Here is a 107,055-nt window from a genome sequence, read left to right as displayed (position 1 = left end):
CTTAAGTTGCTAGGTAGAGGGATAAAAGCTAAAGCTTTAAACAGCTTTAAAGAGGGATAAACCTAAAGGGTTTATCTTAAACAAACAAACAACAAAAAACGTGTATCCTGCTAGTTCTGGGAAGAAAAGGGAAGCGAAAGCTTTTGCTGACTGCCTATAATTTCATCTGTTTTTCAGCACGTTGCTTCTTCCCTTTCTCTAAATTGGTTTAACTAGTGCAAATCTTCCCTGGTAGTGAGGTTTCTAGGTAAACTGTTCATACTGGTGAAAGGAAGGCCCCTCCATTTCCTTTTTCCCCTAGCTATTCACTTATTGAAGTCTTAGAGAAGACCAGTTCCTAATTAACAGCAGTTCCATCCCCACAGTGTGCAATAGCAAGGCAATCGTGTGAGCAAAGCAGACACAGTGACCACACACACAAACAATCCTGTTGCTTCACATAGATATATGTATGGGTATAGATATACGGTATATACACACTGATTTTTTTTATATATATATAAAATAACACCTTGTTTATAAAGCGACATTTAATTGCCACCAGTTCCCTTCCCACCCCACAAAAACAACAGTATACAAAATATAAAATATTTTAAATATTTATAAACGCCGCAAGAAAAAAATAGAACTGTACGAAAATATTTTTTTCTGAGGTTCCCTCCCTGCCCAGTGGCACGGGAAGGGGTACACGTTTGGCAGGCCTAGTGTGCCTTCAGTCCATAGTTGTTAAGTGGATAGGAATATGCCCTGCCTAATACTATCCGGTCCCGGAGGAGCTTAAATAAGACATAATAATTGCAGAAAAGGATGAGGGCCATGGAGAGGGTATGGTTCCACTTCTCTGAGCGCAGCAGTGAGTAGAGCTGGTAGCAGACCACGCTGCCTTCGATGAGAATCAGCAGGTTGAGCAGCCGTAATGGACGGTGAAAAAGGAACTGCAGGGAAAGAGGTAAAAAGCACAAATTTCTGTAATTTTTTGCAACGTTAGTGGGGAGGGGTGCGTGCATAATAGTGTCTGGTGCCACTGAGCTAGACGGAAGGTTTGTACTCCAACCACCACTAGATGCTACTTAGGGAAAGCAGCATAAGACATGAGGCATGTAGAAGTGTTGTTTTCCTTGAGAAGGGGAGGACTGGTGAAATAACCAGCCAACATGCTTTCCCGTTTCCCTAGATGATGTTCTGTTAACTACAACCTCTTAAGAATATGCTAATGCCTGATGAGAGTGCTGTATCACCACGATGAGAAAAGCACTGATGAGGCAGCCATTACCTCCCTTCTGATACTGCAATGGGAAAACTCTTCTGCTGAGAACAGGCACTCTGTTTAGCAGCAACAGACTGCTGCCCGGCCTCAAACTCTGTTCTGCTGCAGCTAGGTTTAAGCCTCCCCTCCCTCCCACCACCACGACACGCCAAGAGAAGAGATACTTGCATAAAAGCGGGCATGGGACACGTCTGAAGGCACTGCTACATTGTAAGGCCCAACTGCTTTATACAGGCATCGGCTACGTCGCACCAGTACTCCTTGTGGCCATATTGTGTTTTCTGACCAGCTGCAGGGAAAGAATGCCAGAGTGTTAGCATCGGAGGGACAGCAAGGAGGAGGACACACTCAACTCACTGAACAGAGGTTCACAGGAAGGGCTAGCATCTTGAAAAATGCCAAAGCTTCTGCTACGGGGATGTGTCTCAGCTTCCATCGGAACAACACAGAGGTGAGGATATCAGAAGCTCACCAGGACTCAGACTGAGCAGTAAATAAATGGCTCCCCATGCAAGAACCTGGCCTACCACTTTGGAGGGGGCCACCCCTGCCTCTGTGCAAGCTACTGCTCCAGTGGCCTAGAGGAATTATTACAGCATTTGTTTCTGGGAATGAACCAGCACTTGACCAGAGGAGCTTGGACAGCTTTCTAGAGCAGACATTTCTGTTTCTTGGGAACAGAAAGATCAGCATAGTTGTGTCTGCAATCCATGGCACTATGGGGAGTGGAAAAGCTTGCTAAATAGATAAGGAAATATCGGCAGTGCTGTATCTACTGGAACGTCTTAGCCCCTTGCTGGGCATGCCGACCCCTTCCCATCCCCACACTTACATATGCTGTGGAGCGTTGCTGTAGGAACCATGTTCTAGTTTCTGCCACTTGCCGAGGTGGGCAGCTGATCTGTGGAGCAGGTCGCAATACTTGGGAGGCAGCAGCTGAGTGGTGAGCATGACAAAGGCATTGATCCACACCATGATGAGGTGCTCACAAGACCATCGCATGTCGTAGTACTGGGTGCTCTGCAAAGAGACCGGACAAGAACTTGGCACCGCTGTCGCTAAGCAGAGGAGGGAATGACAAGGGACATACTGCGTGTGCATCCAGCAGACCCACACCACACATTACAGGCATGCGCTTTTGGACCAGTGATTTCAGAGGGTTACAGCTTAGGAAATGCTCAAGGCTCCCTTCTCCTTGACCTGAAGGAGAAAGGGCAGGGGTATGATGCTGCAGCTTGGTGCCTCTCCTCCTCCAGCAGCAGGTAACAGGAGGGTTTGCTTTCCACAGAGCTGCCTCAGGAGCACCAGGACTGCTACGTGGACTGTGGAGCCCTACCCGTTTCATTACACCAACTAGAGCTCGTTTGCATTAGAAGACGACAAAAAATACAACCCCCACATCGACAAGGGGTTCTTGGATTTAGGTTCCCAGACATCCTAGTTGGCTGTTTTCTAACAGGCTAAACACCAAAGCCTCTGATCCAAGCACTCGAAACCCAGGACGTTGGATCTGAGACAAGTAACAACAAGTGCCCTTTTCTAGGAAGAACACAGCTATTCATCTGCCTAGGACAGGGGGTGGGAGAAGGGGAGTTAGTAAGTGGGGTGATGGGACTAGAGGTGCATCACATTTATGGCAATACCTATCCGCCAACCAGGAGCAGTACTAGTGCACTCCGGATGCAGCCATGCTCCGCTATCCGGGCTGCCAAAGGGGAGACAGAGAAAAGGGGAATTAACCAGGAATCTGGCCTGGCAGCAATTCACACAACATTCAGAAGGAGGCGGCGGGCAGGGGCACAGAGAGAACTAGACAAGAGCTACCTTGACAAAACACAGTGGCAGGAAGGCCACATAGTAGGCACTGAAGAGAGAGTTGAAGAGAACTTCCTTGATCCTGCGGTTGAAGTCTGCTTTTAGGCACTCCACCTCATTGCGGATGAGATCTGGGGAAAGGGGGCAGCTGTGGGTAGGGATAGATGTAGGATTATTGAACTGTTCTCTCAAGGATTCCCACAGAAGCGAGAGGAAATCTTTGGGTTTGACCAGGCTGCTGACAGCTGAAGCCCCATCATCGACCATCTGATCCTGTACCAAGTAACCACAGTCCGCAGGTAGGGGCTGTGTTCTGCTGTCCTGGTGGAAGCAGCACAGAGGAACGTAGACACCAAACCTGCAGGGAGAAAAGGATGAAAGACAGGATGAAATGACAGCCAACCCAACATGAAGCAGCGTCCACCTTCTCTACAAATGTTGGCCCTTATGAGAGGGACACCACATAGGAACCCTCACTCCAGAAGACAGTGGCCAACTCTTCTTCCCCTAAGAGGCTCGATGCTGCAGCCTTGAAATCTATGGAGATGTTTCTTTAAATCCTATCTGTGGAACTTGTCATCCCAGTGGAAATAGCAAATAGCACACTGCAGGCAATTTGCTTCATAGGGTCAGCACCACCTCCCCTAGCCATTCCCACTTCCCCTTTATTCATAAGATGAGGTGGCTTTTTTTTTTTTTGTCTGCCTGTGTCTTGGGGACAGATTATAGCCAACAGCTCGGGTTCCCACAGCAGCTCATGCCACCCCTAAGCAGCTATGCTCCCCCCTGCCCTACAGGTACGAGGTATTGTTACTCACGGGTAGCCCAAGAAGAGAAGATTGAGAACAGAATGGCTGCGGAAGAGGTTGACCAGAGTCCAGCAGAGCACCCATCCACAGAGGGTGAGCAGCACCAAGCGCACCATGTAGTGAATCACTGACGTCGCGCCCACCTGAGAGGCCTGCAAATAGGGAAGAAACGTTCAGTAGTCACATGGCACGAGTGCTAGGATGTGAGCACACGGGGTGCCTGTGGAGGAGGAGCAGGAAGAAAGCGCCACGAGGCACTGGAAGAGGGATGACTGCCCTCTTCCTCCAAGAAGAGGAAGACCGACTCTCTCTTACAAAGGTGAAACGGCTTGATGTCATGTTTGGGAGAATCCACAAGATCCAAAAAAAGCACAAGTTCTAGGGCATAAGTAAAATAGGGCCCTTTAAAAATCAGAACTGTAAAGTAAAAGATATTTTTACTCAGGTTCTTTAATGCTCTGATGATATTCCAAGATAGCCTGCAACACACTTCCTCCTGCTATTTCCTTTACAAAGATCAGATCTCGGCATTCATTTTCCTAAAGAACTGGTTATCACAGTTCTCAGCTGAGGGAAGAGAAGATGGTGCACTTTGGCAATCCCCAAACCAGGATTTCCACCGTTCTCCTCTACTGCGTGTACAGGCTACAGTCTAGTGAGGAGGCACTACCTTCTAAAGGACAGCAAAGAAGCTTGGTCCAGTCTTCAAAGGGGAGAAGGCAAACTGAACTATGGAAAGATTCCTAGTGATTATAGCCAACAGATGGGATGTGCAAGAACCTGCATGGAAGGTTTCAAAGCAGAAGTTTCAGTCTGTGGAAGGTTTTATGGAGGATGGTAACAAAAATGAAAATGGCAGGAATCAGAGATGGAAGAACTGGGAATCCATCTTCTCTATTCACCTGTTCAACAGCACTTAACTGTTAGGAGTTTTTGTTCTTAAAACTTATTGCTTAATCTGGAGTAGTATTAACTGTTTCAGTGGAGAGAGCTTCCATTTTCCACCAAAGAACTTTTCCCAAACACATACTTGGTGTGGTTCTGCTCCCACAAAGATAGAGAGCGTCTCAAAATCTAAGCTCACACAACCACAGCATCAGTTATTGAGTGACCAGGACAAGGAAAAGCAGTTCTACCAGCTATTCCTATTTCACTTTAGTATACGCAGATATCCTCCTTCTGACATTTCCCTTCTAATCTCCTGTTCTCTCTTCTCATCTTGGCTATCCTCCCTATTTGCCTTTCTACTACCTGACTTGCAATTCTCTCAGCTGCTTCTCTGGCATGAGACAGTAAGCTACAGTATCGTGCCTGCAGGGATAGAGATGCAAGTGGGATCATTTCATCTTCTAGCTGCAAAGACAGCAGAGCTACCCACTACTGCAGGACATGAATGGGCCAAAAAAAGACCCCAGTCCCCAAAAATCTTAGTATTTCACACCCAGATTTGTTCTGGAGGAAGAAACGCTCCAGCTACCCAACTCTCAGAACTTTCTAGGACTGTAGATGGTGATGCTCTGCAATCAGTCCTACGGGCAGGAGAGGGAACACTGAAAGGTTACCTCAGAGATGAGGGCCCACACCAGCCTCCGCGCCAGCATCACTGTGATGAACGCCGCCAGGTGGTAGTCAATGAGGTGGAAATTCTGAAGGAGGAAAGAGAAAAGGTCTTCACCAGGGGAACGGACTCCAAAACCACCCAGCTGGGGTGAGACTGGAAAGCTGGCTGCTGAGAGCATTAGGATCGCACATGGGCATTTCCCCAAATCTCTCTATCAGGGGTGAGAGACAAGGGAGAAAACTGAGTAACACAGAAACGTCTCCACAATTAAGGTCTTCCCCACATGTTGTAGGTCACTTCCCATGGAGGAATTTCTACTAAAAAAAAAAGTAACTGGGGAAAAAAAAAAGCCACCCTTCAAGGCAGGTATTCCTGGGGTCAAAGAGCACTCTAGGACCAGGATCCTACTGTGGAGAACAGTCTCCAGGTTCTTGAGGGAAAAGGCACCAACCACCACAACAAGGCAGCCAAACCTGAGTCTGGAGTCCTGCATGCCAGCTCACTTTAGCCTTTGGTCTCAGTAACGGGCTGTAGTGACCATCAGTGCTCCCTAATGATCAAGTTGATGGGGGAAATGCTGTCTTCATAGGCCATAGATCTGTACTGGAAGTTAAGGCTGGTTCTGGCTGCATGAAGTTAGATACAGCTCCTGGAACCCTTAAATTTTTTTCAGTGAAGCTGTGTGTTCTGGCTAGAACGGTCAGCAGAGTGAATACTGCTGTCTGGAACCTGAAGGACATTTTGGATATATGAGAACGCTCAACTTCTAGGAACAAACATAAGTCAATGGTATGTTTTCAGGTAGGGAGTCTAAAACAGAAAGCTTTTTCTTCAAAGAAAGCTGTGTCCAGCATTGGGTAGCTGCATTTGAAGCTAATAGCTGGATAACTAGAACACTAGCACCACCTGTTGGTATAGTTACCTAAGGAACTGCCTCATGCTTCAAGGACATCATACAGGTTTCAGAAGCTATCTTCATGTAGACAAGGTTTGCTGACTCAGGTACAGGTCACTGCCAGGTTGCACAGCTTATTGGGCCAGGAAGACTGTAGCTAAGGAGTCTGGACGGCCTACAGAAGGTGAGGATTTGACCCCCTCCCCAACTCCTCTGCTGCTGACCTGTTGGGAGATACTAATGCAAACTTCCATCATCATTTCTCTTAAGCCCTGTTGTTTCCTCTGGGGGGAGGCACCCACAGCAGCAAGTAGGCTTCTGTAGGTTCAACTCCATTTCAAAACCTAGCAGCTAGCTTGGCCATGCAAGTGTCTGCAAGAAATTTCCACCGAAGAAGCCCTGCTGACACCTCTCTCTCTTTCTCTCATCTTCTACCTATTTTTTCCCCTATAAAATGAGGGATGACATGGGCCTGGTTGATCGGGGCATATGCAAAGTTCCCTTCAGCCCCTTCTATCAAAGGCTTGGTGACTCTTGAACTGAAGAAGCATGAGAAGAAGCTGTGTAATGACAAAGCACAAGTGATGGCATTTTCTGGGGAACTCACCAGTGAGGTGCAGGAAGCAGGGTGATTGTACGGGTACCACCAGACAGTCTTGTAGATGTTGATGTACTGAATGAAGAGGGCTACCAGCAGGTAGATGAAGAACAGGAATTCAAAGAGCAGGCTCCCGTCTAAAGGTAGTTCAGGGATCCGGCAGTGACGTACAGGCTCTGGAGTAATCAGCGCTGTGATCGGAGGTGCGGAGAGGCTGATGGCACTACCATTCCTAAAGCAGACAGACACCACTCATTCAGTAAACATTCTACATTGTCTGTACTGTTTTCCAGGACAGGGAGTGCTTAGGGTTGTGATTTTGGGACTGGGCATTGCTGGAGTACAGACGGTATCAGTCTTGCTACTACTGGCGCAAGACTGGTGGTGAGCTTTGTCTTCCTCTTAACACAAACAAAACCCTTATCCAGTGTTTTCCACATACAACTGATAGATTGGTCTACCAGAGGTGCTGTGACGTGCCCAGCTGTATTTCAGGCGAGTTGCAGAGGGAAGACCAGAGGAAGAAAACTTCAAGCAAAACCATGAAGGACTCTGTGCCTGACTGAGCACTGAACGTTGGCTCCTTCCACTCACCACTGAGACGCTGCAGTAGCACCCAGTTCACCCCAGGACAGAAGCACACGGCCTCTTTCTCCAGTACTGCAAAGTGCCCGTCACCTTTCTGGGCACAGCTCCTCTCAGAGAGAGGTAACTAAAAACAGAATGGAGGAGTTCAGCCACTTCCTCAAGGCTGACCTCTCAAGTGCCTTCACACTTCTATCCTATCCTTCAAAGGAGGCTAGGACAATTAAAAGCTCTTGCAGACTACACTGGTGGAGAAAATTCAAATGTAAACTATGCTGTCTGACTGAAACTGAGATAAGCAACACTCCCCTAGGACCTTGCAGCACTGACACCATGGTCTCAACAGTCACCTCTTCCTCAAATATCGAAGACTGCCATCCATCCACCTACTGATGCCTGAGAAGTCCTAAATGCCAAAGCTAAATGGCTTCGATCTCTACTCTGTAAGGATCACCCTGTCTCATGTAGATCAGGGCCTCAACACGTAGCAAGTGGTTTCTCTAGCCTGCTGACTTCTGTAGGGGAGGAAGTAACACTGGGCCTTTTAGCCCTATGCTATAAATGTCTCCGTGTGTTCCTTTTTCAAGCCCCAACTTCCCCAGAACATGGAGATTAGTTTTGTCAACCGTTTCATGTGGATCCAACAGTGCTAAAACAGAATATAGACATCCTCTTGCCCTTTCTTTCTATCATGCAGAGGAGGACTCACAGCTGAGCTCTGACATGTCGCAGTAATTTCCTGTGGTATTGCAGACAACCGAGTAATAGAGACAAAGACTCGTAATCTGCTAGGATTCTCTGCTCTGCAAACTGCTGCAGGGAAAGACAAAACGAGTACTGTGAGACCGCAGCCCCACTTCCACAAGCTTCCCCATGGGGCAGATTTTAACCACTGAGCAGAGTTCAGAGTGGATAGTCCTAGCTTTTAACATCCTAGCCACAGGTGTCTCGACAATCCTACCTTTGTCCTCACCTGTTTCTCAAACCAGTACCGTTTCCACAGCTCCCACCAACCAGAGTCTGGAGAGAAGGCAAAGCTGAACGGCTTAGCTGCTGCCGGCTGGGTCCCCTCCTTCCACCGGGCATGACCAGGAACCAGTCCGCTTCCAGTGCCTCCAGCAGGCTGTGCCCTGTGACCCAGACAATCCTGATGCCTTCCCAGGTCTGCAAAGGAAGCAGAAACATCACTTAAGCTGCAAACTACTGGTGACATGGTTCACACCCCAGCCAAATGAGTTCACAAAAAAGGAAGCCACGCACACAGGCAGGACCTTGTCGTAAAGCTGGGACACCCATCACCACTCCAAAACACTGTATCATTTCAACAGCACCAGATCAGTGCCTGCCTGCATGCGCAGAACAGGCTCCATCGACACCATGTCTTTAAACAGTGTCTGCTTAAATCAACCACCAATGACCTGTAGCAGTTCCCATTGGCTGGGAAGCTCCACCGAGCACCTCCAGGGCAGGAGATGGCACAGCAGCAAGCAAATATGGGAAGAACCCTCTCTCTGCTCTGTTCTAAGTAGCTGCTGGAGCTTTGCAGGTCTTTCTGACCATCCAACGTATCATTTGATAGGGTGTGATGCTAGTAGGCAATTTGGACCCCCCTCTGCTGGAGCGCAAAACAGCCAGCCTTAATAGGTCTCCACGAAGCAAAGCACTTAACTGCATGGTTCAGTTCCCTTTTGTGCTAAGAAAGCCTGACTGACGTGATAGTAGGAGGGCCATTTAAAAGCAGTTCTAGCTAACAGTAGTGCAGCAAAACTCACATGTATGTGTGCACTTAGAACGCATGGATAGGCGACCACATATCCCAGCCTTGTTTTTTTTTAATTAGAAAGTAAGCTTGTAAATATTTGTTTATTTTAAATGACACATTTAAATCCATCAGTTCTTTAAAATGAACTGTATGAGACAGACTGGGCAACTCAGAATATCAGTAGGATGGATTGTCTGGCAAAGACTTTACCAATTCCCATAGAATTTGCATTTATTTCACTGATCTCACACATGGCACTACAAGGATTTCAGCAGTCACTTAAGTTTCTGATGGCTAGCAGACTTGTATAAGGGAGTGACAGGTTAAATTTGAGCACAAATCCTGGAAGCCATTCCTAGTGAGCATGCTGGACACACAGAATCAAGACAGAGAGGGCACCTCATGACAAGGACGTCAGTGTGTCTGCATTTCTGAAGACTATTCAGGTGGCCTTTTGGCCAAACATCACAGCCATACGCAACCCAGGATCCACTCCCACCTTCTTGGAAACTCTGGATCCGGCTTTGAAATTTACAGGTGGGACCTAACATCTGCTTAAAATTCAGTTATCACCTCCTTTAAAATCTTGAGAAATCATGGCTGGCAGAAATGCCAGGAAGTTTGCTGAATGAGTCATATCACAGTCACCATGAACACCATGTGCAGGAGAACTATTCCAAAAGGAAAAAAAAACCAAGAAAACAATCAAACAAACAAATCCCACCTCCCCCAAAGAATTTTCTTTTGTTTTCAAGTTTCCCAAGCTTCATCTCTACTCCAACAGCCAATTCTCAAAGTTTCAACAAAAAACAGATAAGGTGTTACTAAATATGAATGCTTTGCGTGTACCCACATGAAGGTCACTTGCAAAAAAAAAAAAAAAGAAAAAAAAAGTAGAACAGAGATTTTGGAGAAAAAAATGGCATTGTGAAATTGCATGAAAGGAGAGAGTAAACACTGGACAGTTTGGGTTTGAAGGAAGATAATGTATTTTGGCAGGCTTTGAAACTCTCATTGTAATTCCAAAGAAGACACAACAGAGAACTGAGTACTACTTTACCTTTCTAGTCAATAATTTAAAGCTTACAGAGAACCTTTTCAAGGATGTTCTAGAGTTTTAATTTCAGGCATTAAATATAAACAGAAGAAAATTCTCTTGCATGCACAAGATGAGCAGGGGCAGCAACAGACAGTGCAGAACTCATTTTGGGCATCCAGATACTTTATGTAAGTAGCTAAGGAGAAAAAAAATAAATAAATAAAAGGAGCAACTTTCAAAGCCATGTGAAGCCAAATTAAACTATTACAGGAACTGTGGAAGCTAAAACAATTGATCTAATCCAACCTACAGGATATTTATGATAACGGATGCAATAGCCCTAAGTTGGTGTTCAAACCAGAGGTATTAGAGTTAGCAGAAGGTATTTTATGCCACGTTCAACAATTCACGTAAATAATTCAACAGCTCTCATTCATACTATGCCCATTAGTATGCTTCACATGCTTACCAACGTAAACACTTGGACACCGAGGAATCATACTCCCACCCGCTGGCTTTGCAAACCAGTAAAATAGTAGTTTCTACCAGCAAAAATGAATGCCTGTAGGAAAGAGCCCTCCTTAATGTCAATGCACCGTATCTTAAATGCACTTGAATAACTTCTTTCACATGGATCCATTAACATATAGACTGGGCTAATGTATGAGCACAGTTACTCAAGCCACACTTTAAATAGCTTGACTTTGCTAGAGTCTGATCAATTTAGCAGGGTGTCTGTTAGAGCGAAATCTGCCCAGTAAACCTTTTTTTTGTTTTTGTTTTGTAAAACTAGGCACACAAAACCAAAGCTCCCTAGACCAAGTTAAACAAAGTGTTAAGATTACAGATCAGTTTGCCTCCAAGCCTGCGTTTTTGGCTTTGAACCAATCCACAGCCCTCCTTTTCAAGGAGGGAAGACACGGGGAAAAGAAGTTTTTATAGTTTTCAATTATTAAATTAAAGCATGATTCTACTGTGAAATTTTTGCATAATAAAGCGTCCATGCCCTTCTACTCCAATAGATAAGATTCCTGTGTGCATCCAAATCATTACAAGTTCTCATAAAGACCCACACAGCGAGACAGCAGTCCTACCAGACTCCTTTCTCTGCTTGTAGGGTCCCCACCCCGTAGCTACCCATCAGCACTCACTTTATATACAGTTTCAGGCGCAGAAAACGAGTGACGGTAGATAAAAGCTTTTCCTGTCAAGACTCTTTAGTCCATCGATTTGATTCCGCAGTGTTCTTCCCAGTTCACCTTAATTTCCCTTCAAATGATGTCATGTATTTGTAGTGCCTTCATCCTCAACATCCCCAGAACAGGAACTGCCCTGCTCCCGAGATCTCCTCTCTAGGGCAGGTGTGGGCATCACAAAAATGCACATGAAAGATTTGGGGGAAAATCTGGCACAGGCCAGCGGGCCTGTCCACATACGTGGAAAGAAAATGGGTATGGACAGCTTTGAGTCCTAGAGGTACTGCTTCTTTCAAGCCATACCAACGAAGAGCAAGGCAGATGAGTTATCCAGCAGTTCGGAGGTGAAAGAGCACGCAGCCCTCCCTGCTCCCCAGGGACCATCACTCGGTCATATTCCTGCATCAGCAGCTGTCTAAACAGTACTTACAAGGGACAAACCAGAAGAGAGCCAGTGACTCATCAGAACGAAAAATCTGCCTCGCTCCCCATCTCTTTGCTGGAAACACTGCAACACGTAGCCAGTTATTTTGATGGTGTTAATGCTTTTTAATTGGAGAAAACTCCCAGCCTCCAATCCTCTTGGGAAGCTTGCTGTACTAAGGCCTGAGAACTGTCAGAGCTTCAAAAAAAACACTCAAGAAGCTTTCCTTGGCTCCAGAAGTCCTACAACCAGATGTTCTCAAGAGCAGAAGGGGAAACGTGGCCACCCTTGCTCAAAGCGATGCAGCCTGAGAAGACCACAGGTCTCTCGTTGCAACTCTCCACCTTGATCCAAGCGGCCTGCGCCCTGCCTAAGAAGCATGTTACACCGTGGGGTGAAGCACCCCATCATCCCTGCGGCTATGGACGAGGAAGGCTTTCAGCATCACTGCTGGAGCTCCCTCACTGTGGCAAACGGCGCTGCACACCTCCAGGGTGCTCCTGAATATGGGTGCCCGACAATGCTGCCAGCCCTACGGCGCGCCTGCTGCCGCCACTGGGAGCGCCGACTTCTGCGTTGTTCCTCTTCAGAGGCGCCTGTCCTGAAAATGAAACCAAAGGACGGCCTGAACGAGCCGTGAGGCTCGCTTCTAGCCTGCAAAGGCACAGGACCATTTAGGCTCCTGGCTCAACGGAGCCTGTGTGAAAGCCTTTGTCCCTGCACCGCTGCAGAGCAGCACGGCCAGTACTGTAAACTTTGGAGGCTACCAGTGTCCATAAGCCACCCACAGGTGACAACAACTCTCTGTGTCCCGGACAGTGGCTTATTTATAAAAGCTTGTTCGCAAGGCTGCAATGACAGTTGCTAGCCCCTGGTGAAACCATTTCTGAAAGGATGGGAGGAGGAAACCAGGACAGGATTCTCTAACCACTAGGACTGAATACATACCGTAACAATCACGACTTTTAGTTAGCAGACAAATAGCTCTTTCTCCTCGTTTCCCCCTGCCTCTCCAGTCAGTCTCCAAAGCTGAAACAACACACATAAAAAAGGTCTCTTGGGTTACAGAGATCCCCTCTTCAAGTAGCTGGGCCTGGTTAACCTAATCCCAAACTTGCATTTGTCCAACAATCCTAATGCCTTCGTGAATTATTCGTGAATTCACATTACATTCAAGTTTTCTTTGGAATTGCCACGAGTCCTAGTTATTATGGATCATTTTTACATCCTCTTAGTGTGACAATTTTATTTCATTTTAGTTTTTAAATAAAAACATCTTGACAGATGGAAAACTTAGACACAGAGCTGGCAACCTATTCACCCAACACACTGCAATCGATCAGCCAATAAATAAATAAAAATCAAGAACTGAGCCTAGGAACGGTGATGCCCAAGCCCACGCTTCAATCACGAGGCCACCTTGTCAGCGGCGTCACATCTGCCACACCGAAGTCGAGATGCTGCAAAACTTCTGTGGAAGCACTAACCAGGTTCAGGCATGAAAAAGCACTTGGTCGTCGTGACGATTTCAGGAGGAAATAACCGATAAGTTATCAGATGGAAAGCCAAATATTTGGCTTGTGCAGAGGCCCCCCAGTGCTACGCAAACAGAACCTTTCAACCGGGGCTGGCTGGGGAGGCACACACCTGCCAGCTGGCCCGGAGCAGGGAGGCCAAACCGGTTAGGAGCAAGGTCTCCCAAGTCAGCACATTTTCCATGCCCTCACGCTGCAGCCAGCTCACAGGAGCAGCAGATTAAGAAGGAGACTCAGGATGGACAGATACAGAAAGCCCCTAAAGCAGAGGCAAGGGTCAGGCTCTGGAAGCAGCGAGCCGGCCGGCCGAGAGCAGGGCTGTGAATCAGCGCCGTCAGGTGATGCACGAGCGAGGCTCATTTTTGCTCAGTGACTAAGAACCAAGAACCGCCCTTGTAATAACAAAACCGACCAGCGCGACCAAGTTAGCGTGGGCTTTTTTGATACAGCAGAGCTCTGGCTGGAAAGGATGAAGAGGATCCATCCATCAGTCCTCCACACACATGCCAGAAACGACGGGTAGAAGCAGCAAGAAAAAGGAATGATTTCACAACCTGCGTACATACTGTAGTACTAGCTTCAGGCATCCTCAGCGACGCAGGCTACAGCTAGACAGAAAGACAAGGTGAAGGTAGCACTTGCCGCTTGTAGCTGTCACAGTACTTCAAATACCCACTGACAAAAACAAGAGCAGGAAAGAAAAAAGTTTTCCAGCAAAAGCCTACCCAGGTTAGTGTGTGTGCAGTAAGCTCAGTTTAGATCACTTTGTGGACCTATTCTTCAAGAACGGAACGTGGATTTAAGTCCTTAGTAGTCTAGACCAAGAGAATTATCCATGAGACTGAAAAGGCAATTTTTAAAAACAGACAGGGATTTCCAACCCAAACCCTACATTCCTTAGAAATCCCCTCAAATACCTTACTTCAGGGGGCGCGAGGAAGAGATTTCCAGAGGCATGCAGGAGACGAGTCCTATTCAGAATACAGATGAACTCAAGTCCTTGCAAATTGGATGAAAGAAGATGCACACACTAAGCGCTCTCAATGAACCGCTGGCTACAAGAGTGCAAGAACAAAGCTGCGATTCATGCAGTAATAAAATAATACCTCATAACCATGTAATTACCCTGTGCAATTAAGTGCTACAGGATGTCAAAGCAAACAGCTTACTAAGACTTTAATGAAAGACTACAATCATATTATGAATGAAGGCAAGTGAAATAATATTCAAAACAAACAACAACAACAAAATAAAAAAAAAAACACCACGGTCCTCAGGGCTGATCAGCTACAAGTGGCAAATAATACACTTCTCAGCAAGACAACTGTATCGCACAGTTAGCGAGATATTTTCTTTGGCCTCCACTGATGTATACAGCAATAATCACAGCCCAATACTGGATTTTGGAATAAAGAAAGCATTTGCTTCTTATATGAAAGCAAGGCAGAATTTCAAAGTCGATATTTTCCAGCACCAGCTGGAAATGCAGTCCTGACTAGTTGGATCATGGTCTATTTCGGTCTTACAGTTCCCATGCTTCTCAATTGTATGGGGAAAAGGACAGCAATTCCCATCTCATACAGAGCTGGCAGGAATTACTAAGCTAGACATATGGTTCTCAAAGGCAACTTGCATTGTCATCTGAAAGCTCCAGAGAGTTTAAGCTTCAGATCCAAAACAGGGTTTGGGCATGTAACACCACAAGTTTAAGCTCCAGTTCCACATGCCTATCACAGACAGAAACAAAAATTCACTTTAGAAACCAATTCCCTATATTTTTTCTCCATAACAAACCAACTACTGGGAGGTCAACGGACTTACCAGGTATTTTGGCACTCCTAGTGCGTCACTGATGGGGAGGCAGAGTAATACATGGCCAGCTTTGAGACCAACTAACACTGCAGTACAAGGGATGTTGCTATTCAAAGCCTGGGAATTACCAAACGGCAAGGATGAGGTTTTGGAGACACCACAGGCAACGCCACGAAGGCTGTCTGTTAATACAATCCATCAACACACACACTTAGGCACATCTTGCACCGAAGTCCTTCACCAAGCACCGCCCACCGGCACAGCATTACCAAGACGCTGCCCTCTGTTATGCAGTGCCACACACAGCAACTGGAAAAAGGAGGGCAATTTTGGCTTTGGGCATGGAGATTTTCTTTTCTAGCTTATCTGGACAAACACACAGCAAAACAGACAACTCTGGGGGAGGAGGGTGGCTGGACGAACCAACTTTTGCCTTAAGAACCCACTTTTTAATGTTCAGCCAAACAAGCCATCAAAAAATCTACATTTTCTTCCAAATCCTCAATGCATACACATGGTCTAATGGCACAAGCACAGGATTTCAAGCCAGGAACTCTGCTTTTTAATCTCTCCTCTTCAACTGACTTGCAGGGAAGTTGTTTTTACTGATTCAGGCCTCATTTCCTTATCCCAAAAGGGATAAACACTTGGGCAAGTATTCCTCCTCCCAGGGGGTCTCTGTATGTAGTAGTGAATATATTTTTATAGTATTATTTTAGAACTTTAGACAAGCTTTTTTTTAAACAAACAGAAGCAGCTTTCCTGCTGGTTTTGCTTCTCTGCCAACCCCTATGTTTAATTTAATGGAGATCAGCCACGATGACGAACCATGGGGAGTCACTAGGATTTTTCTATTTTGTCCTCACACAGCTAAAAATAAGGCAGGCATCTGCCATCTGTAGCAATGAGTTTGAAGATATGGAGTAGAACACAAGAAAGAAACACTTTGCAAATGCATTTCACGTTTTTTTCCTAACAGCATCTAATGTAACTTTTACTGGTACTATGTACACATAGGCATGCCTCCCTATACCCCATCAAAATTCAGCTAGCAGATACCACGGAGGGCCTGGCTCCTCTCTGCATTCAAATCAGCTGGGCATTTCTTGAGCCTTACCCCAAGCCATCGGACTGGAATTCTTACTGGAAAGTATCAGCGCAATAACGACTTAATACGTCCCTGACACTGCGGAGAAGTGGAATTCTACATAAACCATAATTTGCACAAATCGAAATTCTGCAGATAAAACATACGACACATGGGAACATACACCAAATCCCCTCTGTTTCCATCTGAAATAACAAGTACAGGGAATATTTTATCCATTTCAGATGGCCTGGTCATGCAATTTCCCCACAGAACAGTAAGGATATTCAGATATTCAATTCAATTTCCATTACTGTGGTAGGCAGCACTCAGAACATCATATGACCATTTGCAGAGCAACTAATCTAGCAAATCAGGAAAATAAAATAGGATACATTAATCCCTGATATAATTAATTACACCAAGACCAATATAGCAGTCTGAATTTGCATGCGTGCTCCCTTCTAAGCATTTCTGGGCTACAGAAGTCTATTGATAATTTTGCCTTTAACCAAACATTTCAAGCCAGTCAGCACACATGGATGCTGCTGCACCATGTTAGCCAGTACAGCTTTTCTGACCAGGTTGCATAATATTCACTTCCCACCAGAAGTCTCGTTTTCCGCTTGCAACATGTTCAGTCCAAAAAGTCAAAAAAAAATTGTTGGAAGTGACCCTCATATGAACACACCCCAAGAAGAATGGCAGGAAAACTTTCAGGCAAGTTTTTGACAGCTCATGAATGATTTGGCCAAGTCACACAGCAACTAGAGGTTTACCTCTAATTTTAAAACAGCACCTGCTAGAAATTCTACTGCTTATCTAATTGCGACATGGCTAGAAAAAATGGAATAAAGTTTCCATCACCACAAGAGACCCAGTGTGGTTAGGTAACAACGAAGAGGAGAGTGCTAACTTAATGACACCACCCCTTACCATGAAAAGCCAAACTCTGCAGCCAGGAATACTCCAGTGCAGTGGAATACTGCGATAGCAAAGAAAAGGGATCACTGAAAGAAAAGGAAGGCTCACTGTCATAATTTCGTATCTTACTTACAGTTTCTTATGCATAAAATAGCACCACAGTGCTGTTGCTGAACTGTATCAGGTCTCCAACTGAATGACAGTGCCAGGAGAACAAAAATTGGGCCTCAAAAAAGAAAACGTATTAAATAGCAGAATATTGTGTTGTAGAGCTAAGTATGACAGATCGAGCAATAAGAAGTCTAAAGATCCCAAGCATTTCAGTAGGTTCTGCAAACCAGATTCAATCCTCCTCTGTGTTTCTCTGTCCGTAAACACACCAGGACCTAAATTTCATAATGAACAAACAAAAGAATGGTTGGAAGTCAGTAAAATTTCTAAAACTAAGTTTTCTAATAGTAAACAAATTCAAATAACCCTCTAAACAGAGATGAATTGATTTTCACAAGTGCTAAAAACACATTCCTCTTTGTATTGACAAAAACTGAAAACTAAAACTGAACCACATACTTGTAATGTAACTGTCAGGAGAAAAGAAAATAAAGAAAACATACAAACAAAAACTCCTTTCCCAGGATTTAATTATACTGAGGCACACAGAAAGCACTGAGATTGAGGAGTCGTATGGTCTCAGAATCAGTACTATCTTGTTGCCTTGCCCCATATCCATCTTCAGGAGCTCTAACACCTAAATTCCCAGACCTTCTGATAATCAGGTCTCAAATGACTGCGAGCAGGTCTGCCCAGAGACAGCCAGGAATGAGTCCGTACAGGAGGTACACAGACACTCTGTGGTCTTAAAACGTGGAGTACACATTACAGTGGACGCAGCTAACTGGCCAAGTTACATTACCTGCGCACCTCTGTCCCTCCAAAAAATTCAGACCTGGATAGCGTTCCTACCCTACGTGCTGGTTCGCACTGCGAAACCAGAGTCAAAGATGGTTGAGAACAGAAACAAAGAGTGGCTGCATCCACGCCTGAAGAAGTCCCTGTCTGAGAAGGTGTAACAAGGAGTTTCAGCACAGCTCACAGAGAGGTTGGTACTGCCTGGTCACCACTTTGGCGTCACTGGGCCCAGGTTTTACCAGCAGAACATCCTCAAGTGTGATGCCAAGCGCCCCAGCTGAAGGAGTTTGCGCTCCAGAGAGGCAGCTGGAAGGAGAAACAAGCATCAGAAACAAAGTCATGCCAGAACCAAAGTGCCAAGAGGTAAGCAAAGGGGCAGACTATGGGTTAGAGGGCTGGTGTCCTGCTCTGCCCTCAACATCTGGCAAAACCAGAGCCGAGCCATTCCAGTCCCATCCCAGTACCACTGCGTTCCTCTCACAGAAAATCCTTTCTGATCACAGCTAGTTAACAGACTCGAGCTGGTTAAAGAGAAGATGCCTTGCCTCTAAAAGCTTTACAACTCACCACTGTGGAGTACAGACATCTTAATATTTCACTTACAGCCATGACAGATGCCAGTGATGCTGGGTACCTCTTAATCACTTCCAAAAAGCATGCACAAGAGTGATCATACACTGCGAACACAGCTACCTGCGTTTCAGCTAAACATTCACGTATTAAAACGAATGGTGAAAGAGCTAACTCATGTAATAAGGCCTAGCTCCCACCCCACATAGCGGAGGATGACTGGTGCACCTTTTCCTTTATAGTGCAAGAAGGACCAGCAACAGAAATAGGCACAGATGGTCACCCTGGGCACGACTGGTCTCCTGCGGCCGGTTACACTTCCTTAGTCCTCACAGGGGATCGCCTCGGTGCTTCGCCTCCCACGGGACGCTGCTGTGTCACACACCCCTCACAGGTCTGATTACTTCAGGACAATGCTTTAAAAGCCCAAAGCAAACCCACCGGAGACCCCTGTACGCCTAACCCTCCACCCACCCTCCCACCTCCCCACAACACCCCCAGACCTCGGTTTGGAGCCCAGACACACCGCTTAGGCCTCGGGAAACATACAAAATGCAAACCCCGGGCAAGTTTTCATTAGATAAAGGCAGAACAAACATAAAACCCCACACACACCCCCCACACACCCACAGCCTGGAGGGGCTTCACCTGCCGGGGAAGCCGCGGGGTACTCACACATCCAAGCACGGCTCGGACATCGGCCGGCAGCGGCGGCCCGGCGGCGCTGCCCCCTCACCCACGGCGCCCCGGGCCGCCGAGGGGGGACGAAGAAGAGGAGGAGGAGGAGGACGACGACGAGGAGGAGGAGGAGGCGGCGGCGGGGGGCACCCCGCGGGCTCGCCCCTCCTGCCGCCGTGCGGCCCCACCTCGCGGGGAAAGGAAGGGAAGGAGGGAAGGGAGGGGAGGCGGGCGGCCCGGCTCGGCTCCGCACAGCGCCGCAGCTGCCCGGGAGACGTGGCAGGGAGTGAGGGCTGATGCTCTCATCACACGGCGACAGGCGGCGGCAGGCAGCAGGCACCGCGGCGGCCGGCGGCGGCGGCCGGCCCATGGAGGGCATGGCGCCGCGGAGGCGGGGCGGCAACGCCGCGCCGCCATCTTAGGGGTGGCCGCAGCCGGGCCCGACGCTGCCCGCAGCCCTCATGGCAGCCCCTCGGTGCCCTCAGGGGGCTGGGAAGGGGAGCACAACTGAGGGAGAAGTCGGGGGTTGGGGTGAGGTGGGTAAGGAAAAGGTAAAACTGGAAACAGAGCAACACAAGAAGCAAAGCAGCCCCCTCAGCCAGAGCTCTCTCTCTCAAGTGATGCACTGGGAGCCCCAAACCCACCCGTTCCTTCTTTCTGTACCTCAGTTTTCATTGCTGAGCGTGGTATTAATGGGTAGGGAATGCCCCTTGTCCTGGCTGTGTCCCCTCACAACTGCTTGCCCGCAATTGCAGCAGGGCAGAGCAGGAGAAAGTCTTGATGCTGTGTAAGCACTGCTCGGCGACGGCCAAAATATTGGCGTTCCCAACAGCTTCAGTGACAAACCCCAAAAATGGCACTACATGGACTTCATGAAGAAAGCTAACTCCATCCCAGCCAGGCACAATTCACCTTAACAGTTCAATTATCACACAAGTCAAATACAACTGAACAGAGTGAACTGTGCAACTCAAAACAAGTGCTCACCACTGCTGCCACTTCAACCTCATCCCTGGTTTTTCCAAACCTGTGCATCATCTGCACCCTCACCAGACTCACAGAAGAGTCTTCAGGGGAGGGACTCTAGTTGCTTTTTGCCATGCCAAGTACCTTTTTGTTGCTACAGGATCACAGGTAACAATAAAACCAGAAAGCTCGATGTTTTGCATCATGAGATGCCAGAAGAAGGAACGGAAGGAACGGAAGGAACGGAAGGAACGGAAGGAACGGAAGGAACGGAAGGAACGGAAGGAAAGGAAGGAAAGGAAGGAAGAAAAAGTTAGTTCACTGCTTCATTACAGACAGCAAGATCTATTTATCCCATGACTGAACATCGACAGTCTGACTGCTGCCAGTGCCACCCTGGGAGGAAGTGTGCTGCAGGTGCCCAACTGGGGAAGACCTGGACTGCCCGAATACCGCAGAACTCAGGGCACCAACAGACCCAGTGAAGAGCAAAGTGGTGAAACATCGGGCAGTATTTGCAGTAGCCACCAAGTGGCAGCAAACACTCAAAGGTTGGTGGTTCGTTGACAAAACCAACCACTTTCTTCAGCAGCATTCAGAACGGGACTTCTATGCCAGCTTACAGATGTTATCCCACTCTCTACCCAATGATGCTTGTATTTAAAAAAAAAAATCATTTGGTATATATATTTTTTTTATCTTTTAACTATCAAAATAAACATCATTCTTTCCTGTTCAGTAATTTGTGGCACACTTTTGAAAGGCAGAGTTGCACTACAGCAGGATTTGGCCCAGAATTCTTGTCTGGTTGTCTACCCTATACAAGAGCCATTGACAAATCTGCGTGGGGATTCACTACCTAAAAGATTTACCCTGAGAACCTGGTAATTCAGGCTAGGTTTGTCTACCATAAATGGCACATGGATGGCCTGAACAACAGTTCGCCCTCCCACCCTACCTCCTTTTCCTCCCTTCTGTTCTATTTTTACAATGGCGGTCTGGAAGGGACTCTGGTTAAGTCTCATTTGCTTGTAAGTGTGCCTGGACTTGTTTCTGATACAAATTTCTCCCTCCTTATTCCCTGCCAACATATCAGCATTCATTTTCCTCCCATCAGCCTCAGCAACATCTCCATATAATTTCCATGTACGTGAACTAGACCACAGGTGCTGCATTCTCCACAGGCTGCATATGCCTGCCTCGCCTCCCTCACACCTCGAGGGTGCTTAGCCATAGGAAGCCACAGAAATGACCACAGAAATATCCCAGTTCTACCAGTAGACTGTGGCCATAGTCTGTGTGTCTGTACCTCTGAAATACACACCTTGTACTAGAAAATCTGCCAAAGAGGAGTTCTGTTCTCGATAGCTGAAAAAGAAATCGAACCTAAAATGTGCAAACTCCCCCAAAATAAGCTGTTCTTAGCCTCAGTCCTCTAAGACCTGAGGCCTCTGATGCAACAGAAAGCTGCTATTTATGTAAAATATGTCCAGAGAGATCTTAGCTGAAGGAGCCACACAGTATGGCATGGTAATGCAAGAAACAGGGGTCTGTGCTAATTTGACAGGGGGGAATTTCTTCTCAGCTACAAATCTGAACATCAGTTTAAGTCTGGATACACTCAGAAGAATCTTAAAGCCACTATCCATTTGACTCAAAGATATAATGGATATATTAAGGTTAACATACACTCCCTCCCCAGCTTACTGTTTATTAATGGTCATGGATATAGAATTCAATTAAACAGTGTGGAGACTGGAGTGCCTCATCTTTCTTTCATGAAAAGTAGGAGCCCAGGAAAATTGCAGAATGAGGATTTATTCCCATCGATCTTTGGTAACTCCTTTTCAGATAACCCTTGCATTTATCTGTCAAGGTCTTTGTGGCTAGTCCATCACTGAATCCATCGGAGAGAACTGTCAACATTTGGGTCCTTGCTCTCCCCGTTTGAAAGGAAACTGTTACCCAGACTTAGCTAAGGCAACTAGCACTGAGGAATAAGGAACAGCTGCAGCCAGGCAGAGTGTGAGAGATGAGATTATCCCTGTTAAATTTTGTGAAATCTCCTTCACCAGTTTTAGCTGATCTTTGTATGGGATTTTATCATGCAAAACACCAGATTACCGCTGTGAAGAGCCCATGAAAGTAGAGGCCCATGCTCCAAAAGACCATTCCTCTCTGATTAGAAAAGAAGCCCCTCTTGCTAGAGGGACTTCTATAAATGCCAGAGGGATTTCTGTAAAATACACAGAATGACTATTCCACCACTTTCCCCAGTGGCCAGTACAACAGCAAACAGTAGTGGTATAAAATTCAGACTTTGTACACTCTCCATCAGTATCCAACAAGATTTAGCCTGTTTTTACCTCTGTTTCTGTTTTTTCCTAACACTCATTTGCCTTCTGATGTTTCAGGTTACTGCCCTTTTCATCGCCTTCTCACTTCTGCCATGCTTTGTCTCTGTTTTCTTGCCGTCTCTTAGAAGACCTACATCCTTTCTATCAGTCACTCTCCCTCCTGTTTCAAATCCCTTTCCATTTTCACTGATCTAACTCCTTCCTTTTTTATTTTACCATACATGTCCCCTACCCTTTAATTCCAGGGCTACTGCCTCACAATCTGTGGGACATAAATGGGTGTGACCCCAAATGGGAGATCACATTTATAAATTTACAATGGGATACAGCCATTATTTAATTCAGTGCGTCAAAGGCTAGCCTCAGCGATGTAACTGCTGTCTTGTGTAGGCATATCCAGACAAGGTTGGATACCACTAACAGTGCAGATGTAGCAACACGAAATTTATCATGAACTAGTTATTTGAATGTCCACCTGTTACTGGGATGACTTACAAAGCCCATTCTAAACTCCTTGCTACTGTCAACACACTGTTATCAGCACCTGACCCACTTTAAAGTTAGCTCTGTTTTGTCTACTTGTACAACTGTATGACAGTAAAGTCACTGCCAGGACAAATTTTCATTGATGTTATTTTGTGCTGCTAAACGTTTGGAAGAGAGTTAGTGTGCACTAGGATTGGACTCCAAGTTTTAAAACAGGTTGTAGTGATTAAGCGACTGAAAAGTGGAGCACAGAACTCTGAATTTAATACAACATGAACAATGTTACAGAAAGCACTAGTGTCATGGAGTTTGCAAGTCACTGATGTCAAAATGCTTGAGATTAAACTTCTGATACCCACAAAAGCACTAATTGGATTTTGTGAGCTAAACACTGCCTGGGAAGTCACATCTCCCTTCCAACCTTCCTTTGCATGCAAAAGCTGCATATGAAAGAGAGTTTACTGCCGCTGTTCCCCTTTCAAGGCCACAAGGTACAAGGCAAATAGCTTTCCTCCAAAGGACTTATCAGGAAAAAGGCTTGTTTTTAAACTGTGAGGTTCAAGAATAGAGACAAAAAGAACAGCTGTTTTCACACTTTCTGTGAGAAATAGTCTGGTGTTGACATTGTATCTGCATGCAAAAAAAAAACAGTGCTTCTGTACATCTTCTGCAAGTTGTACTATAGAACAATTTTACTCTAGATCATTGGTGCTATGTGAATGGGAAGCTAACCTGCATGGCTTTAAAATCTCCTCTTGCTCAGCAAATAGCAATGCTAATGGGAACAGACCGAAATGACCTATATTCTGATTCTGTTTGCTCAGAAATTCCAATACTATTATGCTGCATTAAGATAAACTACATCCAGGATTGCCTCACCAGTAATTTCTTTCGTAGCATTAAGAACCGTCTGTTATGGATTTGTTTTCTGAGGGAAACTGTTTATGCTGTGCTAAGGAAACTGATGAAGTATCAGGTTTTCTGTCTGATATCATTACCTTTTCCCAGAACAGAAGAAAAAGCTCATTCATCACCTCAACGTAATACAGTTATACAACATGCCATATACTATATGTTCTTCTCCAAACTGTAGATGTAGCATTCCACTGACAAAAAATACTACTAAATTTACAGATAATTATTTATGGGATGGAATTATTTCCACAACTAATGATCTCTGATCTTTTCCAAATATTTCAAAAATATTATTTTACACTTTGAAAACCCTGAGTCACTGGAACATTTGCAAATTCATAGCCTATACTACCTTTGCATGTGGTGTGGCGCCCAGTGATGCTTGCCTAGTATTTTGGGTAGCTTAAATTCAGTTCTTGTCATACTTTATAAGTGGAATTCAAATTACTAGCTGAAGATCTCACCTGGGACAAAATGACTTTTTGAGATAGGGCAAAATGTCAAGTTTTGCTTAAAAGAAGATAAAAGTTAGATCACTGAAGGGGACTCTGACTCAGTTGCCATGAGATTCATGAGAGGATTTTATTTTTCGGAACAAGCATAACATTTAGTCAGAAGAAAGAAACCTGACTAAATAAAGTTTGGCAAATAGTAAATTTGCCAGATAGTGCTTGTGGGGGAAAACATGCAGAAGAACTTTTATAAAGTGTACCCATAGAAGGGCTTGTATCAATTTAACACAATGGTCCATATGCCATAAACTGAATTAATTGCCGTTCTCAGTGTATTTGTTTCCCACATCTCCCACAACGCCCTCACTGCAATAGTCCAACTTTCCTGCACATCCCTCATAACCCTGTAACACAGTATCCCTGTTATCTCCATGTCTACTCAACACTTGTAGATCCTCTGCATTTCCCCGTTCACTTCTAGCATCTTCCCACATAACTGGCCTTCTCTCCCCTTCTCTACCTTGTGAGACCACCACCATAGTCGTTTCAGGTCTCACTGTTCCCATAACTATATTGACAACTAGGATGGGTAATAACATGATTTGCTGTGTGTCGGGACTTCGGATACGTGCTGATTAAACGTGCAGTATGCATGTGTACTGACAAGGTGTATAATGTAAATACACTTTTGGCCAGGTCAAACAACCAGTGCTTTCTGTCACACTCTCAGCTGAGAAATGACTTCAGATCTCTTTTGTATCCAGCTCTGATTCCCATGGCACTAACCATAACTTATCATCTTTGACACCATTTTTTTTACTGTAATGAGAAAGTAGTATTTGGATTTGACAACTACATAATATTATAAAACCAGACTAAAATATCAATGGGTGTGACTCAAATAATTAAAGCAGGGTCTCCTCATACATTTTTTACTGAATTCCTCCTCACATCACCTTAAGTCCATGACCCTGGACAATTACTTACTTATCTTTTCATTTTGGATTACCAACATTCTTCACTATTTACAGACTGAAAGAATTTTAAGACTATCCTTTATTCTCCTTTAGATCTAATTTCTGCCAGTTTCAAAACAGGCATATTTTTCTTGCAAAGACATTTGCAACATTTTGCTTTGTTTAATTTCTCGCACTATTGAACAGAAGATTTTCTCCTCTCTGGTTCTTTTAACAGAAGTGATTTCTTACCACAAGAGAAGATGCATTTTGCTTTTTTCCTTGAAGGGCTTTTTTAGTGCTTGACAGCATATTCTTCTCAGGTGTCACCTCAGGTGCTAACTTATAAAGTCTGTGTAGAACGTTCCAACTCCTAGAAAAACAGCAAATATTACATTACAGCAATATGAATTTTGCTTAATCCAAGTGGTGACCTAGTTTTGTTCAACATACCTAGCCTCCAATGTACTCCTGGCAAAAATACCTTTGAGGGTTGTTTTTCCCGAAATATTAACAAAACTTACAAATATTGAATTGAGAAACATTTAAGCCATGCACAAATTCCCATGTGGGCATGCATATTTTAAGGCATTTTGTTCGTTCTGTTACAGTTTGAGACAGAAAGCGCTTTTGGGATTCCACTTAATATCTCTACATTGAGCAAACTGGAGTTGGAAGCATGTATCTTAAGATCTATTTACAGAGATTTTAATGACTCCTGCCACGTCACGTTTAATTTCACTTTAAGTAAACCCTAAACGTGCCACATTTCCAGAGGAGGAGCATCTCCCAACGTCTGAGAACCACCAACAGCGCAGCAATACCCGCAGCCCCCAACCCCCCCCCCCCTTCAGCTTCACAGCGCCCCTCAGTACAAAAAAAAAAAAAAAACAGCCCTCAAAACCCGTCACAATTCCTGGCTCCCAGCCATAAACACCCAGCGCACCATCTGACCCGCGCTGATTAAGCTGCGCCTCCCGAGATTGCTCCGAGGTGTAATGCAAACAAGCGGATAAGGCCCGGCGGCCCGCTACTCCCACCCGCCGCGGGCCGCCATGAGGGGGTAAGGGCAGCGCGCCTGCGCGGGGGGCGCCCGCCGGGCTGCGGCCGGCCCCGCGGAGCGGAGCCCGGCCTGGCGGGGCCGGCTTCGACCTCACGGTGAGAAGGGGAGAGGCGGCGGGCTCGGCCCGGCGGTGGGGAGGGGGCGGCGGTGCCCGGGCTGGCCGGGGCTGGGGCTGGGGCTGGCCGGGGTGGGGGTGACGAGGTGGGTCTTTCCATCGGCCCCAAGCCCTTAGCGAAAGGGGGTGTGCGTGGTTAGTGGTGTTTTGTGTTCCAGGTGTGATCTTGGAGGCTCTAAAACAGTGATCGGAGGAGGCTTGCGTGGGTTCCTGGGAGGAACCAGGTCCAGGTGGGCTGGGGGTGACGGAGAGGGTGTTTGTTGGCCTTGGGGGAAAGCGGGTGTGGGGGAACTGCAAGGAGTGTTTGGGGTAGGCTTCTGTGTCCATACAAACTCTGTTACAGCATCACTCTGGTATGGTTAGAAACCTTGTGGGTGTATGACTTACAGCACCGTGATTGTGGTACTCTATTAGAAAAGAAAATATCTCCATATTTAGTTTCCTGCGAGCACCAGCTTGCCTCAAAGAGTTAACAGCAAAGCTCTCGTTTGTGGATTTAACTTTCTTTCCCCCCTTTCACTTAACAGCTAAGGAAGTTCCCAAGGGACAGGCTGAGGCTGGTTAGAAGTTCTCAGCTTTCAATAGAGAGGATTAGAGAAAAGAATGATGAAATTCTGCTATAACAGAGGGCTACCATTTTTTTTTTAAAGGAAATAAATTTTAGTATCTGTTTTCATTTGTTAAATATGTATGCTTAGCCTTTATTGGCAATAGTGGTAGTTATGTGCGATACTCTTTCTCTGAAGATTTTTTTCTCTGCAACTCTAATCACAATTCTTTAAGTCTGCTGTTATCTACAAATACTCTGATTAGATTTAGAATGCTGAAAGCCTGGCTTGTGAATTGTTTTATTCTCCAACTATTCAACTTCATGAGACTGTTTTATAAAACCTCTTTTAATGCTGAAGTTTATCACTTTTTTATCCAAGATACTGCAAATAACTGTTCTTGATAAGCATTTTCTTTAAGTATGATGGGTCATGTTTTTGATTCATGTGGGTATTTCCTTGTTGTTGTTGTAACAGCTGTATTTCATTTCACAAATACCTATCTACTTAGTGAGAAAGCAATCTGTTGCTTCAACTTTAAAAGGTTTGCATTTGTCTCTCTGGTTTGAGTTGCCCCATTCTTCTTTTAAGTGTCAGAAGAAAAAATTGAAGTTGAGAGGTGCTTGATTTCTGTTTTTGATTACGTGAGCCTAAATCTAAATTGCATGAATGAGTTTGAACTTGGCTCGAGATAGGGAAGTTTGGTTGAATGACTGCCTGCTTGATGCAAGTGTTCACTTCTTTTTTTTTCCAAACACAAAAAACCCACCCTGTTGTGTAGGCAAATATGTAGGCCAAAAGTCACCTAGCAGGGTTTGTAACTGGCCAACTTGGCTAGTCGTTTTTTGTTGCAGAAGCTGCATTTGTTTTGCTGTGTGTAAACAGGACCTTGAAAACTTTGTAGCATGGTAAAAGAGAGCTTCTGTCTCACTTTTCTTTAGTTTTTGGTATTTTTAGGGGGGATTATAAGAATCAGGCCTTCATGCTTTTTTTCTTTTATTTTCTTTTGTTGGAAATACTTTGGCGTACCTATGTGTAGCACGAATTACATCTATGATAGTTTCATCTCTGTGTCCTTATTTTTTTTCTTTGCATATGTGCAGTGCTGCTGTGTAGAGTAACGACTTCTGGGTAATATTTATTTGCCGGGCAGTGAATTAATGAAGTTATGCATTAAAGGGATAAAGTTAACATGCATTGTAATTCAGATAATCCTTTTAAATGGAAATCATGATGAGGATTCTAAATGTTTGCAGTTCTGAATAATAGCAAAACTCTAGGATCTGATGTTGCTGGGGCATGTGCAGTACAAATCTTCTGTTCTCCTCTCCTGTACCTCAGTCTTCAGTCCTGTGATTGACTTCCAGACTCTTGCAGCTAATTCTATTCATCAGTGAGATGGGGAGGGGTAAGACCTGCACAACAATGAGGAAGCAAAGGGAAAGGAGCTGTGTTTCCCTACTCTGCTTCTGGGTTGTGTTGTTCCCTTCCCCCCTGCCTTGTTTCTTGAAAGAGCTAGGGCCCAGCTACTGCTTGTGTGAGAAGGAGGGTTGAAGAAGGGGCAGTAGGAGAGGAGGAGTCCCCTGCCTCTCACCTGTAGTTTTCCATACTCCCCAGCAAGATCAGATTAGATAGGACAGAGGTTGCTAACTGAGTGGGAGCAATAGTGATGCGCTATTCCCCACTGCCTGAAGTTTTACTGAGCTGCTTGTCCAGAAGGCTTGATGGTAATCTTGATTCACAGGCATACCATGGTAAGTGATAAGAATAACTGCCACAAGCAGATTGAATAAATTTGCTTGTTTGTAGCTTGAACTAGAACTGCTGAAGCAGTTTTAAGTTCTTCTCAAATGCTGTTCTAGACCATAACACTTATGAATGGTGCAAATTATAACTCTTACTTTGTACGTCTGAACTTTTTTTCCTCCCGTATAAAAATCCAACTGGAAATGGGTTGAAAATCTGTATTGCTCTTTATTGTGTTCTAACACAAAAAAAAAGATCCTGGATGTTTAAGAGCTTATCAAAATCATACCAAGTACGCTGTAACTTGATAGCTGTCTTTGTTACTAGGCACTGGCAATTTGTAGTCCTTAATGAGGTAAGACTGAAAAAAAATAAACCCCTATGTGTCTGAGGAAGCTTCGGCTGAAATGACTTTGCAGTTCTCATGCCGAAGTACTTTGTTGAGAGAGAATGGGATTCTGCTTCTAGTTACGCACTTGTAATAAGATATACAACTTTAAACTTTGTGTTTTTCATGACTTTCTATAAAAAGATACACTTAAAATTTTGAGTTTATGAGATAGACACAGATCTGCACTTCTTTCTGCAACTTATATCCTGTACTGTCTGTGGTTTAAAAAAAAAAAAAACTATCATGAAGTACTTAAAGCTGAAGTAAGAATGTGTGATGATTTAATTCAATGTCTGCCTTGGATGTAGTTGAACTGCTTGGCTTTCTGTGCAGAAAGGTGGGTGAACGATTTGGCCACAAATGTGTTCAGCTCTTCTGTAAAGTGGCATGGTGTCTGGCATCTGTACTGACTAGCTGCTGTTCCAGCAAGCCAGCAGCTGCTGGAAGGTAGGGTACTGCTGAATTCAGTCCTAACTTCAGTTCTCCGTCATGTGTGAGATCCCTGTATTTGCAGAAATCAGTTTTACGATGTGTATTTTCAGAGTATTCCACTGACCATGAAGAAAAGGTGCTTTAAACTGTGCTGCATTTTTTTAAAAGATGTTTCTATGGAAAGCAGTTATAGGGAGTGCCCAGTTCTGATTTCTGTATGCCTCGTACACTTGGATCTCTTTGCCCTTAGTCTAACAGTGCTGTGTCTTTTGCAGTGAGGTTGTGGCTCAGCTGTAATTGTGTAACAAGGGAGGCCATTCATAGATGTTTCTTGGCCTGGAGAAGTCAGATTGCATTTTCTAGCCTAAAGCCAGAGTTCATTACATTTTAGGAAGGTGAGAACTGTACCGGAGTATTGGAATAGCACCCACTCAGTTGGCATGTGCTTGATGATAATGTTGGGTCATTTGCAGCAAAGGCTTAGGCAATCTCAGAAATCTTAATGTGAAGTTGTAGACACTGGATATTTGCCACAAATTGGACCTCTGTTTTGTAAGTGAACCATGAATATATTAAAAAATGTTTGCTTCTCACCAGATTGTCTGGAAATGCTGGAAGTAGCTGTATATCCACTGTGTAATGTTTGAGATAGGTAGAAAGCACTGAAACAGGAATGATGCTAAAGCCAAGCTACCTATAGAGCTTTGTATTAGGTGAAAATGTGAAGTGAAATTTCTTCTGTGTTGTTGAAATTGTTGCTTCTGGCTTGTCTGCATGAAGATAATGTGCATAGCTAAGGCAGGATATGTATGCCATGTAGCAGTAATGATCTAGATGAGCAGGCAAAAAGCATCAGTCAGTAGATTAACTCGGTTGATGAAGCTACACAAGTATAGCTGGGTGCCTGCTGTGGCTGGAGGTACAGGATGGAGAGGACTCTTTCTGGCTACTGGTACAGCCAGTTGACAGTGATGTATTTTCCGAATAAATGTGTGTGAGTTCATTAAGAAGCCATGTATCTCAAGCAACGCGCTGGATCTTTTAAACGGCTGTCAAGTTAATATTTCACTTCAGCTAAAGAAATGCTGCATGGAGTGCAGGTGTCACAGTGTCGGCAGTGGGGAACCTGCAGAGCTGGCTCCTGTGAGAAGAAACCAGGGGCTGTGTGCCCGTGTTGGACGCAGCTGGTGCCAGCCAGCTCTGACACAGATCCTTTGCTGGAGCAAAGCGGGGTGAGTCACCCAAGCCGGTGGCATCCTGGGAAAAACATTTAAGAAACGGCAAAATGCTGCGAGAGGAAGGAGTGGAGGTGTGGGACAGAAATGGGAGGAAAGAGCAGCAGAGGAGCTGTTAGGGACTGACCACAGCCCCTGTTCCCTGCGCTGCTGATGGTGGAGGAGCTGGGAACGAAGGAGTGAAGTTGAGCCCTGGAAGAAAGGCATGGGGGAGAAGGTGTTTTAGTTTTCGTCACTGCTTCTCACCATCCTGCTCTAATTTTAATTGGCAATAAATTAATTTTCTCTAAATGAAGTTTATCTTGCTTGTTGGCAATTCGTAAGTGATCTCCCTGTCCTTATTTTGACCCGTGAGCTTTTCCTTTTACTTTCTCCTAATGCCCTGCTGGGGAGGGGAACTGAGGGTGTGCCTGGGTGGGCATGGGGCAGGCAGCCATGAGCAACCCACAATAAACGCATTTCAAGTTTTTGAGCTAGCAGACAACTAGTTTCAGGGCTTATTTTCTCACTGAAATGAGTAATCTATCCATTGCACTAGTCAGTTGAGGGGAAAAAAAAGAAAGGCCGGTTGAGGTGAGGAATCCACGTAAGCTGAGTCTTTTCTCTCTGCTTGTTTGTGCCTCCCCCTTGTAAACTAGAAGTAAATATTTATCTCTTAAATAGAGTATCTATCAGTAGAAGTAAATTATGAACCTGTTACAGGATCCTACATGAAGTTTTGCTGTGTTGCTTTAGTGAGTTCTACTGTTTTGCTTAAAAGTCACCTTAGTGACATACACTGTGAAGACAACACAACTGGTAGCATGTCATTTGGTTACAACCTGGTCGTTTTGGTTGTTATCACACAAACAAAATTTGTTTCCTTATATTACTGATCAAAGAGTTTTGCAGCAGTAGTGGAATTAGAATATGGAGAAAAGTAGGTGGGCAGGTAGAAACTGCAGGTGGGGGCACATTTTCAAGGATTGCTCTATGCAGACCTGTAGACTATGCTTTGTGGTGAGGTGCAGATACAGTACTGAAAACCTGTATTTGTGTTGGTTGTATCAAGTTTGAGGCCACACTTTTTTTTATTAATAGATACTGGAATTCCGGACTGGACTTAAAACTGCAGTTGTTTAAAAATTGTATTTACAGTGCATTTGGAGTATACAGCTAATGAGCCTCTCTTTTTCTGTTGCAACTGAGTGCTCTAGTGTGTTCACCTGCTGCATGTTTTTACCTCCTCCTTCGAAAGGCTGCTTATTTGCACAGAACAGTTCCAGCTAGCTTCTTGTTCTGTGTCATCTTATGCTGCTTTAGAATTATTTGTTTGTGAGCCTTGTCTCTGATGTCTTTCTGTTCTTTTTGTCAGGCATCTACTCTCATAATTTAAGGCCCTGGTGAGCTGGAATTGCGTGCTGCATCTGCTTGCGCTGTAGCTCTGCTGGTGTTTAGGGAACCTCGTGACTGAGACCAAGTTACATGGATGTTGGAGATCAAAAGCTTGCTTTTATTTGTTTACTTTTTGTTTACTAAAGCAATTATGGCATTTGACATCAACTTCCGTAGTTAACTTTTAACACTTGACTGTATTCAGACAACTTCAGTAATGGGAAGCTAAACTAGCAGGTGTTTTTTGATGCTTTGTGATCTGAGTGCCATTTTAGTAATTGTTAATTTTCTATGTTCTGTTTTTTCTGTATACATTTCCCTGATTCTTAAACAGTAAGATTAATACCCTAAGTATAATGACTCACAGAGATTAGAAGCTGTGTTTGGATATGCTAGACTTAGTATTAAAAACATCCCCTTTACTGTCTAAATTCAAATTGTAATATTAGGATGAGGAAGTTCATAATCAGTTACCATTCATTACATTCTGTTTCGGTTCTCATTTGTTTTTATTTTACCTGGTTTTTTTCCTAGTTGCGATAGCTGTAGTGAGTTTATTCCTGGTCAAATTTGGCTAAAATTGGTGCAGGAGCCAGAGTTGCATGTAAAAGTTCCTACTCTTGCAGAAGTAGGCAGCCACAGACAGGGAAGGTTTACGTAAGGAAGAACTTAACCCCCTCTTGAGAAACCTGACAGCCAGAGAGACTGTGGACAAAACTTTTAGACACTAAGGAAAATCAGTGACATGTACATCCTAAGGACAATGGACTTCATGCATACCAGCTCTTAAGGACTGCTTCTTCTGTCGAGTGCATTTGCCTTGGAGAATTGTTTTCAGATCTTCGATCATGAACCAAAGCACGGTGGAACGCAGGAATTGCGTTCCTCATTTGGGGCAGTGTTGGGCAGAAAAGTGGTGGCATCCCTCTTAGGGATAGGTGAGATACTGACAATGCTCCTGGCTTTTTGTCCTGCGTGGAGAGTCCTCTTTAAGTCCTTCTTTGCTAAGATGTTTCTACTATGTGAAATGTCTGTATTGTATTTAGCTGCCAAGCCTTTGCTCATTCATATCTGCTGCAGTGTCTTCTGTGATGCTTGCATGTGTGCAGGTAATAATTTATGTAAACTGAACCACTAGGTTATTTCTTGCTGCGTTAGTATTCTTTGTCTTTTTTACTTTGTAAATCAGGGTGTTGAGGCTGCCAGTACTTCTGCTTTTACACTGAATATAGTGTGGTTACCAAGTAGTAAATAGCAAGAAAGGTGTGCAGCCAGCGAGCACATCTGCTTTTATGCTAGGCACAACCGAGTTCTCTTTCTCTTTCTGGTAATGGCTGTTACTCATATCAGACCCCACAACTGCACTTGCGTCCATTTCTTTTTAACTCGTATGTTTCCTCTTTGAAAGGGTCTGGTTCCAGACAGTTCCTAGAATGTTGCCAGTTATTGCCTGGAAATGTAATTCTTACCATCATCCTCCTAAAATAACCATTCCTCTTTAACAGCAAGCTGCGCTACTGTTTCTGTTCTCCTTGTGCTTGTCTTCTGACATCTTCCGTGGGAAGAGCTGTCAGAGGATCACAGAAGAATGCTGTTAGAAATACTGCTTGCTTCCTGGTCTAACCCCATGTTTGCCTGAGAGTTAGTGCTGGTGCAGAGCAGGTGCAGTTTGGGGATGTGCTCCACAGAGTGGAGAGGAAGGTGAGACAGTAACAGTCAAGATCCAGGTTGGTTTGATTTTATGTGGTTGGCCAGATAAACCAGACTGTAATCCCAAAAGGATTTTCCAATACAGTAGGTGTCTGTAACGAGTTTTTCCCACAGACTCTTGTGCAGTCCTAATAATAAATAAGGTCTTTGTGGCACAGAGAAGGCTTCCTGGCAGGGCTTTGTATGTCTACCTGCTCGGAGCAGAGTTGCACAAAGAATTCAAACAAGTCTTGAATTACATTTGTCCTCTCTCTCCCTGCCGCTAATCCACCCACCTTAGTTCTGTATCCAGGGTATACTCAGGCCTCTCTCATCCTTAAGGTATTTCGTTGTCATCAGTTCTTGTCTCAAAGTATGAGGAAAATATCACCCTAGCTTAGGTGCAGCTCTCCTGGTGTTTACCAGCTTAACATGTGGCTGCTGGGGAGGAGGCCTAGGGAAGGCTGGCAACAAAACTCTTCCAAACTGGAGCTTGGCCAGCACAGCTAATGCTGCCACAACACTACTCTGCTAGACTGGGAGAGCTCCTGGTGAGCAAGATGGTGAAGACACCGCAGCAGTTTTCATCCTGTTGATTCTGCAGGGTTGCTGGAGGCGTATTACAGGCCCATGCGGTGGAAAAAGCACCAGTGAGAGGTGACCTTTTAACCATAATAGTATTGCTAAGCCACTTACTTGTTAATCAGATGGTTTATTATAATAATTACTTATATTGCAGTACTACTTCTGGCCAGCCACTCTGTCCAGATGTACTTGAGTGCCACCCCCCATCCTGGTTCTGCCATGCCATGGGGCAAGCAGAGAGGCTGCCTGCCTTCCCTCGCTGGGATGGGAGCAGAGGGGGGGATGTGTGGGATGGCACTACAGAGCCTCTTTAGGGCTGGAGAAAAGCTGGATATGTTGGCTTTTTTTTTTTAAAGTCATTCTGTGAGTTTTGAGCTCACTCTTTCCTGCAGCATGTGAGAGGAGCTAACAGAGGGCTCTTTATGGTGTGGAGTTTCCTGGCTGAAAAGCGCCTGCCGCTTGCTCTCTATGCTTTTTGCAGTGACTGCTTTGCAGGAAGGTGGGATGTGGCAGCAGCAGCAACAGTGAGTGGTTTAATGTGCTTGTTTTCTTTGGCTTGAAGTCCGGAAAGAGGGGTGGAAAAGGTGTTTGTCTGAGGATTGTGGAGTTTGTTAAATAGCCCGTGACTTCACTGTTACTCAGTGCAGTCAGTGTTTCTTTAATAGGAAGATGTGACAGGATTATAAAAGTGTTGTTTAAGAGGTATTAAAATCCATTACTGTAATGCCTGACAGCTAAAAAGGAAGAAATGCCTGCAAAAGGAACAGCTTTAAACTCAAAACTCAACGGCTCAAACTGTTTAGCATAGGGAAGCTGATGCTGTATAGTGATCCTTCTATCTTACCACCTGTAAATAATTTAATTATTTCTTGGAGGGTTTAAGGAAGAAGCTTGCTATACTTACCCTATTGACACTTCTGATTTTTGCCTGGATAAAATACTAAATAATAGTCTGCGTAGTACTGAGCTGATAACCGCTGCTCCAAGGAACTCTTTTGTGACTGATTTCCTGCTTTCACTTTAAGAGGGTCTTTCAAGTTAGATTGAGGTGAATCCTTTTCGCTGCTGTACCTGACGTGTCTGGAATCTGTGCATTTCGCCCAGTTTGAGAAGGCTGCAGAGGCTTCTGGAAAATTTGCATGATAAGAAACGTCTCATCAGGTAGTGTGAAACAGGAAGAGTCAGAAGGTTAGATTGCATACGTTCCAAAAATCACCCATTAAATGAATTTTCCATGCATCAAACAGAAGCCTCTCTCTGGAGCTGTTCTGCAGGTGTTCTCTACAGGATGAATTGTTTTAAATACAAGCACATGAGAAAGAACTTAGGCGGCAAGTGATTTCTCACTGATAACTTATCAAACAAGTTTAACAGTAAAAATTGCAATGTGAATCTAGGTCTTTGTATAATTGTCATAATGAAAACCTTTATCTTTAAAAACATATAGGTAGAAAACAAGTGTTTGAAAATAATAAGGTTTTTATCAACTCCAGTTGCATATCAAAGTTTGCTTATAAGTTTGTTTTCCTTCACTAATATAGAGATTAGGGCTACCACTAATCCGCCTGCTGATACTCTTGTCCACCCAGGATTTTTGTCCAGATGAAAAAACAGCTTTTAGTCTGGGGTTCCTGGATAGGCTAGGTTTGGTTTGGTTATGCTTCACTGAAATACGTTATTTCACAGGAAGAGTTGCACTTCAGGTTTCTGTGAAAGTTTCTTGGGTACCTTTGATGAAGGTCTGATGTAGCTAGAGGCAGGTTTGAGGGCTACGAGAAGAGTGCAATTATGCCCCTTATGTGTTCCCACCCTTATTTGAGGGATAGTCACCGTGAGTTATTGAGTATGGAAGAGGGAAGAACCAGTTTCCAGCATCTTGGAGATTATTGATTAAAAAAATCTTGCTACAAATTTTAGTATTGAGATTTTGTTTCTGTTTGCACATGATTTAATGTCTGTCTGGGTAATCTCAGCCCCATTGTATCTGCCATAACTTGCTTACCTTCGGCCTGTACTTGATGATGGTTTAATTTTATCTACTGGGAAGTTATGAAGTGCAATTCATCTGCTGTGTTGTTCCATGTGAATTGTAAAGTGACTGTTGGACTTCAAGGCTGGATTCCATGTAATTATTCTAGTCGGTATTTTATTAAGGCTGTTCTGTTTTGTTATGGCTCTAGTATTTATGCTGCTGCTTGAAGTGTGACTTTAACACCAGGCCCTGGGACTAACTTTTTTTTTTCTTAAAGGCCAACACTTTAGTGATCTCAAGTCTGGGTTAGCTGCCCTAGCATCCCAGGCACACCAGTCTTTCAATGGTGAAAGATCACTTTTTCAAACCAAAAAGTTGTTATATTAAGTAGCACAGAACATGAAGAGTCCTTAGCCTGAAATGGTAAAATGACATACTCCAGAGAGGCAATGGTCAAATTTTTCTTTCATTCCTCTGATGGAGGTTAAGTATTAATAAAATCTTGTCTTACTTGTCCTTTCATTTTCTATTACTGTCATCTTATGTTCAGGAGTTATCCCTCTTTAGTGGAGGCCATAAAACACCATCTCTTCACCATGTTACACAATTGATTTCATTCACGAGGGTGCAGTTTGAGATGTGACAGGTATCCAAGGGACCTGTTCCACGACGGCCCCCTTGGCAACACAGCCTTAGATGCTGGTGACACTGGAGGAGCTTGGTGTGTTGACTCTAAGAGAAACACCACGGAAGGTGGAGTGGAGACACCGCGGCCAGGCTCTGTGCTATCGCCTCAGGGATGGGGAACTTGGCGGTACTATGGAACTGATAAACTGCATAGCCAGCCCTGAGCCAAACTGATAACCAAATCCTGTCCTCTGGGTGAACTCTCCTCGTTATAATCTCATTATAGTGCCAACTCTCCTCCTTATAATGCCGAAGCACGCCTCCATCCCAAAGGCTGCCTGCCTCCACGGCGTGACCACCCCTCGCTGCGCGTGTGCTCTGAATTTCTCTGGGCCTGTACCTTTAAAGCAGAAGCAAGGAAGTTTTACACCAATCATGGTGAAGTTATGTATGACTAAAATCACTCAAGCTCCACCTAAAAGTAAGAAAATAATATAAAATGTCTTCAGAGGAAGACTGTTACGGAAGATACCATCGCAGACAAGTCAGGAGGGCGCTGCTGATTTCTGGGATCAGTTGACGGGCTGAACCTCTCTTCCCCCCAGTAGGGATAACTATTAGGTGAGATCCGAACCCTCAGTTATACCTTCCCTGGGAAACTTAACATTATCTTAGAGCTGTTTCAGAAGTTAACTCATTTGCAGTTGGCTATATCAGTCTTGGTATCTGCGTGTGCTTTGCAGGCAGAGTATTTGTCACCGGCCGTCCAAAAGAACCTGTACTCTTGTTGCTCCAATACACTGCACCAGTCATTAACTTACTAGAATGAAGGTGTATTGTGCTATTTGTGCATCTGGGAGCGTGGCAATTCAATATATTGAATGCAACTGGACTTAGTGCTGAACTGGGTCTCACTCGGAATCTAAGCCTGGCCGCCCCCAGCCCCTCTGATATTTCAGGGTGAGCTGGAATAGAAGGGGCTTTAGGTCCTGACAAACCTCTTTTCCCTTTAATGCAACAGTGTCTCAAGAGAAAAACAAAACAAACAAAAAAGAATGCCTTTTAACCTGTGAAGCACTAACGTAAATTATTGTGGGTAAACATATATCTCTTTCCATGTAAAATACTCAGAATATCCCCATACTTTCCATATTTTGAAATAGGTATTATATTCTCCATAGAAAACATCAAAATAACAACCTTCGAGTTTATGAAATGTGAATGCGCTTCTGTGTGTGTTGTGATGAGTTGAAAATGACTAATTGTTTGAGATGGTGCATGCATATTTATGCCACTCTGTAGAAGTGCTCAAGTGTGTTTTAAGCAAGATTGGCATTCAGTTACTGCCACAGAACTTGTAGTAGTAGTTTTGGTTATCATATGAAATAATCCTGATTCTATGACTATTGTGAACTTTTAATAATATCTGCTTGCAAAGGAAACTCATAAAACTGACAGAAATTGGTATGTGTGAGCTTGCATCTAGCTGAATAGTAGGGGAGGAGAGTAGAAATAAGGTTGGTGTGGTAGGTTCATAGTTTTTCATAATTTATCCTTGTATCTTAGCAATTTTACATCTAAATGCTATTCATGATATAAAAAATAAAATCGAGCAATGTGTTCCTGTGGCTGATACTTCTGATATGCCTCCCAATGTTTTTTCTTTCATCCAGGTGTTTTATTCCCTTTGATTTTTACTTTTTTAGTTTATTTATGTGGAAAAAAAATTACGAGGGAAGGTCCATTTCTGCTAGGCCATGCATCAGAGTTAAGTGGCTATCTTAACTTTTTGTAAAAGAAGAATGCAGTCCCAATCTGAAAGTGAAAGACTAAGAATTTATTAAATTGATTCTGATCAAACAGTTACTGATAGTCATTCCTGCGTTTTAAGTTTGGTATCTTAACTTGATCTCATCTGTCTGAGCTGAGGTGGGTTTAGAACGTGTTTGGGTTGAGTAGGGGAGAAGCAAATCCCCCTTACAGGTGCCGATACCTTTGGTTTACTGAGAAGGGATTACCACCATTGGGGAAAGTGCTTCAGCTGCAAAATGGTGCACGGTAACAGTGGGGTTGTAAAAGGCAGTAATCTAGATCACTCCCTAGGAGCTTGCAAGTAGAGTTTACATAAGCAAAATCTAAGGCCTTGATTCATAACTCCTGGCTAATATTGTCCACAGAGTCCACAGTGTTCTCTGTTCTCAGGTCATTTGCATAGGTTATCACTGATATCCTTCCTGTATGTGACCGCTGCAGGGTGTAAGCTGGCAGGGGATGGAGGGGTGCACGTCCTCACTTTGATTTGCATCCCTATTGTTTTGGCGTTGATATACAGTGGGGTAACAGGGTAAAGCATTTTGGGCTGTGACTTCTTCAGTCACCCACCTACAGCTGTGAATTGGAGTCCAGAGGGACCAAGCTGAAATCACTTCTGTCATGCAGCAGCCTTTTCCTGGTATGACAGCTAATTAGGAAATGATGATGGGCTGAAAGGAACGTGCTGTTTCAGCAAGCAGTATTCAAAAACAAACATTATCCTGTTTAATGCTCATTAGTCAAGCTTGAAAGTGGAATTATTTAACTCAGTGTATCAGTATTTCTGCTATTACCTCCCAGGGCATCATGGCTGCTAATTTCTGTTATTATGGCATGTCTGCCAGCAAAGCTCAGAGAAAAGTAGGAAGTAAAACTCATCACTGAAATAAAATGCATACATTGAAAATCTCAGCATTTTTGTCTTCCATTGTTTTCCTGTAGTTTTCCCATTTAATTTCATTCCAGTCACTCTTATTTTGTCATCTTATACCTCGTTCCCTTTGGTATTTGATACATGGTAGTTTTATCTGCAGCTTGTTCTAGTTTAGGTGTTTTTCCCCCAACTCCTGTTACAGAGATTGATTGAATTGAGGTTCTAGAAGTGTAGGGAGTTTTTTAACTGATTTTAATCTATGTACTGTTTAAGCCTGTATCAAACTTTGATTAATTTTTCTTAATTTGTAAAGCAGCAACTGCTTTCTTACAAAATTTCCTGGGCAAACTGTAATATTCTGCTTGCTGGAAAGTGAATTTCTTCTTCCCCTGTGTTTTTTCTCTCTTCTTGAGATGTTCCTCTTCCCTCTTTGATATGAAAAAAGCAACAGGCATAGTTTGCTTGCACCTGTCTTCATGCATTCCAAGTATTGTGGTTTGTATGTTATTTTGATATTTTAGCTGTAGCCTACTTGTCTGAGGAAAAGAGTAAAGAATGTCAGAATAAATGGCGGTTACTGACAGCAACTGCAGCAATACCTTAAGGGTATTACAAAATGGTGTTTGGAGCTTATGGAGATTCTCATCTTTAATTTTTGTTGCCATGCATTTAACCGGTGTACAGATTTGAATATTGAGTTTCCTGCACATTACACGCCTGCATAACAATGAATTCCACCAAACACTTTTCTGTTTTGCGTACAGGTGAAGGAAGAATGCTGTGCTTGCAAAGTAACACAGTAATTAGAAAACCTTACCTGTTGTAAAATAATACCTTCAGGTTCAGGCGGGACATGTGAGGAGCATCTGAAAGGAGGGCAGGTGGTGGCAGCATGAAGGAGCAGAGCCAGGTTAGGCAGCCTTTGGAGGAACACGGCAAGGGAAGATGAGCAGCTCATCCACCTGAGTGGTCAGGATGGCACAGTCTTTGGGAAGATGCAGCAGGGTTGTTACCAAAATGCTACATCTAAGCTTTGCAGGGGTTAGAAAGAACAGTGGAACTTCTGAAAATACCACAGCCTTGGTCTGTTTTTTTTTTTTGGAATGTGTATTTGCAGGTCTCCAGTGAGCATAGTGATCTTAACATGGGAAAATAATGGAGTGAGGGGTCTATTTTTGTCTCTAAAATATGGAGAACTACCACATTGTAATAAGGTGGTGAAGCTTCTGTAGAATAGATGTCAGATGCCACCCTTGAGGGACAGAAGCTGGCGAATCCTTGTGCCTCGCTGATCTCACCCTTTTCTTTCTTGATTAATGACTTCTGTTCTGGGTGTTATGCAGGCTGTATTTGAGCAGTTGTTCACAAAACTCGGAGCCAGTAGGAAGATCACCAGGTCCAAAGAAGCTTTGTGTATTAAGGACCACTGCAGAAATGTTGGAGACTTGGGCTTGCAGTAGTCGTGGTACCCCCTCAGGCATTCAGTTGGTATGTGTTATATCCTGTGCTGTGCATAGCAAAAGCTTTGGGACAGGTACCAGAAGGAGAACTGGGCTGCAGGGTGAGTTGGTGCAGACTGGCTCATGTGCACGGTGCTCAGGGTTAGCATAGTCTGGAGCAGATTGTCAGAGAGGACGTTGCAGAATGTGATGGGTTCCCTTTGGGGCGTTTGAGGTGATGCTGAAACAAAGCTATTTTGTGCGTTTTTAATATGAGGCTGTATTATGGCTGGATGTTGTTTGTCCCAGAGTTGTGGTGAAAGGAACATGGAGCGTTTGCCAGAGCGTGGGTAGCTGCCAGCAGTGAGAGCAGTGCTCTCCTAGGCGCATGCCAGGTAATTCTGTAGCAAGGATTCATTGAACAGCTCTGACAATGTAGAAAGGGGAAAAAAAGAAAGTTTCTAGTTGACTTTTCCATTGTCAGTGTTGGTTGTATAGGAGAGATGTTACTCTGAAGCTGCTGTTTTCTGTTCTGATGATGGAGCTAGCGGATACCAAGAGAAGGAAAACTGCTTCTGTTCATTCTCAGATTTCCTTGGGGAGTAGTAGGGACCCATGCTGTCAATACCTTACAGGCTGTTCTGATGATTTCCCATGAGGAAAACTGGGGGAAAGGATGTAAATGAGAGCACTAAGCTAATCTTTCTAAATCTTAAAACAATGAGGCAGAGACCTAGGTGGTCCTCAGTGTCATTTATCAATGAATACAAAGAATTCACTGAAAATGTGGCCTCAAGGGACAGGAGACAAGGAGGGAAGGACGAAGAATGATTCAGGCTTTCGTCTCTGTTTTTTGGTGGTACTTGGTGTCCTTGTGGTATTGAAGACCAGGAAAAAAACAGCCATGTCTAAACCAGGTTATTAGCAAAAAGAATATACTTTTTTTCCTTGATAACTTCTTCCTTTCATTCCTTTTTTTCTTGTAACCGATGCCATTTTCTCCCACATAGCCTTTCTTTTTTGCTCTGTCATGTGCCTGTTGTTGAAGTACCTATGGAGTTCCCTCACTCTTAGTGGTAAGGTCACTGAATTTTCCTGCCTCTTCCTTAAAGCAGCAATGTGTGATGCATGTCCACATTAGCCACTCCGTGGAGTGCCTCCTGGGCACCATCGTGACTGCTCATTCCCAGCAAACCCTGAGGAGCTCGGGCAGTGTGTAGAGGAATTAATCTCCTCAGTCCTAGGTTTGGCTCCCGTATATATCCACATGAATCAGCAAACTTCTCCAGAAAACACCAGGGCTAAACTAACAGGAATGTTACTGTATTCCTTCTGTCTGTGATGCCTCTCTAGGGTCCCTTCTGTATTTTGAAATCCAGTGCAAAATAACCCTCTGTGGTTTCTGTGCTGCTGCTGTTTTTGATCTAGCCTCTTTCATATGCATGGTCTTTAATCAGTGCCTTTGTTTCACTTAGCCTTGGTCTTTGTTCTTTTCACACACAGCAATTTTCTTGTGTTTTCCATATCAAAGTTTTCTTTTATTAAAATTTCATTCTTTCTCTGCTGTGCTCTGCCAGACAGAAGAACTAGCGCTCTGTAACTTTATAGTGTGATGGCAGTGAAAGCTGGGCTCTTAAAAAGGTCAGGAAACAGAATAAAGAATTGGACCCTTACAGACCTAACACTGAAAAACCAAACCTTTCCCTTGAGAAGCAGGTAGATTTGCGTTGGTCTCATTTATTTCTCATTATAGTAGAAGGATGTGTGAGAGGAATACGGGTGGAAGATGCAGAAGGGTGGTAGTGTCAGGCAGCAGATATGGAGGAAAGATTTCTGATGCTGATTGTGTTACTCACACTGTACTGCATTCTACATGGCAGTGCAGCATGGATGATACAGATGAAGAATTTAACTGTTTTCTTCTGAAAGAGTTATCTTGTCTTTCATTTTGGTGGGGAGAGCTGGCTTTATTCATGGCCAGCAGAATCCCTTGTCTTGGAGCGGTTGTGAGTTTTGATAGAAATAAAAGTAATAAAACCTGTGTATTGCCAAGAAGTGTACACAGACATAGCATGGGGTAGAGGTTGCACTTTGTGATCTTTAAAAAAAAAAAAAAAAAAAAACACAAACAAAAGGCAGACTGACTGGGAGTGGGGAACAAAGCAGGAAAGTGATTTGCCTAAAGTCATGCACCTGGTTGCGGCTGAGCTAGCACCAAAGCTGTTTCTGATCAATAGTTCATACTTGCTGTGCCTTTCATATTTTGGTGGTTTCATATTTGTATTTGGTTCCTATTTCTGATCTCCCTTGGCTTTCCATGAGCTCTTTTCATAAAGTTTGAAGGTGCAGCAGCGGAGGGCAATAGAAACTAATTTTTCCCTTCCCTTTTTTTTCCAGGTACATCATATTTTCTGATAGTTGAAGAGCAAACACCACTGCAACTCCGTGAACTGCAAAACCACAAAGTGTGGCAACCCTCCCTACCTCCAGCTTCCCTTCTTTACTGTGACATTCTTGTTGGGACCTTTTGGTTTCATCCCCGCTGGGTGCACAGCGAGTGGCCTGCCACCAGGGTCAGAGTGGAGGAAGCGGTTTGCAGGTCAGGGAGAGCCATGGCCTTGAACTTGTATGTCTTTCACGTCTTCTATAAATTCAAAGTGCTGCTGCTCGTCACCTTGGGTCTGATGGTGCTATGGGCCACATTCAGTTACTTTGTGGACTCTGGACAGTCAATTCCTAAACCTAAGAATGTGGTGGAGGATTTCAGAAAGGCTACTAGACTGCAGGAGGAAGGCAACAGTTGGAAGGACGAGAAGATGAAATTAACTGCAGCAGTTCATGCAACAACTTTACCTCAGGGTCCCTGTCCAGCTGTGTCTCCATACCTGCGTAAGTGATGTGGCTTTCATCTGCTTTCTAACAAGTTACGTCTGCTTTGGTACCGTAGATTTGCTTATCCTCCTTGCTATTTTACAGTTACACACTTTTCCTGTGAAACAAATACCATGCAACCAGGTTCAGTACGTGCTTCTGGTTGAGTGACTGCGCTATGTCGGGCTGGGATAGCAGCCCCAATGGTGCTATGCATTGCATTTTTGGGTAGAATGGCACTGATAACAGTTTTGACTACTGAACCGACATGCACAGTATCAAGGCTTTCTCTCTCTTCCCTGCCTCTACAAAGGCCAAGAGGCTGGGAGGGGACACATCCAGCAAGGATATGGCATGCAGCTGAGGTTGTGAGGTGTGGAGATGTACAGGGCATAGCTCTTTGCTGGGGGTGAACTTCCAAATATAGCTTTTAGCGTAAGCAAGCTTGACCAAGTCTGTGTTTTCAGGCTGAATGTGGTGGAAAGCCAGTAGTGTGAGCCATGCTAGTGCTGTTAACTCAGTGCTGCAGGCCTTTTGTGCATCGCCTGTATTTATCTCCATCATAACCTGGCACGTGTTCTTGGCAAAATCCCCTATTCCACTGCTGTTGTGGTAAGATGAACAGCAACCTAGTATCTGTGCATTAAGCCTTACTCTGGCCTGCTGAGCAGCTATTTAAAAGTATGCAGAAAGTTCTCTTCACTGCTTACAGCCGTGTAATCTGCAGAGCTGGAGAACAGCTCATTACCTGAAGGTATGAACTCCACAGAAACAATATAAAGAAAAATGTCCTCTTCCTTTTCATGAACCTGACGAAGGACTTGTTTGGGAAGCTGTATTCTTCCCTCCTCCATGTACTCCCAAAACTTGCTGTCTAACAATTTATAGCATTAAGCCTGTAATGCTTTTGTTTATGCTTTATGTGGAGATGAATTCTCACACAGTCCTGTCTCTCTCCATTTTGCTCTCCTTTGCCCTGGCAGCTGTTTCTGGCCAACCTTTCTGCAGCAGGGTGGAACTTCTCTTGGAATTTGTATGATCAATGCTCTGTAATCTTTTTAAGTAAAAGCTCAGTACCCTGTCCTTCCACTGCCACTGTAATATCCTTCTAGCACTGCTTTTCTCTTGGAAAGCCAGGGAAACCAATTGTGGGCTTGAATCTGGGTTTCTTATGCCAGTTACAGAGTACCTCATTAGGTGATGGGACTAGCCACAGACAAATCAGGAAAATTTCATGTGGTTTTCCTACAGGAGGTGCCAGCAAACTGACCTTCAAACCCTCTCTCACGCTAGAAGAAGTGCAAAAGGAGAACCCTCAGGTGGCCAAGGGCCGGTATCATCCCACCGAGTGTTCAGCACTGCAGCACGTAGCCATCCTCATCCCGCACCGCAATCGGGAGAGACACCTGCTGTACCTCTTGGAGCACCTCCACCCCTTCCTGCAGAGGCAGCAGCTGGACTACGGCATCTATGTTATTCACCAGGTGAGGCAGCTCTGCAGAGGTTTCTCTGGGTGGAGAGGATGACGCTGCTGCCACCTCTGCTGTCTAACATCTGCTGCTCCTTAGCCTGCCTGGCACACTTCTGCTCCCTGGGGGACGCAGTGGTGCTTGCAGCTATTGCTGCAGGAGCTCAGCTGTTGATAGCAAAGCTGGGAAGAATTAACAAAGGGTGTCTTAGTCAGAGGAACAGACACTAGTGAAAATAGCATACTATTTCTGAGTTACTGCTTAAGGTAAGCATCTTCTGCATTACTTACATCAGAAGTGTACAACTCACTTCTCCTTGCAGTATACGTGCATGCAACTGGGCTGACATGCTTTGTCTTTAACCTTGGGGTTGTTTTTATCAAAGGCTTCAGTTTGTAGCTAGGTCTTCTCTCCCATCTTGCTGTCATGCTTAGTAAGCTCTGCTTATCATGTGGTCGTACTTCTGTCTCAAAACTAACCACATCAGCTACAGCTTGTAGGTGATTTACTTTGCACAGCAAGGGCTGTGGGAAGAAATAGCCGCGGCAGAGCATTTGGTTCCATAAAGGTTTAGTAACTTACTATTTTATATTCTTTTAAGCTCTATGGAGTCAGTGGCTAACATCTGAGCATACAGACGTGTGTTACATTGTCTTTTTTTGTGTGCTTACATTCTGATAACATGAGATAAAAGCAGTGCAGATTTCTCTTGTGTAATATGTTGTCCTTTTCTTGAACTCTTGTTGTATTTGTTTTCTTTTTTCTTTTACTATCATTTATGTATGCATTCTGCTTTGATTCTAAACAGATACTTCAGACAGCAGGAAGAAAAAATAAGGTGATTATTATAGTTTCTCTTCCCCTCTGTTTGAAGAGGATGGAGTCAAGCAGAGGCAGCACAACTTAGGTGAAAGCTTACAATTTTGCTCAATGGCAGTTGGAATTCAGTTGGAATATACAGTTCCTACATTGTTCTGAGTCATCGTGTGGCCTGTAGAGTGGAAAAGTGAGGCTTTTTTCTGCATTAGTATATACAGTAACTGGACAAATAATGCCTCACTTCAGCTCGCAAGCAGTGGTTAGCAAAAAATCATTGGGAGAATGGGCATATACCTTATTTATTGAAATATGTGATGTGGAGACAGGCAGTTGTCATGTTAGCAGAAAGTAATAGAAGAATCTGCAGGTTGTGTCTGATGTGAGCAGCAGCACTGAGTCTGGACTTGTTCTATCCAAGTTTTTACTCGGAAGGTTGAGAACTCTTGCTTAGCCTTTCACTGTGGCTAGGCACACCCAAACACTGCAAGGTGAGACTAACTAAAACACTTTTTGTTGGAAAATCTGTCTTCACTCTCCATTTGTGACATCATTAGTTGCTTTAAGTGTATTTGGGGAAAGAAATCAAGAAAAACATGCTTTAACTACAAAAATTCACAGAGCTTGCTTTGGAGGAAGATTAATAAATGGGCCTTTTGTATTTTTCTCCTCTTTATGGGCTACTTTTAACATTTCAAAATCATGTTTTGCTGCACAGACGTGTGTACATGAGTGCAGTACTGAAAAAAAACTTGTAATCTCTAAAGGGTGAATAACTTCTTTCCCAACGTAAGTTTGTCATGTAGTCGGTGTTCTGTTGAAAGTAAGGAGGAGAATTCTGTCTTCTGTAGCAGGTGAGAGTAGACTGTGCTATTTGTTCAGCGCTGAAATGGCTCTTCCTGGAGGGCAATTTTACTGCTGTTTGGCTGCCTTTGTGCTGGCTGACTACTGGTGAGGGAGACGCAGCCAACCAGTGGGAGATGCTGCTACTGGGTTTGATACACAAGTGAAGTTCTCTGTATGCGCTTCACCAGTTACCTGAATTGTTCTGTTGTTCACCCGGTAACCTATGTTTTCATCGTTAGGAGGAGGTTTTCGACACATTTCTTTTTCACGTCCTGTATATGAAAACAATCAGGACTTTAAAATGATAGATTTTTGGGTGAACGGTATCTATTTTTTTCTTGGAAAATATGCTTCTTCCCTGACCGAGAATGGAAGCAATTGATTATCCTTCTCTCTCTTTTCTCAGAACAGGCTGTATTTCCCAAAGGGTATGTATAGTGAGCCGTAAAGCTCGTAAGTCACCTTTGTGTAGGAGAAGATGGCCAGTGGTAACAGTGAGCAAATTGCTTCTTTGAAGCAAAGTGTGACTTAGTGGAAGGATAAAACATGCTATGTATACAACTGCTTTTCCCTATAGCTTCCCTTCCCTCTGTCTGGGGAGGCCAGCTTCTTTATGATTTTCTGTGGAGCCTCTTTCTGTCCAGACAGCTTCTAGCAAACGAGCCCTTTATCTTGGAAGATCACTTTTTTTTTTTTACTCTATCAAGTACATCAGGTTGCCAGGTCTAGAAAATGAATGGCCTTCTGGGTTCTGGAAGCACAAAGCTGGGCCTTTTGACTTGTGGTTAGAATTTGAAGCAATTTACCACCTTGTCCTCAGGAGCAGGTGGTGTTCTACAGGCTGGCTTGTGTGTACAGTCCAGATAAAAAATAAATAGCAAGATAAGCACCCTTGTTGCTTCTGAATCAGTGGTGCCGTGGTAAGCTTACCAAACTGCCAGGTGTGTGTGTGTGTGTGTATATATATATAAATATATATATAAAAGGTGGAAAATGGTACTTTTACATCAAGTTAGTGCATCTTCACTTTTTAAAAGCAAACAATGAAGATTAGTTAAAAAAAAAAGTGAAGCTCTATTCTAAGAGAAATCCCTGTGCAGCATAATAATTTGGTTATAGGACTGAGTTAAAAAGGAAGAGACCTGCATTTTATTTCCCACTCTGCCACCTACTGTGTGGCTTAAGGAAATACAGCGTACTTCTTAAACACTGCTGTCCTCTAAACTGAGCGGCAAGCATAAATCACCTGTGTCGAGTGCTCTGACATCTGTAAACTAGTAACTATGGGATTAATTTTTTAAGCTTTCATAAGCCTTGCTGACATGGTTACATGGATTGCCAGTTACTAAACTGTTTACTGGTACCTCTTTTGTTAATGTGGCTTGATGGAGTGACGGGAACAGCAACTGTAGTAGAATTGCGCTGTGCAGCATGCATACTTCTCTGGTGGCCTCACAGCCTTAGGCTTTCCTGCCCCTACCTATGTTCACTCATGACAAGTAGAGGCCGCAGAAACACGAAACACTGCATCAGTGGCTATTTTCATGCTGTATCTAATGTTATGGGGTAGCTCTTTGTGTAGTTATTGCTGGAAAGGCTTTGAGGTGCAAATGAGGTTGTGAACTATGTGATTAGAAGAAAAGCCTGTGAACAGTTCTAGTTAAAAAGGTTTGACACGTTCTTCAGAGGTTTTTTTCCATTCTTTTCCACAGGCTGGCAACACCAAATTTAATCGAGCTAAACTGCTGAATGTAGGATACCTAGAGGCCCTAAAAGAAGAGAACTGGGACTGTTTCATTTTCCATGATGTGGATCTGGTGCCAGAGAATGACTTTAACATTTACATGTGTGACAGACAGCCAAAGCACCTTGTAGTTGGCAGGAACAGTACTGGATACAGGTAGGAAACCATGAACGTGAAAAGAAAACCAACTGGAAAATGCCAACATACTGATAATGTTCCCCTTCTCAGGGAGCTGTATACTTGAGTGTTCCCTTCCGTCTGACACCAGGTTTCTGGTGGTAATGCTCTGCCTCTCTGGAGCACCTTCTGACAAGATCCTTACAGACATCTTTGGAGTTAGCTCTGTAATAGGCTGTAAGAATGGGCATTGTCATTGTTCTCGTTTCTGAGAGGAAAGCAACATGCCAGAGACCTTATGTCAAAGCTAGAAATACATTTGCAGTCTCCTGGTCCTGTGGTTTGACAGTATGATCTTAGGACTGTGCTAATATAATTTGCCACTTACCTTTTGCTGTTGAAGAGGTAACCTCTGATACTGAGATCTGCTCAAGTGTGAAAATTTGCCAAAGGACAGGGTTATCCTTTAATTATTTGGCTGTATGGTGTCCAATATAGGGTTGTTTTGTTTTTAAATGGATCAATTAAGTGCTCCTGTGTAAATAATTTAAAATGAAGTCAGGTTTCAGCCCACCTTAGAGGAAAAAGGGCTCCTGAGCTTGGTGAATTTAATGACTAGAGTGGTTTCATTGAACATCAGTCTTTCAAGATTCACTTTTTATGTCATGTCAGTCTAACTATCAATTAGAAGTGAGTTTTTTCAAAAGCTGATTGCAAAGCACTTTGAAGTAAAGCCCTGTTTCACTTCAGTGTATCCTTTACTAAATATATGAGAAAGAGGGGGAATGTGCAAATTCTGATACAGAATAATATGTTCCAGTTATTTGTGGTCATACCAATTTTCACTAAATAAATGAGGTTCCTGACAGACTTTTGGAGGGCTGTGCCTTGCAAAGAGAATGACGAGGGTTCCAAGATGGTCAGTACACTAAAACAACAGAAAACATTGCTTTGGTTATTTGACAGACATACAGAACTAGTAACATGGCCCAACCTTGAGGTGTTTAATTTAACCTCCTCAGTTACTGCAAGTGCTTTGTTGAGCTAAGCATGCAGATGGATTATTGCTTTTACTAAGGGATCTTCTTATGACTGATTTCCTCAGACTTCTGTTTGTGGGAAGGATCTGTTAGTTTTAAGTCAGCTTCAAGTTTTGGCTTTGAAGAGTCTTATACTAACAAAAGGATTACTGTTATTATTGTGAATACCCCGTGCTAGTATTCACTAGGATACTGATGGTTTGGATTTGATTCATACTTTCACTTCTGTGGCACTGCCTCTGCTTACACATCAGTGAAGTGGGGATAATCGCACTTTACTCCCTGGGGAATTCCTCCATTTCTTTGAAAGAATTCAACCTGTGGTCTCACTCTTAGGCTCAGGATCTGAAATCTCAGTTGGGTGGCTTTGGTGTTGTCCTTAGGCTGAGGTGGGCGTGCTAAGATGCCTCACTCAGATGAGGTTCCGAAAACTGAAATTGTATGTGTCCTGTATGAATGCAAAATGTCCTGGGCAGGAATGTTGTTTTTTTTTTTTTGGGTAGGGTTGTTCTTGTTCTTTTTCTTCCCGGGGAATATCTTCTATGGTGATGCTGGACATGGTAATCTTGGCAACTGTGCTCCTCTGGAGAGCAAATATATTGTTTAGTTTAGTTATATAAACTGAAACTCAGATTCTTTATGAAAAGATTTGTATATTCAAACTTTGAAGGCAAGGGGGTGGGAAAACTTTTCGAGCTTAGCTATTTCCTTGAGGCCATAACATCCTTTTCTAAGTGACCATTTTTATTGTATGGGTTTTTTGTCCAATTTTAAAGATCCTAGAGGATCCAATGTTTTCTTGTCCTTGCAAAAGGTGGTTGAACACTGGGTATAAACCATATATCTATGGGACCTGATGGGATATGTAGCCATGAGCACTGAGGGACCTGGCTGTTGTCATTGCAAAATCACTGTTACCTTTGAAGGGTTTGGGGGAGGTTCCTGAAGCCTGCAAGAAAACAAATGTCACTCCTGTCACGAACGTCACTCACAAAGGGATGAAGTTTGGGCAGTGGGGTGAACGGAAAAGCAGCTGAACTGCTGGGCTGAGGGGGGTTCTGACTGGTAAACGCCTTCAGTAGTGACCTGGACAGCGGGGCAGAGTGCTTGCCCTCGGCACGCTTGCAGAAGATACAGAGCTGGGAGGGTTGGGGTCAATACACTGCAAGTTTATGCCCTGATGGAGAAATTGGCCAACAGGAATCTCAAGAAGCAAAAGATGGGTCTAGTTCCAGAGCTTCAGGGTGGTATTCTTGGTGGTGGCGTAACTCAACCTTTTAATTCTTTATCCCCTCTTCTTCTGTATTTCCAGGTTACGTTACCAGGGATATTTTGGAGGTGTAACTGCTCTAACAAGAGAACAGTTTTCCAAGGTGAATGGATTCTCTAACAACTACTGGGGTTGGGGTGGAGAAGATGATGACCTTCGAATCAGGTAAAAAGAAGGCTAGAGGGACATGGGTGTGAGTGTTGATGCATGGGGATTTGGAGTGCAAAGATGCGGTTCTGTGGACAGTTTCCTCTTTGAAAAGATGAGGCATGCTTAAAATCTGGTCCTCATGAGAGTTGTTGGTTTGGTGGGGTTTCTTTTTGTTGGTTTTGCTTTTTGTCTCAGCCACAGAACATTTTTGTTCTAGCTTGGAAATTGGTTTTAAGTGAAATAAAATTGAAATCTGTTATGATTTTGCCAGTGACACATGTATTGAGTTCCACTACTTTTGCAAGAGTGTGGGAGTATTTGGGTTTTGGCTTTTTTTTCCATTCATTGACTACCATGACTTTCTCAGAGAAGGGCTTAGTTTGCACGTGGGTGGTGTTGATTGTAGTTAAGATGGTGAATAACTTACATTTTAAAAAGGCTGCACATATATCCATATGCCCTTTGCTCTTGTTAAAACTAGTTTTGCAGATGTGCCTGTCAAAGTAGGAGAAGCTTGTTAGTTTGAGATATTTGGTGGAACTAAGAAGACTAAAACTTTCATGTTGATCTGACCCCTTTGCTTAGGAGGAAACCTCTATAAACCAGCATTGCTATCGGTGAAAAGAAGGGGGGGGGAACCCTGTCCATTTGTAACTTGGGTATGCTCTGTCATCCTTAAGTGTTTGTCCCTTTCAGTTGCTTAAATATGCAAGCAAATATTTCAGGGATATAAAATTCATACCCCTGGTGACTTTAAATGATCACACTGAAGAAATCAAGTGTGCTAATGTTAGGAACGTCCAAGTAAAAGCTTTTGTTTAGCAGATTGGTCAGCTGTGTCTCAAGAAATCTAAGAGGTCTATTTGGTGACATGGATTTCTGTCCCTTCTTAGTAACTCCTTTCCCATTCCCAAAAGCTCTAGCTAGAGACACCAACTTCTCTGTGCCAGCTTGGGGGCTGGAAACCAAATTGTATGAGCCAGAGTGCACACTGCAATTGGCTTTATCTCATGCCTTTCCTCCTGGGTAGATCTTGGGCTGGGCTGGTTACAGCATTTGTGGCGGATAGGGAATGGGAAGCTTGCTTTCTCAACAGGGCGCTGTAGAGATCCTTGTAGCCTTCCTCTGTGAAGGCAGCAGATGGCAGCAGCCCCTTCAGTATCTTCAAGAACTCAGGGCTGGAGGGCTACTACCTCCTGCTTGGCTTCTGCGTCCGATTTGATTTGTCTCTGTGCTAAACCTGATGCTCTCTTATGGGCCCCTTTACTCCAGTGAGCATCAGAAAGATTTTTTCAGTCCAGATGTATTCATTTGATAATTTAATGCTACAAACAGTCATTGGAAGGCTGTAGGGGCTGTTGCTTTGTTTCTTCAGTTCTTGGGTTCCTGTTGCTCTTTCATCTGCTGCTGCGTGACTAGTAAAGACCTGGTGTATTCCTTAATTCCACTGCCATAAAATTAACCCTTTCTGCTGCTGACAGCGAAATTGTGTTCCACAGCTATGTTTAAGGCCAGCAGTTCCAATCAAGTGCCTGTTGTCAAGCATTAAAATCTGTGCATGAGACTTAACGTTTTTGACTGTTCTCAGAAACTTTTCTTCATGTGGACAAAGTTCGGAGTTGTAGGGCTGTCTGCCAGCCATTAGAAAGCAAGCTCTTTTCCTATTTTTGGTGGAGAACTATCATGTATAGAAGCTTCACTACGTCAGTTGAAATGAACTTGTTGGAAAATGTGTGATCTTCCTATAGACATCCTAGATCAGCATGCAGTAGTAAAACTGGACCAGACAATACTAACTTAAATGTATTCAGTTATACATGTCCTTAAAGCAAGCTCTCTGTGATATCTGCTGTAATAGCTACATGTTTTTCTTCAGAAGATAGGGTATATGTCACCCTCCTGTCTAGAAACCCAACTCTGCAAGTTCTTTCTCCAGCAAAAGGGGTTGTGGAAAAGATGGAGAACTGTAGAAAACATCTTCAGTGCCTGCTTCTATGGCATGTACCAAAACTGAAGTGCTAGAATGTCATTTCTCCTTAAGAGCTGGCTTATAGTGGTGTCTTACTTATGGCAGTATTGTTTCTTCTAGGGTTGAGATGCAGAAGATGCGAGTGATGAGGCCATCCGCAGATGTAGCCAGGTACACGATGATCTTCCACAACCGAGACCATGGCAATGAGGAGAACAGAGACAGGTGAGTTAAGAACAGGGTTCCACTCTGCATTGCTGTGGAGGGTGGCTAAGAGCCAGGCCAAGTGGTTGCCCAGTTCTTCCCACTAGGTCAACCAGGCATTTTGTGGTACCCAAACTCTCTGGGAGATGGGTTTGACACCACTGGTTGCAGCTGGCAGCTGTTTTTCAGTGCATGAGACCTGCCTGTAATTGAGTGGGTAATGTTCTGTAAAACCTTCTGAAGCTATAGTCACATGGATATGACTTGAACATAGATTTAGGAGATTAAATGGCTTAAACTTCTCCTCCCCAAACTGTAGGACTATTTTCCCATGTCTGACTATCCATGCTGAGGACAGGAAAAGCATGATTTTACATTCCAAGTAGATACAGAATGGCTGTAGCTCTGCCTCTAAGGTTACAAGACATGGGAAAGAGCTCAAAACTCCTCTTGTGCATCTCAGTTTTGTGCTATGAAGACTTCTTCCTCTGCTCTGTCCTCAGGATGAAGCTTCTACGCCAGGTATCTAAAATGTGGAAGACAGATGGGTTGAACTCCTGTTCATATGAACTGCTGTCAGTGGAACACAACCCTTTGTACATCAACATCACAGTGGATTTCAGCATACAGCCAAAGGTCTCCAAAGGGTGAACACCATGCAGGTTATAGGAAATGGCAGCGCATCTTGTTTGTGGTTGCTGCTGCAGCAACTGACGGGCAGCACACTGCTTGAAAGAGTACTTCAGTAGCACAGAAGAAAGTTTCTCTTCACAGCATCTCGTCGGTCAGTTGAGAATCTCATTTTGTGAGACTGGACTGCAGATGGGGACTGACCTGAGGACAGGTCCTGGTGTTCATGTGTGCACTTCCTGCTGGGGTGTGTGTAAACGTTTTCTTGTTTGGGCTGGTCCAGTGGAAGGACTTGAACTAAGTCTCCTGGAGAAAAAAATTTCTTGCAACTATTCCTAAATTTCCAATTTGTCATAGCAGGAAGGCAACATTGCCACAACTTAAAAAGGAGCAGGCCAGTCTTTGCCCCTTAAAAGCACAAGAATTCTTCACCACTTACCAACTTGCTGAGATTTTTCCAGTCTAAGAAAAAACTGCTTGTGTGGGGAGGAATGGCAATAATGGTAATAGGTGGGGAGATGTTAATCTCTCAATAAAAGGCAATCTACTCAATTAAAAAGGCATCTCTTGTCCTTCGTAAGCTCACTTTGCCATGCAGTGGGAATGCTCAAGCATCCTGGGGCAGAACGAAGTCTCATTTAATCCTGCAATAGGCTGCAGGTTGTGCATTATTCTGGAGAGATCTGGAAGGAAGTGCACTGGTTAACTATTAGAGATGGAGAGAGACTGCTGTCCATCCTGCCTCTTCTATGCTTTAGGCCACACTGTTAGCAGCATGCATACTACTATGGCTACCAGGCCATTACTATTTGGGGGTTTTGTTCTAGAAGGTCGGTGTGAATGCTGTAGGACTTCAGCTAATGCTCTGGTTAGAGCACTGCATTATTGTATGAGATCTGTGTTTATGCCTGCTAGTTTTAAGTACAGACAGGCCCCTACAGGCAGATGCAAAGCCAGCATTGGGAGAGCTGCTTTTAGGAAACTATAGTAAGAATTACATGACAAAAAGCAACTTCTGATAGTACTGAAGAAGGATTCTTTCTGTTTGACATGTATTAGTCCAACTGTAGAGAAGAACAGAGCCTTTAATAGATTCCTGCATGTTAGTGAGATAGACAGAGCTTTTCAGTGAACAGAGAACAGGAACTTGACTGTAACATCTACACATAACAAGGTAAAATATCCCATCTTACACTTACTGACTGACATAAAGATTACAGAAAGGGCAAGGTGTAGAGAAGACTATCAGTGTTACTGTCAGGAAAGTACAAATGCATTCCTGCCAGGGTCACAGCTCCACTGTTGACAGATTTTACTTAAATTTTTTCCTCTAGTATTTAATTTCTGAGAATTGTTTTCATATTGGAGACAGATAAACCTTGAGAGATTATTAATGTTTGAGTAACAGCTGAAATACCAGATTAATTTCCCTGTGCTGAGCAGGAAGTTAGGCTAGGTGACAGCCTGAGGTTTCTTTCAATGTGAATTACTTATAGCTACAATAAAAACACTTGCATACTGTTGATCTGGCCAGACAACCACAAATTCAAGCTCTGTTTTCATCTGATTTCAGGGCAACTTTGTCTTTTATTAAGCTCTTACTAAATATGCTAGAAAATCTTGATCCAAACATATACCTCAACTTTACTCAAATTCACAAAAGTATTTACAGTACTGTAATAGCTTTCAACACTGAGTTCTCTTTCTCAAAATACAGCATTTCAGAGGACTGGCTGACAGAATGGCTTGAATCCCACTTACCACTTGCGTAAGCGGCAGGACAGAGCTATCCAGCTATGGAACAAAGGTTCCAGAAAACTTGGGTCAGCTTACTGTCAAGGAGACCTTAATCCCCACAGGCTGAGGGATGAGAGGTGGATTTGGCTCAGTAGTTTTACAGTGCTTTAAAGGACTTCTACAGTAAGCCAGATCCTGTTTGTAGCTATCACACCCTAGTTGTGAAGCCTTTTCTTCTAAATCTTGTATGCTCAGAAGAAAAGTTAAACGCACGAAAGACAACAGGATTAATCTCAGGCACTGCAGACTCTGCACTAGAACAGGAGGTAGAGGCTGAATGCCCATAAGCATGCTGCCGTGGTGAGCTCAAACTCCACTTTTGTTCACATTCTCTTAAGAAAATGGGGGAACATATCCAATGTCCACGGTGATGTTGGTATAAAGAGGATGCTTTGTCCTAGAAAGAAGCTTGAACTCTAAAGAATTCATTCCATCATCCTTCCATGTTTTTCCAGTGTTGTGTCGGGAAGCAGGCCTGAAGAAGGAAGAATAGCTGCAGTTAGATAAAGAACAAAAGTGATGTTTACAGCTGATGCTTTAAATAGAGGTAGCAGAAGAAACAGTCTTCCAGAGGGCAGGGGTTTAGCAGATGAAAGCTGCCAAAGCCCCCCAGAAATTCTCCTTAGAGAAGGAGGCGGCTGAACAGATCTGAACTTCATGCTGAGTGTTACAAATGAGGACAATTTGGACTGGAACCTTATCAGAAAGGGAGACTGGTGGGGTGGCAACTACGCTCTGCAAAAAAAATGAGAGCCTGGCAACAAGCAGAGACCTGCGAGTGCAACAAGGAGGCTTGCAGGAATGGTGTACAAAGGCTGCTGTAAGTACACTTAAGACAGGGTTGTTATGGAAACCTGAGTTTAAGATGACAGAGGGAAATCTGCACTGTCAGTGAGAATCCTCCACCACACTTGACCCAACACCCTCTACCATGCTAATCACCTCCTCTAACTGGAATATTTTTTTCTTTTATTTTAATGGCACACTGAGTCTGCACAGACTGTAAAGCAAGTTTTGTTTTTCTGGAAATTGTAACAAAGAGCCTCTTCAAACAGAAACCTCTCTTCACAAGATGGACTGCGGTGTCATTTTTGAAACTGGTATTCCCTGAATAATTTGATGTTGAGTAGGAAACTAGGAGAAATGCATTTACCCTTCAAATGCAGAGACGTGAGCAGTACAGTTCAGTTGAAGCTGACTGGGAGCTTTCTTTAAATAGCAGCATGAAAGCAGAAAATAACCAGTGGCATGAGGCTTACTTCATGTTTTGAGGAAGATGAGGGTAACAGCCTGCTGCAAGGCAAGGAATACTTTCCCACCTGTCCCTCTCTAAACAGTTACCTCCTCCAAGGCTCTTCTGTCTCTTTGTTGTAGTTCATCATTTTGTAGCGTCCAAGGTGAGATGGGGTCCGGACAACTTTCATTCCTGCTAACTGGATCCTTTAAAAGGAAGAATGAAATGTTTGTTTAGGTATAAGGATGTAATTTTGAGGCTTAGCTATAGGGGAAGGTCAAGGCAGAGAGGATGTTCAATGTTAAAGCAATCAAAGTAAAATACAAAAGCTGAAGGGAAAGAGTTTAACACAGTGCCAAATCATCCTTTCCAGCAGGTTCTGGCCAGGCTTAGGCTAGGATGCTCCCAGCTGCACTGTATTTTGACAGGGTACAAAGAGGATTAGCAAGTAAGGAACAAACAACAGCATACAGAGCATTCAAGAGCAACTCTCCTGCATCTGACAAGTGAGCATTATTTTCACTTCCTTGTAAGAGCAGAGCTGTTACTGCCTAGAGCTCCATCACTTTTTTCTTTGAAAAAAAGAAACTAGTTTGCCCTTTCTGAAAGAACCCAGGCCTGAGTTTCAGAATAAAGTTGTCTGTTCTTAAGAAGTGCCACTGGTGCAAATAGCCTTGATGAGAGCACAGTCTTCAAGAAAGATTGCTACATACAGACACCAGAACAGCAACTGTGACCTGGTCAGCTGCAGGACAGTTTGAGGGGAAAAAAAGGCAATCTGAAGCTTCAGAATTCTAAATTAGAGCTTGCTAAAAACTACATTTTGTGTGACTTTAAGCAATCCATTACAGACTGCATCTGTTAGCTTACCAACAGAAAGTGCCAGTAATGCTGCTAGACCTAGTGAGCCTTCGTTATCGTAGGGCACTGCTTATGCAAAGACAATTCCTGTGAATGTAAGAATGAATGTTTGCCTAATTTAGGTTATCTAACCAGCATGTTTGCAGCATTTGATTGCCTTCTGTTGAGATCTAGTACAACAGCAAGCTGCACTGAAGCAGGAATGTTCTAAAGCTGAAGAAGCTGCAGAACTGAAAGTAGTTGTTAGGCTGGAGATATCAAATGATTACAACACTTAATTGACTGACATTTATTTCAGTTTGGCAGCTTTTTGAACATGACTTATTGCACATTCAATCAAAACAATAGAAACACTAAACTACCTTTGTTGCAATATTAACTCTTTCACGAGGTTTAGTTTAATGCATTCGTTCACTGTTTTAGGAACCCAGGTTTCTCTGTAGCTGATAATGTTAACACAGCAGCAGTTCCAGTTAGAATAGCATTTTATTCTAATGAAAGTGCTGATGGGTCTAATTTAAGTACCAGAGTCCACTAACTGTAAGTAACTAGCAAAAATAATAATAATTATGGCTGCTGTCTTAATGAGCAGTATCCCAGCATGAAATCTTTATACAGGACTTTTGGACACTTCTTCACTGCCCAAATGCTGATTAATTTCTTCTCTACCTTAAGAAGTCCTTGAGCACTCCTAAAATTCAGTCCCAGTAGGGTTATCAACCTGGTTATCCAAAACCAGCCATCTCAGTTCTAGCTTTTCCCAGATAAGACTTCAGCAGATGAATAAAGCATTAGTTAAGTCACGGTCTATGGATTCCACAAACCTAGAACCCTGTTTCTCTGAAAACTTATACTTGTGAGAATAGCAATGCAAGGCTTACTTCCCTTCAAGAGGGGGCTATTTTGGGATCTACATAACCTGCTTGCCTTGAGCCACTTCTGCAGGGAAGTGTGCTCTCATGCATTGAGATGACTTTACCACTGGTACTTGAAAATCACACTAGAGGCTGAAGCTGTACTGAGAACAGCTGAACAGACCCAGCACTGTAATGGTCAATTTAAAGATCTGTTTTCTAGGCATTCTGTTATTGTAATAAGTGCTGAATCTCTAAACAATCATCCACCATTTCAACTAGCTTGCCCTGAAAGGAAAATGAGGATTTCTGTGTTAAACAAACTGATTGCAATTCTCAGAAGAAAAAAATGCTTTGTAAAGCCTCCTACAGTTCTCAACCAGAAAACTCTGCCAAAACTGTAATTTTGTTAGTTTTCAAGACCAACAAAGCATAAAACTAAACTGACAATAATGGCCTTATAAACCACCCTATAAGCTTGCCTTAGTGCAAGACAATGAAGATGCACAGTGCAACTACAGCGGTTAATAAAGAAGATACAAGCGATGATTTTGTACTTGACGAATTTGCATGAGGCAAAGTACTTGAAACTAAACTCATTGTATTCACTTCCATAGCATGCTGCTGCCATGGCAACCACCATACAAGAAAAAAATCCTGTCAGATCTTGCTGTCACTGACTCAGTGGTACACAGACTTCTCCATTGCTCAGCACAGAAATCAGAATTCCTTGTGTTCCTTAATTCCAACTGGTGACTAGATAGTATTTAAAGCAACCTACGTTGGCAACTGTTTGGGAACTGATAAATAAAGAGAAAAATCAGGGTGGTTCATAGACTCCTTTCCTTGGGGCTGTTCATGTCAATGAAATCACTTGTCAACTACAGGCAGTTACAACCCCTTGGAAGCAATCCTGAGCAAGCGAAGGCACTAGGATGTTTTACCCCCCAGTGTCTGAGGAAAGCTTTGTCTTCCCATTGCACAATAATTAGTCATAGATACTGAGCATTTTCTGACAGCCATCATGCCCAATGCCAATAGCATTTGGATTACAATGATGCTGCAAGCATGCTAAGGAGCCACATCTTAGTTCTTTCTTAGAATAATGCTACATGTTTCACTCGACCTGGGTTCTGTTTTTAGCCTGTCCTGTGCATCAGTACCTTGTAGCGATGTCATCGTTTTCACCACCACTGCCCCAGTATGTGTTTGGAAACCCATTCATCTTCATGTAGTGCTCTGGAGTCAAAGCAGATACACCCCCAAAAAAGGACTTATATGGAAGACTAAAAAGAGAAGGGGAAAAAAGGATAAATATTGAAGGCTAATAACCAGTCCTTCACAAGCAAATAACACAATGCAAGTCACAGACGTTAATCTCATCCCTTACAGATTATTTGTAGAAGCAGATGGATGCAGAGTGGCTAGTTTAAAAGTACCCCCACTGAAAGTTTTAAGCCCAGAATTAAGACACACTCATTATTTACTGAAACCTAAAGCAGCAAAATCAGCGTAATTCCTGCCCCTCCCTCCCCCTGAGTAGGTCAAGGTAAAGCTGGTTTTAAAATTAACTTCAAGTTAGTTCCAAATACCTACATTGTATCATGCATCATCCATGTACTCCTGTAACTCCCACCCCATGCTTTTATCCTGGAAAGAACTGGCAGATTTCTGATTGCCTTTATTTGCCAAGCTAAGCTGACAGTGGAACAGGGAAATACATGCACAGAACTGTTCATGTCACATGGCTTAGGTCAGCCATACCCCTTCCTGGGGAAGCCACTATTGCAGAAACAAAAAATAAACCCCCCAGTTCTTAAAGGTTGCATCTTTCTCTATCCACATTCATGCCATCTACCTGGAAAGAGAACCCATTAGGATACAAACATACCAAAGCAAAACGAAGCACTTACTTGTAATGAAACTTATCGATGGCGCTAGCCATGTGTTTGGGATAGTATTCGTCACAAACGTAGAGATTATAATCGTTCTCAGGTACTAGGTCCACGTCATGCAGAAGAAGGCAGTCCCAGTCTTCATCCTTCAGGGCTTCCCGGACACCAATATTAAGTAACTTTGCTCGGTTAAATGTACCATTCCCCACCTGGAAAAAAAACACCACACCCTAGGTTGCTTCACCAAAACAACAAGAGGATAGCTTGATTAAAACTGACGTTAGTGCAAAAGCCTTATCAATTGAATGACATTGGAGTGTATCACCACTGGCTGAAAATTTCATCCCTAGACTCTGAAAGTTTTACTCCCTCTCTTCAAGATATTCTCAGGAATTGTGACGTGTCAGAGGCCATACACCATTGGCATATGAAGAAGACAGACTCTTAAGAGACCAGGTAAGTCAATCCTCAGGTCTGTGCACGCACATCAACACTTCTGTCCTGACTACTGCTTCCTAAAGCTTAGGAATAAGAAAACAGATCCCTGTCACAAACAAAAAGCTTCCTTTCTCCCCTACTCAGCTATCAGTTTCAATTAATGAACCCAGAACTGTCCCTCTCTCCACTGATCTTTTGCAACACCAGTCCCCCATCAGCTAAGTCATGGCTGTTTGCCCTGCATAGGCTGACACACAGCAAGGTCAAGCCAGATGTTTTCACTTAATGCAGTCTAAAAATATCTGATTTGAGTCTAGCATTTAGTCTTAACAGTTTTATTCAGTAGCTATACTGACAAGTCACTGACAGACAACCCACATTCAACTCTTGAACTGCTGAAAATACAAGTTACCGCTTAATGACAGCTGTATCCCTCTGGAACTAAAAAAAGCACAACAAATCAATAGCAGAACAATGATCTTGACAAGTGGTAAGGTATTTCAACCAGCAGTAGCCATGGAGGTACGATGGCATATAACTGACCTGCTCGATCCAGGCATAAAAAGGTACTTCATGTTACAAGATTCACATTTCTTGCTCAGAACCTAACCCTTAACTGGAAAGCTCAGCCCCCCCACCAGGCAGATCTGATTTAGGTTTACCTGCTGAATCAAGTAGATTCTGTAACTGAGCTGCTGGCGCTGCAAGAAAGGATGAATATAGTAAAGAAGATGGTGAAGGTACTTCTCCTGGTTGCTGTATGCTACAAGGATGGCTGATTTGTAGCGGGCTAAGCAGTGAGGTGGTCTGTAGAGGCCTCCAGACTGAACAAAAGGATTTTTTTTGATGATCATTCTTTCACTAGGGAGCACCCTGAAGGAGATGATTAACGGACCAACTGTAAGGAGAGACAGAAAAAAAAAAAAGCAAGCTCACAAATGCTTCTCAACTTTCATTTAAAAACACTGGATGAGTTGCAAATGGTTACTGCTGAAGACGCCAGCCCTGCCCTGGCAGAGAACAGTTAACACCACCATGCAGACGTGCCTGTGCGACCAGTTCCAGCACCACCCACGGGCCAGTCACCTCACTAGGGCTCTGCGCAGAGGAGCATGGCGCCATCAGGCTACTTGTCAGAGGGGCACCCAGAGTCCTGTCACAGCCAGCAGGGCTCACCGGGCTCCTGTGCTTCTCTTTTTCCTGGTGTTGGCTCCCTGCTGCACAAGCAAAGCTGTCTTGTGTTACTTAGATGGTCTCCTTGAATAAATGTATTCCCTGTAAGAGTACAGTTGAAAACAAATCTCTTGACAGGCTTTTTCTTTTGGTTGCCCATATGGAAAAAGTTTCTGAGGCTCTTTCGGAGTAGATTTGAGGACAAAGACATCCAAAAAGATAATCAGCAGGTTGGGAGGAAATAGTTTAAAGTCTGGATGAATATAAAGTATTTAGGAGATACAAATGGCATTTAGGCAATGTTAGCTTTATCTCAAAAAAAAAAAAAAGTTTTAAGTTCAATTTGATGTTATAATCACACGCCACAAGGGCTGTATTCACGCTTTCCTATCAAAATTTTAGGAGAAACAGACAGCAGAGCTGAGAAAGAAGGGAGATGTTTCATATTCACAGGAATATGCATGGGGCAGCAATATAAGCTACGTACGATAGCTCCTCTACTCAGTACCTCAGTTTTAAATGCAAAACATCCAGTGTGTTCAGCAGTTTTTACCTAATTAGAAAATACACATTTCTCTGCATTTCCATCTGAATTCTTCAGAATGAAAAAGCTTGACAACAAAGAAAAAACAATATTAAGTATCAGTCACTTTTTTAACACAAGTCTTGCACTATAGCAATATGAAAAACAAAACAAATATTATGGTTATTCCAATACTTGTTCTTCTGGGTAGTGAGAAAAGGCTCCAGAATTAGGAAAAAAAAAAAAGGTTACATTTGCACACAAATCAGCGTATCTTAGTGGTTTCCGACCACTGTCATCTTCGCTAAGAAAATAAAGCACAAATGCAGAAAAAACAAGATTAAATCTATTATTTAAATAAGCTAGGAAGAAACCTTTTACCTAGATCGCAATTAAAATCTGACAATCACAAGATTATGGTTTTAAGTAGGCCCAACAATCCTCTGCAAGTCATGCTACTCAAAGACAAAATACTTTTTACTCCAGAAGCCTGTGAGACAAGTTACTTTTTTATTTTTACAGCTATAAATAAGACTCTCTTTCTCTTCCAAGCTCATAGTTAATCCTGTGACTGTTTTGAAGTGAGCTTTCGGTATCTTCTAAGCCAGACTCCCTCTTCAGCACTGAAATAAATTATCCTCTCTTGAAACGTCTGATAATGAAGCCTGGGAGAGAAAGAGCAAGTATTTAGGCCTGGTGTTTAGTAGCTTTCATTTCAGCAGGGAAACGTACGGGTTTGTCTTAAGTCTAATGCATATTTAAGCAGGTGAGCCCACAAGGCATTTCTTCCAGCCCATCCTACGTGCAAGCCTCTGCTACAAATCTGACAAAGAGAAGAACTGAACCTGCGTTCACCCACATCCTGTCTAACTGATGGAGAGGAAGCAGCACCCCTCCACTGGCTGGTTGGTTTTTGTGCAAGACTCTGGGAGTAACTTGGGCGTAACTTGGGCGTAACTTGGGCGTAACTTGGGCGTAACTTGGGCGTAACTTGGGCGTAACTTGGGCTGAAGCAGAGCCAGAAGTTGGTATGCCTCACATCTCTGACAGGCAAACCTATAGTCAGTATCACTCTCCTTTTCCTTCTAAAGGAGCAGGTGTAAGAGCATTTCCTGAAGATCAATAGGAACAGCCACTGATCCCATTCCTTGCACAGTCAAAAAAGGGTTAGAGGATTAGCCTTTGTGAATCCCACCTTATAGTTTTTGCTGTTTCATTTTGTTTGTCAGCAAGATCTTGCAGGCACTGACTCTTAAACTTCGCTTGTAAATCCTTCCTTCAGGAAGGATTCCCTAAATTCCCCCAAAACTCATAGGCAATTCCATTTTGGCTATGTTACCCTACGCAGGAGACTGGAGGATGCTGCTGTACTTGCCCATCTGAAGCTGAAGAGTAGTTCTTCAGAGAATCACGCTGTGGGTTCATGAGTCTAGGTCACATTTATTATTACTTTTAGGCTGACAGTTTCCTGTGCTGCCTTTAAAGGCCACCGCATTTCAGTCCAACACAGTTTTAAACCTGTAATTTATGTTGCTTTTCAGATTTATGAACTCCCTGATTATCAGTTCTTTTAACTAAAGCACCATTAACCACCAATTTGATGACAACTGGAGCTTGCTGAAGAAACGTTATCTTCAGATTGGATTTCATCTACAGATCATTGCTCCCAGGAAAACATAAAAAAAGAAATTAATCCCTTTTGTTCTCCCACAAAGGCATGTTTTTGTTTTCCCTAATACAATCCAGGCTATTTGCATTACAGAGTAAGATTCTGTAGCAATAATCCTTAAATTCCAAAATTAAATCTGAATTTAGACACAAGGGGAGACGTAAGATAACATGCGTGATCTTCGCTCCTGTCATCTCCTTCCATACACAAACATATGATTCATGAGGATAACACCTGAATTTACCATTTTTTTCCAGATGTCATCTTCTCCTGAGCTGCCTGGCTCTATACCTTAAAAAACTCAGCTCAGAAACTCAGCATATGTCAGGCAAAAAACAACCAAAAAGTTAAAGCCTGTGACATATCCCCCAAACCTCTGGCTGCCCTACACCTTGGCTGTAAACAAAGTTCTGGCTCTCTGGTCTCCTTCCTGTCCAATTTCAACTAACAAACAGCTACTGCACTGTAATCCAATTAATCCCACACGTGAACAGAACAGTTGCAGGCTGGCCCAAGTAGGGAAAAATAGAACAGCTGAAGCTTGTTTTAGGGAAAGGACAAAAAACACCTTGGCTGTGCTAGAAAGCACAGCGTCCCAACTCAGACAAGGCACAAGATCAACCCCTTGATATGTCCAGTCAATTTTCCCCACAGCCTGGTTCCTTAGCTCCTTCTGTGTCTGCATCACCACAGGGAGAGTGTTTAATTGATATGAAACCTCAGTGCACAGAAAAATAAATACAAGTCCCTGCCCATATTGTTAGCTGGTGCCTGTGACTGCATACTCCCTGCTTGTTTTACTTCCTAGGCAACACATCTAAATATCAGGGGACCCATTAATTGTGACCAGATCTATTCCACCTTAAGAAAGGCACTACATGACTTCTAAACACCGTCTTGCTATACATTTAATTCAGAATAACCAGCTTTAATAATTGAGTTCAAGAAGTAAAGCTTGCACAAGCTAAACAAGCTGTAACAGAAGCATGGATAAATATATCAGTGAAGAAGTGCAGCAGCACACAGTACATTACTGTAGTCATATTGTATAATTCTGCCACTATCTGGATGGAAAAAAAAATAAAAAGCAGACTGACAGCCTTAATTTAAGCATCAATTTCCAATGACAGAACATGAGGCTGCCTCAACAGCAGCTAAAGATAAATCTCAGCATTATTACCTTTTCAGTTCCCTTTTAAGAAGAGAGAAGCTCTAGTGGGAGAGCACGCATTACAAAACGCAGCGGGAACAGCTCATTGCCACAACAGATGGTCATGCTCATGAAAAGGTTATGACAGGAGTAAAAAGGAATAACTGCTACAGGAAGGGCCTGAAAAAGTTCTTCCACTGCATGACAGTATTTAAAAAAAAAAATCAGAGTTACAGATGGAACATGGAACTATTAAGGCTTCAAGAGCCAAGTTAACTCGTTCAGCACACACCATGCATGAAGTAAGGTACCCCTCCAAAAAAACAAAATCAGAACCATCTGCCATCAAGCTTTTTCCTGGTAAGAGGAAACGATGAACTGACAGAAACAACACATCTCACACGCAGTGTGAGAACACCAAATTTTGAGTTTAAATACTACTCAGTTAAGTTTGAGTAAGAGCAACTCGAGCATAAGAATACCTTGCTTTTTCCAAAAACAAAAGTGGAAACAGGTAACTGGTTATTTGTACAGAAGCTTCAAAGGAACTGAAGTAACATAGTCACAATATTAATGAAGACATTGAGTATCCAGTACAATGCTTTTCGAGTTATGGACCACAAAAAGGTCAATGGGCACCACTAAGCGTTAAAAAGCTAAGTCCAGATCTTCTTCCCAGGCAGAGATGTTAAGCAATTACATTTTCAGTTAATTCTTACTCCGCTGCCCTGGAAATGGATTCAGGTAGCTGAAAAAAGACAGATGGAGCTGCAATCTGATCTTCTGTTCAAGCGATTAGTTAAATGATCTACTGTATACATAAGTGGGGAAAGCACTGCACTTCATAAAAGCCCTGATCCAGGAAACATTTATGCCATTTGGCATTCTTCCAGTTACTTTAACATGTTTTGGAGTGGACATGGTGAATTATTACCAGCTCTGAATTGCAGACTGGAGTCCACAAGAATTGATTTGAAATCTCATTTAATGGGTTTATGAAATTAATATTAATCGTTTCCTCTGATGTAATGTTTCCAAGAGAGATCAGTCCCAGGAGTGACGGTAACAGCCAATCAAGACAGTTGTAAAGTATTTATACATCTGTTTTGTATGTGATGGGCACATATGAATAAAGGGCAAGCACCTCGCAGAGCAGCACATGTTTTTAGAAGGAAAAAGAACAAACAACCTCAGAAGAGTCTGGCATATACCAATAACAGAAGGAATATCTTATTTCTTGTATTTAAAAGGTAATGTCACCTAGTAGTAGCAGAATGTTTGGTTTTCTTAAGCTGGAACTGTATCAGTGCTCCAAAGGCTTATTTCACAGCAATGGTCTTCAAATGCTCAATTCTAACTTTTGGAGATAGTAAAAACTTCCACAGTCACTTTGCCTCATTTTTTCTCTTAGTCAACTTTACCATTTGCTTCCATCTGTAACTAGCATTGTTTTCATCTTAGCTCATGCAGGCCAACCCACCCTCTTCTTAACCCTCCCAAAGATGGGTAGAAGAGGTCTTAAGAAGATTTCATAGCTTTGAAAGCACCAGTTACTTTAATGTAGTTTTACTTTGCATGTGCCTCTTCCACGTGCATCATCACTACTCTTGCTTATCTGATTGTTTGCAGACGAGCTGCACAGAATCACACTTTTTTTTTTTGCAAGGTGCAAGTACATTTCTGCTGTGCTTTCAAGTAAAACAAATGAGTCTGAAACACAGAACTGTAGCTTCCCAAAACAACTGATGGGTTCTGGTTAGAGGTGAACTGAGACTACACTAACACCATTACAACTAGCACTTGTGCAAAGAGGCTCTGTATTCTCAGTATTTCAGTAACATAGCAGAGCTGTTTCCAAGAGAAGTACTGAAGCACATACCCAAAAGTTATACAACTTCATCATACATACTGCATGGATTTCATTGAACTTCAGCGAGAAGAGGGAAGAAAACTCTGTGAAAGAACATGCATCCTTATGAGGATTGAAGAGTCTAAAAAGGCTCATCTGGAGCACCCCAGCAAAGCTCTTTAACCTAAGTAAACAACTTGACACAGGAGGAAACGGAGCCACAGTTTCCCACAATACTTGCATCTGTGAACCAAAACCAAGGCCAGCCACTTTGCTCTCTCTGGGCTCCATTTGCAGTCAGCTGCTTTCCTAGAACACCAGCACAACTTAGGAGCACTTCACAACTACTGACACGCAGGACCTAAAATCACAGAAACCAGAACAGTACAGATAAACAGACAAGAGCAGCTTACTGTGTTGTAGACTCAGAAGCAGAAATAGCCAAACCAACTGCATGTGCACGCTTACAGAACTCAGCCGTGCTCAGCTGCCTGGGTAGATGTGCTCCACTAATCCCAGAGACGTGCCACTTCACCACCAGACTTGCTTTAGGGTTTTGACTTTGCATCCACTCAAAGTTTCTGAGCTGTTTCAGCAGTGCAACAGCTGAGTTCATGCTGCCTCGAGGATCAGCTCTGACCTGCTGCAAGTTGGATGCAATCTTTAGACTTTTAAGCCTAATGGAGGAGTTTTTAGGTCTAAATGGCACATAATCACGGGCCAAGACAATCACCACTAAGAGCAAGGTGCCAAGACACACTCTCTTTAAATATTTAGAATACTTAAAGCTAACGCCAATGTATATTGAATTACAGGTTTGACATAAGGCTGAAATAAAGAAACCAGGAGTGAGTCAGCGAGCAGAGAGATCAAAATCCCAAAGCACAACTGTTGGCATGCTTCATATAGGATGACCAAGCTTGGGGGGAGTAAGGGAAGAAGAGGAAAGCTTTATTAGCTTGGTATTAACGTTGTGCTTTGGTTTCACTCATTTCCCTACACAACTTCTAACCAAATCCTTAGTATGGGAAGTCTGCCAATCACTGAAATACTTTACCTAGTGAAACCGATGAAAATGAGTTAATTGACACTGTAAAGTTTTGTCAGTGCGAGTATAGCACTTTTAACGCAGAAACGCTTGAAAAACATGCACTTTATCTTCACGAAGCGCTCACTGCTGCGAAGCACCCGGGCGGCAGCAGTCGGTACGTACCCAGCAGCGGTGACCGGGCCGAGCAGTAGGGCAGAGCATCCTCGGCGGGGCGGCGGGCGAGCAGGCTGAGGTTGGCGTACACGTCGTGGGGCTTGGAGAAGTCCGGCACCTGAGGCGAGCCCGACAGCCCGCGGAACACCCCGGCGGGGCCCCCTCGGTACAGGATGAGGATGAAGAGCGCCTGGAAGGCGAGGAGGAGGAGCAGAAAGCAGGAGTTTTCGACGCGAGGCAGGGACATGGCTCTCGCACCCCCTCACACCGGCACCTCCCGAGGCGGCGCTTGGCTCTGCCTCACGGCCGATCCCACCCCTTCCCGCTGCCGACACCGCCAGGAGGGGAGCGGCCGCCCGCGGCCCTCCGCAGCCCCGCTCCGAGCCCCCAACGACCGCTCTGAGGAGGGGAAGGAGGGGGCGGCCGCCATTTAACGTGCCCCGCCCTTCCCGTGAAACTACAGCTCCCAGCATGCAACGCGGGAAAGGGCCGTGCCCGCCTGTGCTTCGCCGCCGCGAGGAATGCTGGGAGATGTAGTCCCCGCCCCTCCCCCCAGCGCGGCCGTGGGGCCCTGAGGGGTAACGGTGCTGTGGGGCGGAGGGGAGCCCGCTAGTGTGTCGGGCTGTCACAAGTCATTTATTTATTTTTTATTTACGAGGTACTTTGTGCATGATTCCTGTCAAGCAGCTTTTGAGTAGAAATTAAAATTCCATGAAAATGCTGAAAATACTGTAATATTGGCTTTCATTAGTTAAAACTTCCTTGGAGTAGTTAGCCTGGTGGTACATGAAACAGTCTGATGGTACAATAAACGTGTTTTTTTTTTTTTTTTTTAATCATATTGATTTATTAGGGAAAGGTGATGGTGTGTGCAGTGTGTGGAAAAGGGGAGTTGAAGTAGCTGTTTCTGGTCATGGTGTTTTTCAGGATTTTTGGAAGAGACAGAAGTCATGCCTGACATGGCCGAGTTTCCCTCACAGGTGGGGACAGGGAAAGCTCTTCTGCACTTCCAGCGCACAGTCGCTGTCCTGACTTTAAATGGCTGAATTGAGCAAGATTAGATCAACTGAAATAAATAACACAGCTCTCTACCTGCATCTCAGGAGACTACAGAAGCATTTTACTTGCATAGACTCCACAGTGAGGGACCTCTTTTCATTGCCTCACTGCCTATAAAAACTTTGGCTTTTACATCCCCCTCTTTTCTGTTTGTTTTCTTAATGAAATGGGGCATGTGTGATTGTGCTGTCAGTCATTCTGCCTTCTCTGATAATGGATTTGTAATGTGTTGTCCATTTTCACTTAAGTTTGACAGAGAAAAATAAGTCTTCTGTAAGAAGCTATCTAGGAAAAGGCAGTGGCAGGATTTGCACTGGGGAAAGTAGTAAAAAACAAAATTTGCCCCTGCAAGAAGGGGCAGGTCACCTCAGCTCGGCCTCCCATCCCATTTCAAGACAAAGCTGTCCCATGTGCTGGCTCATCAGTCAGCACGCGTGGCTCCAAACCAGGCAAAGCAGCTGCTAACAGGAGGTGGCATGGGAAAAAGATGGGGTTAGAGGGTGGTACCGTGTGTGTTGGGAGTACTCCTGCTTCAGAGCTGAATGGAGGGATGTAGGGGGACACATCTAAAAGAGACTTGATCTCATTTATTCTGCTGGACAGAACAACCTGTTACTACATGAGACTTGGATGTAAACTATTGCCATTTCACATTTAATTTTAAATAATTTGTTGCGGTTTTGTTGTTTAGAGAGTGTTTAGACAGTCTGAGACTGTCTGTTTTTATTGAAACCTACCCAATCCTGCAGCAAAGTCTGCTTTTCTTGCACACTGCTTTGAAGCTCTACCATTTGCGTTCTTCCTGCAGCATTCTCTCCATTACCATGGCAAACACACCCTGCTTGTCTTCATGTTCATAAAACAAAGTGATGATCTCTGTTATTCTGAAAGCTGCAGTGAGTACAAAGCCATGGACGGGAAAGAATTAATCTCTGCGTCCATCACAGGGGAACCCCTGTGTCTAAAACACGCATAGGAACCAAGATTTTAGTGCTGTGACATGGGATTGCTGGCAGTAATTGTTTTAGGAGCTAGTACTGCCTGAATTTACACTTCGCTTGCAATCCTCCCTTGGGTCACAGTGGGAAGTAATGGTGTAGGAAGAATTTGGGCAAGGCTTGTCTGCCTGCATCCATTTCTGAAGCATGGAGAAGCCAGACATGCTGGAGCTGATCTGCACCAGCAGCTCTGCTAACTTTCTGGCAGTCAGGTGTAAAAATTGTCACCTCGTGCCTGTTCTGGGGCACAAGGTCAGCTGGAAAGGCAACAGCCTGCTCCAAACCTCAGTTCAGCCTATGTGCATATATATGCTAGTTTCATGGGAAACTAACATATAACTAGCCAGATCAACTGTGCACAGAGGGAGCCAAACAGCATGTGCTTCTGTGCTGGCTGGGAGAGCTGAAGCTCCAGGAACATTTCCTTCAAGATCCTTCCAAAACCAAATGCAAGAATCATGATCCTTCTCATTCCCCTTCTCCCATTGTCACCAAAATGGGTGGATCAGAAACCACCACAAGCCTTTTTTTTTTCCCACAAAAGAGCAAGTGTGGACTGGAGAGCTGCATGTAGATCAGAACTTGGTGGTGCCAGCAAGCCCAAGCTTTTTCAAGGTCACTGCACTCCTATTTTTTTCCCCTGCCGTAGAATGCCGGGGGGGGGGGGGGGGATTTGAATTAAAAATGAATTGGATTGCTTAAATGAAAAAAAAAAAACACCACCACCAACAAAAAAAAAACCACCAACAAACCAACCTGTCTCCACTGAAGCATGAAAGGGAGATGGCAAGCATTTTAGCAACCCCTGTGCGCAGATGTATTGAGGGCAGTGATGGAGGAAAACAATGTGAGACTGGATCTGTAAGGTGCAGGAACGGGGCTGTCTTGGCAGTCGAAGGTCTGCCTTTCTCATTTTCACGTCTGCTTGAGAAATTAAATGAATGCATAGGAAAATAAAAAAAGACAAACACCATCTTCAACAGAGCTTGAAATTAAGTTTGTGCAGGAGCCTCTAGATGTCCCAGGGGAAGGGGCTTCCCCTCCCTCCAAGTATAATTTCACCTCCAATCAGTCCTGAATGTGATGAGGGACTGAGAGAAGTACCTCACCATTTAACACGATTCATTTCTTGCTCTTTCTTTTCCTCCTCTTTCTCCCTTCCTTAACTCCAGGGATCTGCACCAGTTCCTGGCTGAAAATGTAGCTGTGTGGCTAGGAAGCTTAGCCTTGAAAATGCAGGGCTCAAGAAGGGGAAGAACTTGTACTGGTGTGACAGAACGATACCAAGCAGGGTGCTCTGCCAGTGTCGGTCAGTGAGTCTTGTCCACTGCCTTCCCTGATCCTCAGTTTTTTTTTTTCTTCAAGGAAAGCAGCATTAATCCTTGTGAAGGCACTGCAGAGGCTTTCAGCCACCACTGACAAGCAGGGCTGTCCCTCTGTTTTGGGGGAGTGGCAGTTTTTTCTAGTAGGGTGGACATTTCAGAGGCCTTTGGCCACCACAGTTCTTTCTCAGCCTTTCACGGGACGTTTTGCTTGTACATGCCACGTTGCACTTTAAGCAAAACCTTTGTGAACAGGATTTTTTATTATATAAGCAGCTGCGGATTTTGCTTGTACTCCAGTATGCTAAATTTTTTGTGATGCTTCCTCAGAATATTCCTAAAAGTGTTTCCATGTTTGTGAGAGGTAGGTCCCTCGTTGTAATAAAAACAAAAAACACACAAAAAGCATCAAAGTTACAGATAGCTGATGTGAGGTGCCTTGTCCAAATGACAGAGTAAATCAGTGAGAGCAACCTGCTTACCCATGCCTGCTTCCCATTGCTTCCTGTCCTAAGCAACTGCTTCATCCTCCAGGAAGAAGGAAAAAGTTGAAAAACATCTCTTGGGAGGTTTCATGGCCTCCGGAACCATTTGGGAGTGGCTTTTCAGAGAGCAAACAGGCCAAATGGGTGCATGACATTGGATCAATGTTTGCTGACACCTGAGTTGTCACCCGACCGACAGCTTGCTGCTAGAGATGCCGTAGGACTATGGAGCTTACGCTATGTACCCCTGTTCCCTTCTGTCTCTTTCCTTCACCTCCATAATGCAGACATCAGTCTCAGGGACCTGAAATGTTTTCGCTTGAAGTTCTCGTGTAGCATCTGGGTCAGATGAAGACTGAAGGGAGTACCTTTGGAATGAGAACAACTAAAACCAATATATTTTCCATGAGAGTCCACTCTGTTTTCCTGGAAAAGAAGTAAGCCCTCGTGCTGCAAGACAGACAACAGTGTAATATTGTACTATTCACATCATATTTAATAACGCGCTAGTACCATTCAATATAAATAAATAACCATTAAAAATTACTTCCTTGACATTCTCTTTCCTCTGTCAATAGTATTTTCTGCAACAGGAAATGTTAGTAATATTCATCGGTTGGTGAACTGGATGAATTTCAGAGAACATGAGTATCAGATACTAATATGCTAGTAAAAACCAGGCACTGGGATGCCTCCTCGAAACACTTCGGGCTTGATCTGCAGCTTTATTGCACCCCTCGTTCACTTTCCCTGAAGCCTTTAACTCTCACTGCTGCTCCACGCCTGGGCTCTCCCACCAAGCTCTGCTAACAAACAAGCATCTGAGCTGGTGGTGTCTCTTGCTGACCTACCTGTAGCCGATGCACCCAGGCTGGCAGCAGTCTGTGCTGTCCTCGGTCTGCTCTACAGGGAAAGGAATATTTGCGCTGAACCGGTTGAAACATCTGCTAGCCTGGGATAACAGTTGTGTACATCCACACAAGGTCTTGGCCCTGAACAATTTAGTGTCTGGCAGAATTTCTTGGTTCACAGAATCCCTTCTCCACGGGGTCAGGCTGGGGCAAGGGTGGAAATGGCATGAAAGGTACAGTCTCAGGCACTGAGCGTACCATATCACTGCAATCCAGGGTCCCAGGGGGAAAAATAGGAGTAATAATTTTGCTTTCTTACGGGGACGTAGCGAGAAGTCATTTCTAAAAGCATGCGTGCTTTGCAATGGGAGCAGACCCTCGCTCCAAACATCCACTGGCAGTGCCAAAATCCTGTGTAGGCCCTGCATGAGATAAAGGCCAGGGAATTAATCACCATATCCCCTCCTTTTCATACGGGCAGAAACCCTGCCCATCTTGGAGGGGAAAATGGAAGATCATAAATCATCTCCTTTATTCCCTTGCTCTCTGCTCATGTACTAAAACCACAAAGGAGGGGATGTAATCTTGTTTTAATGGTGTGTGGAATCGCTGGGCCCGCCTGCCTGATGGCATGGACGGGTCAGCAAAGCCCGCTGGAGTGCAAGGCCTGGTTACCTCATGCAGAGGCCGGGACATAAAGCTCTGACAAATGGATAATGAAGTGTCTGCAGAAAGCAGACTTCCTTCATGCTGTCCACTTCCAATATGCCATACCCTTGCTCTGTAAGAACCTTTCTAGGGTCTCGAGATGACACAGTGTTCATAGCCCATTCGGTATCCCTTTGGTGCTGAGATGCTAGTAGAGTGGCCTTGTCACACTAAACGCAGCCCCCCTCTCCCTCTATTTGCTGCCTATTCTTTGCTTTCTCATGCCTTCCTCCCCACTAGGATGCGTCTTGCTCCCTTTGCCCTTCTTGTACTTTAACCCCAGTCCCACAGCAAGATGCCTGGGTGCTAGCTCCCCAGTGAGGGAACACAGACCAACTCTCTCAGATACCCTTCAAAGAGCCCCTTCATGGATGCTTCCCAAGATCCCATGGGGACTATCCGCTGAGTGAGGCACTCCTTTGCACATGTTTTTACCTCGCTATGATTGCTTGGGAGCCAGAAGCTTAGTGCCACCCACGTCTCTTGCATAAAGGAACCACAGTTCCCTTTGCTGTACTCTCCTCCTTGCTGTGTTTCTGATTATTTTGCCAGTTTAAGACACCATTGTAAAGAAACCCCGGAGAGCAAGAAACATATGACATTCAGAAGTGAATGCCAAGCTCTACTGTTCTTCTGTGAGAGTCTGGGGCGAGAGGGGAAATGTTCTTTCTTCATGAACATGTCAGATGATCTAAGTTAAAAAACAAAGCCGAACAAGGAATAGGCAGAGAACTGCAGTATAAATAAATCAACGAATAAATGTCTCCTGCCAACCCAGAATTTCTTGGGCAGGGGGTGGTTTGATTGCTCATAATTTCCCCCCCAGCTACGTGATCCTTGATGCAGTTTGAATGCCTGAAGCCTTGTTTATGGCCTGAGTGGAGATGGTTTTCAGGATGTGCTCAGAGGGGTTTCTGGGTCAATTCAAGGAATCTTCCTAGAAAAGTCAGAGACACATTTCTCCCCACGCACACACAGTACAAACACTTGTGCTTTTAATCCAGTGCATCCTTCCTTCCGTCCTTATTTGCCACCTGCTCCTTTGTAGGTTGCCTCCACGCAGGCTGTCTTCCTGTTTCATTAAGGGAAATTTCTCTGTTCACAGGGCCAAACGTGCCTTTCAGAGTTCAGCTGGAAAACTTGTCACATTTGCTACTTCACTTGTCATCTACATGCTCAAGATACGTTTCCTGACGATGTCTCCCCACATTCCGCAACATTCACGCAGGAGATGAGCTCAGGCTCAGGGTTCCTCTTCTCTAAGCACATCTCTCAGCTGCCTCCGCCCCAGAAAGGTGTTTTCCTCTCCGAAGGTTTAGGAAGCAGCTCCGTATATGTGATTTCAGGCTACCAAAGTGACTGAGGGTGCTGCAGCAGGGTTGCAGGCTAGGAACAAAACTTTCAGGCCCACCCATCTTTGCCCCTGCTTTCTGGTCTTTGCAGCAGGACTCTCCACGTGGATGGTCTTTGAGGTACAGTACCTGCCAGAGGAACTTTATCCAGAGGGCACCAGGCCTGGGAAATGGGACAGCATTTTCTGAAACAACCTTACATTAGGGCAGTTCAAGTTATCAGCTGAGGTGTAGGCACCAGATCCTTTCTGAATTCCCAAACCCAAAACAAGGTGCTTCAGCACAGCTCCCTCCCCAGTACTGATGGCTAATCTGTGCACATATCTGAGTGTATCCTTCAGAGGGAGGGCCTCTCTCAGGCTAGCTTTGCTTTTAAACCGTTCTTCAAGCATACCTCAGGGCAACAGATTCACATTTGTGCTTTTGTAACAACTCCTGTCCTTAAAACACCGCAGCTCACAACTGCTGTACCGAAGCTCAGGTTTCACAATACGCCACAAGAAATCTTCAAAGGCACCTGCACCCATCCTGGATTTCAGCCTCTTTGCTGGCACAGCAGAGAATGGAGATCGCATCTAATAAATTTCCTGTTTAATGAATGGTTAAAAACACAAAGCCCACGAGGGAAGGGAGGCACTCCTCTCCCAGACAGGGAACGGGAGCCAGAGCATGAAGTCAAAAGTGAAGAGCTGCAGGATCACAGGGCACCACATCAGCTCTGTCCCTGCTCGTTACCACCTTTTGGGCAGTGGGAGCTGATTGACGTGGCTGCGTTTTTTTGGGGTGTTTATCATCCTCTGGTGGTGGAGCTGAGCGCCGGGCAGAGCAGGCAGCGTGTGCCGCTGCTGTGGTTGCTGACAAACTTCAGGAGCGATCGCTGCCCGCTGCCTCTGTCAAAACAAACACAAGATGAGGTTAGAAAAAGATAGAGGTCTCAGCACCACATCCAGTAGATCAGGGCAGGAGAGGCGTTTCCAAGAGAGCGGTCCCCTGGCACAGGTAAACACTAGGCAGGCATCACCAACCATTTTTTTTCTCAACCACACTACTTATAGCTTCAGGCTGCAGATATGGCGGGGGTGCCGCTTGTTCTATCTGCACTGCAGAGTCCTAGGGGGGGGGGGGATGTTTTATTTATGAATTAGCAAAAGTTTTTGAAGGATTTTTCCCCCCAGTATTTTTTTTTAAAGGAAAGAGAAAGAGGATGAGATCTGAGGATCTCTCTCTGGAAGCTCTGAAATGCAGGCGAACTTCTTTCCTTAATTCCCTATTTTCAAATACCACAAGGCAGCAGGAGTCCTATGCTAAACTGAGCTCTTCTTGTTCTGGTGCCTGTAAATGCATGTTAGCAATAAGAATAAGTAGGTTTTATAACACCAGTCTTGAGTGAGAGTTTTCAGGGCTTTAACAAAGAAAAAATACTGAGAGAAATTAATTCCCACCTCCTGTTCTCAGAAGCCAGAGTCTGCATTTCTAGGGACTTCGGTTTCAATACGCAGTCTGCAGGGATGCATGCTGTGAGAGTTTTTGGATCTCACCCATGATCCTCAGTCCCAACACATTTCAGATCCTCCCTAATGGTTCTCAGGGCAGAAAAAAAGCAGAATTTTTAGTGCAGAAAAGCACTTTTAAAAAATAAATGTTGAACTCTTCTTTTTCATTTTGTTGCCTTATGAAAAGACAAACCGTGCCACATGCCTTATTGTCCCCCCTTGATAGACCTGCCCTAACGGAGTTCTCTTCCCTAGACTCACAAACGCTGCCATGGTTCATCTAGACACAGCTAGGAGTGGTGGGAACATAGGCAAGGAAGAAAGTGGACTCCAGCTGGGATAAAATAACTGTTATTCATGCAATACCCACTGAAGCCTGATCTTTGCAGTTTATGTGATCAGCAGGTCCCATCACACTGCATCTGTGGCAATCCAGAGAGCAGGCACACATGCCATGTAAGTGGGCTAACTGGAGATTAGCAGAGCACCAAAACCCACATCAAATAACATCTGCCTGGCTCATGTCCACAGGCATTAAAGGGGAAAGAGGTCTCTGGGAGGTCTGGAACTTGACTGGCCTCATCTAATCCTTAACAAGGGCAAGTTCCCAGGAGGGGAAGACAGAAAGACTCTCCCTATTGTGTCTAAGAACAGAACATCCTCATGGGATGAATTTTACCTCTTTTTTTTTTTTTTTTTTTTCCCCTCAGAGCTGGCTCATCTAGATCATGTCTGTCAAGGTTCTGAAGCTCAACAGCCTCAATAGTAAGAACCTCCAAAACTCAACATAGCTGTCAGCAGACACGTCAATTTAAAACTTTACAGGGGGTGTGGGTGTGGAATCTGATGATTTTGTTAGAGCTGAATCCACTCAGCTCAATCCACTAAGCTTCTCAAGGCAGCACATTCACACCCAAAGCCTTTGCAGGTGTCTCCTGGGGTGGATGCTACCTGCACACTTGGGTCAAAGCTGCTGCCCCAAAGGGCAGATGATGGTGCAGAAAGGATTTGGGTCAAATTCCCTGCTAATACAAGTGGAAAAGCTCCTCCAAAATCTACAAAGCTGGCCCAGCAGAGACTCTGGCTTGAAGGCAGAGAAGTGATACCCCATACCAGTTAGCTGGAGTCTGAGTATTTATGAGCTGAGTTTAGGCAACTGTAGCTTTAGTCTACTGCAGACCCAGCATGGCTGGGTATGTAAAATGAACCCATTACCACTAGAAGATTGCACACAAGTGCAGGTTAAGAGAGGTGCTGCTGCCTACACATAGGTCTAGCATCATCTTACATTTGCCAGGGTATCTGAAATATTCATGAAAAGCTGGCAGATACGATGGGGTTCGTGCCCTACAGGAGGGCCAGGCAGGATCCCTGTGGTGGCACCAGGTGTCTACGTTTAGGCAGCTGACTCCCACATCTGCATCTGCTGCTGGATGTGCAGGTGCTGGGATTGCTTTGCGCTTTGTATGGCTGTCACTCAGAGATGACGGGATGATGTGGAAACGCTGTATGCAGCTACAAGCAGTGCTCATACCAGATCAGTGCAGAAGCTGAAACGCTCATGACTGCCTGTATAACAGCTTTCAGTTTTGTTTCCCCTGGTAGAGCTGAGCTGAATATTGGGGTCAGGACTGAAAGCAACTGTAGAATATCTTCCAAAGTAGGAGTAAATCATTCAGCATCCTGCATCCTGCCACAAGTATGAATCATTCCAGGAAGAGCTGGGTACTCCTGAGTTGGATACCTTTATTATTATTTTTTTTTTTTTTTGTGACTTTTGGGCTAGGAATCTGCCAAGGGCAGACAATGAGATCAAAGGGCATAGCAGCTGATGGAGGAGGACACGGCTCCTCTGAAGCCTGTTCATCATTCTCTATTTCTAAGAAGATATCATTGAACTCTTATACATTCCTGCCCTCACCTATGGTGGTTGCCATAATCCCTCATCCCCCTGCTTAACTTTGCTCTGTGGACCATGCAGGAGCTTCTAGTGCCTTCAGCATTTCTCCTCAGCAGCAGACATATTCCTAGCTCAGGTAATGTTCGTACTGAGTCCCTCAGACTTTGTGAGAGTCTGCATAGGTTGCCCTTTGCTGGTTCCTGTTTTCAGACAGTCTGAGTGTCCCAGCAATCCCCTGCAGCACCCACACCACAATTGTTCACACAAGATAAAAGTGAAGGTGGAGGTGGCGGGGCCATTGGGGGAAAAAATCATCTGCAGAACAATTATCTCATTTCACGTGCTGTAGAACAAATCCCCCACTGAAGGGAGTATGGACCTGGCAGAAATCAGGGAGGAAAGAATTTGGCTTGTCATTACGGAGTGAAACCATGAGATTCTTCTGCCATTTTTCTCTCTGCTCCTATGCAGGCAAAGCTTCTGTGGGGACTGCAAGGAGGCTTGAATGAGTACAGCATGCAGACAGTGAGTAAAGATGAGGATCTTGTGCAAACGGTGACATGATAAGGGAGTTACTGGGACTATCATCTATGCTGTCTTTGAGGAAATAATAGTAAAAATAAGGAAAGACATACAGACTATTTGCTCTGTCAAAAACTATAAAGAGAAGGGTACTCACATGGGGGAGCTGGCTCTCTGCCTACACCTCTACTCTGGGGTCTGTAAATCCACGCTTGCCTTCGTTAACCAGAGTCGGCCTCTCCGTTCTCGTGTGCCAGACCAACACCTAGAGGGAATCACAAAGAGTTCAGGGGCTCTGGATGCCTTGCAAATGCTGAGAGCAATGCATCCATCAGGGGGGAGGATCCTGAGCAACCCAGGGCTCACAGCTGTTGGACGCTTGTGGTTTAAAGGACTTAAGACAGGGCCAGGGTAGGATTTACAGGAGCATGAAACAGTGACGAGGAGGAGAGATCGTTTTGGACTGACACCCCACTCAACCCTCTGCCAGTTCTGGGTTTTAGAGAAGTAATCTGGGCACGAATTGTATGGCTGAGGCTTTTTATTAACACAGTTAGAGTGCACAGTACTAACTGTTCCTCAGCGCTCGCTGAGCTTCTCATCTGTAAAGCATTTGGCAGGCTCTGCCCGCCTGCCTTGGCACCGTTCAGAGCTGAGGTGTGCTGGCACAGAAAAGGCACAGTAGAAGATGGATGGGGCATGGCAGAAGGCCATGAAAGCGGCCAGGATTTAGCAAAGGGGATGTATCTTCCAGGTCTCTTGTGATGCTCACCTTTGTGCAGTTGGCTGCTTTGGGCTCCAGCCCGTCCATAGTCACTAAATCCTTCAGCAGACTGGTTTCCTGGTAGCCTCCTTTAACTCCCTCCAGCTTGAAACTGGCTTGAGGCTTCTCCAAGATCAGCTTGATGCTGATGGCAAATCCAGCCATGTCAATAGCAAAGGGCCGGTTAGGGTCAAAGACGGTTTTCCACCCCACCACCTTCCCTGCTGGGCTCACTTTTGGGGATTCGTACCGTAGCCCCCCAACGAAAGCCACCGGCCAGACTGACACCCTCCTTGTGTAGCGCATCTGTGTGCCAGAAGGAAACAGTGCTGTGAGAACGCAACCCTGCGATGCCTGCCCCGGCCCATTAGCACACCATCCTCTGTTTTCTTTGGCACCTGTACTCCCCCATTGACTTCCTACACAATTGCATAGCTCCAGGCAGCAAAAGATCTTGTTCTCCTGTGCTGCTGTTTGAAGAGCTACAGCCTGCAAAGCCACGAGGCTCTGCTCTAGCACTTCCTTCGTTATACACCGAACTCACTGCTTCTCAGTGCCCACGTTCAGTCCCTCAGAAAAGGGAAAACCTTTCTGATCTCATCTGAACTTTTATCTTTTTTTTTTTTTTGTAAATGACAAATACAACTTCTACTAGGACTCTACCTCCATATATTATCAACTCCACTCACTCCAACTTTACCCTCATTCAAGTCATCTCCCTCCCTGACTGATGGATCTCTGTCCTCCCTTACTGCAGCTTTCCCCCACCCCCATTCTTCCATCTGTGGTTACTTCCTAAAAGAGTGTGGTTTTACTGAAATTGCCACAAAGGACCTGGAAAGAAATAAGAAAGGATGAGCTTAACAGAGAGCTAAAAAATTCTGAAAACTGGAAATGTGTTCTGATGCGTAACATGGCATTCTGACTGGTGCGTAACAGTTTGGCTTAAATTGGTAACAAGGGAGTTTACTGAATAATCATTTTTTGCGAGTTTGCAATAGACTTGGCATCTCACAAAAGCCAGGTTTCCAGCCAAAGTCTGGGCAAGCTTCTGTGATCCCAGGGGCACAGATCTGCTGTGGTGGCTGCAACTCAGAGTACAGAAGGGCAGGAAAGGAGAAAAAGTGGATTAGAAAGTCAGTCAGCTTTTCTAATATCCCCTACTCATCACACCCCTCCAAGAGAACTGATTCATGCTTTACCAGAAGTTTATCATCAGTGCTTATTTAAATCATCAGATCTCTTTGAGAAGAGGTGTATATTCTGGGGTACATATTCTCTGATCCCTCTGAAAACAAACCCAGGAGGCAGTAGTTGATGTAATGCTGTGTGAATGGCTATTCACATCTGCAGCCCACACCGCAGCAGATGTGCTTTTTGCTTTTTCATCCCTTTAGAGAATGGCTTCTGGGTTGCATAGCTGTAGGCTTGTGTCTGCCCTATACCCAGCTGCCACTGAGTGCAGGGAGAGGAGGGCTCCAGGCAGTGTGCCGCAGCCCTCTTCTCCCATTTAATGCTTACAGTCCACACGGGAGACCCGGCTAAATCCGTTTTTATTTCTGTCCCATGTAATTTTACAGCTCTTACCTCTTCAAACAGCTCCAGGCTGTAAGTGTTATCATCGTCGGCAAAATACACTACCCCTTCTGGCGGTGCGGTGTTGCTGAAGCTGTCCCTCAGCCAGTGCAGCCCCAGGTTCCTCTGCAGTGTCCCCCGCGGGGTGTGGGATGGGATCCAGGACAGCCCCAGCTTCAGACTCTTGGGCGTCTCCACATTGAGGTGGGTGAAGTTGAGGCCTGCCTTCTCCAGCAGGTTGGACACCAGGTTGGTCCTCCGGGGCGAGTCCTCCACCACCACCCAGTGCAGGTTCTGCACGTGCAGGAAGGTGTTGGCCAGTCGGGTCAGCTCAGCTTTCTGCACCGGCCGTGTGTAGGTAGGGGTGATGACGAAGATGGTGGGCAGGGTGTCTGACCACGGAGGGGGCCTGGAGTACACATAATTCTGGATGACTTTAGGCGTTGCCCTTATGCTCTGCTGCTGCCGAATGCATGATGGGAGGCCTTCTTCTCTCAGCACAGAGGTACCATTGAGGAGAGCTTTAGAGGTCGCATTCTCATCTGTCTCTTCTAGGACAAAGAAAGGAAGGAAGAAGAAAGAAATTAGAGAATTAACCACTGCTGAGCTGCCTCCTCTCCAAGGGATGCTGGGGACCTATCTTTCTGGAGTCAATGCTCAGCATATCAGCCTCCTCTCCCTGAAGCCAGCCAAAGGTGCATGTTTAACACGCTTAGGAGAAGTCATCACACTCATCACAACCACAAGCACTGTCACAGCAGAGCTTTTGCACTTACTTCTCAGCAGGCTGAGGTAGCGGGTGGTTGGGTATTGGTGCCACAAGGTTAGGAGAAGAGCCCATGGCAAGGCGATCAGGAGCGTGGTAAGAAGGTTACGTCTCCTCAGCATGCTGCAGAGAGCTCCCAATGCCCAGGCATCTCTCTACCTTTCAGAACAGAGAAAAGAGTAAGACCTTTGAATTATCCGTCAAAAAACACTGGGATGCTTAAGTCTACAGGCCAAACTAACAGAGTTAAGTTTGGTTTGCTTGGCAGGAGGCATGATAAATGTCGGGCCCTGATCCAGCAAAGAGTTTGTCTAAGTGTAAGTTTACAAGGAGACCCATTAACGTTGCAGGCCTGAACCATTATCCAGCTGCCCTGGCCAATTCCTGTGCTATTGAGCAGAAGCTTTTATCTATTTTTGTTGCTGTAAAGAACTTCCCGCTGCCCCACAATGAACCCACTGACCTTGACTTCGGGTTGGCAGAATCTTGTCAGAAACCTTGCAGAATACAAGCCCAGAGAGGACTGTTACCTGCTCCCTTTTCAGAGAAGCAGTATTCATTCCTGACCTGAGCTTGTTTTGAAGATTTTTTTTTAAAACTACATGCAAGATTTGGGTTCCTGCATAAGCAGGAAAAACAGAAAATGTCAAGATGCCCAGCATCTCTTTCAGCCCTGCAGTTTTAATTCATCCTCCTTATGCAGATTCATTGTTGTGATCAGTGATGCACATTATCACCCACTAAGTTTTCCAATAAAGTCCCTGCCTCGGTCATTCCACAGTGCTGGTGATGCTTGCTGCAAGTTTAATTATTCCACATCCCTTCTTACCCCTGGTTTGCTGTTTTTGGCCACTGCAGAGTTTAGTCTAAATCACAGAATAATTTCTTTCTTAGTATTTCTCTAATGTACGTGACTAAGACATCTGAGAAATCATAACAGCTAACATTTATTTTTAAAACTCCCTCTGAAAGGTGAGAGGAACTAAAGGAAAATAAAGAGAAATTAAGGACAAAATTATCAGGAATAACCAACAAGGGATGGCTTATTTACAGATGGTCCAAGCTACATTAGTCTCATGCTTCATCGTCCACAGTTGTTGGGCACCCACTAAGTCAACATGACTAAGAGCAGTCAGTCTGCCAGGAAATTAGACCCTTGGCTGCTTGAGGTAGACATGCCTTCAACAAAGCATCCAACATTAATGATCAGTTTGGAAAACACAGACCGAAGGACGTGGAAGTCTACTGCAGACTCCTTGTTTGGGGACATAACTCAGCTCTGTGTAAAGTCAGGGTGTGATGAGATGCCAGTCCTGGCTCACCTCTTTGAAAGACCCTTAATAGCCTGTGTATGGGCATATGGGCATATGGGCATGAGATCCCAGGGATGACTTTGGGAAGTCCAGCATTAAATGGGCTTGCCTAGTGCATATGGTGCCTTCTGTATGGCTCTGGCACAGTCAGGAACATTTTCCTCCAACTTCCAACTTCTGCTTTGGTCCCTGTATCCGTATGAAATCTCCCAATACTGTTACCACACACCAACAACAAAAGCAGTGTTTCAGAAGGAGGGATACACTGCAGAAACACTGAAAAACACAGAGCAAAGTTACTTGTTGCCACCTGAGGACTTTCTGTTCTCTCTACAGCAGGATGCCTGATGTTTGAGAGACATGCCATTGCTAGATTTTATTCCCCTCTCCCTCCTGGTAACATCTGCAATCTGCTTCCTCTGGGATTCCTTTTTGATGCCAAATACTTCTCCTGGTGGATTTCCTCCCTACCACAGAGATGCTCACTGGGAGGCTAAAGGGAGCATAAAACATCCATTAACCTCCTGCAGAGAGATTTCTGTTGGAAAACTGCAGTCACACCCCCTGGGAACTGGAGAGCTACTGTATGGCACAGCCCCTCCGGGCCCTCTCGCTCTCCTAGGCTGAAAGCAATTTGAGTGAAGGAGGCTACAGCATCACACTAATATAAAGGAAGGAAAGGCTCTAAATTCCTGCCCTGCAATGTCTTTCCAAGGTGTACTGGGGGGCTGGCCATCTAAACCCAAGCTCTTCAAAGGGACGCTGGCGCACCGAATGCAAAGGAAACTCTCCTTGCCCAGGATCTGGGCCCAGCAGCTCCTCTTCTGTCCAAAGGGGAAGGATTGCCCTGCTTCAGCCTTAGAGAATCATACGTGAAGAAACATTGCTACTGGTCCGAAAGGGCTGTGCTTGGGAGTGACAGCAGACACATGGCAGCCCTAGAAGACATCAGTGGAAGCTATTCTAAATTCACCCTCTGGGATCTTCTTGGGCCCTTTCTTTATTTTTTTTCCTGACATTTTGCCTTGGTCTCCTGCTAAAGCAAGGATCATGCAGTCACAGGGCTTGTCGGTGCTCTACCACCAACAACTATCAAACCTACTTCAGCTAAATCTGACAGAAGCCTCGTATGCCTCAGCAGGTCTTCTGGCAGGCAAGTACATACAGGTAGCCATACTCACGTGCCCCAGTAAGGAAACTGCCTCAACGTGAGCTTATTCCTTATTAGACACCAATGGTACTGAGCTGGAGCAATCACAGTACAGAACCTGTCTCCTCAAACTAACCATTCAGGGTGACAGTCCTGAATGCTCCTTACCCCGCACGCAGGGCACACCATGGTGGCACTTCCTCCACTTTCAAGCTATGGAAAACTGACCAAGAAACGGGCCAAGGAACCAGTGTGGCTGGGGGTGCACAGGAGTGGTTTGTTGAAGCCTTGTGCAGCTGTCTCTGCTTAATTTTGCTGCTTTCTGATGGCTGGGCCCAGGGCAGGTACAAGAGTCTCCTTGAAGCATCAGTGCCAAAGGCGCAGGTGCTTGGTAAGCTACAGGATGGTGTTACCCACAGCGGGGCTGCTCTCCCCCCCCAGGAAATCGCCTCTCTTACCAGAGCAGCAGCACAGAGCAAAGCTTCCTGTCACCTGGGGCCACGAGGACAGACAGAGACATCAGAGAAATCCAGGCCCTAAAGCAGAGCTCCTGCGCTACCTCATAACGGCAGCAGACACCTAGGTCCGTCCACCCAGGCTCTGGCTCGAGGTCATGGCAGCTCCTTGCTTCCCCTGAGATGCCTGCAATTACAAACGGCTCTGCGCTAGAGTCAGGCAGCCAGTGTTTCTTCCCGTTAATAAAAGGCCTTAATTATACAGGCACAGCTTCTCCACAGCGGGCATGTCACTGCTGCAAACTTGGGTCGCTTCTGGAGGGAAGGCGAGGAGGCGGCGATGGCAGCTGTGTTACCAAGAGAGCACGGAGGAGCGGGGATCAGAGCTTGAACGAATTCCCTTTCTAGTTCTTTCTCCTCCTCCTCACAGGCAGCCCTCTTCATGCTTCCTGAATGCTGCAAACAAGCAGAGATGCTGCCTGTGTGTGCAACTCCCCTGTGTGTGCTCTTTGCTCATTTATTTCTGTGTGTACCTTCTCGCTATTGCTTTTCTGCAGCGTGCAATGCTGAAGAAGTTAAGCCTCGCATAAAGCACCGGGTCACTTGCGAACCTCACAGAGGGGTCTGACTTTAATCCTGTTTTCAGAAAATCTGCCTTGGGATATGATGTTTTCTTTTTAAAACCTTACCTTCTCTCCCCCACTGCTGCCCCTGCATCCATCACGCTTGTACTCTTCTCCGTTCCTTTATATTTTTTCACCTTTCTTTTCTCAGTCTTTAAGAGTTTTTCTTCTTCCCTGTTTCCAGGACTACAGGAATGCCCTGCCCTAATGATGGTTTTAGCCTTCATCCTCCCTCCTTCCCCACGCAAATACCCTTAGCATTTTCTTAATGTCCACTCCACATGAAATATTTCCCACAAAGTGGTCCATTAAGGCATCAGCCCAGCCTCTTGAAAACACAGCATCAAAACCAAGTCACGTGTCAATGCCTCTGGGTAGCTTGCTGATGGCCCCAGTGGGGCTTGCAGAGGTTTATTGCACATATTTTTACCTACATTTTATAATTAAAAACAAAGTCCCCTAAGTGGCTCAGATTAATTGCATGCCTGGCTGGCAGGCATTACTGCGCGTGTTCTTGGCACAAGCAGCTACTTTCCCTCTGCGTTTAAACCCATCCAGAGCAGATCCTATTAAAAGAGATCCAAGATCACAAGAAATTTTTGGTGATCATCTAAACCAATCTCCAGCAATCATCGCGTAATTCCTGGGTTTAAGCTGTAGAGGGCAGGGACTGTCTCTTAATGTGCTTGTACAGTCCTGCACTGATCCCAACAGGAGCCTTTGGATGCACTTGCAATACAAATATTATTGATTGTACTCTCTCTTGCGGGCTCTTCTCCTCCCTTGCTATTTCCCCTGTCCTGCCTATTCCCCTTTCTCCTCCCTCTTCTTTTTTAACTAGTGTCTCCTGCAGCCCTCGTTTGTGTTACGCACCCTTAACAACATTAGCTGGATGTTTGATGGATGCCTTCAATATGCTGCCTGTAGCCTTCCTGAGCTGTTTTCCAATTACACATCCCTCTTCTTAATTTCATCCATCAATCTTTTGTTCTCTATTAAAAAATAAACACACACACACAGAGTACAAAGCCGAGCACGATAGGGACAAAATGTTTCTTGTGCTACTCTCGGCTCATGCTGCTTTGTCAGACTTCTCAATTCCCGGGACACAACAGCATCCAGCCTCCGTTTAAGCCCGTGTGCTGGTGGAATTAATCTGAAAGGATTTGAGAGAAGGGAATGGGAGAAGCACACAGAAGAAGAGCCCAGCCCCAGCTTGGATGCCCCAGACTGATGCTGAAGAGAAGCACGATCTGACTGAGGCTCGGAGCATCACGTGTGACCAATCCCTCTGTACGCTAGGACCACATGGAGTTTGGTACTTCTGTTTTGAGATTTCAGTTCTGCTCTCCACCTGCCTGACTCAGCACGAGAATGACACCTTTCAAAGAGTTTGCTCTGCAAGAAAGAGAAACTTTGCAGCCTCTGGTTCAGGGCAGCCGATCTGTTTGACCCAGGCACACAGACCCCGAATGCTGGACCAACCCCAGCCCCAGGACTGTGTGTCTGCAGTCCGAGACACAGGCTCTAAAGATCATTATTTTCCCAGAGGGACAAGTTTCACAGTTCAAACCGTCCCCCAGGGACATCCCGCCATCCATTCCAGGGACTTTTCTAGGCAAGAGCCCAAAGAAAGCAAATTGCAGCTGAGGGAGCCAAGAAATGCCCCTGGTCTTGGTCTGAGTAGTGTTTGCAGCCTTCCCTGCGTACCTTGGGAGGAGAGGAGAGAGGAGAAAGGGGATGTGGGGAAAGGAGAGGGGCAGAGCCAGAGCAGTGTTGCCAGCAGGGTACAGATGACTCCTAAATTCATGCACCAAAACCATCAGTAGGGTTTGGGGTTTGTTTTGCCTGCCTTTTGCTGCCTCTCCCCATCAGCCCCTAGCCACCTTGAGGAAGTCCATGCAGATTTCATGAGTTCCCTAACTCCTGGTGTGGGAGATGCGATGCTGAAGGCAGAGCAGGGAGCTTTCAATTATTGATGAGAACGACCTCTCTTTAAACAAGGAATGCATAATTCATGGCAGCACCGGTATTTGTGGCGATCAGCAGCGGCTCTGTCTCTGCTTTGCTGAAATCCACAGGAAGCCGCTGTCCCCTCTCCCCCACTCCCTCGGGCCCACCAGAGCCTTCAGCCGAAACTTCAATGCTGTTTCAAATCGAGACAAGCCAGGATGCTGCAGCGCTTCCTCTCACCGGGCAGCCTCCTGCCTGTTACAGATGTGCACAATAAAGTGGGAGGACGGATCCGAGGAAGCACTGAGGTGGGTGGAATGGGTTATTGCTCTGGGATAAGCAGGGGTAATTACTGTGCAAACGTAGCCACCAGAGGACATTGCTCAGCAGCGGGACTCCCCTGGCCCTCAGACAGGGCCGCAGGCATGGTGCTGATGCCGGACAGAAAGGGCAGACTAGATGTGAAGGACAGCACCCGAGGGCTCGCACCCAGCAGTACTTCTTGTGGGAACAGAATGGGAACTGGGGGACTGAAAAGCAAAGAGACAAAAACAAGGGAGAGACAAAACCCAGAGAACCACAAATAACAAAACAATACAGGGAAGGATGGCCCGGTCCTTCCCCAAGGCAGGAAGAGTGGGGCTACCAGCAGCTGTGGGGTTTCAAGGCTTGAGCCCATCTACAGACTGTCGCTCGGCACGTGGGCTCCCGCGGGGACAACTTCCCCGGGAAGTGAGTCACTCCGAGTGAGGCAGCCGTGCTCCCCAAGCCCCCGCTTCTTCCTCGGATGTAGCACAAAGCCTTCATCCCGTCCTTGCCAGCTCCAATCCCTTCGCCATATGGGACTGCAGTTCCTTCAGCCCAGAAGCCAGGCTTTGGGGAAGCCCAGAATGCAGGCTTTTCGTCCTTGGGGAGCTTGCAGTGTGCCACCCCAGCCCTCCTACACCTGCATGAACCCAAGTCAAGCATCTTCCTCCAACCTTGGACCTGTCAGGTCTGTGGGCATGTCGGCATTTTGCGGTTCCTGAGAGCACAGAGCACAATCATCCTTATCCCAGGTTGTGCCTAAGCAGCGCAGAACCAGGGACGGTCACACTTTATGCTGTGTTTTGTTCCAAAGTTAAAAAAAGCAGAAAACGAAAAAAAAAAAAAATGTTGAAGAAGCTAATTAGATCTGCTGGAGAGGTCCCACAGGAGCCAACACTTTTGAGACAGCTCAGCCTGCTGTCCCCAGGTAGATCAAGGGTATGCAGGCACTATCTGGGCTATCAGCGGGAACGGAGATAACCCAGTTCAGATATAGACTAGACCTTGAGCTTGTCTGCGAAGGCCAGTTATGCAGAGCCTGAGAAAGGAGGTCTAAAATAGGTTATTTTTAATCAGCATGGACCCGAACGTCCTTCACGACCGACCCATCTGACCTGTAGCTGCCTTCCCTGAGCATCAGCGAGGATGGGCTGGGACTCGCAGCGACGCAGCCCTTGACCCAGTTCTTATTTCCCTGCATCCGTACCGCCTGTTCCCAACCAGAACTGTAATCCAGGGGTGCCAGAAATACCCAGGGAAAGATTGGCAGCCTGGGCCCAAACAGAAGCAGAAAGGACCAGATGTCTCCTGAGAAAGCCAGCTCTCTCTGGAGAGACCTATCTGGCTGGAGTTATCCTTTCTCAAAAGGAGCTCAGGGGCTTGTTTAAACTATGACTTCTCTCCCCTGCTGCCAAGCACTGGCAGAAGTGAGGTCCTTTATAGGCAACGATGACTGTTATAGAATAACCACCCCAAAGGTATCGGTGACAATCAGCCCTGTATCTACATTGTCAAAAAAGAAAGGAAAAGAAAAAGCTTTCTTTTTTTCCAAGGAGGCAAAATAATTCTAAGGAAGCAAAAACAATGCTGAATTGTTCCAAAGTGTCTGTGCACTTCATCCAGAGCTTTCCCTACTGAGTTAACAGCTGATGCCTGTACAGCGGGAGTGGGAGCTGTCATTTTACAGGTTTCTTACAAAAGCAGAAAGGAAAAACCCATAGTTTTTCCTTCCAGAGCGTTTTCAAAGATGGAGAGGAATTACTTTTTCGGAGAAAAAGGCAGTAGGTATTATTTGAAGGATAATTACATTTCACAGATGCTTGTTTGGGGGAAAAAAAAAAAAAACACCTTGATCACAAGCTCCTTGTAAAGATATGGTGCCCAAAGTCCTCTGGTAGCAGCCAGGATGCAGAGATGGGCTTTGATCTTAGCTGTGTGTCAATACGACATCAAATGCGGACCTCCAGAGAAACACGCTATCACTAATGCATGCTCTTGATTGATTTAGATAGCTTGTTTTCCCCCTAATTTCAAAGGCAGTGTTGAAATGCTCTTCCCTGCTGGACTCCCCGGATGCTCCTAGGGAGGGCAAAGGAAACCAAAGGAGAGGCTGCTCTGGCTGAAGTCACGCTGCCAGCAAGAACAGCCTTTATGCCACTTACAACACAAGCAGAGCTAGAGATGTCAGCCGCCTGCCTGAAACTGGTGGAAATACTGACATTTCAATGCTTACACGTGTGTGCTGGCAGAACCCAGAGCCCTTCATGCATGGAAGCAAGCGAGGGCGGAGATTGCATGCAGTGTAGGGGCAACAACCCCCCTGAGTTTTTATTTGGGAATGCTGGCTGGATTGCATGATCAGCGAAAGCATCACACGAACAGCAAGCCTGGGCGGCATGTTTTTTGACGAGCTGCCACCAGAGCACGCGGGCATTGCTGAGGTTGGGAGCGGAAAGAGGAGAACAATGCCTTGGTCTCCTTGATGGACATTTTTGCTGCGGCGGCTCTCTGAGCGGCGTGAAATATGCTAGCTCCGTAACTAGCTGAGATGGTCCAAAATGCTAATTCTGATCTTTCCCTCCAAACAAATCTTCAGCGCTCATTAGATCTGCCACTTGCTGTGTGGCGTCCAAGTGTTGTGCAGACGCCTTTAAAAACAAATGGAGAATGGAGAAATAAAGTGGCACCTCGAGAATTTTCATTTGCAGTAGATATACGTTATGGTCCACTGCTTGATTTGTACCTTAAATGTCACAGCAGATCTGTACAGCTTCGGTTCGATTGAAAGAAAGACCGGGATGAAAAACAGCGAGCCAGAAAGCTGCAGCGTTTGTCCTCTGCCTTCTGTGGGTGAAATGAAAAGGGAGGAAGGGAGTGAAGGGAAGAAGTGGCAGGAAGATGATGGCCAGGGTACTGCTATGGCTGTTCTGCTGTCCTTCCCTGTCCTAACAGAGGTGCTATTGCCACTGGACCCTATGCTGGCAACATCCAAACTACATGCCAGGGCATCTGAGATCAAGAGACCCATGTGTGACTGATACATCCCTGTTCTGGGAATGCCAGCACATCAGTCAAAATACCTAAATTAGGCACCTGCAGCAGCAGCCAGGAAGTAGCCCCACATCACGATGTTAAGGAGTTTTTCTTTGTAGAAAACGTGTGGAAAAGCACTTAAGCAGTGGATACATTTTGGTGAACAGATGGAGCTGAGGAACAGCAACAGCCACGTACCCCTTCCTGACAACAATCCAATCCTTCCAGAAAGAAAAGGTGCAGCTTTTGCTTTCTGTTTCTCCATGTCTTGCACAATTGAAATGAAAGAGGTTTGTCTGCTGGGAAGGCAAGGAAGACTGTAAGGGAACCGAGAAAAGCTCACAGCATGAGAAAGAAACTGCTCTCTCTTAGAGCATACAGAGCTTGTTCTCCTTCTCTGTCGTGTCCCTTAATTGCAAAAGAAAGTAACCTGGTCTGGAAGTGCTCTTTGCACATGGCATCTATGGTTCTTCCCTTGGAGGGAGGTCAGCCTGTGCTGTACTGTACTCCTACCTGTGAATTTGTGTGCTTCAGGCTGCTCAAGACGTGGTTGCAGTAAGGGCTTGATGTTACCCTCCGAGATGGTAAGTTGTCTGCTCTGCCTATCCCTTCAGCTTTCAGTGTGATCTCTGCACAAATTACAGCAAGAAAACACAGGGAGGTGCCTCTCTCCAGCTCTCACATCCCTGCACTCACAGGTGCTGGTAAGATGCCCTCCCTGCTAGCTCCTTGCCAGCTCCTTGCCACTTGCACAGGGTGCCAGCTGGCCTGGGGCAGAATAACTGAGGAGCAGAGACTTGGGGTTGGCGGGGAGAGGTGAACTGGGCTTTTTTGGAGCCCTGGGAGCTCACTTCAAAGGCAGATGCGGCTGCCCTGAAACATCAGGGCAGATAAAAAGCAGTCTCTTGCTGAAAGAAGAAATGGGCTGCTGCTGTAAGTCTCAGTGGTGGATTTGAATCTCTACCAATTCTGTGGGTGAATCCGTCCCTCTCCTCGTGCTGGGGGGAGGCAATGCCCTCTGGTTATCAAAAAGCTCTCAGAGCACTGGGCTGGGGTGCAGGCTCCCCACAGAGGGCGGTGCTGGTAACTGTGGCACTGCACCACGGGAAACTGGATCTCTAGAAACTCAGGAGTGGCTTAAAACAAGGGCACAATTTGTCCTTACTGGACTATAAACTCCTGCTCCCAGGGCACGCTTCTGGCTGCTTTACATAGTCAACTTCCTTCACCAGATGTGACTGGTGCATGGCCTTTTCTCTCTTCCTGCAGTGAAGTCTCCTTCTTCAGCTCCCTAATTCTGTCCCAGCAGAGGGATGCTGGGTGTGTGTTACCCAAATTGAGCTAACCCAGGAAACCGGCCTCCTGGTTCTGGTGCTGTAACTAATTTCTAGGCCACGTGTGTTTGTCATCTGATGCCCAGGTCAGGACCCACACAGGAGAGAAATATCTAGCATCAGATCATAGCTGTCTGCTCAGTGGCATGCAGAAGGGAGCACAAAAGGGCAAAAATCACATCTGGAGACTGTTCTGCACCAGCATTTACCAGCTATGGGGCTCAGCTTGACTTTGAGGGAGCAACAGTCCCAGCGTGGCCTGGTTTGCTGAACATGAGTAGCTGGTGGCAGCATATCTAACGCTGAATGGGATCCTCTGAGTAGGTGTTGACACCACGTGTGTCCTCTGCAGCACCTCCAGAAGAGGCTGTTTGGTGGGATGAAGCACACAGGGTTCATCTAGCAGGGTAATGTCATGACTGGGTGTGCAAGAGGGGAGGCTGATCGCGATACAGGGCCTGTACAGGACTTGTTATCAAAGCACGGGACAAGGGAAGGGAGAACTAACTCCCAAGGCTCTTGGAGGTAGTTATTTTATGAGCAACTTTTAATTACCCTTTCCCAAAGAATCCTTGGGGGTAGCCTATACACACCCACAGAAGTCTTTTCCTTATAGAGGTCAGCGGTGATGAGCTGATGCTAATGAAGTGCTTAGCAGTGTCCTGTGCTTCCCTTGTAACGGAGCTGCTGATGCGTATCAAGTAAAAAGAGATTTGTTTTGTTTTCCTCACTGCTCCAGGAGTCCTGTTCTAACACAGAAGTTAGAAATGTCACTTTTGCTGTCAAGAGAGGTCCTGCTGTATCGCTTGATAACATGCTTTGGGGAAGCCATATCCAGCTGCTGACAAAATGGAGGCTGCAGGAGGTTGTTGGGAGTAGGAAGATGTTTCAGGGAGCAAAAATGAGGTGAGGGCAGAAAAGCTGGTCATGCCAAGGTCTGCCACTTGATAACACTTGCCAAGCCACAAATAACTTCTCCTTCCCAAAGACCTGCCAGGGGACACCTGGGCTAGCAGGAGCCAGTAGTTAACCCCCCTGGCCTCCTTTCTATTGCTCCAAAGAGCTGGCACATGCGCCTGAGGGAGGGAAGAAGGAAACTTGCTGTGTACCTTGGAGCCGGAGGGCTTGTCAGCTTGCCTGCGACGCTGCCCTGCACAACCCTGCGATTCAGCTCGGCTGGGCTTGTGTTTGGCTTCAGCAGATGCTGCTTGTGGGCTTTGTAGAGGTGCACTGGGATAATCAGGATTTGCTTTCTGTTTGCTTGCTAATTTGAGCCCCTGCTGTGAGATTTGGATGTTTCTGAGGATTCTGTATTAGCTTTAATGATTAAAAAATTATTTCAATGCTTAGCGAAGAAGACGCATGATCTATCATTGAAGCCGCTTAGCAACAGGACTCATTAGGACATGTATTAGTGCAGAAAGATACCCTTGCCCCAGTGTCCTCTTGCAACAACTATCCACTCATCTAAACAAGATAAAGGTCTTTGCTGGCCTCCTCTGAGGCCAGAGGATAAAGCACTCAACTGTGAAACAAGATTTCTCCGTTCTTTTTGCAGCTTCAGCTATGTGTATGTATGCAGATCTGGGCAAATCACTTCACCTGCCGCAGTGCCTCAGTTCCCCCAAAGGCAAGATAAGCACAACGATGTATAAGCACACTGGAGAAATTACTTTCGAGTGCCAGAGCTCATTACAAACAAAACAAAACAAAAAAACTATAAAACCAAACCCTTGCAGTGAATAAAGTGTCTTAGCCCCTTTGACTGTAGCTTATACCAACCATACAGTATGCATTGCGCTCCTGAAGGCCGATGTACAGTTAGTTAATTATAGGGGAGAACAAAGACCCTCTCCGAGCTCCTCAATGCCTGATAGTAGCCGTGCAGAGATGTTAAAAACTTGTTATCTGGATTAAAAAAATAATTTTTGGCAAACCCTGGCAAGGTTTTTCTGGTTACCCTAGGGGCTATAAGCAGCAGGATGTTATTTTGCTCACAGGAACACTGATAAATGCCCTATCTGGGAGGAGCGCTTGGTGCTTTTTATCCCTAGTCATTCATTGATCCCCTCAGGCAGCACCATGCTACATATAAGGAGAGAGAAACTGAGGCAGGGAGGAGGAAGCAGCTATAAAAGGAGTCATTTTGGTTCAAAGTATAGGAACTGAGGTGTTCCTGGGCTTGCATTCGGGCCACTGAACTTTATACCTGACAGCAAGAGGCAGAGTCAGAGCATCTGAGCTCTTTTTGTGGAGATTGCCTTTTTTTTTTTTTTGTGAGCCTTCTTTAAAATTGCAGGAATGTGGCAGCACAGCATTGGCGCTCTGATTTATTAATTCCATCCCATCCCACCAGCCCATAAAACAAAAGCATCTGTGTTTGCTCAAGAGGAGCACATGAAGGGCCTCATTCACGTCAGAGGTGGAGAGGGAAGCTGGCAGATACAGGCAAGTCGTCGGCGCCTCCTTCCTTTTCACCTTTGTATGGATCCGGGCTGGGGGAAGGGTGCACGGAGGTGGAAGGCAGCAGTCCACGGGGTATCAGGAGGGAGAAAGCTAAGGTGACTCTGGTGGTCTTCATGAGCTGGGCAAAATGGAGGGGAGGAAGGATCCAAGGAACGTGCAAGGCTGGGCTGCCTCCAGCGAGGCAGGCATCCCCACACATCAGGGAGGCCTCTGGATCCTTTGTGGCCACCAGGGCTCACCCAGCACTGTCCTTAGAGGTGGCCCTTCATATAGGCTTGCCCTGATGAGCACCACTCTGCTGCTGTGGGCACAGCCAGGGCTTTTGAGAAGCCCTGAGGCTGTCCTTGAAGGGAGCCCAGCGCTGCTGCCGAACCCACAGATACGGGCATCACCAGAGAGCAATAAATTAAATCTGCCAGCCAGAGGAGAAAGATCCCCTTACAACAGTTTATAGCACGCTTTCAGAATGAGGAAGGCTTACAGTGAGACAAATATTAACCATCCTATTTTATGGGGCATGGATGGGGAAAGCAGCCAGCAACCTCTACTCCTGCTGAGCTAGGATGGACCATCCTGCTTCTAGCAAGAGGTACTGGGAGAGTTTTGTCCCGCACAGAGGACCTGGCTAAGACTGCTTTTCTACCTCTGCCCTCAGAGGTAGCATCTTCTGGAGCTGGGCTGCCCGGTGGCACTGCACTGGGAGCATCACCACAGGGCAAGCAGCGGCTGCAAGCTGCTGCCTGCCCGGTCCTCGGCTTTTCCCCAAGTTCTCCCACACAAGGGCTGCCTAGGAGCGATCCCGCTTTGCTAGCAAAATGCAGCTCCCATGTGCCCTGTACTCCCACACACAAACCCACCGTGAACTCGCAGAAGGAAACAACACTGCTGCTCTAAAATCACGTAACCAGAACCGCGACTGACTGCTCACCCTGTCCAGCTCCGAGTAATCCCAGTGCTTCGCTCAGCTACAGGCAGGCTGACCCGGGAATAAATGCCCTTGCTCTCATTGCTGAGGGGTAGCATCCAATTTTCTTTTGTAATGCAGCATTATTCATAAAGCAGCAGCACACGAAGTTGCCCAGGCTGCTGGCTGCCTGTTAAAATCAACAGCAGAGGTAGGGGAAGCAGCAGTGTGAGCACCACTGGACCAGCTCAAATCTCATCAGAACTTAACCTGAATCAGCTCCAGCTGACAAAAAACAAACCTGTGCAAACTAGGTGTCAGCATGCAGGCTGGAAAACACATATTTTTTTGCTTCTGCATAGAAATGAAAATAGGAATTGCCCCAGTGCTCTCCATTCAAGCACATCCATCTCCTTTCGTCCTTTGTCTCACATTGATCACTGTTGTGTGTTTCAGAAGGTACAAGAAATCCTGCTCCAGACAACCGTGAGAGGTTGAGGCCTGAAGATTTAGATCTATTTCAAGTGGACCATCCTGTCCAGTGATGAATGATCTATTATCCATCAAAATGCCTCCTCCTCCCTCAAATCCTTCACCCAGCATCAGCAGCACCTTGTAGCAGTGAGTTCCATATGTCACTACGCACTGCACGGGAAAATACTTTTACCATCAAATTGCTACCTTTCACATTTTCCTGAGTGCAATCCAGCTCTAAGAAAAGTGATGTAGAGAAGCATTTATTCTCCTTGTTCTACGACGCTGGCTGCTTTGTTTTTCACCCCGGTGTCCCTCCTCATTTTTCTCCCTGAGCTAACTAGCCCCATCTTAAGGCACATCGCTGTGTGCATGAGGCTTTTCTGGAAACACCTGCTTGAGGAGGGACAAATGGCAAGCGCAAGCTAAAGGACGCTGTGCTGGAGTTACAGATCCCAGCTCTGTATCATAGCCCTGAGAAAAAGTCTCTCCTGGGGAAACTTAGCTCAGATTTTATAAATGTGAGGAACGTGCAGAGTGCACTGGTTTTATCTCAGGGAGAAGGCTCTCAGCCCCCCGCACTGTGCAGCAAAGGAAGCCAACAAGGCAGCTGATTGAACACTTGGGAACACGGGCAAAGCAGATAAATTCGAGCTCTTAAGGGAAGACCTTCGGGAGCACTAATGTCATTTGAGAGGGAGCTAGAAGAGACTTCTCGGAGCTCTTAATTACGAGCCTGCACGGCTTAGAACAGGATAAAGGATGAAGCTCTTCACAAAGGCTCTGCCCGCAGGTTGGGGCGCAGTTTGGTGGCATATTGCAGCCTGGAGGGATGGGTCGGGTCCGAGAGGAGGGCGATGTTAGCTGCAGGTCTCATCTGCATGCTGTATTTCTCAGTCTGTTTACGGTTTTAAACTGCAGTCCCGTTAGGCTGAGCTGCTCCCCAGCTTTGCCAGTGCTTCTCAGAGAGGCAGGGAGATGCCGATCTGATCCGATCCGGGGCTGTCTCAGCTCTGATGCTATCAGCTGCAGCGTCTCCCTTTTGTAAAGAGGGGGTAGTCACACTGACAAACAGCTCTGCATGTGGGCAGGGAGTGCTCTTCATCACGTATGCGGAGTACTTGGGGATCTCTGGATGGAAGGCTGCGCGGATGAGCATAATGCTTATTGTTAAGCAGAAAGGCCAGGAGCACAAAGGGCAGAAGGATCCTGGGCTTCTCCAGGGCCCTGCAGGTGCGTTGGACCTGCTTTCCAGCCTGGCTTATTACCACCTTGTTAGGCTTCTTCTTTTATTAGGAACAATTAAACACAAGGAGGAAGGGGACAGATATCATCTTTCCTGTGTACATCCTGCAAAATAATTGCAGAGCTTTCCCAGGGCGATTCTGCATGCTCAGTAAAGGGCATCTTTGGAGCCTATCAAATATCTCATCCCTCACCATCGCAGTAAGGCTTGCAGCGTACGTCAGGAGCTCTCTGCTCCTCCCAGACGTTGTCCTGATGAAACAAGGAGGTGAGGGACAGCGGGGTCCAGCTCTGAGAAACAGGGCGCTGCGAGGAGTTGACCTTCACCAGGGACCACCCTGGGGATGAGGGGAGGAAAGAAGCCCAAGGGTAAGGCTGGAGTGCTCTTGCTTTTGGGTACTGGGGACGGATCCTGGACTGCTGTTGAAACAGGGGGGCGTGCCCTGCCTTGGAGCACCTCCACCAGTGCTGCATGGGCAAGGAGAAAGAGCGCGAGGTACACGGGAGACACCGCCTTGAGCTGCCCAACGCTGCCTTGGCTGCTCTGCAGGGAAGATGCCATTGAGCAACGCTGAGTGCTGGTCACAAAGACATTCCCAAATCATGGAAAACAATGTGAATTTAAGGGCTGTGGGGCTGTACACCCCGGAAGTACACTCTCTCCTGCATGCATTTGGCTGCTCTATAGCTCTGTACAGCTCCCTAGGCAACAGTCTTCCTAAATGGCACTGTAAGGAAACCCAAAGGTGCAGGAGCTTTGCTCACTAAAAAACCTTTCCGTGGTCACAAGTGCCCTCAGCCCAGCTGCCTTACTTTCTGCCCATGTCTCACAAGTCAGGCCGAGGCCCTTCCCTGTGAAGGTGGCCACATCTCAGCTGTCCCCTGTGCCAGCCGCTGGAATCACTTTGGAATTGCGAGGTTGCCTAAATGGTTTATCAATTATTGTAATTATTATTATTATTACTATTGCACCGAAAGTGTCAAAGAAGCCAAGAGGCTCTACATTGACACCATCCAATTCCTGAAATACCCTACACCACAGGTGAGCTGCTCAGCACAGCCACCTCTGGCATGGACTGCCCTGCGGAGCCCAAACTCAGCGCTGGCTCAAGTGCCCTGCAAGCGATACCGAACGAGCTCCCGGGAGGGAAAGGGGGGGGGGGAGGGAATAAATAAATCACAGCCTCGTGCCAGGACACAGCATGTGCTCAGCCACCGGTACTCCCATACAGCGTGTGCCCTGCCAGCAGGGAGCTTCCAGGAAACCGTGGGGTGAGCAAGAGCTGCCCTGCTTCGAGGCACGGAGGGAGGGGTCTCGGTGGCATGCAGACAGATGTGATACACTGCCCTATAGGTGCCCCCCTCCCTGTTACCTGAGGCTCATCTCCCCAGCATCCCCTTCAGTATCTCATTCTGGAGCAGCGGTGGCCTCCCTTCTGCCAGGACCCCGTCCTGCTCCTGCTGTGCACCCATTCCCTGGTCCCTGTTCCCAGCCTTGGGCTCTCCAGCAGGGAGGGAGAGCTCTTTGGCAGCACCGGGGATGCGAGGCATGCACCTCACCTTTTGCACTGGAGGAGATTTGAACCCGAGCAGCATCAGGGGAGCAGACCTGCGTGCGTACCCTGCTGTACCCAGCGTACGTGCTCTGCACCAGGAGGCCTCCTCCGAGCACAGGGAAGGCGCCGAAAGCACCTGCAGAGGCTGCATCGCTCGTGCTCCCCGGCTCACTCGCAGAGCCCTGCGAGCTTCAAGTTGCCGGCTGGGTATTTATTGCCAGTCATCGCCGCTCTGCTACAGGGATGCTCGGCACTGCCCCGAGCACCCGTTCTCCCAAGCGTGCATGGAAATCACCCCCTGGCAGGCCTGCCAAGGGAGATGCTGAGGAACCAGCTGCTTCTCCCCAGCTTCACTAGCTGGGGCGGGGGGGGGGGGGGGGGGGGGGGGGAGCTGCCAGCCCCAGGGTGAGCAGCAGGAGAACGAGGAGGGGGGAATTAAATAAAATAAAATAAAAAGTACTTTCCAACTCACCCGGGAGCATCCACCCCAAACTCAGCCTCCCCAAAGAACCCCCATCGGCATGGTGAAGCAGGAAGGGGCTGGGACCCACCCGGGGCTGGGAACCCCCCCCAGAACCCTCCCCCATTGGGGTCTCCCCCCCTCAGTTTTTTTTTTTTTTGGGGGGGACACACGGGACCCCAAGGTCATCCCCCCACCCCCCCCTTCCGCAGCCGGCGCTTACCTGGCGGCCGCGCAGCCTGGCCGGGGGTCGCCGGGGGGGCACGGCGGCGCCGGGGGGGTGCTGCTGCCGGGGGGCATCGCCCGACACCGCCGCCGCTGCCACCACCGCGACCGGCAGCAAGCCGGGAGGGCTTGGCGGAGCCGATTTAAGGCCACGCCGACGGGGCGGGAGGGGGTGGGCAGCATCCCGCAGCGCCGCCCTAAGAGGGGAGGGGGGGGGGGGGGGGGGAAGGGAGAGCCCTGCACCGGGTCGGGGGGCTACGGGACCCCCCCGATCGCCCTGCGGTCGCGGGCGGGGTCCTGAGGGTCTTGGTGTCCCTTATGGGGTCGCCCCCCCCCCCCCCGGGTTGTAGGGGATGGGGATGGGGGTGGCACGGCTCGGGGAGGGGCAGCGGGTGGAGACAGCCAGGGTGGGGTGGGGAGGGGTCGTCGGGGTTGGTCCCCGGTTCCGAGGTTCCTGCTGGGGAGTGTGCTGAGCAGGGAGGGAGGTTTTGGGGTTTTGAGCTCCTTGCCTGGGAGGTGCGCTTGGAGAAGGGCAAGGGGACTCTGACTCCTTCCTCGGCCGTGCTCCTGGAGCAGATGCTGCTGAAAATACCCTGGGAAGGGAGACACGGGGCGAGGCGTTGCACCCCAAAAGCCATTTATGAGGCAAATCCAGCCTGGCCTCTCCCCTGCCCAAAGGGACACTGCAAGACCCCCAGACATGCCCACGGGCACCGTGCCCCCTCACGTCTCCCTCAGCCAGAGCAGGGGGCACACAGCCACCCTCCTGCCCACCTGGCTGTCCCAGGCTGCCCTCGTCGGGGGGTTGTGAGGCACAAACCCCTCCGTCCCCAGTGGCGTGATGCCCCCGACGTGCACGGTGCAGGCCCGGAGAGGGCTGAAAGCCAGCGTGTGGGTGTCAGGAAACGGCGAGGCGATTCCCCACAGATGGCTCAGCAGGAGTCTGAATTAACCCAGCGCTACGGGCAGAAGCGTCACCCTGCTCCCAGAGCGGGATCACTGAGGTGCTCCAGCTCTGCAGCACCATGGTTTTTGGCAAGCCTGCCCCCCAGAAATTGAATTAACCTCCCCCCTGCAATGCATGCCATCTCTCGGCATCCCCACGAGACGTGACAGGGACATTACGGCCCCTTGGTGGCCAGGGAAGGGCCTTGTGGAGGCGATGACTGATGGGTTACTGGCCTCAGGCATTTTGTGTGGTCAGTGGCTGGCACATAAATTTGGGTGAACACCCTGGCCCTGTGCCTGTCTAGGAGAGGCCAGCCAAGAAGGACGGTGACCCCTGGGAGTCCCCCCCAAGTACAAATGCAGGAGGAAGAGATTAGATCTGAGAGTGCTAGCAACTCTGGGAGTCTTGGGGAGATGTGCAGAACATTTCTCTCAGTGGAGAAGCTAGAGATTTACTGGAAGGGGGTAGTGGGATATCCAGCGTGCCATAACCTCCCCCATCCTGAAAGCACTGCCCGTGGCAGTGTCCCCAGCCACATGGCAGCGGGGACATCCTTCCTCCTTCCACTGCCACCATGGCTGTGTCCCTCAGTGCCAAGTCCATATGTCTTTTGAGTACCTCCAGGGACAGGGACTCCACCACTTCTCTAGGCGGCCCCTTCCAATGCTTGGCCAAGATCCTTGAAGGTTCTTCTGCCAAGGGATTTAGCTATAGGGACCTTGAGCGTGTACTCTGATGCAGGTGGGTGTGCAACTGCGAGCGCCAGCCTGTTGGGAGCTTGCCCCTTTGCCGTGCCTAGGGCAGGGGAGAAGCAAGCACAGGGTTAGTGTCTGGTGTGGTGAGCCTCAAAACCATGCAGGCACTAAGGCGACACCTTCCCCTGGAGCTGAGGAAGCTGCTCCCCCTTTCTGCTGAGGGCTAGCCCTGGGGAAGACAAGTAGAAGATGCACGTCTGAGGGATGTGCTGGGACCCTGGTGGTCTCGCCTGCCAAGCTCCTGGTCAGCCTGCAGCCTGATCCTGCTTTCACAGAGCCAGTCAAGCTGTCTTTACTCAGCCATCCCTCCCTCCCCAGGACAGAAATCCCATGCACACAAAACCCCTTTTCTTCCCAGCCTTTTGGGCTTGGTGGGAGCGAGGGCGGGAGGTGGGGAGGGGTCAGCGTGTGACTCCCCAGGCCCAAGGCCGCTGCAGTGCCTCTCCCCCTGCTGGAAATCAGCCTCCGAAGGTGTGTGACAGAACAAGCAGTCCTTGATCCGAAGCCTGCCATCCTTTGAAGAGCCCGTGCTCCAGCAAAGCAGCCAGCAATTGCTGCCTTGAAGAAAGCTGAAAAGCTGCTCTGCAAGCTCTGCAGTTTCATTCCTCTCCCCCTTGAAGCACCAGAGCTGTACACTAATCAAGCTATTTCTGCTACAAGCCGGGGAGGAAAGAAAGGGAGATTGTTAGTGTTATTGCTATTTTTAAATACTTTGCAGGCTCTTGAATAGGATGATGATGGGGGCCGCGTAAGGACCCAGACAGAGACAGATTGATGTGTGCTGAACGCATCTGTTATTCTTCAGTCGGGAGGCGGCTCCGTCGGTGGCACGGCTCTGAAGGTGCAGCAAGGAGCTGTGGTGAGGACTCAGCTCCCGGCTGCCGGCAAGGCTTTGGCTCCGCTCTGCCAGGTCTCTCTGCCTCCTTCTTTGCTGTTGTGAGGTGCCGTGACTGCGGAGGGGCTCCAGGCTTGCCAAAACCCCCTGGGAATTGATGTTCAGCTACATAGCGCGAATCTTTGTAAGGGTCGCTGCATGCATGCCAGAGACTCCGTGCACCTTCGTCTGTATTTGCATATGCCTTGCACCCTAGGGATGAGGTCTATCCCTGAAAAATTTAGTCTGAGTGACTGCCTTTCCCTCGACAGGTCCTAGAAAACCAAATTGCTCCTGCCCGCCAGCCAAAGAAATGCAGCGGGGAAGGCACTCTCAAGCTTTGGCCTCACCCCAGCAGTGAGGAATATTCCCAGGTGGCAGGGGGAGAGCAGGGAGGGAGCAGGGAGGTGAGGATGAACATAATACTGATGGAGGAGTTTTAAAAAAATGCAAGCTCAGGTGACAACAGACTGAATTTTCCCCAGCCCTTGGGGCAGGTGAGAAAGTTGAAGATACATGGTCGTCACCCGAAGGCAGCCAGCCTCTCTGTTCTCCCTGAACTCTTCAGTGTTGGGTGGGAGCTCCACGTGCTGCTGGGGGATGATGCTCCAGCATCCCACCCCTCTGGAAAAGTTTTGCAGAAGGAAAATATGTATTTAGCTTTCAATCGATTTATATGCCATCCTCTAATATCGAGCAGAGAGTTATGTGCTGACGGTTGATTTCTATAGGATAGCTTTGGGAAAAAAAAAAAAAGTCACTCTCTATTAAAATGTCAGCTTTAAGAATAGTTTTTATGCCATTCTGCCAGTCTCATCTCTGTTAAATTCGATAAGGCTCTTCCATAAAGGTAAGTAACTGCTTTTATATATATAAAAGAATTACATCTGAAGCGAGCTATCTGTTGAAAGCATGGGTGAGGCAGCTTTTGAAGGCGCTGCCGTAGAGAACCCATCTCACCACGAAGGGGGGGGCCAGGGCAGCCTCTGCCCCTCGACACGCATGGGACTGGGGCAGATCCGCGTGTGCCATCGTTCGATTAACTCGAATGTTCATCTCAAGTCCAGAAGGACGCGGAGGGCCCTGCTTTCTGCAACTGCTGCGCTGACAGCGATGTCAAGCCCTCCTTTTTCCAGCGGAGGATCATGACACGTCCTTTGTCTGTCCCCGTGGGGAGGCGGAGGGAGGCCGGGGGTGGAGAACAGAGGCCAGTTGTCACCCAGCTCCTCAGCTACATGAGAAAGTGGCTTCTGTTTCCGAGCTCCTCTCCGCTCCACGTCTTTCATCGACATCAAATTAAACAAGACTTTCTTTTGTACGACGGGAATGAATGGTCCGCATCAGGGTCAAATAGCACTGCCGGCAAAGGCTGGGACCTGCCTCGCACAGTATTGGCTTGTCCTGCAGGCACACAATCGCCATCGTCGGACGTGCCCCGGAGGCAGGCTCCCTTCCTGGCACTGGACACATGGGGGCAGAGTCCAAGCACCCAGGCAAGGAAGGAGGCACACACCAGGGTGAGGTGCCCGTACGACATCCAGTGGTGGAGCAGGGCTCGTCTTGGCTTGGCCCCCAACTCACTGGTTGGGGCTGGGGTGTGAGCTGGGCATGCCTGCAGTCTGCTGGAGCCACAGCTGGAAAGGCCTTTATGAGAGACCCCCGCCAGGAGGTCAGATTGGAAATCTCTTGATTAGGCAGTGTCCTGATCTGGGTAATGGCTTTGGTTCTGATTTTTGGTCTTTAAATGAGAGGCAGCCCTAAATACCTAGGGATTGTCCTAGTCAGCCGCATGCTTCCTCCAGCGTGAGCCTGTGAAGGGATCTCAAAAACACAACAGAAGCTCTTGATCACCCAGAATCAGCCTTCCGCTGCAGGTTATGGCCCAACAGAAAGCTACACGCTGTTCTTCTCTGGTATGCATTAGATTTTCATTCACCAAGTCTTGGTGATGATGTGGGTCCCCCCAAGTATGTCATCTACTGATGCCAGCATTCCCATGCTAGGTAGCAGAGTTTGGACAGAGCCTTTTCTCATGGGAGGTCTGAATCCATTGATGAAAGAGCAGAATTTGTAAATGAACGCCATTTGCTTGTCTGCAATGAAATTTGCAGCATGGTTTGTCTAAGCCCATGACCTCTCCCTCAACATGTGCAGCCTCCACTAGTGCAATGGAGTCGTGCTTAGGAGGTAGCTTGGACATTTCTGCTTCAATGTATTTAATACCCCACTTCTGGAGATCTCCTGAGCACAGTTCAGGCCAAGCTGATTACAGCTGCGCTGAGTGGCACTGGAAACAAATAAATAAATAAATAAATAAATAAATAATAATAATAATAATAATAAAAGAGCCGGGTGCCAGGACATATTATTCTCATGTCAGTCAGCAATGAAGAAGTGCATGCCATGGGCAAACCCCGGGCTTGAACAGGACAGAAGCCTGAAAATTAAAGGTTCTGCAGAAGTCTGAAGGAGTCTTGGTGATTGCTGTATTGTGTTACACTAGCAAATAGAAGGGTCACTGCACCGGGCTTTTTGTTAAAGGCATCTTAACCTTTAAGCTGTCAGTTTTGAGTGCTTATAATACAGGGCCAGGTAGGTCATTTTTGCACCGTGAAACTCTCTTTCCAGCCTGAAACAGAGCATCGAGCACAGCGGTGCTGAGACAATGTGTTGTGGCAATGCCGTAAAGGGTCTCAGAAAGCTTTCAGACCCCCGTGTGATGATCTCCATGCGTTGTACTCACACTGACGAACTGCCTCTAAGATTAAGAAGTGACCCTAACCGACCTGAAACGGGAGGACAGACCCCCTGAGCAAAGCACTGGGATGAGCTCATGAGCACAGATATGGAATTCCCTTCCTCTCCATCCTCCTCCATCTGATGACCTCATCCCAGCTCCGAAGAGGCCACTCTGTGTGGGCGACTCAAACGGCAATTCAGTCCTCGGGCTCGTTTGGCTCTCAGCACCTCACCCACACAAATCCTGCCAATAGTCATTATTGTGATGCCTTCAGAGCTGCTTCCAGTGAGAAAAATTGGGAGAAAAATGACGGGTGGGTGTAACCTGATGTGCCTGCACCACACGCACCTCGTATCCCCTCCTTATTTCAGTCTCATCCATTATGAAAGGCTTCCTTGTTATTCCTGCTCTTCCTCGGGATCAAGCCAGGGACATGAGATAAGTGTGAATGCACCAAGTCTCCACGCATGTGCACACATGTGTGTATCTATCCAGGGATGAGTGTGCACACCTATAATGCACACCAGTGCTGTTCAGCAAGTAAAGCTGGCATTAACTCCTCAGATGAGCCATGGTTCATCCTTCACCTGTCTTTGCAGATATAATGTTGTCAGGCAGGACTAATCTTGTCAACAGGACCTCTGTAAATGACATTGACCTAAGGAGAGCTAATAATAAGAGAAAGAGTACACATTCCTCTTTGTAGCCTTTAACACTTGAATATACTGGGATGTTGACTGGTATGGCAACAAACAGCTGCTATTGCTCCAGCTATGTTGTTTTCACTCCCTCATGTGCATAATCTATTCTGGAATAAGAGTAATTACTCCAAAGTGAAGAGGATGCTTTTATTCTAGAACAGCATTTCCCCAAGGGTGAATTATACTAAAAGCAGAAAATGAACTAATTTTTCCTGTCCCACCAAACTTTGGGATGCAAAAAAAATTGTTTTCTTATCTGCACCAGAATGAAAATCAAATTTTTTTTTTTTTTTTTTTTTCAGGGAGAATAAATCAGAGAGGTCAGGAAGAACTCCCTAAGAGCCTGGTGATCAGAGTGTCCATTTTGGGTAGAGGATCCACAGTTTGAGGTGCCTTGACAACCTGATTCACGGATGGATATTCACCGAGAAATCCTGCTCAGAGTGCAATGTCCTGAAAGCACTGCACTGTT

General features: G+C 45.8%; 4 protein-coding genes across 12 annotated transcripts; 1 reads left to right on the top strand and 3 right to left on the bottom strand.

Moving 5' to 3' along the window:
* Positions 1-430: 430 nt before the first annotated feature.
* TMEM39A (transmembrane protein 39A) lies at positions 431-26,681 on the bottom strand. 4 transcript variants are annotated; one of them, XM_083813337.1, is made up of 10 exons: positions 26,553-26,681; positions 25,851-25,971; positions 8,504-8,694; positions 6,955-7,177; positions 5,454-5,537; positions 3,901-4,043; positions 3,092-3,440; positions 2,100-2,287; positions 1,436-1,556; positions 431-935 (listed from the first exon to the last, which is right to left on the bottom strand). In XM_083813337.1, the coding sequence occupies exons 2-10, from the start codon at positions 25,908-25,910 to the stop codon at positions 702-704; spliced, it is 1,593 nt and encodes a 530-aa protein (XP_083669463.1). In that variant the 5' UTR covers positions 25,911-25,971; positions 26,553-26,681; the 3' UTR covers positions 431-701. The 4 variants fall into 4 exon arrangements, with proteins under 4 accessions (XP_083669463.1, XP_083669462.1, XP_083669465.1 ...); XM_083813336.1 differs by having other exon boundaries at positions 26,545-26,674; XM_083813339.1 differs by lacking the exons at positions 25,851-25,971; positions 26,553-26,681 and adding exons at positions 12,900-12,980; positions 19,464-19,792.
* On the top strand, positions 26,523-55,185 carry B4GALT4 (beta-1,4-galactosyltransferase 4). Of its 5 annotated transcripts, none has more exons than XM_083813398.1 (7): positions 26,523-26,661; positions 43,898-44,389; positions 45,623-45,855; positions 49,215-49,402; positions 51,716-51,838; positions 53,913-54,017; positions 54,500-55,185. In XM_083813398.1, exons 2-7 carry the CDS (start codon positions 44,113-44,115, stop codon positions 54,645-54,647), a joined length of 1,074 nt encoding a protein of 357 aa, XP_083669524.1. In that variant the 5' UTR covers positions 26,523-26,661; positions 43,898-44,112; the 3' UTR covers positions 54,648-55,185. The 5 variants fall into 5 exon arrangements, with proteins under 5 accessions (XP_083669524.1, XP_083669521.1, XP_083669522.1 ...); XM_083813395.1 differs by having other exon boundaries at positions 26,619-26,756; XM_083813396.1 differs by lacking the exon at positions 26,523-26,661 and adding an exon at positions 26,935-27,006.
* Positions 55,186-55,681: 496 nt separating this feature from the next.
* LOC310887503 (beta-1,4-galactosyltransferase 3-like) lies at positions 55,682-69,745 on the bottom strand. The gene is made up of 6 exons (XM_083813498.1): positions 69,283-69,745; positions 62,368-62,603; positions 61,286-61,476; positions 60,536-60,658; positions 57,765-57,863; positions 55,682-56,898 (listed from the first exon to the last, which is right to left on the bottom strand). Exons 1-6 carry the CDS (start codon positions 69,518-69,520, stop codon positions 56,757-56,759), a joined length of 1,029 nt encoding a protein of 342 aa, XP_083669624.1. The 5' UTR covers positions 69,521-69,745; the 3' UTR covers positions 55,682-56,756.
* A 3,870-nt stretch (positions 69,746-73,615) lies between these two features.
* LOC310887488 (galactosylgalactosylxylosylprotein 3-beta-glucuronosyltransferase 1-like) lies at positions 73,616-100,706 on the bottom strand. 2 transcript variants are annotated; one of them, XM_083813475.1, is made up of 6 exons: positions 100,563-100,706; positions 83,078-83,226; positions 82,314-82,852; positions 80,736-81,032; positions 80,121-80,228; positions 73,616-76,938 (listed from the first exon to the last, which is right to left on the bottom strand). In XM_083813475.1, the coding sequence occupies exons 2-5, from the start codon at positions 83,187-83,189 to the stop codon at positions 80,142-80,144; spliced, it is 1,035 nt and encodes a 344-aa protein (XP_083669601.1). In that variant the 5' UTR covers positions 83,190-83,226; positions 100,563-100,706; the 3' UTR covers positions 73,616-76,938; positions 80,121-80,141. The 2 variants fall into 2 exon arrangements, with proteins under 2 accessions (XP_083669601.1, XP_083669602.1); XM_083813476.1 differs by having other exon boundaries at positions 83,078-83,222.
* Positions 100,707-107,055: the final 6,349 nt, after the last annotated feature.

This window comes from Anser anser (assembly GCF_964211835.1).
Source record: "Anser anser genome assembly, chromosome: 1".
In the NCBI taxonomy this organism is placed as follows: domain Eukaryota; kingdom Metazoa; phylum Chordata; class Aves; order Anseriformes; family Anatidae; genus Anser; species Anser anser.
This window is presented reverse-complemented; position numbering and strand designations above follow the sequence as displayed.

Coding starts and splice junctions, on each gene's coding strand:
- TMEM39A (XM_083813337.1), bottom strand. CDS start 25,910: ATGCTGTCAAGCACTAAAAAAGCCCTTCAAGGAAAAAAGCAAAATGCA. Junction 8,695..25,850: donor AAAATGCATCTTCTCTTGTG/GTAAGAAATCAC, acceptor CTTCCTTTGCAG/ACCTGGGAAGGCATCAGGAT. Junction 5,538..6,954: donor CTGCTTCCTGCACCTCACTG/GTGAGTTCCCCA, acceptor TTCCTCCTTCAG/AATTTCCACCTCATTGACTA.
- B4GALT4 (XM_083813394.1), top strand. CDS start 28,994: ATGCGCTATTCCCCACTGCCTGAAGTTTTACTGAGCTGCTTGTCCAGA. Junction 51,839..53,912: donor GATGATGACCTTCGAATCAG/GTAAAAAGAAGG, acceptor TGTTTCTTCTAG/GGTTGAGATGCAGAAGATGC. Junction 54,018..54,499: donor AATGAGGAGAACAGAGACAG/GTGAGTTAAGAA, acceptor CTCTGTCCTCAG/GATGAAGCTTCTACGCCAGG.
- LOC310887503 (XM_083813498.1), bottom strand. CDS start 69,520: ATGTCCCTGCCTCGCGTCGAAAACTCCTGCTTTCTGCTCCTCCTCCTC. Junction 61,477..62,367: donor GAATCTACTTGATTCAGCAG/GTAAACCTAAAT, acceptor TTTTTTTTCCAG/GTGGGGAATGGTACATTTAA. Junction 56,899..57,764: donor ACAGAAGAGCCTTGGAGGAG/GTAACTGTTTAG, acceptor TTCCTTCTTCAG/GCCTGCTTCCCGACACAACA.
- LOC310887488 (XM_083813475.1), bottom strand. CDS start 83,189: ATGCTGAGGAGACGTAACCTTCTTACCACGCTCCTGATCGCCTTGCCA. Junction 81,033..82,313: donor GCCTGGAGCTGTTTGAAGAG/GTAAGAGCTGTA, acceptor TCTGGCACACAG/ATGCGCTACACAAGGAGGGT. Junction 80,229..80,735: donor AAGCAGCCAACTGCACAAAG/GTGAGCATCACA, acceptor GATTCCCTCTAG/GTGTTGGTCTGGCACACGAG.